Below are 144,179 nucleotides of genomic sequence, written 5' to 3' on the forward strand. Positions count from 1 at the left end.
TGGGCATGGCTGGGGATGATGATGGGCCGGATGATGTCGATGAAGTGGTAAGTGTCCTTGATGTAGCTGGGGTGTTTAGTAGAGATGGGACCGAGGAAGTGATCTATGTACTGGGAAATGTTGTATGTTGGGCTGCTGCAGTCTGATACGATGGGGCGGCCGGGAGGGACTTGGTGGGGGACTGTCCATGCTTGTGGGTTCTTGTGGATTTTGGGGAGAAGATAGAATAGATAGGTAGAGTGTATCCAGGATTTTATGGATTTCCAGTAGTGTGTTGTTTTGGATGCTGTGTTCCAGTTTCTTATAGTATTTGGTGTCGGAGAGTTGACAATTACCTTCCAATAAATATTGTTGTCTGTCCATGATGACGATTTTGGATCCTTTATCCGCTGGTTTGATTATGATATTGAGGCTGTTGGCTAGTTGTGTTAGTGCTTGGCGTTCAGAGGGTGAGAGGTTGTCCGTTGTGTCTGTCTGGGTTTTGTAGGTTTTGAGGGCGGTTTGGTCCAGTTTGATGAGGCGTGTAATATTGTTGTGGATTTGGGAGGTTTCTGGTTTCCAGGTCGATGTTCTGGTGAAGGGGGTATATTGAGAGTTTGGTTTGGAGTGGAAGTGGTCGAGGAGTTGAAGGCGTCTGGGGTAATTGTGGAGGTCCCTATGAAGTCCCTCCCGGTCCAGTTTGGAGGGGCATGGGATGAAGGAGAGGCCCCTCTCGAGAAGTGAAATTTGTGCCGAGGAGAGGGTGAGGAGTTTGGAGAGATTGAGGATGTTGGAAGTGGAGTTGGGGTGTGGTTGTAGAGCTGTAGGTGGTTGAGGAGTAGGTTGAGGGGTGTGGGATTCCTGGGGCGGTTTGGTAGTTATGGTAAATTTAGTTGCTTACACCAGTATTTAAAGATGGCTGTTGCGGTTGTGGGGGTCCAATGAATGTCCGATTCGGTATGGAAGGTATCGTGTGGGATTTCTGCGAGGAAGGAGAAGTTGGTGGCGATGGTATTATTGAGGAGTTTGAGATTGGCTTGTTGTTTGAGGGTGAGGTGGGGTGAATGATTAATGATTGGGTAATAGATGTCGGCATTTGGAAAGGTGGACCAGGCTTGTTTAGCTAGTGCTTTGAGTTGTTTGATTGAGGTGAGTTTGGCGTCCTGGTCCCGTTAAGTCCGATGTTGTTTAGGCCGATGGAGAAAACGATGATCTTGACTGTGGGGTTAGTGACGTTTTTTTCGCAGATCTTGAGAAAGTGGTAGAGATTGGCACCAGGGTAGCTGTCCAGTTGTATGTTTTAGTTGCTGTATGGTGGTATTCTGTTGATGTTGGCCCTAACCCTAACCCTAACCCTAAGCCCACTACCGTTTCAGTGGGAAGAGGCCCTTTTCATTTAAACAGGGCTTTTATTGGTGTGCTAAATGTCTCATGTCCATTCAGCCACCAATGTTAGATGTTTGTTGAAGCATGATCTGATATCACGTGACCACATAAGATGTAAAAGGTAGAAGAACAGAGACAGCAGAGAGAGGGGGAGGGGGGAAGGGAGGGGTTAGGGTTAGTCCTGGGCTGTTGATTACTTGGTGATATCAGATCGTGCCGTCGCCACATTCACGGCGTCCCTTGGCTGCACACACAGCCCTGCATGCCGTTCTCTCTCCTCATTGGATAAAAACTGTAGGATACGATAAATGTTTTCTCCTCGACTCAGAGCAGAGCAGAGTGACTGACAGACCCGTGTTTCAGACCAAACACTATAGAAGTGATTGCTGTCGGAAGATACAACTATTTAAGACTTAGATTAACACAAATATATCACTTACTTCTGCTTTAAGCAAGAGATTTGATGTTTGAAATTTAGATCCTTGTCTAGCCAGATGCCCAGGTATTTGTATGTGTGTCTATGACGGTGCTATCTAATGCCTTAAATGGAGGTAGGATGCAATTGGTTGATTACAGGTGTTTACAATAAATAGAGGAAGTGACATCATCACAACACTGGAAAGCAGAGAGAGGAACTAGATACTCAACATTTAAAATATTGGTCCAACAACAATATAATAAAGACCACGATAAAAAACTTGTGTCAAATAAAGATATTATCTCCACCAGCAACCCATCATCACTGAAAAATAAAGAAAAAAAGGATATACATGTCATGAATAAAGCCAATACATTACATTCGTTATAGGAAACACCTGTTCAAAGTTACAATATGAAACTAATGTTTAAGCAACTATTCAATAAGTTAAACCAGTTATAGGAACACTCTCTACAAACACACACACAAATCTAATTCATTATTAGACCAAAGTTGGTCCCAAAAGTTTGGAGTTCTGTAATCCAAAGGGCCTCGCGTCTAAGGCCCTGTTTACACGCTCGCGGATGAAAAACGGCAAAATATTTAATCGGATGTGCCTTTCGTTTAGACGGCGACGGCGTTTTGGGGGCTTGAAAACGCAAAAAAGTGAAACCACCCTCTAGAGTGTGTCCCCATGTAAAGGGTGAAAACGCAAAAGTCTGCTCTGATTTCTACGACCTGTGGAGGGCACGGACTGGAGGGCAGCATTACAATCGCCGGCGTACAGCCTGCCGGAAATCAAGAAGAAGAGGAAAACACACAGGCTTGGTGGTGTTGTGTGTTGCGTGGCACACCGCCACCTATGCGCCTGGCGTGCATGAATTCCACAGACTTTTGCATCACCATATGCACACAGATTTCCACCCTAAAAATGCTTGTCTAAACGCGAAATAAAAAGTGAGAACGCAACGCCACTTTTGCGTTTTCTGTTCAGATCGTTTCCATGTAAACATAGCCTAAGAAGTGTCTCCTTTATGAGGTGGGTTTTAACACTAGAACTGCCAACTGCTGTTCATTGGACGACTTTGATTTCAAGTGCATAACTTTATTTAGAAAAAACATTGCAGTCTGTGACTTTTCCTAAAATGATGTTGGGCAGCACACCGTTTTGTTAAAGGGATAGTTCACCCAAAATTCAAATTTCACTCATTTTCTACTCACCCTCATGTCGACTAAGGGTTGGGAGAAGTTTCAGAGTCCTCCGTGCCTTCTCTGAGTTACAGCGGGGATCCGTGCAGCAGTGCATGTCCATATGACGGTAGCGAACGGGGCTCACTTTTCTTCGTCCAAAAAGACACACCAAAAAACATCCAAATACCTCCATGCTGCTCGTATGTAATGTCCCTCTTGTATTGAAGCCCCACCATGAGAAATTGTTCCGAAAAAGATTCAATCAGTCTATATTTTAAGCCTGTTTGTAGCGGAAGCTCCCAGTGTCTCAGTTCACTGCTCTGCCTGTGTCAGTGTAAATCCCAGTTCACGGCTCCGCCGGTGTCAGTTCAGATCATTTTGATGTTTTTTGGTGTGTCTTTTTGGACGAAGAAATGTGAGGCCCGTTCGCTACCGTCATATGGACATGCAGTGCTGCGCGGAGCCCCCCTGTAACTCCGAGAAGGCACGGATGACTCTGAAACTTCTCCCAATCTTTAGTCGACATGAGGGTGAGTAGAAAATGAGTGAAATTTGAATTTTGGGTGAACTATCCCTTTAAATAGAATAAATATTATTCACAAAAAAATATCCTGTAACCGCCACGTTCGTTCATTGGACGACCAGAGAATTCACCGATTGTGTGTGTGTGTGTGTGTGTGTGTGTGTGTCTGTGTGTGTCTGTGTGTGTGTGTGTGCACGCTCACGTCCAGCCTGGCTACTTCACACACACGCACGGCACAGAAAATATTTTCCAGACTGGACAGACTGGTAATAGGCAATATCCTGCCTCAGGATATTGTATAAACTCCAATGCAAACAGTCGGGAATCTGTCTTTACTTCTGCACATCTTGACAATTATTTGTCTATATTATTTAATGTCAGAATCATTTGTGATGTGAAGTGTAGAAGTCATTCTGTCCAGTAAGTTGATGTCAGTGGACCATTTTTCTTTTGGCTGAAAGCCAATCTTGCAAGATCAGGATCGCTGTCCCGGTGTCCCAGCTCTCATCTCTGCAACACAAACGCGCCCCATAACCTGTAATCTCTTGTTTATGACAGATTAAACTACACAAATATACACGTTGTAACATCATATGCTATATAATGTTATGTACCTCTCTATTGATTGATTTCTCGCAGACTTGGCAAATGATTTGCATAGTTCCTCTTTAACACACATTTACCGGTAGGTGTGAGAGGCTTTTTTTCTGTAAAAAAAAAAATGATTTGAATATGAAAATGAGGAATTAGATAAAGTTCAAACATAGTAGTACGCATAGTTCATCTTGAATTTCAACAAACAATAGCTTTGTCCATGCTAGAGGTGTGGTGTTGGGTATCTATCTATCTATCTGACCAGCAGCGGGCTGTCATCCAGAGGAAAACAGGGTGGAGTTTCATTCCTCTTTATTTTTCTGTTTGTATATGTATATATATATATATATATATGTGAATACTTGCCGCTGTAGCACATTCACATTCATTTCCCAGTTAAGTATCATTTAATCTTGTCTTGCTTTGTCTTGACTGGCTCTACTTGATCTCCTTTATCCATTGTGGTCTTTCAATTAGATGCCTTGTTTAGAGTTCCTCTAGTTTAGTTGTGGTAAAATGACTGCATTATTTTTGATTAACTCAAAACTTCCTGCAATAATTTCATAAAAGCCCACTACCGTTTCAGTGGGAAGAGGACCTTTTCATTTAAACAGGGCTTTTATTGGTGTGCTAAATGTCTCATGTCCATTCAGCCACCAATGTTAGATGTTTGTTGAATGCTGTCCTAGCTTTTAAACAAAAATCTATTACAGTAATGGTCTGGTGCTTTCTCTCAATGCAGAGAAAGCATTTGACCGAATTGAATGGTCTGTCTTACTCAGGGCCGGCCCTGTACATCTGGGGGCCCTAAGCAGGATAAAATTGGGGGCCCTGCCTCACAGTGTATATAGCCTATGTACCATCAAATATTCATAAAACCAGCTACCGTATGCAACCCTTGCATATTTTATTGTACCTCTATCAACATGATGGCAAGCAGATAGTTCACATTACTAATTGGAGTGTAAACTCTTAAAGCTGTCTAATTGCACTTGTCATTTTTTCTTCTACTTTGTTTTTGTCTGAATGTTAATGTTAATATTGTGAATGGCAATAGGTGGCTCCAAACCGGCAGTATTAAATCACTACTTTTGATGTAGCAGAAAGATAAAGGATTCTACAAAAGATTACAGTTTGAACAGATTTATTTTCTTTAAATTATCTGTACAGCTAAATTCTAGAACCCTTAAAACAAAACTTCAGTTGAGAAGAAGATAGAGGATGTTGGTTGGTCAGCAGCATCATCAGCAGTAACCATTGGAGCTGTGGAGAAGATTAGTAGAATTTTTTTAGCCACTTGTGTACACACAATTTAATTTTCCAACAGAGATAAACATATTGTGGCAACAAACAAGAAACTTACCAACTGTATGACTGGAACCAGCCACAGGGGAATGAGGATGTGGCAACATGACATATCCAATCAGCCATTAATAAATGGGTGATTGATCCTTTATCCCCTCACAGGAAAACAGCTGTTATCTTTTCACTGTAAACAGACCTTAAAATCAGCCAGGACATGTGAACTGCAGCAGGCTGGTACATGTAGCAGCTAGCCAGCTAAGTGAGCTAACACAAGCACCGACATGTTTTTCGGCTAAACGTTCATCTGGTAAACATAACATTAATTAGCCTTACCTTGTCCTTGTTTTTTTTTCATCCTCGACCTTCTTCTTTTTCCTATTTTCTGCACCTGACGGATATATCCTTTTGGACATCGTCACTGTCCAAAAGCTAATCACCTCCTCGCAAATCGCGATCTCAGTGAGTGAGGGAGGGAGGGGGCCAGGGGGGAGAGAAGGGGGAGGGGTGGTGCGCGCTCGTTACCGGACAACGGCCACAGTCTGCGTTACGTTTACGTCAGAGCGATAGATATATCTGGTGTCACGGTCATTGTTGCCAGTTGGGTCAAGGGTTACACTCATAGACTGTAAAAAGGTTACACTTTGTCAGAGAGGGTTAGACAAATGATTGAGCAAAGTTTGGGGGCCCCCTAGTGGCTGCGGGGCCCTAAGCAGCTGCTTAGTTCGCTTATAGGGAGGGCCGGCTCTGGTCTTACTGTATACACTGGGTAAATTTGGTTTGGGGGAGAACTTTATGAAATGGGTCAAAATTATCTACACTAGACCACAGGCAGCAATCACAACTAAGCCAGATATCTCGAGTTGTCCTAAAGCCATATAGGCCTATAATAGGCCTATATGGCTTTAGGACAACTCGAGAAAATGTGTGGTGTTGAATTCAGTTTCAGTTTGCCTTAGGGCCCCTCTGATCTTATATTGGTCTCATCGCCTCGCATCTATGCCTTTTTTTTTTACTCGGATCCGTCTGCTGTGCTGTTAACATAACTATTAGTGCTTGAAATTATGGCATTTATTTGAGCCCCACCACCATATGGGTTAGCCCCACCGTAGTTAACCCAGAAAAAATACTCGTGCCGCCACTGTTAGCACACATTGCCCTGGTCAAAATGAATGTGTTGCCTATAGGCTATTGTAGCCTATCACATCCAAATGATTCCTGTTTTGTTTTCTAAAAGGTGTTGAAAGACATAAATGGTTGGCTCAGCTCTTTTATTTGGAACAAGCGTAGACCTAGGCTTAAGCCCATTTAAGATTTGTAAACAACTGGGTTAAGGGTAAAACTTCAATCTGGTTGGATATTGAGACAGCATTATCATAGTGCAGACTAAGTGACTTTTAAAGAAAGTAAAGCTTTTTGTACAAATCCTGTAACAATCAACACTTTAAAAGCATGGCGACTGCAATAAAACAATGAAGAAAAAACATGTCTCATGTCCCCTTGCTGGTGTAAATGTTCTGACATGCTGTTTATCTCTGCTAGTTTCTTTCATATTTTAGTAGTAGTACGGAGACAGCTAATACAATATTATGAAAATAAATTTCATGAAATAATACAGTCATATACATACTATATGCATACTGAGTTAAATATGATCACAGTTCTAGTTTGACTTAAACCAGTATTTGCATGTGTCATAAAGGTGGTGTATGAAGGAGCTTCTGGGTATTCTAATATTTGCAATAACAACAATGTTACATGTAATAAAAGTAGTTTTTATTTGCAGTAATTGAAGGTGGGCTCAGTGTTTCAGAAGTTCTGCTTAACTCCCCTATACAGCTCCAAAGCAGCTCAAAAGCAAGAGCAGCTGGATGCCTGTTTCACACAAATTCACTAATCTTGCAACAGTTTGCTAAACTGGCAACACTGCAGCCTTTGAATGCCCCTAATAGAACCATAGAGCTAGAAACTCCAACTCAGTGATCTCAGCTTCACAAAGTTTCACTTATATAAATTCAGACATTGTTATAGAACAAACGAGTACATAAGGGGGTTGCCATGCTTCTTGATATATTTCAAGCCAGGTTAAAAGGAAGTGTTTGTAGGCTATGCTGGCCAGATTTATAAAATCAAGACACTAAAAAAAGTAGTCGCAAGTGCTAAATGCAAGTGCCATGTGATGTTTGACAGACATGTTGTTATTGTGTCCCTTAATAATTCACAGCTTTTGGCTTTTTAATTGAATCTGAAAGCTTGAATGGAGTCAGAGTGGACCTAAACTCCAGTGTAACACAAGACGAGATCATTGGTGCACTGCACACTGACTTTATTGAGAAGACAATGACATGAAACCACAGGTTATAGAGTAGTTCATTTGATTATATTACTTGGAGTAATTTATCTGTGACTACCTGTCATACACAAATAACTTTTAACATTAATAACAAGCAGACAAAAAACTAAATTAAACAGTAACAACACATTAAATAACACAAAGAATAATCAATGATATAAAACACAAAGATCTCCTGAAGTTAACTTTCTTCTTTCATGTATGTTAGACCCCTTTGAGTTTTTCATTGAGCAGCTGATGCTATTATCACTCACATAAAATTAAAATAAAAAGAATCAGTGATTAAAATATCGATGTTTACACATAAAACACAGAATGAATGGATCATTAAAAACTAACACCAGATGTTGTCTTTGCTGAAAGTCCAGTGGTTTACCTTCTCACCTGCTGCAGTGACATACAAGTGTCTTCAAATACCCTGTGACATCATTGTTGGGTGGAGCTACAGGTGCAGCACAACATGTTTGTGGCCACACTCATCATGATGCTGACATGAAAGCTTCCACCAGAGAGGGCAGCAAAACACTGGTTTTCAGCCTGCTCTTAGTGACTGTCAACATGTATTAGTGCCTGTGATTCTTTACTAGAAGATAAAGGAAGATTACAACATGATTTGTTTCACACTGAGTCTAATGACAGAGTATTTGATCCAGTAGATTTGATTAACAAAGTCATCTAACTACATTCATTTTGGTTTCCTGCATTGTGTCTTTGTAGCTGGTTTAAAAACATTCAGTTACATGTTTCTTTGTCTTCATCATCGTCTTCCTCTTGTTTTGTGGGTTGAGTCACCCACCTCAGTTTAACGTCACCGTGTAAAGCCTTGAACCTTTCACTGAGCTGAGAGGGAATAAAGACAACGTCAGAAGAACAATGATACAAACATGTTTAGCTTCAGAAAATATTACTAGTATCATTATGATCCATGTATTAATGTAGTATTTGACATATTGCACATCATAAACATTATTATGGATTAACAGAAGTTGTGATGGCTGAGATTTAGTTGTGCAGGAACAGGAGGGAGTTTTACCTGCTGGAGAATCTGGGCATTAGTAGCTGGATCTGAAAGGTCAGCAAAGGTCTGAATCTTCATCCTCACCATGGTCATCTTCTTCACTTCTAGGTCTGGAGTGTTCAACAAACACATATCCACAAAAAGGAGGGAAATGTTATTGCTTTGTGAGGGGAAAAAAAGAAAAGCATTTGTGATATTGATATATTTTCACCTTTATAGCACCAAAAGAAAAGTTTCCTGTCACAGGGCATATCATGCCAAAAATGGGCTGAGTCTTCAGCCACACAGAGCTCGTCTATTCTGTTATCTGGCTGACCAGATGCCCAGTTTGTGAAGGAGCTGCTGCTGTTGTCAGACCACCTCCATGGTACTCTGTACAAGCCAATCCATGCATAAGATACTGAGTTTGTTAACATCAGTGATTTCACCTCTTCGTTTTCTTGAGCGTTCTCGATCATAGCCAGGTCTGTGTGGTGTGTTCTACAATAAGTCTGGGCCTCTGTCCATGTCAGTTCATTGGTAATCAAAGTATAGTTTCTCTGGTCTGGAGGATTTGATTCTGCAACAGAGGAAAAGTAAAGTCAGTGTGAGAAGTTTAGCAGCATTAGATCTGAAAAAATGGAAGTGCTTAAAAACATAGAACTGTGTTAATACTGTGTCAGAGGTCCCCAAAAAAAGAAAGAAAAAAAAGACAAGAGAAAAAACATTTGTAACACTGAGAAAACGTGTTACACTAATAAACTGCAGAAACAACTCACATCACCAATGGATGCAGTCAGATAAATTATGAAAATAGAATGCATGACATAATAAAAACGTAGTATATAACAATATAAACTGTTTGGTTTGTTATTTATTTGTGCTTAGGATTTATTTTGTTATAATACTTAATAATTCTTGTAGTAGGTGTTGGAAAGAAGCTTTGAATAAAAACAAACATGTAATTTGAATTATGTCAAGTCACTTAATACAGCGCTGTCAAATCATAACATAACATTTCAGAAAGTGAAGCGCTTTTGTCTGACCTATACAACTTGTTTAAATAATGCTGTATGAACCATTTAATAATTCCCAACCTGTGCATTTATACTGCACAGTGCTGATGACTAATATAATGCATCTGATTCTGTCATTGCAGAGAAACATCATGTAGGCTAGTCATCATCTTTATACAGCTAATTTTCCACTTAATATCCAAGGTTTGACAAGATAATTACAAATATTTACTCATTAGTGCAAGTTCCTGAACACGTTCTAAGTAATGTGGATTTGATACATGAATCAATAAAAGAATTTAGCTCCACATGGATAGAGGCTGCTATTTGGATGTTAAGACTTGGTTGTAGTGTTAGATTCTGGTTCTGGTTCTTGTCAGGGTTAGTTAAAGAGTAACTAAACCCTGTCTCCCAATCTGCTGAAAACAAATATATTTGGGTATGAAGTAGTGTTGTCGATTGATTCTGGTCCAACTCTTGACATTTTAGTCAAAATATTTCAATTTGGTGTATTTTGTAGTAAAAATGTCAGAGTGACAACGTTTGGAGGCAGCTTTCTTCACGAGCCACCAGCTCCCCGCCCAATCAGCACCGGCTGCTGCCTGCAGCTAACGGCTGCTAACAGCTGGTTACCTTTAATGTTACCTTTAAATGTCGGTGCAAGCTATTTTTAGAACGGCGGAGCAGAGCCACGAGCTGCTCAGAGCTACGCTACGGAGGCTAATGGGATTTCTTGGTTTCCCTCATCAAACTCATCAAATACACAATCCATCAACTCCAAAACGCTCTGGTGGACAAGTTGTGACCTGCACATTCACCACGCTATGAGATAATAACACAACATTACGAGACAGGAACGCGCATCAGCAGTTTTGCATGAATTTACCTGGAAAACAACTCTGTCTCGTAATGTTCCGTTATTATCTCATAGCGTGTGAGATACTGTAGCAACAGCTATATAGCATACTGCAGACCACACCCAAACAGACTTGCAACTCTCCATCACAGAGCACAGTTATACACTTCTTTTTCAGCCTGGTTTTCTTTAAACCAGTGAACACAACTTTTTTCTTACCGCAAATAAAAGGGTGTTTATGGGAACACGTGTGATCATACTGGTATCGACTGTTGTACATACACCCACATGTTCCAGAATTTCCTTCATACACAAAGTTGTGGTAACCAGTTTCTGCTTCTGCTCCTATCTTCCAGGATTTTTGGTCTTTACTCAGTCCAATCCATACGTATGACTTGCCCCCACTTGGTCTGTTTAACCTGCTGAAGTCCTCCACGCTCTCAAAAGTTGCCAGATCAGTGTATTTCTCTCTGCAGTATTTCTGAGCCTCGGTCCAGGTCAGTGACTGTGTGACATAGTGGTATTCTCGAACGTAGGTGTCAGAGCAGGTAGTGAGGCCAAATCCTAGGGTTTGATGATAGAGGACATATTTAGTTGTAAACTATAAGAGTCATGTTGGGGACAGTTGATCTGAATACTGTCTCAAGGTTTTTCATTTAGTTTTACAATAGAAAATGTCTCATCTTACTGTGTTACCAGAGGGAGGAAGAAAAGGCAATTTAGCCAAATCAAATACACACACACACACACCTGAGACCTCAGATTCTCAGCTGTGTGATAGAGCAAATGAACTGGAAACCAATAGCATCAACACTAAATTCAAGGAATCATAACTCTTACCAATGAAGATGAAAATCAAAAGCTTTGTAGAGTCCATCGCTGATTTCACTGAAAAGAAGTCACAGTAAAAAGAAGTATGAATGATGATGAGCTTTTAGCCTGGAAAGTTTGAACAAATATGACTAAATTATGTAAATATGTCTGTGATCATAATGCAATTTTTTTTAAAGTAATTTTATTGTGGCTTTTATTGCCTTTATTAGATAGTACAGTTCTGTTGTACTTTGTAGTTTGGCCTTGGTGTCTTGCACTCTCTCTGTGTTTCCGCAGATCCACCGGAGCTCCATCTCTCTGCACCAGCCGCCGCCTGCATCGCCCCCCCCCCCCCCTCCCACCCTTTCCCCTGCTGTTAGACCGGCCTCCCCTCCGTTCCCATGGACCAGTCTACCACCCAGTCCTCCCATCGAGCTGGCCAGCCCCCCCCCCCCCCCCCCCCCCCTCCCCTCACCAGAGGCTGCCTTCATCAACTCCTGCTAACATTTCCATATTTCGCACATTCTGTGACATAAACTGTAAACTGTTTTCTTGTCTGTAACAACATCTATTGCACGTCTGTCCGTCCTGGGTGAGGGATCCCTCCTCTGTTGCTCACCCTGAGGTTTCTCCGATTTTTCCCTGTTAAAAGGGTTTCCATGGAGTTTTTCCTCAGTCGATGTGAGGGTCTAAGGACAGAGGATGTTGTTACGATGCCATGTAAAGCCCTTTGAGACAAACTGTTTGTAAAAACGGGCTATACAAATAAAATTTGTTTCCTTGAAACAGGTCTAATTATGGTCCACTTTTTGTCAATTGTTTACTCCAATGTCTTTCTCTGAAGTCCGTCGGATTGTTATCAACATAATGTTGAAGTTATTACACTTTGTAGGATCTGATACACATGAACAATTGTTGTAGAGCCTTAAGCATAGATAATTTAGAGTTGTGAAAATTGCATTAAAAGTGAAATGCAATTCCACTGATATTGCCAAACCCATATGATACAGATCCTTTGTTCAAAAGTATAATATGTTGAGATGGGAAATGTTCTGCACTGTGACTAGCTGCTTATCAAGGTTTCCCACAGACCTACAATATATAACATGTATGGCCTCCTTGCTGCTTTTGTATCTAAAGGTTCCATAAATGGCTGCATGTGTGTTCAGAATTAAACACACATCTCATCGCATTCAGTCACATTTATACAGTAGAAGTAGATCCAGTCAACCAATGGGGAATAGTTCCCACAGTACCATAGTTTCCACTGGGATGAAGGAAAAAAAGGAAACTACATGTACACCAACTGTGAAGGTAAATATTGATCTTAAGTGTCGATCTGCACAGAACTGCATTAAAGGGACAACAAGGAGTTTTGGAAAGCGAAGTGTTTTCACACTACATTTCCCATGAGCCTCCACGCGCACAGTGAAATTCTTAGACCGGCGCAAGTGTGACGGAGCGCCTTTGAACGCCCCGTCATTCCCTGACCGGCGCGCTCTCTCTCCCAGAGCTGCGCCCTCATTGTTCCGGTGGAGCCAAGCTCCTTATAAATTGTTCCCCGCCGGCCGCATCTCGCGGTCCAGCGGTGGCATAAACTTTTCCCGTGCCCTGAACTCTGTTCTCCCCACCGTGGGTCGTCGAGGGTGCACACTCGGCGCCTACGTGACACACACCTACACACACGCTCACCTGCTGTTGCTGCGGAGGTCTGACTCGGGTTCACTGGCCGAACCGAGGCAGTTCCGGTCCACGTCATAAGTAGCGCACTGTGGCGCGCTACCTTGGGTCAGGTGACCACGGACTAAACCATATGTGGTTAATTGTTATAAAGTATTGTTAATTTATGTGTTCTGGGGGGAAAAGTGGCGTAGCCATATGAGGGGTTATCAGAGGTGGGTAGAGTAGCCAAAAATTGTACTCAAGTAAGAGTATAGTTACTTTAGAATAATGTTACTCAAGTAAAAGTAAAAAGTAGCCATTCAAACATTTACTTGAGTAAGAGTAGAAAGTACTTGGTGAAAAAGCTACTCAAGTACTGAGTAACTGCTGAGTAACCTCTGATTTGTTCGTTTAATGATCAGTGCGTAAATGTAGGCCTAATCAAATACACAAAAATATAATAGCAATGAAAAAATCCAGATATTGCCAAAGAACAACATTTAACAACTAAGACAAAAGCCTAAATGACATTTTTTACAAAGTAACATAAATGAAGACAAATTCAGCCACAATAACTTACATAGGTCTATCTATGAAAGATCTATGAACTGTCCATAAGCTCTTTGTGTGGGTATGGTGTCTGTGTGTCTATCTGTGACTGTGTGTGTGTGTGTGTGTGTGTGGGGGGGGGGTCACATGTCTCCAGGTGTGTATGGGGTTTAAACTTCCTAGGGAGGAAGAAGAATAAGATGACCTGGATGACTGAGAACCTTCACGGACATTATCCACTATTATCCACGACATACCGGGGCTGACGTCATCCTAATCATTTACTAGCAGCAGTTTCTCAAATTTGAGGCGGAGTGACCGTCCTGTTTACCGCGGAGATTTTGTGTGCGGTCATGTGACTGCCTGGCTCTGTCTGATTGGTTAAACGGAGGCAAACGTCGCGAGTGGCTACATCTGATTGGTGAAAGCAGTCATGTGACAGAGGCTCGGACGTATCTCCATTAAAACATAAACAAACAGATCGCACATTAGATCTATAAGAAAAAGTAGCGACCGGAATGAAGCCCAATGTAACGGAGTAAAAGTACCGCTTCTTCTGAAGAAATATACTCAAGTAAAAGTAACAAGTATGCTGCATTGAAACTACTCTTAGAAGTACAATTTTTCCAAAAAGTTACTCAAGTAAATGTAACGGAGTAAATGTAGCGCGTTACTACCCACCTCTGGGGGTTATTAGTGCCACAGTACTGGGGTTTGATTTAAAGGGGTTCTGTAAGTTTTGTGTATTTTTCCCAGTTTATGTTTCTTAACCCCTGTGCTTTGTTAATTGGTTTGCCCGGGGGAGGGGCCAAGGGGGTATTTAAAGAGAGCTCAGCTCACTTGAAGGGGTGTTCGGCTGAGGAGCATGTAGACTTGCTGCCTGATTCTTGTAAATATCTTTTGCCTCCATCCTGTTGTAAATATTCCTGCTGGTTATTTTTTGCTTTGCCACCTGTGAGTATTTTGGTCTTTGGGTTTTTGGTGTAATAAAAAGAAACTCACCCAACAAAAGTTTGCCGACTGGGCCATCATCTTTCCATCCATCGCTACAAAGTATCGAACCCCGACAATGGAAAAAAAGCATAAACTTTTGCCAAGAATTATTTCATTCATCAAGAATGAAAGTCAGAGGTTCAAAGACGATCAGATACCGTCGTAGTTTCGACCATAAACGGCGATTCTGAGGCGTTATTTCCATGACCCGCTGGGCAGCTTCCACGAAAACCGAAAGTAGGAAATGCTGGGCGAGCCGACCACTAAATAATAATATAAAAATAACTATAAAGACAAAACTATATATTTATCGAAAATGGACCCATTAACAAGTGTGGGTAACGTAATTTCATCCACATTAATGTGAGACTTTTTTATAATAAAAAAAAAAACTCCTCGTCCGTTTAAGAAGTGTGAGGATGATTTTCTGATGTGTTGCATCAAAGCTATTTAGAGAAACTGTAATATTCTCATTGAAAGAAAAAGTCAATGTGATGAATAGAAAACATACTCACATGTAACAACTTGAAATGAGCTGGAATCTTTGCAAGAAAATGTCTGCTCCTCTCTCTGAGCAATATCCAGTGTCCTGATTTTTATAGCCTACATATGAAAATTTCCAGATTTGAATATTCATATCACTAGTGCCTGACCCTCTGGGGCTGGTGGCGCCCTCAGGCAGATGGTGCTCTAGGCGACCGCCTATCGTATACCATTCATCTTCATAACCGGGAAGCATACGTCAGTCCGACTGCCCAAAAGTCTGACGGCTCATTTCTCCGACTACCCATTCTACAGTGTTAAGGTTAGGTTTAGGGTAAGGTTAAGGGTTAGGGCTACTTAAGTCGGAGAAGTGGGAGGTCGGACTAATGGCCGCAAAAATAAAGAAATGTATGGTCGGAGAAATGGGTAGTCGGACAGACGTCATGCGCCCTTCATAACCTTTGTTTAAAATGGGATCACAATTGATTCTTTTGTATCACAGATTTTGTTTATTCTATGGAAATGACTCACTGAGATAACATCTTTCATGTACTGTGGATGGTAGATAGAGAATCTCTGTGTAGGAGATTATTCCTGTCTGTTGGTTTTATAACCAGGCCAATTTTGACATGAACAGAACTACAGTGTGACTACCAGCAATTTTGCGTCTACGCTTCATGTGAGCAATATAAATTAATGATTTTGAGGTGAACAAAGACCAGGGGTGAAGGTAGTTTTAAATTCTTGCCGGTACTATTACCAAAAGTTATTTTTCTCTGCATATTATTACTGATTTTAATTGGGACATTTTACAACGAATGTTAAACGTGTGGTACACGTTTCGAAGGCTGGGTCAGGGGTAGACAATAAGGGGAATTTTGAAGATCACTGGCCCCACCATTCTAACCACTGGCCCAGGACAATGTCAGGTATCAATCCCCATAATAACCAAAATATCCCAGCCAATTCCTGCGGTCTCGCCATCCAGGCTGGAGCTTTCTTATATACTGATACCAATACCAATACATTTCCACGATTCTCGATAATTATTTGATACCACGATTTAAGAAGAGAAAAAAAACATGTGCTTCTAAATTCATTAGGCTACTTTATTTAATAAATAAATAAATAAATAACTGTTTCACATCAAACTTGTTGCCTATTTAAGCTCCACTGTGGTTTAACAATGAATTAAAACAGAGTTAAAATGGTAAATATGCCTCAACACAAAGGGAAAGTCATTCATTACTTTTATCTTCCAGTAGTTCAATGATCGAACTGTTGTTCTCATTCATTCACTTTAGGCTGTTTCCACAGACTGGTGCAAAACTGACTCATTGTTTCATTTTTCAGCTCTGTTTTGTGTTTACACGCGTTTGTTTTTCTCTGCTCCAAACCATGGATGTATTATGGTCTAAACGCCACCACCGCTGTGGCGCACCGAGCAGCTGGAGCCGCGTTCACATAAACGGACCGCACCGAGACCCAGCGCGTGCTCTGGCCCGCGTGTAACGTCTGTGTCGGTCCCAACAGGACTCGACACGACGCGCTGAGGGCAAAGTTTCACGGTACCGAAAAAAAGGTTCAGTCTTCAATCAGCAGCAGTGAACGAGCGGCGCGCGTTCCCCGGGAGCGAGCGAGCTGTGACGCTGCAGCTGCTTGCAGGTGTGTGCTGACCGCTCCAGGGTGAAACTGCCTTCAGCCGTCAACTTCCAGTCTGCGCAGCCTGGGAGGCTGCACTATGGGCTGCACAAGCGCCACCCTCAACCGCAAGCGGCAGAGCGGAGTGATTCAACCGAGCGGCAACGTAAACAAACTGCTAAGCAACACTGTAAACTGCTTTAGCTAGATATTTAAGCTGTTTGATCCGACAAATACAAGCAAGAGCTAGATTTTCACTACAAATTATTATAGCTAACCGAGCCTATACAGAGTATTTTTGTAAATACACTGGTTAGTTGAGCTTACGTGAGCTTAGCTAACTTTGTTTGTTTGTTGATACAAAAGGCATCAGCATGAAAGGCTGATAGCAGAGATTCCTTGCAGGCTGGCCATAATGCTATGATCATTATTCAGTCAGCTGCCTTCAAGGCTGATTGTAGAAGCTGCCTTGCAGGCTGATTATTAAGTTAATGCAGATTTCACATTGCATGTCATTATTGCCTTAGCTGCCTTCAAGGCTGATTGTAGAAGAGTGCCTTGTAGGCTGATTATTATGCTAATGCAGATTTCACATTGCATATATTTTCATTATTGCCTTTGCTGCCTTCAAGGCTGATTGTAGAAACTAGTGCCTTGCAGGCTGATTATTATACTAATGCAGATTTCACATTTCATTATTGCCATTGCTGCCTTCAAGGCTGATTGTAGAAACTAGTGCCTCGCAGGCTGATTATTTGGCTATATTGTATCCTTGAAGCCTTGAAGGCTGCTAACTGAATAATGACAATTATACAATATGAAATTATCCTTAGCCTAATAATCAGCCTGCAAGGCAATAATTTGTACAATCAGCCTTGAAGGCAGCTAAGGCAATGAAAATATATGCCATGTGAAATCTGCATTAACCTAATAATCAGCCTTCAAGGCACTATTTTCTACAATCAGCCTTGAAGGTAGCAAAGGCAATAATGGATTGTTAAATCTGCATTAGCCTAATAATCAGCCTGCAAGGCACTACATAGTTTCTACAATCAACCTTGAAGGCAGCTAATGCAATGAAAATATATGCAATGTGAAATCTGCATTAACCTAATAATCAGCCTGCAAGGCACTATTTTCTACAATCAGCCTTGAAGGCAGCAAAGGCAATAATGGATTGTGAAATCTGCATTAGCCTAATAATCAGCCTGCAAGGCACTACATAGTTTCTACAATCAGCCTTGAAGGCAGCTAATGCAATGAAAATATATGCAATGTGAAATCTGCATTAGCCTAATAATCAGCCTGCAAGGCACTACATAGTTTCTACAATCAGCCTTGAAGGCAGCTAATGCAATAATGAAAATATATGCAATGTGAAATCTGCATTAGCCTAATAATCAGCCTGCAAGGCACTACATAGTTTCTACAATCAGCCTTGAAGGCTGCTGACTGAATAATGAAAATATATGCAATATGGAAGCTTCATTAGCCTAATAATCAGCCTGCAAGGCACTGGTTTCTACAATCAGCCTTGAAGGCAGCAAAGTCAATAATGAAATGTGAAATCTGCAGCATAATAATCAGCCTGCAAGGCACTAGGTTTCTACAATCAGCCTTCAAGGCATGGCAATAATGAAAATATATGCAATGTGAAATCTGCATTAACCTAATAATCAGCCTGCAAGGCAGCTTCTACAATCAGCCTTGAAGGCAGATGACTGAATAATGATAAATTATCATAGCATTATGGCCAGCCTGCACGGAATCTCTGCTATCAGCCTTTCATGCTGATGCCTTTTGTATCAACAAATAAACAAAGTTAGCTAAGCTCACGTTAGCACTTGCAATTAAAAAATTCGAGCAGCACAACTAACCAGTTTATTTACAAAAATACTCTGAAAATCTAGCTCTTGTTTGTATTTGTCGAATCAAACAGCTTAAATATCTAGCTAAAGCAGTTTGCGGTGTTGCTAAGCAGTTTGTTTACGTTGCCGCTCGGTTGAATCACTCCGCTCTGCCGCTTGCGGTTGAGGGTGGCGCTTGTGCAGCCCATAGTGCAGCCTCCCAGGCTGCACAGCCTGGAAGTCGACGGCTGAAGGCAGTTTCACCCTGGAGCGTGCTGACCTGGTGCTGACGTGCTGCACACAGAAAGTAGTCTTTGATTGGGTCGGGATCTCGTAACACTATGTGTTAGCGGTAATTACCGAGACGATTTCACAGAAATCATTTCAAACCACAGGGAATTCATGTGAAATAAATTTTTTTTTACCTTTAATTTTTTTTTTTTTTTTTTATCTCTCTCATCTTCCTGGTACTGAGTACCGCCTCTGAATCTTTAAGTGGTACGCAGTACCGGACCGCACCAGCTTACTTTCACCCAAGACTGTCCTCTTCACTAGACCCTCGACTGGCTCCACGATTGTTTTCTCTTCCTTTTATTTTTCATGTCTGAGCAAAAGACCGCTATCACACACAGCGCTACAGTATCCATGATTGACAGTTTGTTGTGACGCCTCCCCGACGGCCTTGTGCAGAGTCAGACTGTCAGCCTGTCCAGGTGTGGGATTCAAGCAAAGACTTGACCAAGGTCATAGTTTCAGCTTTTTCCTTATTTACAGACCAATATGTATTTTGGGAGCTTTGTCATGGTGGGAAAATCCTCTCATGCTGAACCTGTTGAGACTGGGCTCATATTTTCATTCAATATTTGCGTACACAAATTGACATTCACAGTGCCATTTATAAAGATCAGTATCAGTGCTCCACATCAGCACATACACAACTAACATTCAGGATCTGATATAAACAAATTTATTTTGTTTTTGTCAGATCAAAAAATGAATAGACTTCTCTTCATGTTCTGTGACAGTGGACAGTTGTTTATTACATCCATGAAGACTCACCTCATGTATCACGGCATTGTGCGAAGACTTTGTCCTCTGTGTGGACCAGAACAGACCATTGGTAAATGAGACCATCTGAACTACAGATGTAGTGTTGATAAATCAGTTATAAATAGTCTTTTCTCGATGTATATCTGTTTTCAATACATATTGGGATTGCCTCCATCAGGATTTTGGCCCATAGACTATATTCTCTACCCCTCTAAACGCCCAGCGGATGTATTATTTTTGAATAAAAATATAGCCTTAATAAGCATTCTCCATATTCAACCTTTAATCATATTCATGTCAATATTAAAGCAGAAGTGAGTGATCCGGTCGTTTTCGCTAATGCTGCGTTCCAGGCCGGCTTTTGAAATCGGAAATTACAGCTTCAAGTCACAACTTACGACTTTGTAGCGTTCCAGGCAACCCACTCGTGTTTTTCCGACCTGTTTTACCGGTGAAAGTCACTATAACGGCCACTCGTAACTTCCGACCGGTGAACTCGTACCAGATCGAACTGGTACAACTTCACGGTCGGAAAAATACGAGTTTCCTTGAACGCACCATAACAGTCCTCGTCCCTATGTCACCACATTCACGGCGTCCCTTGGCTGCACACACAGCCCTGCATGCCGTTCTCTCTCCTCATTGGATAAAAACTGTAGGATACGATAAATGTTTTCTCCTCGGCTCAGAGCAGAGCAGAGGGACTGAGAGACCCGTGTTTCAGTCCAAACACTCTATGTAAGTGATTACTGTCGGAAGATATAACTATTTAAGACTTATATTAACACAAATATATCACTCACTTCTGCTTTAATATATATTTTTCCATACCTATCCTTTACTTATAGGATCTAAATACATGGTCCTGTCACATCTTTGTGTGTATCATAATTCCTCGATTCCGGTCCTTAGTGATGGACCAGCACTCTGCTTTTTCTTGTGTGACCTCAGCGATCGCATCAGCCGATGGAGTTGCTAAGCTGGTCACTGAATGCGATTGACAGAGTGTTCTCAACAAGGCGTGCGGGTTCTGGTGAACCTACATGCCCGGACGGGACCTTCCTGGCCGGCTACATCCTGGATGGATGGGAAAAGTGGAGAGTCGCGTGCCTTGCCGCACTGGATGTTGAGGATGTGTACATATTCACGGGCATGACAAATGGAATGCTCGCCTTGTGGGATGTGGAATCTTCATGCAATATCGGAAAATGATAAAGATCGCCACTGAGCAGACCAGTGCGAGGGCGGACAACGCCACTACTCGGAGTGCTGTGGTCGGGATGCGCTCTGACATCTCTGCAAATCCGCGAGTATGTGGCAAGGATGCGAGCAGATGTAGCCACAACTCGGGAGGATATGGGGAAGCTAAGCGCGGCAAAAGCTGCAGAAGAGATGGATGAATAAAATAAAAAATGGCAGAAATGGGCTCTCACACCATCCCAGCTAATAATCAAATCACTGAAACAGTGGCGTCATTTGGGTATGGCAGGGTATGGCACTCGCCATACCTTGACTTTGGTAGAAAATGTTCGGAGTACTGGCACTTATAGATTTTAACCCCTTGCGTACCGGGACTTTTTACAGCGTAACGGGACAGCGTACAGTGTCCTGTTGTAATTCTCTCTGACCGATTCGCGATAGTGATGCCTCTTTCTCACTGAACACCATGCTGTCGCTCCTGCTCCTCTCTCTCTCTGTCTCTCACTGAGGGGCGGGGCTGCCTCGCGCCGTGCACACGCCGCTGCATCATAGATGTATAACTAGACTGTATAACTCCATGTGCTGCAGACGTGAATGTGGAGCGAGCAAACCTTTGTGAGTTATAAAGCCTTCAACATGACTTCCCGGTGCCTGCTAACAACTTAGCCTACCACTTATTCCACATGCTTAAATATGAGTCATATTTCAGTGCTTGTTTGGCTAAAGGCGGGCTTACACTGTACGATTTTGCCATGATTTTGTCATCCCAGACGAGTCGCAGCCTAATTTGCATAATCGTAGAGGGATCGCGGGGTCGTGAGCATAATCGGGACGTATGCTTAGTGAGGCTCTGCGTCACGTCCCGACGTCCTAAAGACGAGTCGCCGACCTCCCGACAAATTTCTGACATGCCAGAAAATATATCGTCGTGACGGACAATGTATGGGGTCCTACGTCACGAAATTTCTGCACATACGACAAGTTTTTGCCATGACAGATTGTTTTAGCACAGAGCACAGAGCCTTTATGAACCTGAATGTGATGCTGAACTTCGTCAGATGGAGTTAAAACGGGCAGAGAGAGAGAAAGAGGAGGGACAGGGAAGCGACAAGCTGAAGTTAGACCACAGCTGTGACTTAACACTAGCTACTTAGATCACAGTAAAATGAAAGCTCTTATTTGAGAAACACTGTGAAGCTGCTGCAGTCATCTTGTTAAAGACCCCCTCCCATGAAAATCGTGTTTTTCGTGCTTTTCACATGTTCCTGTGGCATTTTTCTGATGTTAGAGGACATATCAGCAGAAAAGGAAGTGCAAAATTGCCTTTCTGAGTTTTTCTGCCTTCAAATTGCTGTGAACCAATGGCAGACGCAAACTGGCAGTTTCAGGGAGACTGGAGCGGACGTGTCACAACCCCAGGGGAGGGCACTAGTGCTACAAGCTCCCGCCCCGCTCTGCATCTGGCTCAGAGGTGAAAGGCTTGACAGCTCAGTGTAGCTGTCAAGGTATAACAGGTATAGCTCACCTGGTAGAGCAGCTTGCACCGTGAGCAAGGACTATATTCCAGTCTGGGATTGAATCCCAGTGTGCACTTTTACGCTAAACGCGCTGAATCGGTAAATGTACAATGTTCAGCTGTCAGCGAGCGGGGTGGCTGGGCGGGGCAGCGCAGTCTCCGCCCACCCTCCAGAGGTGCATTGCTAATGAGCTGCTGGTTTTAAAATAACCAAAAAGGGTCGTGGGAACAGGCTAATGACAGCTGTCTGTGGAGTGTGGAGGCTGTTTATCTTGTCACAAATCACAAAAACTTCTCTACTACAACTTATTTTATTAAATGTTAGAATCATCTGTGAAGTGAAGTGTAGAAGTCATTCTGTTCAGTGAGTTGATGTCAGTGGACCATTTTTCTTTTGGCTGAAAGCCAACCTTGCAAGATCAGCATCGCTGTCCCGGTGTCCCAGCTCTCGTCTCTTCAACACAAACGCGCCCCGTAACCTGTAATCTCTTGTTTATGACAGATTAAACTACACAAATATACACGTTGTAACATCATATAGCTATGATATATAATGTCATGTACCTCTCTATTGATTGATTTCTTGCTGAAATGATTTGCATAGTTCCTCTTTAACACACATTTACCGGTAGGTGTGAGAGGCTTTTCTTCTGTAAAAATTTGATTTGAATATGAAAATGCATTTTGAAATGGAAGGCTATGAATTCATACTGTATAACAACAGACAGAGCAAAGGTGGGGGTGGTGTTGCAATATGTTGATCTGAATTTGAATGGACGGAAAACATGGTAATAAAAATGAAACAAATAAATTAATAAAACAAAAATATCTTCATGTGCGGGGACTATAATATTGACATACTAAACCCCAACGGACAGAGAAGTATTGAAGATTTTTTAAATTGAAAGTATAGTTTGAGTCTCTTCCCTACAATCACTAGACCTAGCAGAATAACGTCTCATAGTGCCACTCTGATAGATAATATTTACCAATGTAATAGAAAACAAGACAATAAGTGGGTTATTAATTAGTGATATCATTTACCCCCTTCCAGTTTTCACAGTAGTAGTAAAAAAAAGTGTAAAAATAAAACATTTACAGACTACAATGACATTGATATGTCATTAGTTAAACAGGTCATCTGACCTGTCTCAATACTGCCACAACTCTCAAAAATACTGTAAAAGCTTTTCAACAATAGAATGGATGCATATTTTGAAAATCACAAACTATTTTCAGAGAGTCAGTATGGGTTTAGGGCTAACAGTTCAACATCATAGGCAATAATAGAATCAATTGAGGAAATCACAGATGCAAAAAAACATGCAATCGGAGTATTCATCGATCTCAAAAAAGCATATACAATCAGCCATAACATACTATTCAATAAACTGGAAAAATATCGAATAAGGGGACTGGTATTAAGAGTTAGCCTATAAAAATGGACGGCAACAGTTTGTAAAGTTGAGTAATCACTGCTCTGGATATTTGGATATTGCTTGTGGGGTCCCCCAGGGGTCAGTATTGGGCCCCAAGTTGTTTATCCTTTATATCCACGACATGTATAAAGTATCTAGGTGGTTAAAGTTGGTTAATTTCGCGGCTGACACAAATATTTTTGGCTCAGGTGAAATCATTAATCAAGTGGAAACAGTTATAAACAAGGAAATTAAATAACTAAAAATATGGTTTGACTGGAATAAATTATCATTAAATGTAAGTAGACTAAGTTTATGTTATTTGGCAGCACAATGAACACAAAGGTGCGAATAGAAATAGATGGGGTGGAAATTGAAAGGGTGCATGAACATACATTTTTTGGGGGGTTACAGTAGATAGGCAGGTAGAGTTGGAATCCGCACATCAAATATGTACAGTCCAAAGTTTCAAGAGGCATTGCAGTCATACACAAAGCAAACCAATTACTGGATAACAGTTCACTTAGCACACTTTACTGTTCACTGGTTTTGCCATATTTACATTACTATGCTGAGGTTTGGGTAAATATATACACAACTTCATTACAGTCACTTACCATCCTGCAGAAAAGAGCAATAAGGACTATTCACAAGGTCAGATACTTGGAACACACAGATCCTCTACTATCCTTTTCTACAGTCAAAGCTACTGAAACTCACTGACATTGTATCTTACCAGCAATAATCATGTATAAGGCAAAAAACAGACAATTACCAGAAAATATCCAAAATGTATTTAGGAATCGGGAGGGAGATTATCAATTAAGAGGGGAACATGAATTCAAAATCTTAAAAATACGAACAACTCCAAATATCAGATGGTTCAAGAAAATGTACAAAAATATGCTGCTTGGTGTGTATAATGGATAGTGATCATTAATGATTATTGGTGATTTTTGTTCATTACACTGTAATTGATATGGCATGGTGATATGAGGCAGATAAGCCGATGTGTATATGTGTGTATGTGCAAGCATATTATTTAGGAAAAGGGGTGAGAGCTAACAAGCTATGCTTCTTCTCACTCCTTTACGAATATGTCACTTATTTTCTTTTTTTGTGTGTGTTTTATTATTTTCGCTTCCTCACTGTTCATTTCTACATCATGTTGGGCAAGGATTTGCTCAGCAGCAATTGGGGAACCTTATATTATTTGCATATTTGAAATAAACAGTACAAACAAACAAGCAAAGTTTGACTTCAAGCAGTATTTGCAACGTGAAATAAATGTGGAGCTTCTTATTGCAAATGGTAAGGCATTCTAATATTTACAATAACAACAATGTTAAATGTAATAAAAGTAGTTTTTATTTGCAGTAATTGAGGCTGGGCTGAGGAAGTCCTGCTTAACTCCCCTATACAGCTCCAAAGCAGCTCAAAAACAAGAGCAGCTGGATGCCTGTTTCACACAAATTCACTAAATCTTGCAACAGTTTACTAAACTGGCAACACTGCAGCCTTTGAACGCCCCTAGTAGAACCATAGAGCTAGAAACTCCAACTCAGTGATCTCAGCTTCACAAAGTTTCACTTATATAAATTCAGACAGTCACAAGATTCATTATTGTTATAGGACAAAAGAGTACATAAGAGGGTTGCCATGATTCTTGATATATTTCAAACCAGGTTAAAAGGAAACGTTTGTATGCTGGCCATATTTATAAAACCCAGACACAAAAAAAAAAGTAGTAGCAAGTGCTAAGTGCAAGTGCTATGTGATGTTGGACAGACATGTTGTTATTGTGTCCCTTAATAATTCACAGCTTTTGGCTTTTTAATTGAGTCTAAAACACGAGAAGAGATCATTAGACACAAGAAGAGATCATTAGCAAACTGTGCACTGCACACTGACTTTATTGAGAAGACAATGGCAGGAAACCAGTTACAGAGTAGTTCATTTGGTTACATCACAGATTGGCATCTGTCATAGACAAACAACTTTTATCATTAGTAACAAGCAAGCAAAAATAAAAAATAAACAGTTTATAACACAAAGAATAATCAATGATATAAAACACAAAGATCTCCGAAGTTAACTTCCTTCTTTCATGTACAGTATGTTAGACCCCTTTGAGTTTTTCCTTGAGCCAATGCTATTATCATTCACGTTAAATAAAAGCAGAATCAGTGATTAAAACATCAATATTTACACATAAAACACAGAAGAAATGGATCATTAAAAACTAACACCAGATGTTGTCTTTGCTGAAAGTCCAGTGGTTTACCTTCTCACCTGCTGCAGTGACATACAAGTGTCTTCAAATACCCTGTGACATCATTGTTGGGTGGAGCTACAGGTGCAGCACAACCATAGACTGTAAAAAGAATGGACGTAGCACCCGTGACGTCACCCATTGGTTTGGGGGAGTCTGTTTTGTGCCGCTACTACGGGGGTTTGAGCTGCGCCATGTTGGATTCTACTTGCCATATTTGGAGCGGTGCGGCCGTTAGCCGGCCGAGAACCCGCCCACTGGCCTCGAAGTAGCGGTCTCCGGACCTGTCACTCAACGTTTCCGTGCCCTGATTGGCCAGAATTTTAAACCTAATAATAGTAAAACGGTAGAGTTTTTAAAAAATTCACCCCCCTCAGAGTGTGTGCGGAGGTAGAAACTATCAATTGAGACCAAAAAAATGAAATGTACCAGGCTGTAAATATGTTTTTTTAAGCTGTAAAATCGGCTATTTTAACATGGGGCTCAATTGGAGTTGCTCCCTTCTGGAGCCAGCCCCCAGAGGAAGCCGAGGGGATTGCAGTTTTTTGAACGCGGAAGTGAGCTTCACTTCTCAGACCGACAACTGCCCCCTTGAGCACAACTAGAGCACTGGAAAAGAGAGTAACGACACCACCATTGACTCCCGTGGTAAGGGTTTTGCGCCCCTAGTGGCAGGATATGGGTATTGCAAAAGCACCCAGAAAACTCATTCACTCCAATGTATGTGTGTTGCCCACTTGCTTGTAAATTGATGAAAACGGCCGTGTTTTTGTTTTTAGGTGTCTTGGTCATATGAAATTATATTTATAATTTGTTTATTACAAAATGTAGATTGAAACATTAACTCTTTCGCGACCATTGACGAGTTAACTCGTCACAGCCTGCCGAACGTTCACGACCATTGACGAGCAAACTCGTCAAAACCGTTTTTTTACAGATTACGATAATAGACACTCTGAGGTACCCTGTGTGTGAATATGGTAGTCCTCTGATATGTAAAACTGTTTTAAACTAAAATCAAAACATAATATTTTTTACTGTGTGATCTTGGTTTTGTTTGAGTAATCGTTCTCCTTGAATGCTGCTGTGGGGACAGCGTGCAGCGCTGTGCGGCTGTCAGCTACAGTGTTGCAACTTTCTCGCTGAATCTGGCGACTTTCCAAACCCTCTTTTGACAAAAGCGACCGACGACAAATGTGGCGACTTTTACCGGTGCTGTTACAAACGTTTATGGTTTGGAGACTCGGATCTGAAAGCCCGTTATCACGGCTGTTTTCACGGCGCTGTGCAGCAGAGCGGGCGCTCTGCAGCGGGGGCTGTGACCGGCCGCCCCCGCCACAGAGCACCCATCGCCGGCCAGTCACACAGCAGTGTCCCGGAGCTGCTGCGCTGCAGCCAGAGACCCACACCGCTGCACCGCTGCACTCCACGCTGCCACACCCCCCAGATATGCCTACAAATATATTTATTTAGCCGTAGAAATGATTTGGGAGACGCCACACTGCAGAGTACCGGTAAAATGAGCAGATTGCCACTTGACACAAAAGTGCGTTTTTCTCTGAAACTAGAGCGGGAGCTCCGTTTTTGGAGAAACCCAGCTCTCTTCTTCTACTTCGTCCTCACGAACGAAACGGCGGAAAAACTCGCCGTTTTTTTCGTGGAGCACGTTGTAAAGTCACTCTTCAATCACGTGAAGACCGTTTGTTTCTAGGTGACGTACAGAGTTCGGTTCGACGTGAGATAAAAGGTAAACAAATAGCCAAAAACATGTGGTCCTGAGCGGATGTGCTGAGGAATTAGTGTGGTCGCGAAAGAGTTAATGTAGACAACTGTTTTTTTTTTTACTCACCTATGTGTTAATGTTTATCTGTAAAGGGTCCTCAATAATGCTATTAACGTGGGTGATCTTTAATGTCCTTAAATTATTGAAAATACCACACTTGCTCATTCACCAACAATGCAGAGTTGTCAGTTCTTGGGCGCTTTTGCAATACCCATGTTCCGCCATCAGGAGGCGCTTCCATTGAACCAATGCGTGTCGTTACTCTCTTTTCCAGTGCTCTAAGCACAACATGTTTGTGGCCACACTCATCATGATGCTGACATGAAAGCTTCCACCAGAGAGGGCAGCAAAACACTGGTTTTCAGCCTGCTCTTAGTGACTGTAAACATGTGTTAGTGCCTGTGATTCTTTACTAGAAGATAAAGGAAGATTACAACATGATTTGTTTCACACTGGGTCTAATGACAGAGTATTTGATCCAGCTGATTTGATTAACAAAGTCATCTAACTACATTCATTTTGGTTTCCTGCATTGTGCCTTTGTAGGTGGTTTAAAAACATTCAGTTACATTTTCCATCGTCTTCATCATCGTCTTCCTCTTGTTTTGTGGGTTGAGTCACCCACCTCAGTTTAACGACACGATGTAAAGCCTTGAACCTTTCACTGAGCTGAGAGGGAATAAAGGCAAAGTCAGAAGAACAATGATACAAACATGTTTAGCTTCATCATGTATTAGTGTAGTATTTGACATATTGCATATAATCAACATTAATATGGATAAACAAAAGTTGTGATGGCTGAGATTTAGTTGTGCAGGAACAGGAGGGAGTTTTACCTGCTGGAGAATCTGGGCATTAGTAGCTGGATCTGAAAGGTCAGCAAAGGTCTGAATCTTCATCCTCACCTCGGTCTTCTTCACTCTCAGGTCTAGAGAGTTCAACAAACACATATCCACATAAAAGGAATGTTATTGCTTTGTGAGAAAACAAACAATAGCATTTATTGATATATTTTCACACATATATCCTCACCATTGACGGTCTGGGCACTACTCTGCCCTCCATCCGAAGTTGTACCTATCAATTGCAAGACAGAACAATGAAATTCATTATGCACATTTTTATGATCCCTCTCTGCCTGACAAATAACTTCTCATGTCTCTAACTATTCTTTGGTGTTGAGGAGGGGAAAAAAATTATGTAATGCCATTTCATGGAGCTTATTACAAAACTGATTGATGTTTGTATAATCATAATATATTTTCAATTGATCAATTATTGCATATTACTTTATTTACCTAATATATATAGAAATTAATAGGTAAACATGTGTTATTACCAAGGCCTGAAGTTAACTTTTTTGGCCACCTGCCACAGTGGCTTTTTACGAGCCAAATTTTTTTGTGCCTATAAAATAAAGGTGAACAACACAGAAAATGCATAAGCATAGTTCTTGAACTTGTTCATTTCATTTCATTTCATTTATTGTTTATTTGTGACGGGACTTTGCATATTAATGAACATTATAAAAAATGTAAATACACCAGATTTAGCTCTGGGCTAATTTCCATCTGTAGCAGATGAATACACAGAATAGAATATTGATGAATACACAGAATACACATTAAAGGAATAGTTCACCAAAAAATGTAATTCAATCATTATTGACTCACCCTCATGCTGATGAATACTCCAGAGTAGTTTTTTTATTCCTCAAAGTGCATCTGGAGATCCAGGAGGGAGGTTCGTAGTCCAACTAAATCCTTATATGAGAGTCAATGGCGCCCAACACAAAAAGGTCCATAAAACTACACAAAAACCTTGTAATATTCCTCCATACGTTCACGTTCACACAATTCAAGCGTGCATCGCGTGAAAGTGAGAGCGCGCCCCAGGCAAATTCTTCCAGGACTGTTTAGGCTGTAAAAATGTAAAAACTCAAGCAGTGTGGAGGAATATTACAAGGTTTTTGTGTAGTTTTATGGATCTTTTTGTGTCAGGAGCTATTGACTCATAAGGATTTCGTTGGACTACGAAGCCCCCTCCCAGGTCTCCAGATGCACCAGACACTCATATTTCATTTTTTTGGTGAACTGTTTCTTTAAAGTGCTGTCAAGTTATTAACCAACTTAATCTCATTAATGACTAGGCCTAATGACTTCACATTATCTTGGATTTTTAGACATTTGGACTTTGGTTAAATGATCGTGCTAAGAATGACTAGTCAGGTAACCCTCTATTATGAAATGAGGTAAATGAGTACAAATGAGTACAAATCACAGGACATGTCTGTTCTGTGCTAAAAAAGAAGTGTTTTTCTCTTCTATAATACACATTCTACATCTCATTTTTAGGGCTAACTGTCCACACTGTTTTTAGCAAGTGTCCAAATTCATTTGGCTCTGTTCAGACTGGGCCACATTATTGACCGATCTGACAGGTTGCTGTAGCAACGACGTCGGAGTGGAGGCTGGTCCATATGTGACAGGCGATGCCTCCCGGACGCGACGGCTACTCTCGCTGCAGCCGCACTGCCCCACTAATTTCAACCTCAGCCTGCCTGGTGTGTGTGTGTACATGTGTACGTGTACGTGTACCAGAAACTGTATATAGGTGTGTATGTGTGTGTAGCCACAGAGACGGGAAACTCCAGCACCCGAGAACTGGGAGCGCGCCGTCACTCCTGTTGCCAACAACATGGTAGTTTGCATAAAAGAAAAGTAACAAGAAGGAAATGGATATGTGGCAAGGTGAAGAGGGCCCGGGCAGGGATTGAACCCACACCTCCCAGGTAAGAGTAATGCGCGCTTGCCAGTTACCCAAAGGGACATCCCCTTGGCAAAGTAGCCAGGGCGCATGATCAATTGGAGACCTAGTGACAGGAACCTCAACTGTCACATCTCTCCCCCTCTTTTCACAAGCACGTCCCCGTGCTTCCGCGCAGGCTGCCACACATTAGGAATCCATGGACCCACCCCTAGTGCTACATGGATTCTGCCAACAACGGCATAATGTGGCAAGGTGAAGAGGGCCCGGGCGGGGATTGAACCCACACCTCCCGGGTAAGAGTCATGCGCGCTTGCCAGTCACCCAAAGGGACATCCCCTTGGCCAAGTAGCCAGGGCACATGATCAATTGGAGGCATAGTGACAGGAACCTCAACTGTCACAGATATTTAACTGGAGCTCACGGGACCTGTAACACAGTGACAGCGCTGCGTAGAGTGACATCACGGACAGTCAAAACCGATCTGAGTGTTTGGAGCTGTTCAGACTGAGATGCATCTGTCCAAATGCGATTTGAAACTACCTCCCGAAGGTGGATTTCATGTGATTTGGGACTGTTCACACTTCAAAAGAGTCATCCGGTTCCAATCTGGAGGGGCTAAAAATTGGACTTTGGCTGGCAGTCTGAACGCGGCCTGAGTAGTCTTCCACTATCGCTCTTCCTTCTCGGGACAGAACTCCATGGGAAACAGAAAGGAGAGACGCGAGCACCGGAGGGAGAAGAAGAGCACGAAAAAACAAGTGTGTCGCACCGAATGCGCACTGCTGGCGTCGCTTGGGTTGTCAGCGCGCATGGCGCACGTCTACATTAAAAGTAATGGGTTTGAGTGCGTGACCTGCAAAGTGGGTAGAATCTACAGTCTGCAGTCAGAGTCAGACAAGTCATATGGGCCCCCATTTGGAGGACCAGGAAGCCCCCCTCTGGACAGTCGGCGCCCCTAGCATTTGCCTATACTGCCTATGCAACGGGCCGGCCCTGCATTCGGGCGCATGACGTCTGTCCGACTACCCATTTCTCCGACCATACATTTCTTTATTTTTGCGTCCATTAGTCCGACCTCCCACTTCTCCGACTTAAAGGGATAGTTCGGGTCTTTTGATATGAATCTATATGGCATCCCCATCATCAGTTACGTGCTGTGACGGTGACTTTCCCCGGACTGTGTCCCGTGAGCGGAGTTCCGGCCTGGTTTCGGTGCTGACGAATGTAGTCCGGCTAGTTGGCTGGGGTCACGAAAATAAAGCGTTTTTCTTCTCAAAACAAAATGCATTCAAAAGAGTGATACATTTGCATCACAAAACCGTTGTCCACGAAAAAGTCTGACCTCGCAATCGCTTGGCGCTATTTTCTCTCCCTCCGTATCACTGCGCGCTGCCGCCTGTAGACGGCTGTGCGCGTTTCTATCAGCTGTTTCACGGAGTTTACTGCTCGGATAGTTCACATAAACATTTCTGATTATGACACAAGTGATGAAGTCATCCCTTGTTTTAGCACAGAGCTAAAGGGAGAGCTTTATGAACCTGATGTGATGCTGAACTTCGTCAGATGGAGTTAAAACGAGCAGACAGAGAGAGGAGGGACAGGGAAGTGACAAGCTGAAGTTAGACCACAGCTGTAGCTGTGACGGACAGGGTGATGATCAGTAATGCAGCGCAGTCCGTTATGGAAGATCTGAGGCTCCTCTGACAGCTGCAGGTGAGCCGCAGGTGAGCTGCACGTCAGCTGGCTGGAGAGTAGTGCCGTTCTTTTTTTTTCTTTCTTTTTTTTCCAGCAGCACCGTCCGGTGCAGGTGATGCACGCTGTCTGTCTGTGTATGTTTGTAGGTCTGATCTTCCACCATGAACTGCGCTGCAACGATCACCCACCTCTTTACCTAACTCCATCTGACGAAGTTCAGCATCACATCAGGTTCATAAAGCTCTCCCTTTAGCTCTGTGCTAAAACAAGGGATGGCTTCATCACTTGTGTCATAATCAGAAATGTTTATGTAACTATCCGAGCAGTAAACTCCGTGAAACAGCTGATAGAAACGCGCCCAGCCGTCTACAGGCGGCAGCGCGCAGTGATACGGAGGGAGAGAAAATAGCGCCAAGCGATTGCGAGGTCAGACTTTTTCGTGGACAACGGTTTTAACCTTACCCTAAACCTAACCTTAACACTGTAGAATGGGTAGTCGGAGAAATGAGCCGTCGGACTTTTGGGCAGTCGGACTGACGTATGCTCCCCCCTGCATTCACCATATACTGTAGATACTAGACTGACAAACGAAAGAAGATTGTATTGTGAGAAAAACAAAGAAAAGCACCAATTAGCATCAATGTTGTTTCTCACCTGTGTGACACCAGAAGTTGTGTTTAATGCTACAATTCAAATCATGCCAAAAATTATGTGAATCCACAGCCACACAGTAGTCACGGCCTCCATTTGGTTCATCAGATCTCCAGTTTGTGAAGGAGCTGCTGCTGTTGTCAGACCACCTCCATGGTATTCTGTACAAGCCAATCCATGCATAAGATGCTGCCATCACAGAGTGCACCTGTGTGTTTTCTTCAGTATTGTCGATTGTAGCCAGGTCTGTGTGGTGTGTTCTGCAATATGCCTGGGCTTCTGTCCAATTCATTGGATTTTCAACTGCAGTAAATGTTTTCTGTTCTGGAGGATTTGAATCTACAATAGAAGACAACGACAATGATAAACCATTGAATTAGAGTGCTTTTCCTAATATTTACCTACATGTTAAATTACAACACATGTCTTGTATGAAATAATTAATTAAAAATATATTCTAAGAAAAAAAAATCTAATAAAAGTCTGATTAAAACATACCGGTGAATACATTGTACACAGTTTCAGTGAACAAATGGATTCGTAACTCATCCTTCTTGGCATATTGCTCTATCTATCTAATCAACTTTGTGGAAACAAAAGTACAGCCCTTGTGTTTTATTGTGAATGTCTTTTCTTTGGTCTAAGCTCATGTACTTTCACAACCCTCAGTGAACAGATATAAATGTACTACTTGTACTGCAGACATGGTACATAAACAGTATTTTTGGTATTTTCACACCTTCACCTTTATAGTTCTCCTTCATATATCGTATCATTCATTTTCTTCATTAATCTGACAGCGACAGTCTCGTGGTTGTACCACCAGACAAGACTGTGTAGTTGAAATGTTGTTTTCTCCAGTGACATAAATGTGACGTTATGGTGCATCAGTGCACTGTGACATCACTGAGAGGTGTGACTGCAGGTGCAACATAGCATACTGCAGACCACACCCAAACAGACTTGAAACTCTCCATCACATAAAACACTTATACACTTCTTTTTCAGCCTGGTTTTATAAACACAACAATTTTCTTACCATTGAAGCAAACAAAAGTGTACTTATTGGAACAGCTCTCATCATACCAGTGTCCATTGGTCCATATGTACCCACATGTTCGATATCTGAGTTGTTCATAATTCACATAATCCCAGTTGTGGTAACCAGTTTCTGATGTTTTACCAGTCGCTGACCATCTCCAGGAGTTGGAATCATTGCTCCAAACTCCTTCTGCCTTCCAGGATTCTGGGTCATCACTCAGTCCAGTCCATGAGAATGAAGTGTCCTCACTTGATCTGTTTAACCTGCTCAAGTCCTCCACACTCTCAATGGTTGCCAGATCAGTGTATTTCTCTCTGCAGTAATTCTGAGCCTTGGTCCAGGTCAGTGACTGGTTGACATAGTGGTATTCTCTGGCAGAACAGGAAGTGAAGCCAAATCCTAGGGTTTGATGACAGAGGACATACAGTATTTAGTTGTAAACTACAAGAGTCATGTTGGGTGCAGTTGATCTTACTAGTGTCTCAAGGCTTTTCATTTAGTTTTATGTCTTGTCTTCAATTAATGTATCCCATCACAGGTAGATTTATTGAATAAGGAAAGGTCAACTAGTCACTGGTCCCTTTTTTGCATTTCTCTGGAAAACATGTATTTGTATACAAGGGAGACATGCTAAAGATGTTTAAATGAGAAAATTCAAATAAGAGCTGCTTGAGGGTTTCTGTATTTTACTATATAATCTGACACTAACTGGAAACCAAAAACTATTAAGACAGGAAGCATAACTCTTACCAATGAAGACAGAAATCAGAAGCCTTGTAGAGTCCATCTCTGATTTCACTGAAAAGTAATGATAAAAAAAGACAAATTAGCAAAGATTCACCTTCAACAATACATGTCGCCTTTTCAAAAAGCTTGGCTTTGTTTTTAGACTCCCTGAAATAAATGTTGAGTGGATAGAAGTTGAAAATGTGTGGGAGATATTTGAACTGATGAGAGAAAAGTAATGAAACAAAGTGTACTCACATCAGAAGTCCAGCGTTTCTCATCAACCAAACCTGGAACTTCTGCAAGAGAATGTCTGTCCTCTCTCTGGCAGGTATCCACAACTGTGCTGCATTTGGACATACTCATTGTTAAAATATGCAAATGAGAAAAGGTAACCTCTGCTCTGTCAGTTTGCTCTTCCCTGCTGCTGTGAAAATGCTTTTGTCACGAGATGAGGTAAGATTCAGATTCAGTTTATGTGTACTCTCCAGGAAAATTGCTTTCACCTTAAACAGAAATACATACCACAACACTGATTAAGCCAATCTGCTCCACAAAACAGTGTTGAATTATGTGTAAACTGCAGACTTTCCCATGCTGACGCACAGGAAATAACAGGTAAACAAGTGCCCAAGACAGGGGGAAATAATCAAAGAAAGAAGGTGACCAACGGAGAAGACATTTACATTGGTGTTGTTTTTCCTCGATGGAGAAATCAGACTGAGGGCGGACACGGATGTTGCTTTACTGCTCATATCAGTAGGATGTGTCACTCTTACTTGTGTGTAATGTAAGTAATTCAAAGTTCAATGTGGTGGCAAGACCAATGTTTGCGGCAGAGGCAGCACCAGGATTGAGATTGTGGGTGGGCCTTGTGATCAATGGCTGGGCAAAAACAAACAAAAGAAGAAAAAAAACGGGGATGAGGGTGCTCTGTTTCAGTGCTGTGCTGACAGAGATAACAACGCACCTGTGTTGCTGTCTTTGGTGCTGAAGTCAATAGAGACCTTGGCCTATATTCAAGCTATGGGAATCTTGGGCACCAGTTAGCCATCCAGTAAATTTCAAAAACACAATGGACAAACTCCTGATCATAAAAGCATGACTTTGTCAACATCGGCCACAGCTGCTGGCACAAACCAAGATTTCTCAGTCAGTCAGAGGGTCCTTAGACTAAAGTTTACAGGACCTCATGAGAAAAAAAAATTGTGGAGTGGCCTGCTCTGCGGCACTGTGACACAGTCGCATTCTGTAACCCGCAATCTCTTGTTTATGACACTTAAAGGAGAATTCCGGTCATTTTTGACCCCTAAATCGTTTCCTGATGGTCACCCAGTGTTGGGGGGAGCAAAAAGCGCGACTAAAATTGATGCAGGCAAACAAGAGTTACACCATGGCCAGATGGCGCTTGGGATAGCGACAACCGTAACCTATGGGGGCAATTCTTTCAATCACAACAAACACTCAAAAAACAATCAAATAGGTACATGACTCGAATCCATACGAGACACCACTGAACTCATATATTGCACAGTATAATAAACAGTCTAAACTTTGTGTTTTTGCATGTAGAGTCGCGTTTTTTTGCTCCCCCCAACACTGGGTGACCATCAGGAAAACGATGTAGGGCTCTCTTGAATCTTACATGTTTATTGAGTTAAAGGTTCCTTTTCTTGTTAACGAAATACACCATTTGTTTACATTCAATTTGACCAAAACCTTGGTACTGCCCAACTGTGAGACTACACACTGTACATTTGTCTGTTGCATCAGATAGTTTTCTTGGATCACTGAATACTGTCTACCCATCTTCAAATAATTTGCATTTGATGCTCCACAGATGAACCATTCAAATCTAAATGAACACAGTGTCAACATCCAGTGAAATCTGTGAGTGATCTGTGGATGTCATGAACAAAGAGAAAAGCACAAGTCAGTCTTATTGTTACAGTTTGACTGAACACTGATCAGGTCAGCTGTAGCTTTGTTATTAAACTTTAATTTATTGTGATCTCCCTCATGTTCTCATGGTAATTTGCCTTGCCCTGTCAAAAGTTCAGTAATCTGGCTACCAGCACTGTTAATGTTCACTAATAATCATCCTTTTCATAGCAAATGTGATATTTGAGGTGATATTTGCTGCATGAAAAACCAGACACCAAAACATCTGACAATGTCACATGTAATCACATTTAATCTCTGAGATCTGGTGTCTGGAGAATTGTTACTGTGAAATGGTGCTTTGAGACTGATGATAAGTTGAGACTGTCCTTATGTCTGTGGTCGATTTTGAAAATCATCTAGTGTACAGCCAGCTTTGCTGTATCATCTGTATTACTAGCCTGCAGTAGCCTACAGCTTGGGATATATGTTTGGCTGTTAAGGATCGACATTCATTGCCCAGGATTCAATGGGTTTTTGGGTCTTAAAAACACAAAAAAATGAAACCACCCTTCAGAGTGGAAATCTTAAAAACACAAAGTCTGCTCTGATCAGCTCCGATCTGCTCACATTGCTGACTTTGGGGTGTGTTTCACACTGCCACTTAGCCGCCTGGCATGCATATAACATCGGATTCCACAAATGTTTCTGTCACCGTATACACGCAAGTGAGAACGCAACACCACTTTTGCGTTTTCTGTTCAGAGAGTTTCCGTGTAAACATAGCCTAAGACAGATTTAGTCCAGCTTGGCCCTGTATGTTTTTTTTATCTGTGTCAACACTGACAAACACTGTCAATATATGTCAAACTGTCATAAGTCATCCACGCTTCAGCCACAAATGTGTTGTGTTGGCATTTGACACACAAACCTTTTTTTTTTTTTTTTCTTCCTGTATTTTGATTGGCTCATACACTGGATCTGGTACAAACTGCTTTATCTCTATCACTGAAATTGACCCAGCTCCAGGGCCTTGGCATCTCCTGCTCACCCGACCGGCTGCACTGCATGCTACACGTTTTACCAGACACATTTTTTAGAAGTGAGACCAGTGAGTCTGAGCCCACACCCTTAGAGTCAGACTAGTGTGAGCAGTTCTGATGAACACCTGTTTGTCTTATTTGATGACGTTAAACTTCATCATCGTAGAAAAACAGGATGCTCTTGCATTTGCAGCCAACAGGAAACCACACGTTTTCCTTTTGGCACAGTTTTAGTGGTGATCATGATCACGAGCACGATCTATGAATGAAGACAGCCAATCATTAATGTCGTTGTTTCCACCCGTATTTGAAATAGCTGTGTGACTGTGCAGGACATCAACAGCTCTGCTCCACATTAATGCTGATGATAGGCTACACTGTTGGTGTCACAGCGGACATTGTTACACCGCTCATTTTAATGTAATACAGGAAACAACTTGACAAACTGAACACGAGGAAGCCCTGAATGGGCTGGATGTATTTATCTTGTGGGGGGACGGAAAAAACTGAACTCCCAGGAGAGTGAGAGCTCATAAAGTGCGTGGTTACTGTTTTTAAAGCCTTGAAAATGTGTCAAAATAGCGGCAGTTCCTGTTACCAGTGCACCTATCCACTGATTTACCTTGAAAGTGAACAAAAACTTAAAAACCTGCAAAAACTCAGGGAAGTTCTGAAGCATAATAAATATAGAATTTGCAATGGACATCTGATCTTAAACTTGAACTTTATTTATGTAGCACTTTTCATGCAGAGTGTAACACAAAGTGTTTCACAGAGGTTAAAGGGATAGTTCACCCAAAATTCAAATTGCACTCATTATCTACTCACCCTCATGTCGACTAAGGGCTGGGAGAAGTTTCAGAGTTATCCGTGGCTTCTCTGAGTTACAGGGGGTCTCGGCGTAGCAGTGCATGTCCATATAACGGTTGCAAATGGATACCAACTGTCTTCATAACAAAAAGACACGCCAAAAAACATCCAAATACCTCCATGTATGTAATGTCCGTCTTGTATTGAAGCCCCGAAATGCGAAATTGTTCCAAAAAAAATTAAATAAGTCTATATTTCAAGCTTGTTTGTAGCGGAAGCTCCACTTCGTCCAAATTGGACGAACCAGGGTCCGTCCTCTTCCTAGTCCATCCAATTTGGACGAACCAGGAAGAGGAGCTTCCGCCTTAGTCAACATGAGGGTGAGTAGATAATGAGTGCAATTTGAATTTTGGGTGAACTATCCCTTTAAAAACATTACAAAAAACACAACCCCCACATTTATATACACACACGCATACATACCCACAGCACCCCCATCGGCAGACCAGCCACAGCTCCCAGTGTGTACCTTTTATCTCATAAAATTAAATTAATAAATGCTTCTTAAATAAATAACACTTGGATTAAAGTAACATTGCGTTTTTCGGCCTTAAAATAATGTTTCCAGACTCACTGCAATGGTAGAAAAATGGTTAATAGGATGAATGGTGCTGCCGCTGCAGCCTGAGCGGGGTCGCGTCGGCTGAAACTGCACTATGTAACTTCCCTGCACGGGTACGAATCACCGAATTCAACTCCCTTATGTCTTTCTCTTTTGCCTTTGTCCTCTTCATCCATGCCCTGTAATTACAGAGGAGCGCATTTACCTTCCCACCTTCCGCTGTAATAATAATCCCCACCGGAAGGGGGTGCTATTCTGCATTAGTTTTCAGGCAAAGTGAAAAATATGTGTGTGTACAGTAAGCCTTTTCATTAATCTATTACTCGGGTCCCAACATGTTAGCAGCTGAGGCAAAGTAGAAAATGTTTTTCATGTTAGAAATCAAATGCAAGTTGAACTTTTCTTTAGCTGAGTTTCCCTGTCATTTTATTTTTCTGTTGCTTAAATTTAGAGGAAAAACATGTACACGTTTACAATAATGAGAATTTTAAATGTGAACTATGAGTTTTTGGCCTGGATGTTGTTGGAACTGGAGTCGGATTTAAAATAAATTGCAGGTGAGTTACAGTAAACAAACTCATCGTACATCTGGCTGCTCATGGACCATTGAACAATTTGCATTTGTAGACTTTGGAATACAAAGTAACTCTCTTCATTAAAACAACAAACCTCTGTGGAAAGCAAATGCTGACCTGACAGTCAAGTCAAGATAAATAGCTGTATTTGGGTTTGGGTTAGGGTTTGTGTCAGCCTTCTTCTGTGTCTGCTTTAAAGACATCAAAGCACAAATTTGTGAAACAAAACCAAAAAAAAAAAGTGTGCAGCCACATTTGTAGCTGATTGATAAGTTTGACTATGTTAAAACACAATTAACCTGTTTTGATCAGCAGCCCTTTGCATAATAAAGAGATTTCATCTTAACCTAAGACGACCCAACCAGCCCTCACCAGTAGTGGGAGAATAATTATTTCAGTTCGTAGAGGATGTGGATGGAGCTCGGCCAATTTGAAAACATGTGAAAGTCACTCTGGATCTTTGGACTCTCAACTCTTCTCTATGGACCTTTGTGTCAAATATAATTTTCAATTCTCAATTAAGGATTACAATAAAATAATCAAAGCCATTCCGGTTCCTTTTAAAACAATGACTCAACAACTGCTGATACATTCTAATACTTTTGTAATGAGATCACCAAGTGTGTTAGTCTAGGTAGTAAAGTATTCTCTAATAAATTTATGAGAAATATTTTAACTGAACAGTATTACACTTGTCAACTAAAAAGAAAATATATTTTGAAAGATTACAATGTTGTGGAAGCAAGAACGATTAGAAAGCGATATTTGTCTTATCCTGTCCCTCAGAAAACAAAAGAGATCACATTTAAAATACTGAATGACATTTATCCATCAAACCACTTCCTACATATTAGATTGAATTTGGATAATAATATGTGTGGTTTTTGTGAGAATGATATCGAAACAGTAGAACATATTTTCTTTGAATGCGAGTATGTTGCACAATTTTGGACTTCATTTCAAAACTGGTTGTTATCTAAACACATTCTTTTTGTACTTGATTGATCAAGATAGCTGATTCAGCACTGTGAATTTATCCATTACCAATGTGCCTTTAATGTTTGTATTTTGAAGTTACTTCAATAAAAAAAATAAAATAAAATAAAAACTCTTCTCTATGGTGGCGCAGCCAGGCAAACAGCTCCACCATGTGGACAACCACACTTACTGCAACTCTGATGATTCAACTGTGCTTATCTTATTCATTCAGTCAAACAAGTCGGACATCAATAAAAAACACAAACTACGGAGTACTCTTCATTCGTATTTATTCATACTATATCATATTTATATTCTATGTTCATCAGATATTTATATATATATATATATTTATATAGATATTTACATTTGGCAGTGTTGCCAGTAGAAGAAACAGATATCTCAACAAACTGGATGACAAAAACAAGTTCAATTCAGTGCTATGCTGAAAGCAAATAGTTTGATAATAAAAAAGAAAGAAAGAAGGGAAAAGAAGTCTCGTGAACTGGGGGGAAAAAAACAGCGAAAAACACTTGAGTGTGATTCAATTTACACATAGCTTTACATGATGCTGTGTCACACTTTTTATGGATTTTGTGTCACTTGGTTTTTCTGCTCCAGAACTTGTGCAAATGTAGTGTCACTGAAAGTGTTGTCAGACTCCCCCCAGAAATCACCAGGCAGTGTATACAGGCAGTTGACATGGACTTCAACATGTTTAAAAAAAAAAATTAAATAAAAAGAATAAGGAAAACACTATATACACACACTGAAACGATGAACTGATGCTTTCTGAGATCCAAGTAATAATTGTTCGCATTAAGTACAGCCATGCAGTAGCAGCGACCATCACACATTCTTCGATACATTTTCTGATAGCTTGCCTTTCTTTGCCGACATGTATCAGTCAAAAAATAATTGGACCATACAAACATGCGGTATATATTATCTCTCACATTCACCCGCTCCACAGAGAATACACTTTGGAATTAAATGGCTTTTGGAGGAAACATAAATGCTCAGAATAAAAAAAAAATGATACCGACTAATTGGTTTCTACTCATTTCATAAAGCCAATTACGTACTTTTCTTTCTCTTGAAAATACAAAAGTGCCTCCAGCTTTGCAAAACTAGGACCCTCTGACACACATGCACTTGCGTGTGTTTGTGTGCAACAAGCTTAAGCTATCTCTTCTATAAATACAGTACATCTTACACTCTTCTCTCTTCAGACCCCACATGGTCTACTTAACAAAAATAGAATAAAAAATAACTTTCAATACATTCTAGAAACAAACACGCAACTGGGTTGGTCGAATACAGAGGGTGCGGGGGCACTAAGAGGCAGGTCGGTCCTGGTGGAGGTGGAGGTGTGTAGAGGAGGTGCCCCCCCCCCCGTCCCCTCCCCGCTCAGGAAGCTTTTCAAGGGTGCACTTTGAAAGAGAGCAGTTCCTCTGAGTGCATGTTGTTGAGTGAGCGCAGCTCGGGAAGCTTGAGCAGCAGTTTGGTGAAAGTGGTGGCCGACTCCTCGCCGTGGTTCTGCATGACCTGGTTCCGCAGAGCCCGGATCAGTTTGTCCTGCAGGGCCTCCACCGAGTTCAGGTCCTGGATCCCTGAACGATCTGAGAGAGAGAAAGGGAGAAACAGCGACGTTAATACCGGATCGAATGAGGGGGTGGGACCCGTTAAGACAGTGTTTTTCAACCTTGGGCTCGGGACCCCATGTGGGGTCGCCTGAAATTCAAATGGGGTCGCCTGAAATGTCTAGTAATTGATCTTTTTTTTTTTTTTTTTAAACTAATAATTATTCTTTTTAAAATCATGATTAAAAAGACCACACATAACCTTAAACAACTGTATTCTATACTTGCACTTTCTCGAATATGAATCGTGTTCAAATAAAATGCAGCATATAAAAATATCTGAGCTGGCGCATCTTGATTGAGGGGGTCGCCAGAAATTTGTGATGTCAAAATGGGGGTCACGAGCCAAAAAAGGTTGGGAAACCACTGCGTTAAGGTGTGTGTGTGTGTGTGTTCTTACCAGCAGAGACGAGCACCACGGCGGTGAAAAGGCTCATCTCGTCGGCGTCGAGCCGCAGCGCCGCCAGCTTCTCGCTGAACTCGCACATGGAGTTGAGCAGCTCGCCGGCGCCCAGCGAGCGTAGCGTGTCCAGGCTGTAGCGCTTGCCGCTCAGGAAGGTCACCGTCCGCTCCACCACGTTGAACAGAGAGGCGAAACGGACCATCAGCACCTGAGAGACAGAGGGAGGGAGGGAGGGGTTTAACTTTCTGGTGGCTTAAACACATTTAACAATGTCTTTTATAGCGTCTTTCCTTTTATCCATCTGCTTTATATTTAAATAATCTCTGATATTTTAGATCCAACTTTCTAAATGTTTGGTAATGTACTCTCTGTGGCTTCATCCTACAACCTTGACTTGATTAAAAAACAAGGTTCTCCTGTAGTAATTCTGCGAAATCTCTTTGATTTCTGTTCCAGCTGTTATCAGAGTAAACATCAGCCAGCACACACAGCTGGACAAGACCGCTCTGTTTTGGAAAACCACAGTGGATCCTGTATTCTGGGTCTTTCAGGAGCCACAACCCCACCCCCCCCTCCCAGTGATCCGCTTCAAAGAAAGTTGAGAAAATAACACGAGATGTTAACACTGACCTCAAAAGTTCCAGCTTTTAGGAGGCCGACTTGGTCGTGCTCGGGGAGGTCGCGGAATCCCGGGATCCTCTTGGCGAACTCGACCACCTCGCGCACGGCGGGGGTGAAGCTCATGGAGAACTCCTCCCAGATCTCCTGGCTGGGCTTGCGGGGGTCCACGTAGGGCGAGGTGTTCATCGGACACACCTGGGAAAAACAGGAGGACACAAGAGGGTCGGTGAGGACGGGGGGCGGTCCAATCCAGAGCTTTTTCACATAACAACACCACGGTATCAAAGATGGAAAAGTTAAAAGAAAAAAGACTCACCAAGTGTGCTCTGTTATTCACACAGCTGGTTGGTCCGTTGTAACCACTTGAGGCAGTGTGTGTGTTAAATTCATGTTGTCTTTGGCTGTCTTCTGATGCTTCACAGCTGGGGGCGCTGTTGAGCTGCTGCTGAGGCTGCTGCTGCTGCTGGTAAACCCCCCTCTCCTCTCTGTAAGCGACATTGGTGACGTGTTGGCTGTTGCTGCTGCTGTACGAGCTGCGCTGGTAACCGCCCATAACCGCGTTGTTGTTCCAGCAGTTCCAGCTCTCCTGCTGCTGCTCCTCCATGCGGCTATCGCACCCCGTCTCCGGGGCGACCGCGACCGACGAGGACGAGGACGAGGGCGAGGCCTGGCCCTGTCTCGGCGACCTCTGCTGGCCGAACGCTAAGGCATCCTGGCGCTGCTGCCGGCTCGACGTAACCACGGCCTCGTCCTCGCCGCTGTCCGACGAGCAGGAGGAGGCGGAGCTGGAGTTGGTGTCCATGGAGACCACCGACTCCGAGTCCTGGGGGCACTGCGGCGAGGAGGGGTTGGAGCACGACGGGGAATCGGAAGCGGAGGAGGAGGAGGAGGAGGAGGAGGACGAGGAGGAGGAGGAGGAGGAGGAGGGCGAGGAGTTGGAATCGCTGCTCATGGCATCCATGGGCAGCGGGGGGCTCTGGTGGCCGTGCAGCATGCTGTGCAGCTGGCTGTTGTTGCTCATCATGTTGTTCATGGCGTTCTGCATCTCCAGCAGCATCCTCTGCTTTTCCCTCTTCGGGATGCGGCCGAATCTGACGGCTAAGAGCGAAAGAGACAGCGGTTAGGTCGGATTCAAATTAACAATACTTGGACAGATGCACCATGCTTCAGAGGATAAGTCTCCTGTCAGTGGGTGCCAATCAGTTCCTTTGCTTTCTGTGTTAAAGGGAAAGTTCAACATGTTGGCAAACTGGCTCATTGCCATAATCCCTATAGTCTTAGAAGTAGGTTCATTACCTTTAATTGTCGGTGCAAGTTGTTTTTAGAACGGTGGATCAGAGCCGTGAGCTGCTCAGAGCTACGCTACGGAGGCTAATGGGATTTCTTGGTTTCCCTCATCAAACTCATCAAATACACAATCCAACAACTCCAAAACGAGAAATTCCTCTGAGCAGCTCACAGCTCTGATCCACCTAAAAATAGCTTGTACCTACAAATAAAGGTAATGAACCTACTGCTAAAACTATAGGGATTATGGCAATGGGCCAATTTGCCAACATGTTGACCCTTTAATGTTGACCATCCCTTTAACTGGATGTTAATTAACTCATCACACCACTAGGGGGAACTATTCTTGAACACTCACCATCTCTGGACATGCCGACAGCCAGACACTTCTTGAACCGACACTGCTGGCAGCGGTTCCTGTTGATCCTCATGATGGTGCAGTTTTCCATCTTAAGACACTTCTTGTACTGGATGTTTTGCTGGATGCTTCTCCTGAAGAAGCCCTGAGGGACCACAAGAGGAACCATAAAGTGTGAGCCTTTCGGCGGAAACGCGTGAATCACATTTCATCACTGAGAAGAAATATTGAAATTTTCAGGGAACTTGTCTCACCTTGCAGCCCTCGCAAGCGTGCACGCCGTAGTGGAAGCCCGAGGCCACGTCGCCGCACACCTTGCACAACAGCACCATTCCATTGATTTCTGCGGAAACAAAAAGACGAGCATTGATTGATTGATGTGCAAAGTGAAAAGTTGCTGCAGTTACGGCAAGACCGTGATGTGGTGCTTACTGGTGATGCTGCTCTTGGCGGATGTGGAGGAGCGGCCGGCCTTCTCCATGCCACTGCGCGGGTGCCCGTTCTTGGCGGGCGGAGCGATGTCCACCACCATGCCCACAGCCCTGCTGGGCAGAGAGGGCCGGGACAGAGTCGGCGATGTGGACAGGTAGCCGCTGCCGGGGCTGCTGCTCATCATGCAGGACTCCGGGCTGGAGGCGGAGCCGGAGGAGATGTAGGCGATCACGCCTCCTGCAGAGAGGGGAGAGACAGTGACGTGTTACAACAGGTAGATTACATCCTTTTCTCCTTGTGTTCGATGGGTCTTTTAATTCAAATACATAGGCCTGCCTGGTATCTGCAACATCTAACAACACTGCACTTTGACTTTGCTTTTCACTGCAAATCAGACTCACCCTGCTCACTGCGTTAAGCAAACACACAATGTAAAATCTGATACCATGCCATATCTGCTGTTTCTTTCATGCACTGTACACCAGTTTCCAAGAAATGAAATGCACACAAGAGCAACAACCACATCAAGATATCAAATGTTTTTTTTTTTTTACTCTACTATAATGTGAAGCTTGCCAACTGTAATGTGAGCCAGAGACAATAACAGGAATTGAGTTGTAAACCGCAGCAATTTGAAGAAAAAAAAAAAACCGTGTGTGCCAAACAAACAGCCTTTGGCAGGACAGTGAGTACAGGTAGCTTGGACACACCCAGGCTGCAAAGGAGCCATGTGTGTGTGTGTGTTTCCTGGTTGGTGTATTCACTGCTGTGATTGACCTGCTTTATCACCTCCAGTGCTTACTGGTTGGATAACAACTGTTACATAATAAGCCTGGGTCTCAATGCTATGGGAGTGTGCTGGGCTGACTTGACGACCAGACAGGGTCACTGAAGCACTGGAGTAACATAACAAGTTGTAGAAACAAAAGGAGAGAGAAAAAAAAGGGGGAGACATCCACTGTTCGGGTTACATAATAACACGTTGAGCCAGAAAACTTTATTTTTGACCTTTCCCATCAGAAGAACTGTGAATTGAGAGCACATCCTCAGACAGAGCTTTGCAGCTACGTTATCAAACTGAGGAAGTGTAAAAGGTTCTTTTTTAAAAAACTTTTTGTGTTAGTTCAGCTTCTGAGGTGAATAGCGAGCCCTGTGAGTCTCTGTTCATTGAACCTCCAATGGAAAGAGACGACAGAATAAACTCATCAGCTGAACAGAAGATAAATAATGTGAAATTACTGTGACAGTCGATTCCTTTTAAGTGTTCTTTTTTTTTTTTTTTAATCGCCACAGATGCTGTCTGACTGCTGCATCTCCAACTTCTGTCACAATAAAGTGTTTTTAGCTTTGGGACTGAGGGTCGGTCACATCAAGATATCACCTCAATGTGTCACCTTGGGTCTAGGAGAAGCATTTGTCACTATTAAGCGTCATTTTCTAGACCAAATTATTAATAGATTTATCATCATTATCATTCATAAGTTAATAATAAGAAGAATCAATTTCACAGCCTCAATAATAACTTTCCTTATGTGGCCTTGAGAAAAACATTAACATTTACCAGACTGCTCCAAGGGACTAAGCACTTAAGTTGGGCAGCTGCATGTGTAGTCGATTTCCAGGAAGGGAAAAAACAACAACAAAGAAAAAAAAAAAAAAAAAAAACCAAAAGTGTGTATATTTTTTAAATTTGTGTAAAAGTTAAAGTGAGTTTTCCTTCATTAACTCTTTTTAAATAACTCTATATTTAGAGAGCAGAGCAGATGATTACCTAACCCCAACCATGACTGTTCTCTTTCACGGCCCACCCACACGTGGACCTGTCATGTATTTCTGTGAAAGCGAAGCGCGAGGAGGAGGAGAAAAAAAACTAGGTCAGCCGTGGCTGTGTGTCTGTCTCACGTGTACCCTGCAGTGCAGCCGCGCGTCGTGGAGCTCCGTGTACACACCGCATTGTGCAATGTGCCGCGTCACGGGCCGCGCTGCGACCAATCAGGGCGCAGCTTCGCCGAAGCGTGCGCTCTGAGCGGAACGCCCCCTCGACCAATCAGAGGAGTGTTCTCAGTAAGCGTGTACACAGTGGCACATGGCTAGGCTACGCTGTCCATGTGAGAGGGGACCGGGGAAGTGGAACACTGTTGTTGTGTCAAATGTAAATGTAGCTATGGACGTAGAGCCGCACTGGCACTCCTAACCTCCTTTTAAAAAAAACACGGTAACACAACCACATTCCCCACTTTTATCACACTATATCCATGCAGGAATTAAACCAAATAATACAAAAAAAACAAAAACATTATAACATCCTAACAACTCATTCAGTCTTGTGATGCTGCAGTACAGGAAGAAAAAATCAAGTTCTGCCTCCTGAGCCCTCAACACTTGACTTGGTTCATTCAACAATGTAGCCTATAAAGGTCTGGATTCAACTAATAACACACATTATGACACTATCAGTGTATTCAAGCTACAAATTATACATTTTATAGCATTTTCATAAGTCTGTGCCATTTAACTTCAATGGGCTTCCTCACCACCAATGTCATTAAAAGGAAGAGCAGGCACAGAAAAAAAAACTTGATGTATATACATGAGACACCACATTCTTCATTTTCTAATTCTTGCAAACACAGTCTCTCTGCACGATGCATGCACTGGACACACTGACAACACTGCATTATTATGTGTTTTGATGCATAGATGATTTCTAACAGGTATTATTGTATTCTTACCAGGCTTGGCTGTCCCAAAGTCCTCAGGCATCTCCGAAACCAAAAGGGATTTTCGGTCGGAACTCAGGCGTCTGTTGTCACGACTTCTGTTAGGGAAAAACGATCGGAGACTAAACTTGGCGACCGTGTGCAAGTACGACGAGTTGAAAAACGTCGCTGAAGCTCATATCAAGAATCTATTTCTAGAGAATTAAAGCCTCGCGTCCAAGTGGGGTAAAAAAAAACTCACGAGAGGTGGATTCATGCGGTGTTCGCTGTCTGAGAGAGAAGAAGATCTGAGTAGGAACGTACTCTGACCGAGTCGTAGGAACTCCCCCCTTGTTGTGTGTGACTGCGGGTTAGTCAAGAGAACTGAATGTTCTCAATAGTGGGCTCGCCCATGTGACCTCGCCACATGGCCACGCCCCCCGCCCGGCCGCTCGAGCCACTTTAACCCAGTGACACACTTTTCAGGAGCCCGGGGGGCGGAGCCAAGCGTTCCGTCGACGTAACAGAGGGACGGTAACACGACGGTCACGTTGCACAGCACAACGTGAAGCGGGTGAGGAGAGAGCGAACAAGCACAACAACAGCAGTCGGTGCTGCGTGCAGAGTAGACAAACCCTGCTGCTGCTGCCGGGGCCGGGCTGGTGGACGGTCGAGTCATTCAAGTTCCAGGCAGATGAGATGGGCCGTTTCTCCTCTGCTAGTCACATACAAGCTGCAGCAGGCCTGACCTTTCCACAGGGAGCTGTTACAGCTGCTGTAGGTACACAAACTGCAGTAGCCTACCTGTAAAGTGAAAGTAGTTCAAACTAGCCAGTCCAGTCTACACACACAGACTGATGAAGCCACTTGGATAAGGGGTGAAACGTCTTCAAAGACAAAAACTAAGTTGAGTTGACTTTTTTTTTTTTTTTAATATAGGCCTATACACTGACAATACACTAACCAAAACAAACAGAAAACAAAGGACAACAAACCTCACGAGATAATAAAACAGGACCAAAACAGGACAGAAAAGTAAAATACTTAAAAAAAAATACTACTACAATTAAATTAACAGTAACTACCTACATGTAGCTACTCATGTGTAAGTTTTTCCCATTTTTTGTTATGCATTTCCACTTTATCTTGATTTGTTGCGATCATTTTTTCCAAAAGAAATTGGCGACGCACTGTAGCCTACATGTATTCCTAAAATAAACCATGTTCAAAATGAATGATCGTGTTAACAATCTGCAGGCATTTTGTATCCAGTACTCCCAACAAAATATTTAGTGGTGTAAATTCAAAATTAATCTTTTTGGGTCTTAGCCAATTTTGAATCACAATCTGACTACATGTGTACAATAAAAAAATAAATGTAGTTGGTCCTCCACTTCTTCATTGCAAAATGTATATAATAGAGAGTGGTTAGTGTTAAAAATGTTAAGTTGTTTATTTGTAGCGGTAATTAAAAAAAAAAAAGTTGAGTTGACTTGATTCAATTGCCTAGAGATAGCTTGGTTTAGTTTTCACTGCAAAAAATAATGATTATTTTCATTTCATGACAACTTGTCCACCCTGAAACAAATTCCACACGAATATCCTGTTGTAATTTTGGATGAGTAATACCTAGTGTTGTAGTCAAGACCACCTAACCCGAGACCGAGTCAAGACCAAGACCAGAGCATAGAGACCAAGAGCTGTGTCTCAGTTTGAATACTTCCTAACAGTTTTGATATAAGTAGGCTACATTCGCACTGACAAGTATGGCAAAATGCAGTGTAGCCTACTGTAAGTACCTGGATGGTGCACTTAACGGTCAAAAAGTTGAGTGATGGACACTTCCAATCCTCAATGTTTGCCGTCTTGGCTACATAGCGGAATATCATTAACATACTGGTAAATAGGTACTGATATAGGGTGAGCAAGCGTATAGTAACTATACCATGTCTTTTAAACATGAACTTCAGATAGGCCGCTTTGACAGCAGCCATCCAGTTTAGTGAGTCGATTGTAATAGTATTCCAAACATCAGTCACCATATTCAGATGAATAATTACAATATTATGCACTGTGAGTGGACACTTCATGAGAAACACCTGCATGGTCCAACTCAATCCAATCCAATCTATGTGATACCTGTTATATTCCCTTTCCTAATTTGAAAAAAGCTCCAAATACAAAGTACCAGTTAATTATTTAAATGTGTTAGGAAATAAGATCTTCTTTTATTCACACTGGGGTATATTCAAATATACCTTCAAAATTACATAATAGTCAAATATGGAAAAACAATTTGATATCCCAGCGGAGGAAGATCATGATGATGATGAACCTGATATCCCTTCGCACTTTGTTTATTCTGTAATTATAGATACAACAAAGGGTCATGTCTGTATGTGCATTCTGTGTATTTGAATACACTATGTGTACATGTGTACTTAGTTTCAGTTTTTATTTATTCTAACCTAAAGAATAAAAGATTAACTAATTAGGCTAATAAATGAAATAAAACTTGTCTAGGTTGGTATTACTGAGAGCAATGTCTTTCTCCACTGACAGCAAGCAATAACACAATAAGGTGAAATGCAGTCCAGTGCAGATAACCTGAAATTGAACAACTTTCTTTTTCCTGATAAACTGAACACAGGGAGTATTCAGTAATAACCAGTGTTGTGCCTCTTCTGCATTCAACCCGCAGGCAATCCCCCAGCTCTGTGTTCCTGGGATTGCTCACTGACAATAGGAGGACATATACACAGAATCACAGACCTTCAACTGATGCTGCTGACGATGATTTGCGCACACACACTAACCTAACCTCCAAGGAGTGAAGTGAAAGTTCACAGTCATTTCCTCGACTCTAATGGAAGTCCCCAAAAGTCCCCTGATCAAATATTTCACCATTTGCAGATGAAAAGATGCATAGAGCAGATGTTGCAGTGAAAAACTGGGTTAAACTGCACGATTAAAATCATCGAGTTGACATGTAACCAGTTTAAACTATGCTCAAAAGCCAGACTCTGATCAATATCTCAGATATGATCAAATGGCCCAATTATGAGTGCAGACTTGCAAACACAGCTGCAGATAGATATGTGTGAGCTGTGGACGACCATACTCCATCAGTGAATTTGAAAAACTTTGTTGATTCTCATGTACTGTATTGTCATCATCAGGTCACAAGTTTAAATTGTCCAGTACTTTGGTTTAAAGGGACAATTCAACATTTTGACAAATTGGCCCATTTCCATAATCCCTTTAGTTTTAGGAGTAAGGCCCCATTGGCACCGACATCACACAGTCACAGTCATTTACATTACACACTGGAAATGAAAAAAAGTAATTAATCATGAACTTCATATCAATGTGTTATAGATCGACTACTGAGGTACTTGAAAATCCATGTTTGGTTAAGTTAACAGCCCCTTAGAGAATATAGATACAACTGCTTAACCAATCCACTTCCAGATCAAACACCAGACCTGGGATCAATTGGTTCACCACTCACCAGTAATAATAATAATAATAATAATAATAATAATCATTTTATTTATAAAGCGCTTTACATCAAAGTGCTGTACAACACATCAAAACTGCTAGCAGTTTACAAGCAGAGACATTCCAAAACAACAAAATACAGAACATACTTAAAACAGGGCAGGATTTTAATAATGAAAACCTAAGACCCATATGCAACGGTAAATAAGTGGGTCTTAAGCTTTGTTTTAAAAACCCCAATTGAACAGGCCTGCCTGATGTCCAAAGGGAGATTGTTCCACAGTGTTGGAGCACGATAGGAAAAGGCACGCTCACCAACCGTCTTTTTCCTAATCTTTGGAACACAAAGAGACACACTCCCCTGGGAGCGTAAAGACCGTGTGGGCACATACACATTAATTAAATAACTCAAGTACAAAGGTGCCAAGCCGTTTAAGATTTTAAATGTTAGTAAAAGCACCTTAAAATCTGCTCTAAACTGAATAGGGCGCCAATGAAGAGAAGCCAGCGCTGGCGTAATGTGCTCATACCTAGATGAGCCAGACAAAATACGGGCTGCAGTATTCTGAACCATTTGTAATCCATGAAGGCTCTTCTTGGATAGTCCAGATAAGAGGACATTACAGTAATCAATCCTAGATGTAACAAAGGCGTGAATAAGGACCTCGGCATCTTTCATTGACAGAATTTGTCTGATCTTGGCTATATTTCGTATAGGTGAAGAAATGCAACACGTGCCACCTCTTTTATATGTAAATCAAATGAAAGGGCCTGATCCAGGACAACACCGAGATTCTTTACTCTATCTGTAGAATGTATGATATCGTTGTCGAAGGATAGATAGAAATGATCAAACTGTTGTCTGTAAGTCGGGGGTCCAATAGCTATCATCTCAGTACTGCATAGTGCTACAATGGTTGGCAAAGTGCTTTCAAAGGACCTCTGGGATGAAGTTGTAGAAAGGCACAAGCCAAGGTAGGAGAAGGTTATACATAGTTATCCCCCGGAGAACTACTCAGAGCATCATTATGGCACCACCAACACCCTGCTTAGACCAGACTGGCTGTTCAAACTGGATGCCAGCAATAGGAGGATATTGATCAGAGAAGCTTGTAAGAGGCCAACGATAACTTTGATGGAATTGTCTGTTTTCCTGGGACTGTTTGGTTTATGTGACTGTCATAACATGGTGTTTTGAACCAGCCTTAGTGTGTTTTTTTCCAAGAGGTGGATGTCTTTTTTCTTTCTTACAGTGGCAGTGTACCTGAATGCACCGTGAGGAGTGTGAGGTGACAGCAGAATTCAATGAATTAATCAGTGTGGAGTGGAGTGGTATGAAGCCTGGGTTTTTCAGAGATTCAGTGTGAAGACTGGCTGTGAAGAGGAGGCTGCTGTGCTGTGCTGGGCAAAAGAGGACTCCCCACTTACCAATCCAGGTACGTGGTTGGTGCAGACGGACAGAGCTCCGAAGTCTGAGAAATCTGTGGAGGAGAGGCGAGGGGGGCGGACCTTTGACCTTTAACTTATCCTTTAATGGCCAAAAATATCACTTACAAAAATTAACATGCATAGAAACCACCCAACATGCACAGCAAAGACAACAACAGGAGCAGACATTCTGTGTTTCAGAAATTGAAAGAATTCTACGCTTATGGCAGCATAGCACAGTATATGGATCAGGGCTACCTGAACCAGCCCTAACTAAAAGCTCTGTCATAGAGGAAGGCTTTAAGCCCGGACTTAAAGGGAAATTGCTGTTTTTTTTACCATCTGGACCTTATTTCTAGCATAAAATGCGATAATTTACTCACCCAGATAACTTTGGTGTCATTACAAGTCGTTCCGACGAAATTAGATCCAGCCGAGAGCCGCGTATATCCATATAATGCAAGTCTACAGGGCAGCGGAATGCAACCTCTAAATAACACATTATGTGCCGTGAAATTCGTTCATCTCACCAATATTTTGTTATGATACGCTAGTGCTATTCCCCTCCGAGTCCAGGGTTACCACCCGGGGTCTGTACGTTGACCTACTAACCTCTGACCTGGATAATATCATTTGCTGCACGGCTCATTCTGATAATAAATTCCACTTCCAGGTATAGATCAACCTACAGACCCCGGATGTTGATAACAGGTCACCCCGGACTCAGAGGGGAATAGCACTAGTGTATCATAACAAAATATTGGTGAGATGAACGAGTTTCGCAGCAGATAATGTGTTATTTAGAGGCTGCATTCTGCTGCCCTGTAGACTCACATTATATGGATATACGCGGCTCTCGGCTGGATCTAATTCCGTCGGAACGACTTGTAATGACACCAAAGTTATCTGGGTGAGTAAATGATCGGATTTTATGTTAGAAATAAGGTCCAGATTGTAAAAAAAAAAAAGGGCAATTACCCTTTAAAGGTGGAGAAAGTGTCTGCCTCTTTGACCCATGGAGAGAGCTGCTGGTTAGTCTGTTTTTAGAGACAGTAGAAAGTGTCACACAGTTTTTGTGTAGCATGATGGCTGCAAGATAATAGCATGATGGTTGCAAGATAATGCACAGATGCAAAGTACACATGTAATTCATGAGAACACACCTCTGCCACAGAGCTGACAATGGGAAGATCGCTCATCTTCCAACCTGCAAAACGATCTTAATCACACTGCAAGAAGATGAAGGTCTCAGAGAGGCCAACCCAGAGCCCAGGCTTACAGCTGAAAACAAGAAAACATTTTTTTTTTTTTTTTTTTTTTTTTTACAGGTGTCTATATCAGCCTCTGTGACAAATAAAACTATATCAAAAGGGTGTGATGATTTTCTTGAGTGCAGCCTCATTTTTATTACACGCAATAAAGTGATTCATTGTGTTTATTGAATCGTAAGTCAATTCAGTCTCCTGACTGTTGTACTACTTCCTGTACCTAAAATGTGAATGAGCGACTTTGATATAAATGATTAACATTTATACCTGCTGATCCGAGGAATTTGCTTCATCAGGTTTAGGATGTTATTACATGTGTCCCATTTTGATAAACTGTTTATCCATTAACATTGGCTGCTTTCTGTTTTGGCCAAAGAATGTACTGAGTTCTTTTTTTCTTTTTTTAAAAGATAGAGAATAGAGATACAGATTCCTTTTTGCAGTTCAAAAAAACAAAAACAAACATGTCCTCCTACCACTTGTGTAGATTGAGAGTGTATTTATTTTCCAGTTTCTGCTGCGTGGCCTGAGTTCAAGCCACAGTGGAACGTTTCGCTCTTGGCAGGACGTTAAGATCAACAAGACCACGTCAGCCATCACAACTATTTTAAGAGCTGGATGCTGAAACAGAGAGTTAACACTTCCAGTCAGTGCATGACAACAACCTAAATGTGCCAGCTGCTAAACATTACAGGCATTCTCCTTTGTCCCGGTGAATGTTTAACAGATGTTACCTGATTTAAATGAACTCCCTGCGCAGAGGTAAACATGCGTATTATTTCACGAGTGCAGCCGCCTGCTGTGCACAGGCAGAGACTGGCTCACAAAACACTGTATTTTGGAATGTGTGCAAAATGTTTTTTGCTTTTTCTTTTAATATTATTATTATTATGATGATCCCTTGGCCAGGTCTCTCGTGTAAATCAAAATTTTACATGGTTAGGTGCAAAAAAAAAAATGAAATGAAAAATACACAGATCCCACAATCCCTTGAAAGACAGGCTGGTAATATTCTGTCTGGCCATCTGCAGCCCCCTGTCCACAGCCAGTTCATCCCTACTGAAGATTTAAATCTTTAAAATCAGGTCACAAATGTGTCAATGTGTCCCCCCCCCCCCCCAAACAACTGGGCACTGCAGTCTCTGGCAATCGTTACTCAAACAGCAGTGAACTGTGTATTTGTTGGGGACTATTTTCGGCCACAGATCTGGTGCACCAGTGGGTATTTAAAGCAGCAGAACTCTCTCGCACTCACTCTGTGTATGTGTATGTGTATGTGTATGTGTATGTGTGTGGGCCCTCCAAAATAAACTACACGCATCATAAAGTGTAACAGTGTGACTCATTGATGTGCTGGTAGCTTTTGGGTAACAATGAAGCTCTATGGAGCAGGAGAATAAGCTGTATCATGCTTTGGACACACTGACAACAAGGCCCCACCCTATTATTATTACTATTATTATTCATACCCCTGCCCCATGCATCTTGCAACAAAGTGGTAGAAGGTTGGGGTAGAAATATTCCCCTACAAAACGAAACAGATTAAGATTGCCTTTTCCCTCTGAATGTTTTAATTGCACTGTTTAATTTTACCCAGTTTTTAAACTTGCGTACACCTAATTCTTGTTTATTTTGCACTTCTTTTATTCGTTGTAAGGTGTCCTTTAGTGACAGAAAGGCACCTATGAAAATGTATTATAATTATCATTATCTGCATCGAAATGCATTGATATCAGTGGGAGGTTAATAAAAAATCGGGTGATTCTCTGCTGCTGGACTTCAGTCAGATTTTGGATCAGATGTGGAAAACCTTTGCGCACCGGTTTTCAGGAAGGAATGTTTTGGAGTTGTTGGATTGTGTATTTGATGAGTTTGATGAGGGAAACGCCCATGAGCCTCCGTAGCGTAGCTGTGAGCAGCTCACGGCTCTGCTCTGCTGTTCTAAAAATAGCTTGCACCGACAATTAAGGTAACAAACCTACTCCTATGACTATAGGGATTATGGCAATGGGCCAATTTGCCAAAATGTTGAACTATCACTTAAAAAACCTTTCTATGAAAAACAGTGTTGTAATATGAACAAAACACACACTCGCAATTTTAAAATACATTTGTGTGTCTCTTTGGGTGCGTGTGCAGCCACCCTGAAGAGTTCATCTGTTGTATTGTAGGAAATTAATCATACTCTGTGTTTGCAGTGTGGTCTTGAAAAGTCTTTGTTTAAAGGGCTGTTACCCTCCAATTAAGCCTTGACCCTTCATCCAAAAAGAGAGTCAGGATACCCCCCCCCCCCCCAAGTGGGCAAAACAGAGGGGCAGGGCAGGAGAACTGGGATTGGGCCTAAACGTTTGTTTAGATTTGTCGATGATATCAGCGGATCAGGGCTAAACTGTAGAAGCAGAGACTCCATTGACATAAATGCTGCTCATTTAGTGGAGACTGAGTAACATTTGGCGTTCCACATGGTTTTCACACCACAGAGCCTCCTATAGAGCGGAGCGCCTTCCCACACTCTCCATCCCCAGCTGCTCCGACACTTCGGCTGCATCTCAGTTCCTACTTGGTTTCTCTCACACAGTATACTGTATATGCAAGTTACATTTTTTTCTTTGAAAACACAAAAAAACAGGTTTGACCCTGTGGTATCTGCTCAGTGAGAGTTGTGTATGTTGCTGCTTTCTCTGGGTACAGTAGCTGTATTAATTAAGAGTAGATATCTATTGGCGTTGACACTCTGAAAACTGTCCCGACAGTTCAGCTCCTGAACCGAGTGCATCCAGTCGCCAGTAAGAGATACACACACTGTTAAGCCACCCATTACCATTATCTTACACACTAACACGTAGCTAGTGGGACGTCAGGCGTTATATTTCTGTAGCTGCGTGAAGGGGGTCACAAAGAAGGATTATGATGTTATGTGGCTTGTGGGTTGAAACTGGAACATAAGGGTTGTTGTTGGTTGTTACCTGGTTACCAGTTATTCAGCTTAATTGGTAATCCTGCTCCCTCAGACAACCACCTCACACACACAGGGTGATGGCTTATGGCAACGGAAGACTGATGTAGAAAGTGGAGTAATGCACGGGCCTTTTGACAAAATGTTGTCATTTCAGCTGCACTGTGACAATTATTTAGTGTTTAGAAAGCTTTGGTCATTTTACCACAGTGTCATATTAGTTTAAACTAGATCTTCCAGAAGGTGTTGGAAGATTTGTGATGTTCTGTCACTGCAATAAGGAAACTGGTACAAATCTGTTGGAATAAACTTAAAAAACATTTAATAAATAGTTCACAACGGGATGTATCTCTAACCAGATATGAGGATTTAAACATGCACAAAGAGTTTCATACTTGCTATTAAGATGTTTTATTTCAACTGTGTTTTTCCATTATGTTTGAGAGGAGTAATAGTTGTGCTAAGAGCTACATTACTGAGTTGTAAATCATTTATAAAGTTTTAATAAACTCTAAAATGATAATGATGATGATAATGATAGGTGGGTTCAAGTGGGACTCCAAATCTACTCAATATTATCTATGAATTCCCAATGAACAATGAACAAAAGAAATAATGAAAGAAAGGAGGCAGACAAGACTTCCGTTCCATTGTGTTCCTTTATTACCATATTTGCGGAGATAACTTAATCAGGAAGCAAAAAATATACCAGACAATAAAGTACTAAAAATCTGAGATAGAAATAACCCCCCTCCCCCCAACACAAACCGCCCCCCTCCTCCCTCTGCCGTCCTCTGTGGGTTTATGTGGCGTATCTCTTTGTCCACTGTTTGGCTGTCCGGTCATGTTCCGCTCTGTTAGTCGTGTACTGGGTGGCGATGCTTCCCACCAGGGGATCGGCTGGACAGGGGAGAAAAAAAAAAGAAAATGGTTTCAAGTTCAGTTTTCTGCATGTGGGAAAATTAAACAGAGGTAAAAAGGGAGAACAAAGACCCTTAGAGAGTTCTTTATGTGTTTTTTCTTTAATTATTATTTTGGAAAGAAGGGGATTTAAATATCCTCCAGAAACATAGCACAACTTCCACAATTAACCTACTTCAAGCTCAGTGTTTTTTTAAGAATGCCTTTACGGATCGTTGTTCACATATTTGCACATAGGCAAACTCAGATTCTCAGGTTATGACACATCTTTTAATTAAAGCAAAGCTCAGATGTCAAAACAATTGAAGCGTGTCATGTGCGCGACTAATTTTGGCTGATGCAAAATCTTCCTGGCAGCTTTCACTCTTAAGAGCCGAGTAAAGATAACTTTCCGTAGAATGTAGGCGGCATCCAGTTTTACATTTCCTTTTCTGTGGTAATACGCTGGAAATGCTGCCCAGGTGCCACTTAAAACAAGTGTCATTCAAATCACATCTCTCCACAAAGTGACTTGCATATTAGTTTACAAGTCCACTGTACTTGACCAACAGGCCAGTGAGTGTGTTGTTGTCTCACCTGGGTTACAGTCTGTGAGCAGGGAGCAGATGGACAGCAGCACCTTGGAGATGGTGAGGGCGGGGCTCCAGTTGTCCTTCAGGATGTCCAGGCAGATCACCCCCTGGCTGTTGATGTTGCAGTGATAGATCCTCGTACGAAATGTTACCTGCAGACATGAAAGCAGATTGTCCCTTAGTTGCTGTCAGATTGAACACGGACAAATACACAGGACGTGGGACTGCAACTAATCAGGATTTACACCTGTTAATCTGATGGTTGTTTTCATGGTTGGGCAATACTGGAAAATACCAGTCACAATATCTTAGAGCACAAGGCGGCAGGCATCCTTACAGGTCCTGATTTGCCTGATTTACTACAATGTAAAGCCAAGAAGAGCAGCAAAGTCAGGAGAGGATGACATCTCTCATATAAACCATGCATAATAGTAGGTTAAAATTACGTTTATATACAGCAAATATGCAACACATTTATACTAATGAAAAAGACGATTAAGTTATAAAGAATTTGTGTTATATTCATACTCAGAGCAGTAGTTGAGTGAGGCAGTGACAGTGAGCTTAGAGCTGCTGATCGGTTCAGTGCAGTGTGTTTGCTCTGCAGGACACTGCTGCCTTCTGGTGGCAGAACAGGAGAACTACAACACACCAGGAAACCCCATCTTGAAATCTCAAGGTGTTGTGATTGTTGCTTTTTATATCAGTGATATTAGACACACAAACCAGCAGCTTCTCACCAACACTGACCTGTAGTGAAGCATGTGATGTGTTTACAGTGAACACTCTGATTCAACACTGAAATAACATTATTAGGGATGTAGTGATGATGAAATCCTCAACCAATTATTTTTTTTTTTTTTAATTTATAGATCTGTATTCTGTCAAAAAATATAAATTTAATTAAAAATAGAAAAAGGGTTGAATGAAAATTGAATAGAACTGAATGCAAGCACTGATTGTTTTCAGGCTCAAAACTCCATCTGATATTTGATGGTGTATCATGGTGTTTGTGTTGCACACGTCACTTTGTCATATTTTTTCTCATTCTGTTGTACCTTTATGCATTATACACTTTTCAGAACTACCTATGGCTGTACCTTGGGGGGTTTGAAGGGGTAGTCAGGCGTGAAGGCGATGTCCAGGAAGAAGACGCCTCCCTCGTACACGGAGCCCGGTGGTCCCAGGATGGTCGACCTCCACTCATAGATGTTGTCTCCTTTTGGGCCAGCACTGCAGACACAAACGTGGCCTTCTGTTAGAGCTACGTTCAAAATCACACTGAAGCACTGAGCAATGCAGCGACATGTGTGTGTGTGTAGCCAGAGATGTGTTCTCTGGTGCTCAACCCACAACCTGTGCATCACACTTCCCACATCATTTCTATTAAAAAATACTACAGATTCATCCACTAACTGTGTACCACCGTATTTCAAAGACTGTGTTTGCTGTTGTTACTGTACACTGGATCACAACATCTCATCAATAACACAGAAGAGGAAAGGAAAACATCATGGGAAAACTAAAACAAAGAAAATCTCGTCTACAAAAACAGAATAAAAGATGCATAAAAGAAAAAACAGCATAATTAATCAAGTCATGGGGACAGGCAGAGGAAAGACGACACCCACACACCAAGGAAGTGTGACAATACATGAGTGTAGATTATGCGCTGCTGCTGCGGCTTCAAATACACACAACTCAAGTACGTGGGTGTCGTGCTTGCTTTTTTTCTTCTTTCTAAATGAAATCCGATTGTAAACACAACTTCCATTCAAAATGTGCTCCGTGTGTCATTTAAGGGAATTTCCAACCAAATCAACACTTCATTCATTCAAGCAGGAGCAGATACTGTATGAAATGTCTCCACGCAAACCACGGACAGAAAAGGATCCAACGGTCACATGCCATGTGCTTTTAATTAATAACTCACAATGTATCAACAGAGTGACTGCCAGTCACAACAATGTCAGTGTTATTTCCTCTTTAAATGTGGTGCGGTGACAGTTGCTTTTCCCTTGTGCATCGTTCACAAGATGCTTCGCTTCAAAGCAAATCCCTGGTGATGTGTCTGTGTGTCATGATCTGTAATCTGCATTGATTTTTTTCCCCCACCCTCAAAGCAGCCCGGCCTTTATCCCCCCCTCACATGCAGAATGTGGCGTTTGAAACCCCCTGGGTGTCCATGAGTACAAGACATAATGGTATTGATCCAAAACGAGGGGGGCGGGGCATTTTGTGCGAATGTTGTGCATATCTGTGCTTTTTTTAGTCTCATCACCCACTACGACATAGACAACTGAACTAAAGAGAGGGGGGGGGGGGGGGGGGGGATTTGGGCTCATTAACCCCCCACTCTACCAGAGTGGAAATGTGACGGATGAAAACTGTCACTTCATCTGCATTTATGATCATGCAAGGTCAAAAGACTGATACAGGATCAGCTCGTTTCGATATCAAGTGGGATGAATGTTGTTTGCTGCACCTCAGTGTAGCTGTGAAACAAGTCGTGTCCATAAATTAAAGCAACACTGTGTCGTTTTTCAACCTTGAAATAATGTTTCTAAACTCATTTAAAGGGATACTTCACCCAAAATCGATAATTCACCAAGTTTCTACTCACCGTCATGCCAAGGAAGGGTTTGGAGAACTTTCTGAGTTATCAAAATGCTTTTGGAGTTTCAGGGGGGGTCCGGCTGGCAACGGACTTCCATATAATGGCGGCAGATAGAGTTCATTTTTGAATCGTCCAAAACACACACTATGAAACATCCAGATACCTCCAGTCCATACTGATGAAAAAGTTGTTTGGAAAAAATTAATTTGATCTCTGTTTTTAGTCTTGTTGTAGTAGTGTTGCCAGCTGGACCGCCCCTGGAACTCAAAAAGTGTTTTGATAACTCAGAAAGTCCTCCAAACCCTTTCTTGGCCTGATGGTGAGTAGAAAATTGGTGAATTATCGATTTTGGGTGAAGTATCCCTTTAAGTGGTAGAAAAACAGTTAATAGGATGAATTTTGCCGCCGCTGCAGGGTCGCTCCTCTGGAGACGACACAGGTAGCAGACAGTTGCCCTTCTCAACCAGAATAAAGTACCAGTACCAGTTGCCTGAGTGCAGTGGTGACTTCACTACTGAATGTATTCTAGGATGGAGACTTTCAGTTCAAACATCAGTGTCAGCTTTTAAAAAGTTTAAGAGTTGTCGGCAAGTTAAAGAGTTGTCGGGAGTGGAGTAATTATGACAATGCACTATGGTACGATCAATGAGCTTTCAGAGGGGGAAGGTCTTTACCTAATGAGATGGATTTATTTCATATAGAGCTGAGAGGATTCATTATTTAGTTGATCAACAGAAAATTTACTGCCAGGTTTTACATCACTGTGAAATGAATGTTTGGGTTTTGGACTGTTGGAATGTCATCAGGGGATTTATCAATTGAGAAAATCATCTGCAGATTGATTTAAAAAGAACATAATTATCAGCTACAGTTCTAGTTTCCACCAATAAATTAACTGTAGCAGAGTCTATACCAACGGTCCTGCCTAATATTCTCTGATCCCCTGCACTACACTCAAACATAGAAATCATGACCACTTCCATTAATACTATTAAGACAAATTAAGACATTTGAATCCCTCTTTATGAATAAAGTTTGGCTGTATCATGTTTTGAAATTTTAAGTGATTACATTAGATGCATTACAATATAATATTAGGTACTGAGTGAAACGCCGCTTTTAATCCATTATGTGCTGAGGCAGGTGGTATTTTAAGCCGTCACGCTTCAGCGTTGTAATTAGGTGGTCCATTATGACTTTGCCTAAATGGCAGAAGGCTGTTGCGAAAACTTTCAGTCACAGTAACTTCCAGCTGCACTCATCCATCTTTAATCCACCATTTAAGCCATTAATTTAACCAGGAACATAATGTTAAGAAGGAAATTTACTAAGACTTAAAAGGCTCTTACTATGCACCATGATACACTTCACTGCTTTGCTGTTTGTTTCCTCACTTGTCCAATAATCACTTTTATAAGATTAGTAATAAATTTCAGTGTCATTTTAAAGATACCCCGAGACGTTTGCTTTTGGTTATAAAAAGAGTCTCATATTAATGTGGATGAATCTACATTACCCGCACTTGTTAATGGCTCCATTTTCGAACTCCGTCTGGTAACGTTGTGTTATTATCTCATAGCGTGGTGAATGTGCAGGTCACAACTGGTCCACCAGAGTGTTTTGGAGAAATCCCACGAACCTCCGTAGCGTAGCTCTGAGCAGCTCGCAGCTCTGCTCCGTCGTTCTAAAAATAGCTTGCACCGACAATCAAAGGTAACGAACTACTCCTAAAACTATAGGGATTATAGCAATGAGCCAATTTGCTAAAATGTTGAGTTATCCCTTTAACTACGGTACATTTTCACCTTAATTAAACAGCTTTGGTGTAATTGTGATGGTTAAATAAATGACTTGTAACTTGTTCCAGGGAGAATGGAGGCTCTCTGCCTTCCAGCTAACGTCTCTTGGCTGAAAAACAACTTTGCAAGATCAGAGCAGCCGACCCGGTGTCCCAGCTCTCGTCTCTGCGGCACCGCGACACAAACGCACCCCGTAACCAGTAATCTCTAGTTTATGACGGATAAGACTACACAAATATACACGTTGTAACATCCTATATGTTATATAACGTTATCCACCGCTCCATTGATTGATTTCTCGCCGGCTTTGTTGTAAACAAATGCACATGGAAAGGAGGAGGGTTAGCAAAACAGAGGAAAAGCAACCAGATTTACACAGTTCCCCTTTAAGTAACCTCTGCCTTTTTTTAAATCACTGAGTGGATCATTATAATACAACAATTTTCAGTTACTGAAATGATGCACAGAAACATGCATTTGTGCCACATGGTAAACTAAAACCATGTTGATGAAGTGTTTTCCCCACAGTAAACCAACGAGAATCCTCATTCCATGAAGTCTGGCTGCTTGTTGGCCAGCAGGTACAGAACAAATTGAAATGTAACAGTTTTTGTCTGGTGCTATTTTTCCCACCCAGAAATCAGCCCGAGAAGCTGTTGTTTTCAAACGTGTGAAAAACAACAGAAACAGTAACAACAGTGAAACGGTAAAAATGTGGTTTCAAGGCTGCGACTGTGAATAAACATCGACTTTACTTTCATTAAACAACAAATATCCAGACAGTGTTCCTTTCTGTAGACGGCCTGTGGCCTGAGGTTTCTTGTTTGATCTACTGAGTCGTGATGGGAGAGACTCCTCTTTTTTCTCTCCTCCTCGCTCTGGGAGGTCAGAGGTCACGCTCAGCTGCAGAACAGCAGCCTGGAGCTGCGAGGGCTTCGCTGATTCGCCTGAGGCTCCCACTGCAGGAGGGAGGAGGCCTGCTGCAGTGGGAGTCTGAGCCCAGACCATCCAGTTTTAAGGATAGCATTTCTAATCAAAACATTATAGTGCAGCTGCAGAAGAGACAGAAGTATTGTATCAAATTCTCATGCAAAATACTCTATGACAAATCTGCAGAACAAAAATGTAAAAGACAGGTTTAAAGGGGAAATGTGGAAGAATTGTCCAATTCATAGTCTAAATAATCCAGGTAGTAAGTACGTTACCAGACAGTTGGGGTGTCGATTATTACTCTAAATATCTACCAGATTTTAAACTAATATTGATGACGGCAAACAACCTGTAGCCTATGTGTTGTCCATGTGTGATGGTTTTCCAATTCTTAATAGATTAAAAAGGAAATACTGCAGTCTGTGAGCACATGTGATAAACAGTCTGATATTTTGGATAGTTAAATAAATCTATCTTGATTCTGTACCAAAGTGTCTCCATGCAACTGACAAATCATGTTACTGTGCACACTGCAGAATGACCCTTATCAGTGAGAAGGGCATCAATCATATAAGTGCTTAGTATCTGAGTTTTAGTGTGTTCAGTGTGTCCCTCCTGAGTGCACCACAACTGAGTGGAGCAAAGTGCGTAACGTACCTGCAGTTTGGCGGAGGGTCCAGTGTGATGTCAGCCAGCTCTTTCTGAATCCTGCAAAACACAGAACGGGACCTGAAGTCAGTCTATGAAACACTCACTCAACACGCTAAGTCGTACGTACACGCGAGTTGGGCGTCCAGCCGGATTTCGGTTCGTGTCACAGTTTGGGGGAAACCAAATAATCGCCGGTGCCCACCTCCTCAACATGTGTCACTTCAGTGGGTTAATACGGACTCCTTTCCAGTCTACTTTTTTGTCACCTAGTAAATAACTGGATAAACACTTTGTGCCGCCTCTATTGTTGTGAAGCATGCACACCTGCATTGTCCAGTTTCAGTCAGATTAAAGGGATAGTTGAACATTTGGGCAAATGGGCCCATTGCCATAATCTCTATAGTTTTAGGAGTAGGTTCAACCTTTAATTGTTATTTTTAGAATGGCGGAGCAGAGCCGCGAGCTGCTCAGAGCTATGCTACGGAAGCTAATGGGATTTCTTGGTTTCCCTCATCAAACTCTTCAAATACACAATCCAACAACTCCAAAACGCTCTGGTGGACAAGTTGTGACCTGCACATTCAACAGAACGTTATGAAACAGAGTTGTTTTCGAGGTAAATTCATGCAAAACTGCTAATGCACGTTCCCGTAGGAGGCAGTTTTTCGGCAAGCAGTCTCTGCATTTGCCTGTATGTGCAGAAGAAAATCTGTTTCTAATCACATTATCTGGGTGTTTTAGTTGGATCTGGAGAAGTCCAGTCTTAGTTGGACTAATGCGTTTACATGCACTTTAGTTGTTCAATTATAGATGGATTAAGGCCATAATTCGTTTTTTTCAACTGTCATATAAACATACTGAGAGTGACCCCTGACTATCATGATGATCAGAATTCAGAGGCTGCCGTTTAATCGTGAGAAAAAGAAAGACATCAATTCTGTGTGTGTCACATTTACTTTGAAATGTTATTTACAGTGTGGATCACTTAGTCAATCAGCGATTTCCTGTAACTTATGCTATTTGTGTAAATAGCAAACTGCGACTGTGAAAGTAGGTTATAATAAGACTGAGTGAAAAATGCTGTTATTATTTCCAGTAGTGAAAAGGGGAAGCTTTGTGTCACTTACTATGAACACAGCATATCTTGTGACTGTGTAGATCAAGGTCTACTACTTGAATAAAAAAATCATCATGTGTTTCTCATCTGTACTCAGATTTTTTCCTATATGACTGTTCATCGATGATGCAAGGAGGAAGCTCTGGAAACCGCTGCTGCTTCTTCTTCTGAAATTTACACTTGAATGATCAAACATGTGAGCTGCGATGGAAAAATCTAACTGTGGCATCACATTTGCCTGCTTTTGACTATTGATGCAAGAAATCAACACCACGCAACCACAGTTGTTGTTTTTTTTATTATTCATACAAGTAGTCTTTTGATGTATTGCTGGCTTTCGCAGAGAGAAGTGAGATTAAAGAAAAACATATCTCTAATACTTCTGCTACGTCAGAATCTAAAAATGCATTCATCACTATACAGTTTTAGATTTTTTTTACCTTTTGGCGCTGGTGGAAAGCAGCTTGGAGGTCTTGCTCATGCTGGCTTTGCTCTCCCGTTTCTTCTTGCAAGGCGTGTCCCTCTGTCTGGTTTGGCTGGAGGAAGGTGGCGACGAGGAAGAGCTGGTGCTGGCACGGGAATCCTCATCCGACATACCGCTTTAGATTGAAGGAGAGCCGGGATCCTGAGGCAAAATAAGTCATCCACGTAACCACACGGGTACAAGAGGTGCAGCAGCTTCATTATGATTTAATGATTTAGAACTAAAGCAGGAGCTGGCAGGCACTGTTTCGGAACCGGCAAGCAACTTTAACTATTTAGAGACGCTCTTTTTCATATTTTCATAACCAAGGCTGAAACACTTTAAGGTAAAAGTAGCGAACAAATGTTAACACACAGCAGCATTCTGTTTGTTCAACTTACAAAAATGAAAACTAACTAATTGTGGCACCTTACTAAATCATATACACAGTATGTCTCTCTTTGTAGCAGCTAATGTCTTTCAATTCTCAATGAAGGAGTTTTCACCCACTCTTCCTGCAGATCACTTTAAGTACTGAGATTTTTTTTTTTTTTGGGGGGGGGGGGGGGGGCTGCCTCGCTGCACATCAGGGTTAGGTAATCGTCTGTGTCTTCATACTGTCATTACCGGCGACCGCCAGCGGACCATCCAATCTCCTCTGGTGGCAGAATGTGGGTGGGGGTGGGGTAACGTTCTCTGTCATCACATTTTAAAATGTCAATACGGGCGATCTCCCAGCTGCCGGCCCCGGCTGCCGTCATTACCGCACGTTTTTGGTTGTTTTTTAAAAAGACAGTAGAGTGCTCATTAAAAAAAATATACAGTTTATGTGCAGCAACAGCTCTCTGGCTCATGTGTGTTTGTCCCAGTTATTACAGAAAAAATCCAGCACTGCAGTGCAAATAATCACATACCAACTGTAGAAGAACAACAATCTTCTCCTGTATAGCATCAGACCCGGTGTGATCGCTCACCAGAATATTGCAGAACACTTTTGTTGGGATCAAACCATCATTAAGTCACTCTGGAGCTCAGACTTAACGAAGCAGAAGTGCATTTGCAAAAGGAAGCACAAAGAGCCCATTTTAAATTAAGAGCCACTTGTGCTGATCGATAACTAAAAGCCCCAGCTCAAAATTTTTAGGTGCTTGCTTTGGATCCTCTTTCTGATTAATTGAATAGTTACTTGACAGAAATTGTTTGAAATCAAGCGACCGATTGGAATAATCGCCAGTAGTATTGATAACGAGAATAATCATTAGTCATACATAGTCCTAATTCACAACAAGTTTAAATACGGTTTATTTTTTTCTGCTTGCCCAGGCCAGGTGGTGTTTAATGATTAATTAATGACATTATGGGGGGTTATTACAATATACAACAGGGGAAGAGAGCTATAAATGTCAAATCAATAAATGTATGCACAGCCAATTGTAACTTATCATCCAGGTGAACAGGAATCACACTGCACAGTGTTGCGCTGAAGTTAACCAGGTATTTAAAGTCTGCTGGTGGTCATGGATTCCTGTTTACCTGCTGCTGCTGCTGCTGTTGTGGTGGTGGTGATCGTGTCAATATCAGATGTATAAATCGGGTCACCGTTGATATATTTCACCCACAGTCCTCTGCTCAGCTGTGTGTGCGTGTGTGGGAGGGGGCGCTAACAAAGCTGCTTTAACGTTCGCCTGCGTTTCCGTGACGGTGAACGAACGAAGCGTCGTTAGCCGACGAGCTAGCTAGGTGCACGGTGGTTAACCATTTCACAACTACGTCTGTCATTAAATGATAACAAATTACACATAATGACTCAATTCACTGCGGTGACGAGCCTCAAATACACAAACTTGTATAGTGCGACCTGCCAACCACTGCCCCTCCTCCCCCCCTAACCCTCCTCAACTGTAACACTCGGGGCCCAACGACTTCACGGCTGCGGCTACTTCTTGGAGCAGTGCGGGGGGGAAACCTGCTTGCTAAGCATCCTTTTCAAGTGAGCCGACAGCCCCCGGGGGGTAAACCGTGACACTAATTCAGACACGGGTTGTATCGGTGATTACATGCAATATTGCACCCGTGTGTATTAACACCAAGCGAACCGCGACGTATTTCGAGGCCAATTGCGACAACGAAACATTTAACGCGTCAGACAGTAGCCAGCGACGTCTCCGTTCCATCACATAGCCGGAGCCCGTTTTCCGTGCGACCGACTAACCACCGTCGTCTTGTTTGTTTTCTCGTCTTTTTCAGCGCGTGTGTACCGACGGACCGACCGTCGACCATACCTGAAAACACACCCGGGCAGCGCACCGACCCGTCCGCTGTGTCGACACGGCGAAACGTTGGCTTGAAATCGCGTATTTTGCTCGCTGATAAAACTTACCCAGTCTATTGTGTCTGGACCTCCGCCACAGTCTCGGCTGGCTGGTGCCTGTCGCCCTCTGCGGAACGGAAGTAGCCTACCGCGGCTGCAGTGGGCTGAACGGCACCGGCCCTACTCTGGAAAGAGCAGCACAGCCCTACAACATGTGCGTTTAATACACTTTAAATAAGCTCAACACCTTTCCTTTCATCTGATCGACATAACAGGACATTAGGGTTTATACATCTTTCTCCAATTCTACAGTTTGACAGCACAGTGGTTGCAACAGGAGGTCGCACTGATGAACTCTTGAGTTATGGGATATTGATGATATTAAATCCAAGCACAATAAAACTATTAATAAAAACAACTATGAAAAATATTAATATTAATTTACTTATTTTTTTAAAAAGTTGATTTGTAAAGCAGCGATAGAAAGTAGGCTACAGAAGAAATCTAGGGTAGTTGTACAAGATTTCTATTTTCCCCATTTCCATGCATCATGCCACAAATTCAGCACTTTACCCCACTATATTTAACATTGATTCAAATGTTTGTATATAAAATGAATGAGAGGGTTACAAAATCTGAAGTTCTGTTACACATGTAGAGCTGAATCCACTGTGTCTAATCAAGAAAATCATTTGGCATCTAAATAAACAACTGTTCTTTTTCTTTTAATCACTTTATTCTTAACAATGATGTTGATGTGTGGATTAGAGATGACGTTTCTGCCCGTTTCTTTTTTTCCTTTCTTTTTTATAGAAACCAAACAAATAAAGAGCAGATTTATACAAATGAAAACAGTCATTAGGCTGCAGTCCCTATAAAGCAGATGAAACTAGCTCAACTGTAACGAGTTACAGCAATGCAATGCAGATAAAATGCACAAGTAATCATATGTAACAGTGTCATAATCACAGATTGCATTCAATGCTGTTATTTTAAAAACTTTTTGTACATTTTCTGTACATCTGCTGCATCCAATGTAATGTTGTAAATGTATATTACAGTCCACTATCAAAACTTTAACTTCAGTATTGGTGTGAAAACATCTTACTCCCCTGAAGACTGTCTGTGATGTGTTGTTTACTATTTCCAAGAGGGTTTATTTGCTATAGCTTCAGCTATGACTAAGTTGCTTGTCTTCGTGGCCGTAGAAACTGAAAAACCACTTGAACTGACCACAAGTCTGTGGATACATCTAAGAATTACTCATCACTAATAACATGTTATTTCAACACCAGGGAGCTGAAAATATTTACTGTGCACAGCGGCGTAAGAGCATGTTTTCACACATTCAGGAGGTCATTTAATTGTGGGAAGTTCAATTCTCTGCACTCTCTGATCCCCTCATGTGCATCCAACATTTCAAAAGCTGCATTTTTTTTTGCATCTGCTGAAATGACATATGCAGAAATGTAAGATAAGGTGGGAGCCGTCCTTGGCCCAGTGGAAACATGTTGAAAAATGTAATAGGGTGATCATATAAGACTGAACTCTGTGTTACATTTACTCACTTGCCAGAAGCTTTTACTCAAAAGAACTTACAGGTTACAAGATAATATCATTTCATTAACAGTGTGGCTGGTTCAGTATGTGCTCATGCTAAAACCCATTGTGAAGCCTTGATTTATTCATCTAAATTGAAAGAAAAGAAGAAACCACAATCGGTTCACCTTTCAACGCCTCGCTGAGGCTGTGTAATGCTTACACCGAGAGAAACATTCAAAGCCACAATGATGTCGTGATTCACAATGGCATCACATCGCTACATCTATATTCTAGTATTGTCTTACACAAAGGCCACATACAGAGTCATAACAGAACAGCTTGATATAGTTTTAAGATCTGAGGCTAATTCCTTTAGACAAACTGTATTACTGCAACACATCAACCTAATCCTCCCATCTAATCTTTGCCAAGTATCTATCCACCGTTGTAATCTCAGCACCCATCATATTTATGCATAACCCCGGCCTATCGGAGCATTCATTAAATTCAAGAGCAGTCGGTTTTTTTTTTTTCTTTTTAATGCTGCAGAATCTGCAGCAGAAACTGGAAACCTTAAAAAAGAAAGGAGCAGTGGAACAAGTCAGCTGTCGTTCACTTGAAAAGGCTTAAAAGCTTTTGTTGAATGACTGATTTACAGTATAATGCCAAGATGGCATCCAGCCAAAAACATGTTGCTTTCAATGAAATTGGTAGAAATAGGTTCTGCTACAAGTCTTTTGTTTGTTTTACACTTTTTTCTGCTCCCTCTGTTTTGAATACCTTTCAAATTATCTTCCCCCAAAAAATCATCTACCACTTTCATTCTCATTTATTCAACAAGAATAGAAAGAAAAAGAGAAAGAAAACTACATTTCCTCAGATGATTTTGACTAAATCTACCTGAAACGCTTTGAGAAAAAAAACTTAAACTGTTGCATTATTCTGGGTTACAAATTCATTTAGGTGTTTTTTTTTTTTTAAATGTCTTTACAGATTTTCACTCCATTTTTCCTTAAAAGATGAGCCACTTTGTACATATTATCACAGATTGAGAATGTCAAGAAGTGCCTGTAGCAGTAAATACAGTTACATCTAATATTATAGGTAAGAATATACCACCTATACTTCCATGTGTCATATCATATTTCTTAATGTTGAAAAGAAAAAATATATTTTATGTCATTTATCACAGCAACAAAACAATAACTGCTGTGTTTTCTGAAGGAACCCTCATGCTCTGTGTTTTGTCAAATACTTGTTACACTTTCTTTGGTTGGATGTTGTTTAGGAGAGGCAGCGCATGTTTTGTATCAAGTGTCAAAAGTTAGAAATGCAGCATCCAGTTGGTGCTGAGCGTGATCCAAGTCGAATCATGACAATGTTTATTGATGTTAGTTGAGATATTGATGCCTGGACCAAAGTTGTTGCCGACGTGTCAGCGCTGTCATCCCAACAGCAATCAAAGAGCTATTTAATTACAGTTATGAGTACATGTCTTCGCAATTGTAGGACACCTCAGATCTGGATCAGTGCCAAAATACAATCACCTCTTCCTTGGCCCAAAGGTCTGTCTATCCATTAAATTTTATGGAGATCCATTCATGAGATTCTAAGATGTCATGTTGACCAACAGATGAAGACATCACACCTCCTGCAGTAAAGCTACAAGCTAATGTAGGGCGGGAGCCGTAAAGTTGTCAAACCCAAGTGAGGCAGGTACAGTTTTTGATAAGGAGTGGATGTGAGCTGATGTTACCGACTGTAAAGTTTTATAACTATGTGTGTGTGTGTGTGTGTGTGTGTGAGACATAAAAGCAAGTCTTGCGGTGAGACTTGGACTGAGAGAATGGGAGATCACTGGAAAAAAAGGTGTAAATATTTGAGGATGCAGCCAAACACAAACCCCAGACAGAGCCCAGCTTTTTCTCACAAGCCAACCACAGTGTGTTTTATTGGGTGCTTCAGTAATACAAGTGCACAACAAACCACTCTGCAATTGCAGAGGTGGCGGGTAGCCAGTAAATATACAAGTCCTGCCTCTGTCACGGGCAGACCTATACTTTTGTGGTCTGCCTCAAAAGCCTTAGAAAAAATACATACAGTACAAACAGAATCAGAGGAAGTTAAAAAGCATGAAGGATCCATTGATGCAAACCTTCCTGTTCCATGCAGATAACATATTGATGACAAATACAAAAACGACAAAAAAAAGAAATTAAAAACAAAAAAAACAAACAAGGTAAAAGCATATATTCTGCATGTTTGTTCCAGGTGCCACTAAGAAAATGAGGATACATACTGTATAGCTGGAGGACAATGCGCATGATAATTATAATATTCTGTTTTTTTTCTCCAATACAATACTTCCAACATTCAGATATTGGAAAATAAAAATCCCAATCTACTCTTTGTATAAAAAAGAAGCTTTCAAGTCAACAAGGAACAGAGGACTTTTTTTTTTTTTGTCGTCGTTTGATTTTTTTTTTCTCTTTCTTTTTTTTGTTTGTTTTTTTATACACAGAAAAGGTTGATAAAATGTTGGAGGGAAGGGGGGAGCGAGGAGGAGAAGGGTGATAGGAGGGCAGGTATAACCGTTGCACTTAGTGAGTGTGCTTTGACAGACTAAGGGTGAGAGAGAGGTAGAGAGAGGTACAGTGAAGGAGGGGGGGAAGAGGAGAGGGGGGCGGGGGCGGCCCGCGGCGGGGAGTCTATGTGGCGTATCTCTTCGTCCATTGTTTGGCTATTCTGTCATGCTCTGTTCTGTTGGTCAGGTACTGTGTGGCGATGCTTCCCACCAGAGGGTCGGCTGAAAAGGCACAGAGAAAGAGAGAGAAAAGAGTGAGTGTGTGAGTGAGCTACTGTTGAGTTTTGTTCACAGACCTCAGATCAGCACCGTCACACATGGGTGAGGCGGTCTGCAAGCGACGCAGTCCTCAACGGACGGCTGTGTGGGATCACAAAAAAAACAAAAAACAATCACGTTCCGAGCCGTTTGTCGTCTCGTTGGCAAGATTAGCAGATTTGTGTACACAACAAAACACTCAGTGATTGTGGTGCACTCTCTTTTTGTTTTCTCCCTTTTTTTCTTTTCTTTTTTCTTTTTTTTTTGGCAGATATCAATGGTGCGAACAAACAATAACAAATCTGGTTTTGGTTTTAGAAACAGCAGATTTCTGTTTTCCATTTCAACCAGTTTTCCAGTTCATTTCGTCTCTGTTGATTTACACTTATTACTCGAGATGTTAAAGTCACACGCAGATTGAAATAAAAATGAAAGAAATAGTAAATCTACATGTTTTCGCAGAGTTCCATACCGCTGAATACAGAACGGTGACAGATGTGCAATATGGCAGATTTCTCTTTAAGTTCCTGCAATTAAAAGTTGATTGAAATATGTTGCTTTTTAAACCTGAAATTGTTTTGTAGGGTCACTCTCAGACGTCTGATGAATACAGACCCTGACAGGGTTCCCACTTTTTTCTTGAAATCATCTTCCAGGACATTTTCAGCTGCTACATGTTATGACACCATACGCTAATACATCCCCCGTCCCATTCAGGCTTTGGAGAAGTCTTCTGTTTGACAGTTGTACCTTATGTTGTCATTTAACCAGTTTGTTTCTGTGTTTATTCCTCCTCACTTATCTCTTTTTTTTTCTTTATTTCTTTTTAATTCTACCTCTTATTCCTCTGTCTGTTTGTCTATTACCTGCCAAGGGACTGCGGATATAAATTAGCAGGCTTGCTAACTCCCGACACATTTACATTTGTATTCACATACTGATGTTCATCTATGTGTATTGTCCCTTTCAAAAAATAAAATAAATAAATTACAGGCTTAGAAATGATGACAAATTTACACAAACATGTTTTTGTTTTTAAACCACACTCTCTGTGCGGCTCCTCTGTCTGTCACTCAGCAGAGCAGCCTGTGGCTGCGGCAGAGAAAACCCTCATGCCGACGCTCCAATACTAGAAACACTCATCAACTCAAGGCCGGTAGTTTTTTCTCACTCGGCATATCTTTGGAATAGAAATCCTTAGCGGGGTCTGAAAAGGTCAAATCAAGCTCTGGTAGCAGATATAATAATTTTCCAGGACATTTTACTTCTTTTTCTCATTTTCCATGTGTTTTCCGTGACTGGATAATTAGTCAGCCGTTTTCCAGGTTTTCCAGGATGCATGGGAACCCTGCCTGAGATACTGATATGCTGCAGCGATCAGTCTGTGTACGAGCGTGACTCAAACAGAAGGTGGGTTTGTTGGTGTTAATGTGAGGAGCTGGTCGGCTGCATTCAGAGTAGCTGTTAACATTACATTAAGACTCCATTTACACCGCTCATTAACATGCGACCTGTGCTTGGATACTGGAGCCGTGTGGGGAAAACACATGTCAATACAGGTGCAAGTGAACGCACCGTGGGCATAGCGCATACAGATGAGCCCCTCTACATTACAGAGGTGGTCTGATGTGATCTGGTCCAAACAGCCTGGACACCTAGTCCAGGCTTTTCAACAGGTGCTCTCTCTCTCTCTCTCTGGCTCTGCAGCCGACGAGGATCTGACGTCCTCAGATGGACGTTTTTGATCAGATCGTAAACTTCTCCACTTCCAAACACAGTACAGCGAGTTTCTATTGACCAAACATGCCAAGTTAAACAAAGACGACCTCTGACCTGTGAATCTGACCGAGCGAGTTTGACACGGCAGGAGGAAGAGAAAATATTTATATACTGAAAATGTGATGTGACCAAGACTTTCAAAACAAAGATCTATACAGTAGGTAATTAATTTCTATAAAGATCAGCATTGGGGATGTGACGATTATGGATTTTCTTGGTACTATTATTGTCAGAGAAATGATCACAGTATTATGATATTAACACTATGAATGCATAAAAACAAACATAGTCAAACTATAATCACATTACTAATTATATACACAAAGAATCAATCAATATTGTTAATCCCCAGGGGAAATGTTTAAAATATTTAGGTCATTAATTGTCATCTAGACCAAATGACAAAAGAAGTTTTTGACTGTAAAGTTTATCATCTTCATCATCGACTTAAAACGTTTGTTTGGAGAGATTAAATAACCAAACTCTACCGCTCAGGCACGTCTCTGTTCTGCAACTCCCACGGAACGGAAACAAAGTTACACAGGCGGTTGTTGTGTAACTTTATTTTCACCTGTATGGTTCCAGCATAACGTTTTTTTGAGGAATCTTTACGATTAATTAACCGTGGCGTTAAATACCACTGTTACTGTACAAGTAATTGAGCACAATCAGGATTTAGTGAATCTTACAGAATCTCCAGTTCAGTAATCAGACAAATGTTAGTCACTGTTCAACCACCCACAGAATTATCATTTGCAAAACCTGGCATTTTATAATAGCATTTATTTATATTGTGACATGTAAGAACATTACTAATTACTTCTACTCACTTGAAAAGAGTTTGGCCTGGGGAACATTTTATTACACTGACCCTGGACTTGAGTACATGGTCTCAGACTCAGCTGTGTCAGTGAGCGGTTTATCATATTAGAGAGCAGGAACCCCCCTGAGGGAGAGGTGTTGAATAAACCTGGGAAGTGGCCGTAACACCCACGTGGCGACAGGTTCATTCTCTGCACTTGGCCGACTTCCATCATGCTCCAATTTCATATGGTATTTGTAACGTGCTACGAGCCAGACAGCACATAACGGTCATTTTACATCCCCACAGACGGACCACTGACCCGGCCGCTCACCTGCCAGAGCTTTAGTTTTTTTTTGGGGGGGGGGGGGTTTGCAGCGCTGCACTCACTCCCCCTCCACTCCACTATTCATTAAAGCCAACAGAGTGAGTGACACGCTGGTCATCGCACATGTGTTTTCATTCAACACTCATTGTGGGTCACTTGCTCTTTTTTCCCCCCTCTGTGAAATTATGGGTTTATTATTTATAACTTCGGGCCGCCGACTGTGCCAATGACCCGTCAGAGTGAGGCGGCCTTGGCAGCCAATGAGAGTTGGAATTGGCCGTGGTTTACTTAATACGTTGGCCTTGAGCGAAGATTACATACAAGCAAAAGGGGGAGGAAGGAGAAGAAGCAGTTTGATGCGTGTCATTTGGAGGTCGATCTCACCTGGGTTACAGTCTGTGAGCAGGGAGCAGATGGACAGCAGCACCTTGGAGATGGTGAGGGCGGGGCTCCAGTTGTCCTTCAGGATGTCCAGGCAGATCACCCCCTGGCTGTTGATGTTGCAGTGATAGATCCTCGTACGAAATGTTACCTGCAGACATGAGAGAATGGGAAAAAAAAGCACAATGAAGCTCAGGAACACAGAGACGAAATGTTCTTGCTGCGCGGAATGCAAGGAAACAGGAGTTTATTTCTGTGACGGCGGTTGAGGATAAAGCTCGGCAGCACACAGGAAGTCAGTAAACAGAAAATCCTTCCATCAGTCACTCGTTTGTTTTACGAAATGTCATACTCGCACCTCAAATTTGTTGGACAAACAGATATTTAGTATATCATCAAAGACAGAAAACAACTTTTTATTGGTATTCAGAATAGTTGCAGATTGATTTCTGCCACTGGGCCTGTTGCTACAGCTCTATGGATTAGCACTGTTATGTATTTATTTATGCAGCAGTGGAGCTGTTCTCCAATAGAAACCTAGTGTAGTGTATAAATGATGAACAAATATTTGCAGAGGTTTTAAAATGTAGAAAAGAAAAGCATGCAATTTACAGAGTTTGTCAATTTTGTCTGTCAGATTTAAGGAATAGATGATGATTAATATAGCTTTGCGTTAAGAGAGGAACTAATTAAGGCATCCAGTTAATTCAGCTTGACCTCCTTTTATACGCTTTGATTATCACACAGATGACAAATGAGACATAATATGGAAATGAGGGAGCTACAGATACAATAGGTCAGATGTTTCTCTTCCAACTGTTTACTCTAACTGCCTTCTGGCCGCGGCTTGATGCTCAAAAGACCAATAAGAGAGAAGTACTCATCTTCTCATCCAACATTCAGCAATTTAAGAGTGACACAAATAACACTGTGCAGACCAAACCCTCCATAATCACCTTGGATTTGTCACAGTTACTCAAAACCACCAGGAAATTGTTGCCGTCAAAAGTTCAAACCTTTTAATCTCTGGCCCGTTTGACCCTGGAGCTGAGTCCAGAATGATGCCGTCAAGCCGCCGTTAAACTGATCATATTTGCTTGATTGACCTTCAATAGGTGACGGGGCTTTACAGATAATGTGATTGTGCCGCTAGCGAACTTTGAGGAAGTGAAATCATTGTTGTTTCACTCTGCTGCTGTGAAACGCTGCATTTGAGGGAATGACACTGCGCTGGGCGTGGGCCGTTGCTTCATCGCACAGTACGCTTCACACACGGGTACAATCACTACGGTTTGTACAGCTGTCGGCTTCTCGTTTTATAACACAAGTCCTCTAGTGGATGAACAGACAGAGAGACACAGACAGACAGAGCAATAGAGACAGACGGAGCTCCTGCCAACGCAAAAATGTCAAATCTCTGAATCAGAAGCAGAAGACTTTATGGATCTCCAGGGGGAAATTAGGTGTCGACATCTGCTTAATCCAGCCTCTCTAATGAGGATCAGATGCTTTTCTTCACTGATGGTCAACTGAATAACTTTAAATATAAAAATACAAGGCGTAAGAAGATGTTATTGTCTGTGGGAAAAGCGTAATTTACATTTTTTCTACAATTTATTACTATTTTTCTAGACAAAAGTTAAATTACTAGCAAATTCCTTCATGATTTACAGTAGTATCGATCTATCCAAAAATCATCTGTTGGAGATTCTGAAATGTAAATAGTTGGAGCTTTCCTTTTTTTTTTTCTACCAACTTTTAAAGTGAGTATCTCTGGATTTTGGACAGTTGGTCCACAATCAACATAACATGACCTTTGACCTTGTATATGGAAAAATATAATAAAATATCACTTCATCATTTAATCCCATTAGACATTTGTGTGAAATCTGATCATAATTAAATGTATGAACGACTGAGTTATGGCCAAATGTGTGTTATGTAAGGCCACAGTGACCTTGACCTTTGACCTTGGACCACTAAATTGTAATCATTGTCTTTGTGTCCAACTGAACATTTTAAATCTGATGAGAGATGTTATATTATGGTCATAAGAATGCTACAGATGTATGAGAAACCTGAGAAAGAAAAACTTTTTTGTGTTGGAGCTGAATAAATCCTGACCAGACAGCGAAGGCCCAGCAGGGAATCTTTGTTTACCCCTCTGCTGTTTACACCAGGGCTGTAAACTCATCTTTATTGATTAGAAAAATTGTTTCTATTTCCTGAATTGATTGGCAAATAAAAAGACTTCAAACATTTAACTGATAGTCAGAATGATTGCTGATTAATTTCAGTGGTTTGACTCATTGTTTCTATAATGACTACAGTGACAGTTCCCAAAGAGGAAGGTGTATTTTTAGGTATTTTTTAAAGAGGAAACAGAGTTTAGGCTTCAGCTCGTACGTCAACCAAACATCTCTTCCACTTCTCCGGTAAACTGCCTCTATTTTAATGCTAATGACCACTCATATGATTCCAGAAAGGGAAACTAACTATCCAACAGAAAAGGATGTAGCCTAATTGATTCAGCCAACAGCGAGTTCATCGGTCAGAGCCGCTGCTTTACAGATTAAATACAGTGTTCCTGTCACAGCTTTATGAGCACGGAGAAAGAGTTAAGAGGGCGATCTGTTAAAACCTCTGATAAGAGCATGTTGGCAGTAGATGAGATGAGAAATATGAAGAGGATGAATTGTGATGACTCTGGGAGATGAGCGTTAGGTCTTTAAAAGAAAGACACTAGCGCTGTGCCGGGTCTGCCAGCAGCTTGTTAGAAGTGCTGAGACGTGGACCGCTGTGGGTCTTTCACCTCCCGTTTCTCCCTCGTCCACATTAACACTGAGGCATCACCAGCATCAGAGCCGGCTTCACCGCTCCACTGAGTGACATTTAACACCATTTGTCGCTATAGAAGCTAAAAAAAATACCTCTTAAAGGGTCGGTATAATGCAGCCGGTGTATTATATCATTTAGGTTTTATTTCCTGGTGTTCTGGTGGCTTTCACACGGCCTCAGAGAGAAACTCCTCCTGCAGCCAACAGAGGGCGGCACGGCGCGAACCACAATAACAGTTTTGTTGTCACTTTGAATATTGGACTCGAGCACCCGAGTGTAAATTAATTCCCCCCGCCTGTCGCAGTAAACAGCCTCTTCTAACCGCTCGGTCTCAGAAGGCGGCGACGCCTACGCTCTGATGTTACCTGGATTCATACGCTCGCCCTAAAACACTCTCAACAGGGCAATCAGCGCGCGACCTCTGCTGCTGATTATATAGTCCGTCTCAGCTAGGATTGCTGCTTGATGTCCTGACACTTGACACTTCTCCCCCCCCCCCCCCCCTTTGCTGCTCCAATCACCAACATCTGGCCCCTCCTGACCCTGACCCTCCAGAGGAAACCTCTAATGAGCCTTGGCATTCCCAACAAAAAAAAAGAAATCACACAGGGCAGGATGTTATAAATAACCAGCCCCCTCGCCCCCCACCGGCCTCTTGAGACACGGAGCTCCTCTCCTGGCCCCGGTTCAGAAACAGAACACATCCACCTGGCGAACTTGTCAGACCGAGTGAGAGGGCTTTTGTTTTCTCTCTCTCTCTTTTTTTTTCTTTTTTTTAGGGATTTTAAAAGTGAGTCGGGTTTGGGATCCAAAATTCCCAAGCCTGAGGTCTGAGTGCATTCAGCAACTGAGCTCCACTGGAGCGTTTCTATAGTGAGGGAGTGTATGGCAGCTACAGGCCCAAGCGATGCGGTGTGTGTGTGTGTGTGTGTTTGGCTGCAGATCACAGTGTGTCGGAGGGGTAGGAGGTATTGAAGGGGGCGGAAACACTCGAGCCCCCTCTGGCTACAGAAAGCCGGGCCGGGGCCTGTGGATTTGTTTGAGTCTGCTGTCAAACACAGAGCTGGTGGTTCTACAGCACAAAGAGCGAGAAAGAGGGAGAGAAGAGACGGAGAGCGAGCATTGGGAGGGGGGTGTGCATAACAGAGTGAGAGAGAGAGAGAGAGAGAGGGGGGGGGAGGAGAGAAAAAAATGAAGGCCAAGTGAAAGGGTAATCGGGTGCGCTGCAAACTAAAGGGAGATTGGCCCTGACGGTCTCTGTGTTCAATAATGACATCCACTCAACATCTCTAAAGTACGCCGCGGACAACACGCCGCAGAAAACAAGAAAGGGGGCTCCTTCACACGCTGAGCATTAAACAGGTCAGCGTTCGGCGCGACCCAGATTTCAAGCTGAAATCACAACACTTCTTCATGGAACAAAAAGTGTAAAACAAGCTGTGAGGCAGCTGGATCGCAACGCTGCAGCGCTGTGATGGTCCGCTGCCGCACCGCAGCAGCTGATTCCTCACTTTCCCCACGTTACACATCAAGAAGATACATCAAAGTCAGACTGCATCTGTCCATCCACTCGTTCTGCTGTTAGTTGCCCTGATGAGGATTTCTAACCTCTGGGCCGCTGCGACCAGGCCAGTAGGCCACAACAAAACCGTACGATTTAGTAAGAAAAAGTTTAAAGGAGACATATTCTGCCCCTTTTTCCACAAATTCAAATAGCTCCCAGGTGTCTTAAAGACGTGTCTGTGACATGCTGTGGTCAAAATACTCCAAGGATCAAACATCACAGCTCTTTTCATCCTCTCAAAACAGCCCTGTTCAGAACGGCTGGTTTCAGTGCCTGTCCCTTTAAATGCAAATGAACCACTGCTTGCCCCGCCCCTGCTACTGGTCCCAGGTAGGGGTGGTATTGTGCAAATTCAAGTCCTAGTTACATCACTGGAAAACAACTGAGGGAACAGCTCGTAAAACCACATGGATTTTGGGGTCCGGAAGGCAAGACAAACATGTTAAAGAGCTTTCAAAAAGTGATATTTCCGTCATATGTCCCCTTTAAAGGTAGAGTCTGTAGGTTTGTTTGTTGCAGTTTGTAAACACTACATTCAATTTGGGCCCCTCCTTCCCCCATGTTTAACTGCTGTTCACGTTGAGCCCTTCTCCACCTCGGCCTCCAAAGTTCTCTTTTGAATATTTGTTACTACCACCAAGATAGAGACTGGACGCCTTCAAGACTGAAGAAACGGCAGATACACAGATACAGTCGGACCCATCCCGCTGGCAACGGGAACGGGATCCTCGAGGGCTATGGTGCATCGAGTAGGAGGGCCGTGCCCTAGGCAGGGTGAGGCTCCAGCCAGCTCCTCACTCAGACTGTATTTAATTTTCTTTTCTGGTAAGTGTGTGTCCACCATTACTACCCAGCTTAACAGGGTCCAGTCGCTGTCTTGGTGGTAGTTTTTATACAAGCCCACAGCACCACACGTCCAACTTCAGCTGCGCTCTGTCACTGGCTGAGGAAAACACACTTTCAAGCCCAGAAACATCCCGACTAAACCAAAAATAAAATACAGGCAGAGAGGGGTGGGGACTCTGCAGGCACAGTCACTACCACACATAAGTAAAAGCTCATAGACGAAATAAATCCTGTTTAATTATCACCTAAGTGTATATTTAGTTTTTTGGGAAAATCCTACAGACTCTACCTTTACTATTATTGACATCATGGTAATAACCTTGAACTTAGCGCTACCCCGTCACCCCTCCAATAACAATATTGACTTTAAACTACAGTCTGTGTGAGGACGCTGGCTAAACCACAAACCAACATGAAACATGGAATAAATGTTTGTTTTTTTCCAGTTATGTTTTGTTGCATGTGAGCATAAATAGAGTGAGACACCTGGGCCAGATCCTCCAACATGAATACACTGTCTCCAGCTGCTTGATCACTCATGGTTGCTACAGTAGCTGACATTGTAAGAAATCGAGACAAAACTGCTCACAGACGAACAGAAATGTCTGAATCCGGCTCACAGGAGCTTTAATATCAGGGTTTCTCGTTTTCTAGAAGATACCGCATCCTGAGTATGATTTAACGCCACCGTGAGTCTCTAAACCAGGATACTAAACGCTGTCATTGTCAGCCCTGGGCAGGTTGGCAGTTTATCACAGGTCAACTAGAAAAATCATGGCCCACATAATGGAAGATAAAGACACAGTCTGATCTGACATGCTGATATTCTGCTGGGAGAGCAGATTGATGCGAGTGTTTTTGTCGTTTGGGCCAGCGCCCGCCAAAACAACTGGTGATACGTTTCTACAACATCAAACCCTGAGACAGCAGCTCATCAGTTAGATGGCTACTTGGATGTTAAAGGAGTCACTTTAAGTAACAAATGCACAAACGACCTGCCAACTTCACCTCGCTGCATTTCAGCCTCTCATTGGTTTCCTCGCCTGCTTTGATTTACATCAGGGATGAGAGTCAGTAAGATTTTAATGGTACAACTACTTTTATCAGTACTGCTCTTAAATACAGTGCTTTTATCCAAATATATTGTTATTTTGAGAGGATAAGAAAAACATATATACACTAAATACACAACAACTGTACATTCTGACAGCAGTGTGAGCAACAGTAGCTGGTCTGTTGGATGACAGCACAACTCTGCTTGCCAAAAAACTGCCCCTGATGGGAACGCGCATCAGCGGTTTTGCATGAATTTACCTCAAAAACAACTCTGTCTCGTAACGCCCCGTTATTATCTCATAGTGTGGTGAATGTGCAGGTCACAACTTGTCCACCAGAGCGTTTTGGAGTTGTTGGATTGTGTATTTGATGAGTTTGATGAGGGAAACCAAGAAATCCCATTAGCCTCTGTAGTGTAGCTCTGAGCAGCTCACAGCTCTGCTCCGCCGTTCTAAAAACAGCTTGCACCGACAATTAAAGGTAACAAACCTACTCCTAAAAATATAGGGATTATGGCAATGGGACAATTTGCCAAAATGAACTTTCCCTTTAAACAACAAGCTACTGTGAACTTTTATGCAGCAGTGGCAAACAGAAAATCTATCTCCAGTACCAAGACCACATCAGAGACTAGCAACACTACAGTCTCCAAAAATGTAGCTCCCGACAGGACCCGTTTAATTCTGGGCTTTGGTACCAATCCCTCCATCTCAATCTCGATCTCAGCAGCTCCATTATGGCTCCAGCTATTTTTAGTGATATAGCTCTGAAAACTTGCTGTGCACGGCCACGGCCACAACACCAGACAGACACACTGATAAATACAGTGCAGCATTTAGCAGCTCCAGATCCAGATCTAACTCAAAGAAAGAAAACTGGACTAAAATTCACTAGGTGACCAAAAAATGCATGAATGCTTATGTCATCTCCTGGCACCGACACACATACAGTCACATCCACAACAGTGTTCGTCCGTGTTTGTGTGTGTGTGACTACAGGTCAATCTGAGTTTTAGACTTTTCCAGATGACCCACATGTATTTTCCAGGCTTGCCACACCGAGTCAATACCCGGTCGGCTGAACGAGCAAACACATATTTCAACGCCCGTGTCTCCCGGCTGCCTGACCTTGGGGGGTTTGAAGGGGTAGTCTGGCGTGAAGGCGATGTCCAGGAAGAAGACGCCTCCCTCGTACACGGAGCCCGGGGGTCCCAGGATGGTCGACCTCCACTCGTAGATGTTGTCTCCTTTGGGGCCGGCGCTGCAAAAAATTGAAACAAACACACAAAAAGAAAAGATGTGTTAATATGTTAATCAGCACGGCGCGCTGGAACAGACAGCCTGCCGTTCAAACCGCTAGTGGGCTGACAGAGCTTTGGGGGGTGGTGGTGGGGGTGGTGGGGGGGGCTGAGGCTGTAAACGCTGCCTTCTGACAAGTTAATGACGGAGATTTGGAAAAATGCTGTAGCTGTTGCAAGTTTGAGGTTTTTTTTTTTTTTTTTAGTCTGAGGCTATTTTCGAAGGATTTAGATTATCTTTCACATTTTTGATGAGAAGATTAGATTACCTGCTGGTGGGAGTTGAGTTGCTGAAGCATTTCTGACACACTGACAAAACGGCAGTAAACCAGTGCTAACACGTAACTGTAAAACCCAAAAATAGTATGAAAAGGCTTTACATAACAAAGAGGGAGCCTCTGTAAAAGACGGAGAAAATGATTTTGCGTCGGAGCCGGCTGTTTTTCATGAGATGGGTATTTACGCCGAGTGGAGACTGAAGGTCACATCTGTTGTATAGGCCCGGTAATTAATGCCATTTCCATATTAAGGGCTCCCACCCCCCTCTCCCCCTCCCCCCGCTGTTGTTTGTGGTAAGACCCTGAGTTGGCGCCGAGCCAGGAAGAGACCGGGACAATGTCCAGATCACAAAGCTCGGGACAATGAACAATCCCTCCGATTTCGTGTAATTACCAGGGATTGTGTTCCGACGCCGACCCTGAGCTGCTGGCACATGCGCCTTTACAAGTGTGTGTGTGTGTGTGTGCGTGTGTGTGTGGGGAGTGCAGTCACACAGCGTTGGCTTTCACTCAGGGCTGTGATATCTCTGGTCACTTTAACTTAAGAGATAGAGCAGGAGTGTGAGACGTACGGTTCCTTAAAGCAGCTCCACTGTTCAAACGCAGCATCTGGTTCCAGGCATGCCCTTCACAATAGATCACCCTCCATAAATAGAATTTCAGACATTAGATATTTCCTCCCTTCGTCGGCGTCAACACATGCAAATTTCCACTAATCTACTTTGCCACTCTTTGGTACTGTCCTTCCTCTTAAGCCTTCTCTAATGAGCCAATTATGATGACTTCTCTGGGGAATCACGTCAGAATACGTGTCAATCTGAGCTTCTGTGATTTCAGGCACAAAGGAAATAATCTAGGATATAGGAGTGAAAATGAAATAAAAGCACACACAGTGACAAATGTTGGACAGTACCTCTATAAAGCTAATGCTTATAGTGCAGTAACAACTTCCCACAGACACAGAGTGGTTGTTACACACAGATGCCAAACAAGGTGTTAAAGAGCGTGTTCACTATCAACATATTATTAAGTTTTATTTGTATCACCGAGCATTAACGACATCGGCTTTGTTTGTTTTGGCGTACGCGGATTTGTGAGTGCACATGCACACACACACACACACACACACACAGATGTTGACATCTGATAGCCGGCAGCTTGTGCTTGGAAAGCCTGTCATAACAATATAAAGTGAGCTCAAACCACATTACCAAGTGCTGCTCATATTCAGCTGTTCCCACAGTCGTCTGCCGCGCCGTTTAACAGGAGCTAAATTAGAGGAGAAGATTTCAATATGTCGTTCCTCGCTTTACTGAAGGTGGAGGGTCTGGATGCAACACCTCAGGCTGCTCCAACAGAGGCCTGTCCCCGACTAAACCCGAGTCCCAGCTGACCAGCGGTGGGCAGGGATCCTGCCATTGTCTCTCTGCTGATGCAGGGTGACCACAGGGATGAACAAGTTCAATTTAAGGCTTTTTAATACCACTTTAAACCAAACCTGCGATGGAAATACAGACCAAAAGTCTAAATATACTCTAATTAAAGAAAGTGATGTCAGTAGAAGATCTCCCAAGTTTAAAATGCCTTATAATGCAGTCTGCTTCATAAGCATTTCCAGGAAAACCTTAACCACCATGGATACTCACTATTTTCAAGCCACTTATCTCTGAACCTCCATTAACCCGTTTGACTAAACTAAGAAGGCGAGCTAGCAGCGGATACCAGAGATTCTCACAGTGACGTGAATATTTTAAATAGAAGTTCACTATGCCGATTTGAAAGCAATACTTTAAAAGGGATAGTTCAACATTTTGGCAAATTGGCCCATTGCCATAATCCCTATAGTTTTAGGAGGACTCCAAAACGCTCTGGTGGACAAGTTGTGACCTGCACATTCACCACGCTATGAGATAATAACACAACGTTACGAGACAAAGTTGTTTTTGAGGCAAATGCAGAGACTGCTTTCCGGAAAACTGCCCCCAACAGCTCACAACTTGTCCACCAGAGCGTTGTGGAGTTGTTGGATTGTGTATTTGATGAGTTTGATGAGGGAAACCAAGAAATTCCATTAGCCTCCGTAGCGTAGCTCTGAGCAGCTCACGGTTCTGCTCTGCCATTCTAAAAATAGCTTGCACCAACAATTAAAGGTAACAAACCAAGGGATCATGGCAATGGGCCAATTTGCCAAAATGTTGAACTATCCCTTTAAAAAGCCTTTTATCAGTACATTTGTATTAAAGACTTTTTAAGGTCCCCCAGTCACCCTGTGGTGACTGCAGCCAGTCACACACCGTAGCACAGATGCTGCTATGCAACTGCTCTTAATGTGGTGTAATGTAAACAAACTAATGGGAAAGATTTCAACTGTGCAAGAGAAAACACAGCGGTGGTGTGAATTAAGACCAGAGTTAAGTTCCCACTGCAGAGGCAAAGACACTACAGGGTTTTCCAACAAAAAAAAAAAGGTAGACTATGGTTCAAGTTTCACCACAATGGAACAGAACGTCATCCAGCACGACGCCTCAGTGGCCAATCACATGCTCACAAACGCCCGTTTTTCCTCCTGTCCTCCTCACGACAGTTGTGGCAAAGAGATAAAATAAAGGAGTTGCTACTGTGGCAGCTTTCCAGAGTTATAAACATCCTGTTGCTCAGCATAGTAAACTGCTGGGCAGCGTTTTTTAATGTCTAATAAACCTTCAAATTCACAGATTGTATTTCATGTCTGATCTGAGTCTGAGGCAACCGGGCCCCTCTGAACCCCCACCCCACCCCCCACGTGGCGTTGTTTGAATGCATGGCTGTTCCTGGACTGAATGCCTGCCTTAAGGCGTCAGCGTGCTCCAATCTGATGAGCAGCTGGATAGGAATGTGTGCAGATGAGAAAAATAGATACAGTGGGTTCAAAACTCTCTTTCTTTAGTTAATTCTTTTCCATCCTTGTCTGTTTACAAAATCACTTGTGTGGCTCTTCACACCTAAAACCTAGCAGGAGTGTGCGCACCGTTGTTTATAATAATCCCTCTCTTTGACAGACTTTTCGCTTCATCTTTGAATGAGGCCGCTCAGAAGAGTCATCAACGTGTTTGCCTTCAGATGTGGTCAGATGACACATCACATCACACAACTCATTCATTTTGAGCACAACCCCCCTTTACCCGGCGAGTCTATGTGGCTTTTGATTACGAGTCTTCCTTCGGCTTGTAATTAGGCCTGACTGATTGATTGATAGTGTAAATCTTTTCAACTGTGGCTGTACCTAACCGCTCTACAACTCTCTATACAGCTCTGTCAACAGGAAATAATAATAGACGGCTTATTTTCCCTCTTCGAGGCAATCTTCCGTCTGTGCAAACCCAGCGCTTAACGTTCCGTTGCGTTTTATGCAGCGCTCGCACCTCAAGGTAACGCTTCCATTATTGCCGCGCTATTCAAAGAAAGGCTTCCCTGACACCGCGGTGAAAAGAGAGCCGGCTATTCCGTTTCCAAACGTCTCCAGCAGAAGCAGATGCTCTCCTCCTTTGACGCTGATGAGTTTGTAGCAGCGATAATAACTTAGGCATGGAGGGGGAGGGGGAGGGGGTGGGGGGGGGGGGGGTGTAAGAGATGAGCAGGCATGGCAGAGGTCCTCGCTCGGCCGAGAGATTGCTGTAGGGGATCTGACAAGCGCACAAGGGCTGCAGATAAAGGCTAAGTCAATAGCTTGAATGTGCATGCCACCACTGGCTGTTGCTTGGAGACCCTAGTCCCCGTCCCCCCCTCCACCCCTCCTTCCTCCACTCCTCCTCCACCGGCTTGGGCGTTCCTGTGGTGCTTTGTTGCAGCTGGTCGAGGGCCAGCTCATTCAGGTCCTGACGGCGTCGCGCTCGGCCGTTGATGGCGGAGGTGAGAGGAGGCGCGGCCCCCCGGTCGCGCCGTCAGCAGATCTGTAGCAGCGGCGTCGGCCCACGTTTTGCATGAGATTCCGTTAATTAACGCGCCGTTAATGTCATCATTTCATGGCTCACGATTGCTCTGCCCTGGTTAATAGCTTTGCAGAATATCATGCTCCGTAGCTGACATGTGCAATTTATTAATTGCCGGTATTGGGTTATAATACATGTACAGCATTGCAAACACAACTTTGAACCAACAAGCTGGTTTCTGCACATGCCAGGGATGTCACGTCGTGCACGGCTGCAGACTAATTCTCAAAAAAAAAACATTGAATTGATGGGAAGTCAATGAAGGCGTTAAGAAGAACAAACCTACAATAATCTTGGGCCCAGCCCTAAGACTGGAGCTGACAGTTAGATAAATATTACATGTCACTCCTGTCTCTTCCTATCTCCTCTCAGACAGATCCTCCCTGCACACAAACACATGACGCTATAGCTGGTGGAACAGTGCTGCTTATGGGCTTTGTTGGAGGCCGCAATAATAATAACCTCTGTGTAAGTAACACTACATCTGCAGTGCACCGTCAGCCAAAAGCCTGGATTCACTGAGTATTTGGGTCATTTGTTTTCAGGGGTCTGGGATACATTAGAGCGCGGGTGTCCGTGAGAATCTTGCCACTGCCCTGTCCTCCGACATTACGCTCACACAGGAACCCGCTCTGACAGCTGGGCTGCTGCCTCCGCAACACAGCACCAAAATAGTGCATGGCAACATTCACAGTGCTGGGGGTTTGTTTCCAGCTTCTGCAGTTTTAATAGAAATAAGACTTTTCTTTAATATTGTATTATCAGCAGCACGGTTCGGTCACATTCGGTTGAACCCGTGAGGCGGACGATGATCCCGTCTCGCGCCGACCTTGATCAGCGTTTCGCCTCGACAAAAAAAAAGCCTCCTCGCAGCACAGCCAGGGCTGAGAAAGACTGAACTCTCTGAGAGCCAGAGACTCCACTGAGACACGTTTCAGAGGAGGAGGACTAAGAAAGCAGTTTTTTTTTTCATGGAATATAAAGAGGACACTGTGCCGCAGACTTACGTCGTCATTTGTACCTTTCGTTCTCAGTTCCTGAAAACTATCCAAGCTGTGCCTCATAATCACAGACAGCAGTAATCATTTCCATATATATTGAATGACCTTTTACTTCCCATGATACAGTGCAGCGTGTGAGAAAGCCGGGCTGTCCTTTTGCCCGTTTAAAAAAAATGGTCCACATCGCCTTATTTCATAGACGGGACGAGCAGCAGATTGGTGCCAATGCTGAAAGATAACCTTTATCTTGTGGTGTGACAGCTGGACTCATCTGCACAAAATCACTAACCTATCTCATGGTTGTCGTCACCTTGAGACGTTTCCCACAGACGTCAGGGCTCAGGTTGAGTTGATGAAGGAGATGTGAGACAGGCCTGGTGAATTCATGAGGTACGATGCAATGCAATGCGACGCAATGCAATGCGGTACGATACGATACATTTTATTGTCCCCATGGGGGAAATTTGTCTTGGACTCACAGTGCTGCATACATTTCCAGTGTTTCCCATTAAAGGAGAATTCCGGTCATTTTCTATGCATCACGCATCAATATGAATATGACTGCTTTTTTTCCCCATCCACAATCATTTTTTTCCTCCTAAATCCATGTTTTCGTTGCGTTTTTGTCTTTGTTGATATGGAAACAGTCCCGAGCTCGACAGTCGACTAGTAAGGTCTACCCAGGAAGCTAGAGTAAACAAAGGTGTGTGATAAAAACACATGTTAACACTGCTCTCTCATATTAACGGAGTTATGCACACTCTGTGTTGTGTGGTAAGGAACTGGTGGATGTTGCAAAGCATTTGTTGTGATATGTTGAGCATTATATAGAGGCCAAAGTTCATATGATATTGCTTCCACCGCACACAGAGAGAATCGACATAAAAACAAAGTGCCATCGAGAACATATTTAAGAACGGAAAGTGCCAATAACACTAATTGCACATAGGACCAATAATGACAGAAAAGAAAGCACTGCACAACCCTGCAGCCTTCAGAAAAAAGATAAAAGGTAGAATTTATCAAATCTAATTATAGTCATAAATGCTTTTAAAAAAGAGTTTGTAAGATATCCATTCATTTTTAGGGCATTTGAGAATAAATTAAAATGACAGACCAGAATAAACTAAATTCCTACATCAAAGAAAACATTGTTGGCGACCACTATTAAAGGATACGAGAGAGTCAGAAAAACCACAGTTGCAGGGGAACCGGCAGGAACAAACAGGCTTGTGTGTCCTTAAACTGACTGTGTGGGGTAGCATGGCGCTCTCCAAAGAACCGGCTCCAGAGAGTGCACCGCCGAGGCTTCAAAGACCAGTTGTGCCTCCCTTTAAACTTGCCACGTCCGTGCCAGCCTGTCCTAAGCACTAAAAACAGACTGGCAACAGCCAAGTCCGAGTGGGTTTCATCGTCAGCCATTAAAAGGATGTGTGGGGGGATGGGGTTTTTTTTAGATCGTCATTTGTAGTTGGGTTATGTAAAACTAATCACGCAACTCGCAGCCATGTGAGAGGATCTCCTACTGTTGAGAAATATGTGAATTTTCAAGGGAACTATGGAGTTGAATAAAAATGATGTAAAATGCTGTTCTTCAACCTCGCTTCTCAGAAAAACTGTCAGGAAATATTTACTCCCTTCCAAAGAAAGCCTTTATTCACCTATTGCAGCTGCTTCTGATATTGATTTCACAAATAGGGTGAATTTAGTGCCACTGAAAAACATCTTCAAAGACTGCTGTTACTAGTTGAGAACAGCGTGTCTTGTTATTTCTGGATAAAATATGACATGGTATAATCCGCCGGCTGCAGCAGCGGTATGAAAGGTTTCTATAGATTTTTTATTTTACCGGCATAAAAAAAAAAGCAGGTCAGGAATCCATTGCAACCAGCATGAATCCAAGCTGACCCCGGCTGTGAGCTCCGTGAAAGGAGAGACGGCACTTTCTTTTCCATTTTACAGCCTCCTTTCAAGTCTTTAATAACTCACAAGATTAGGTTACACTTTAAATATCAAGTAAGTAGAATGAGCCTTTGATATAACAGCGCACACAAAAAAAAACACCAAACATAAAACCGGTGTGATCCTCGCGCAGGCCGTCACACAGACGGCTGTTTACAGAAGCAGGTAAACAGCTGTCTGAGGAATAAAACAGGGAAGTGGAACTAATAACTAATGTGGATCAGTATGTTTTGGAGCTGGTGAAGACCGCAGAGCACGAATAAAGCCATTATGTGTCATATACGTTTTTTTTTTCCAGTTCATTCCCCACAGGTGCTTTTTATTTAAAAAACTACCGTCATTCAGTTTTAGATCTTCTTTTCCATCAGTGTGGCTGCTGCGGTTATCAGAAGAGGAACTTTAATGAAGCAATCCCCCCCCGCCTCCCACCCCTCCCCCTCCCTCCTCCACCGTGAAAGAGCTCCAAGACCAATTACTGTGCAGCTCAACAGGCGAGGTGACACCTCCTTCCTCTGTTCTCTTGTCTTTATTGTCTCAAATGACATGGTTTGTTTTTTAATCAAGCCTTTTATTGTTCATCTGTACAATGAATACTGCAATTACTGGCCGGACGGTTTATCCACCAACAAGGGGAAGGTGGTGTGAGGGGGGGGGTTGGTTTGAGTAGGTGGCTGCGAAGCTTTCCAAGTGGAAAGGGAATAACACAATTTTATTCTCGCAGGAAAAAAAGCGGCCGCGCACGCTGGGCTCAATCAATCCGAACAGCGGTCAGTATTGAGCTGAGGAAGTGCACTCGGAACGGGAGCTTCGAGGACCGCGGCCTTTCACTCGGGGGAAGTTTGTCCCCACCACGGTTTAAAGTCCTGTTAACAAAGCTGTAAATAAAGCAGGGGGTCTGTTTATTATCCTCAGCCTTCTTTTCTAATTGAGCATGATTCTTCTTGAGCTACAATGCAGATCTTGGTGCAGTAAGCAAAGCTTCCCCCCCCCTCCGTCTTTCTCCTCTGCATCTGAGCTGCTGCATGCAGCCCGAGTGTGATGCAGTGCAAACGTTTGCCTCTGGCTAGGAATGAATAATGCAGAGCATATATCATTACCATAATACACAGGCACTGCATAGAGGAAACAGCACAACATCATGAGTCATAAAAATATCACTTAGCCCAACAAAGCATCGCTGTGCATCCAGGGTGAAGGATGACACAACAACTAATAGTGGAGGGGGGAGAAAAAAAAAGCTGTAGTCTCATAAACAGAGACCTCATGACCCACAAAGCAAAGTTGCACAAAATAAAAGCATTTGAAGAACACATTGTCCTACATATTAATCACAGTTGATGTGGTAGCGTGCAGAAAGCTTTTGAAAAACATTTTCTGCAATATGATGTTGAAAAAAAAAAGTGTGTGTGTGTGTGTGGACGGGTAATTATAAACATTTGCTTTGCTTGAATAAAACAAGTTAGAATTTGTGCTGACATGTAAATCGGTTTTGCGGGCCAGCAGGGACTCACAGGAACAACGCTTCAGGAGAGGAAACTGCCTAAAAAACAGATTTGCCCTCGGGACAAAACTGCAGCCTTGTGCAATTTATGAACTAAATTAGTCAAGAGTAGGATGTTAATATTGTTTAATCTCGCAGCCCTGCACCCAAAGTGTATTCGGCCATAATTAGAGACGGCGTCTTAGGCCTTCCCCCCGCTCTCCGCACGCACAAAGGCACCATGGGCAGCCGTTTGGCCCCCATGGCCGAGGGATTGGACTTATTACCAAAAAGGTCAGCGATGGGAGCGAGCCGAGCTGCCGCGTCTGATACTCTTGGTGGTCTATTCCCATGACGCCGTATTAGTCCTGAGGTTCTTTTTGCAGGTAGAGAAATGGAAGAGATGTGTTGAACAAATCAGCACAGAGACAGAAAGCTTTTCCATTCAAGATGTTATTTGCCGGTTATTATTCATTTCACCACTTAACAGGATGTTGAAGAGTGTTAAACATTTTATCCCACCCCCCCCACCCAGACCGCAAATATGTCATTAAGACACTAAATGTTCTTGGCAGGAACAACAGCATGATTTGTAACTTCACAGGGAAATCCATTAGGTTTAGGAGATCCCAGTCACGAGGGGTAATGGGATCTCAGGCCAATTGTTTACTTGTGAGTTACTGTATTCATTCGCTTGCCAAAAGATTCTTCTGTTTGCGCTGCTGTCAGCCTCACATTATCATTCAGTCATTCTCAATGACCTGCACTGCTTCTGTTGGGGGGGAAAAAAAAAAACAGGCAACACTCCACCACAAAATGTCCACACGCTGTGCTTCACGCTCGGCTTCCCCCACAAACCCATTAATAACACTGCGGACAAATGTTTGCCAGAAAACTACCTCACAAATGAGGACATTGAGAGAATTCAATGACACACATGAATCACGGCAGGCCGCGCTCGCTGTCAAACAAGTGCCGCGGTGGAAAACATTAAGGATAAATTAAACTCCGTGGGCCGGTGTCGGAAAGGGAGAGCATATGTTTGCGTCGTTTCTATAGGGGACAGAAATTTATTTCTTTTCCCCCCCGCTCAAAACTTTTTTTTTTTTTGCGGAGGAGAGCGATGATGAGGGCGGATTGGTTCGCTCAGGAGGAAAATTATTTTCAGCGCGTGTTTCATGGGTGCGCTTCCCGAGAGCGGCGGCCGCAACAAATCAGCACAATCCGGTCTGGCATCGCCCATCTGTACGGCGTGACATCCTTCTGCTCTACTACCTGGCTTCACATATCTATCTGTGGATCAGACTGTTTCTCCAGGTGCAGCATTCCTCCCTGTCTCTTGTTTGATCTGTATAGATAGATATACACACATTTTCACCAAGTGTTGGTAAATTAGAGGTGTAAGAAAATATCTTTACACTGAAATAGAGCTATATTACATTTTGCAATACTGTATCGATATTATTTATTAATAATTTACATGCAGACATTCACGGCGATGGATCATTTTTGGTTTGCATTTACACTCTGACTGATGGTTGGCAGCAGTCATTCAGCCATTAACTCCGCTCCAACGGAACAATGAGATCTCGCGAGACTACAGGTCTGTGGCTCATCGCATGCTCAAGTGTTAGCTTAGTTACCACAAGCAAAAAAGGAAAAAAAATGGCCATATATTGTATTGTTGCCCCTGTATTATTTATTACCTCTTATTATCACTCCTACAATCAAATCACAAAATAGAGATTCAAACCTCAACATTTGAAATACCACATAATTGTCAATTTGGTGTAATAGCCTACAGCCCTAATAAAAGAGGAATGACATTGGCTGAAACTATTATCAGCATCGACTCTTTTATCTATTATTAATCAGTTTAATATACCAGGCGACTGTGTTTTCTATCACCGAAGAAAAAGAGAAGCATCAAATATACATTCGAGATACCAGGAATGATGAATTTAGAGCTGCAATATTAAGCCAAATGATCAATGAAAGGCAAAATTAAATCATAACAATTTTTAATCCAACTAATTATTTCTGTAATTTCAGTTGACATTTTAAAGTTAAAATGTCAGCCATTCTTTGATATCAGCTTCTCCACTGTGAGAATTTTCTGCTTTTCTTTGTTTGGTATTATTGTTAAATTAATCATCTTTTGGTTTTGATCACACAAAGACCGACATTTCAATTAATCTTAAGCATCCACAGTGGTTCATTGTTGGCAACTTTGCTATTCATTTGCTTTTGATTCCTCAATTAATTAAGCCTTAAAGGGTCTGTATATACTGTATATCACCTCACAATAGAAAATATATGACTTATATATGACGTATACTTATATAAAAACCTTGTTTACAGTCAGTAGTTGCTCCTTTGTTCTTCATTTCAGAAGCATTTCATTACCTTTTAAAAAGGTCAATTTTGCAGATGCCCCCTCATTAGTCACTGACCCTGCCTTTATGTAAATATGCTTTACAGCCAAGCTCCCCAAGAAGACCCCTTTCCCTTTTTATTTATTCTGCTTGGTGAACAAAGCCATTCTGATTCGGAGGTGGTGGCCATGAAGGCTCTCAGGCTGCTCCGTCGATGGACAGGACCTTCTCTAAAAAGGTCAGGGTCCTGCCAGCATCAGACCTATAGTTCATCAATATTTATAAAGGCGGCGATTATGGAACAAGAAATCGATTAGGGCGGGCGATTCATCCCGGGTCAAAAAATGTGGCCGTCATTCTTTCACATGCTTCAAACTGACACGACGTCCAAAGGGATCCGGATACAGTGATCAATTAAAAAACACCCGACAGGCGCTCGTGGAGCTCATACCTCCTCTTCCTCCAGCCCTGTCCCCACGCCCCCTCATGAATATTGATCACCTCCACCACCCCCCCCACACACACACACACACACACACACACACACACTCTCCTGCTGTGCTTAATGGCAACACTGTGAAAAATGATGCTGGGTGTGTCACTTGTGCATAATCCCCCCGGGGCATGGCACAAAACTAATACGCAGCCAATCGCAGACGTGAAGATGATCCCATCAGCGAGAAGAGAATTAGAGGTCGAAGCTCCGATGATGAGACTGTCTGATGATGATGATGATGATGATGACGATGGAGATACATTCATGCCAAAGCTTGAAGCCAGAGAGCATGTGATGGAGTGGCCAGCTGCGAGCGACCTTTTCCCCCCCGCAGCCTGAATGATGTCATCGGGGAGTGACAGCTCTGTTTTGGGCATCGTGGGGGCATTACATCACACTGGGGGGAAATTCATGGACCCAAAGAAGGCCATTTGTTCCAAGTAATACAGCTCAGCTGAAAGAGGATTGACATTTGACACCGACTCCAACTGAAGACTATTTTCACCATTGATTAATCCATCAACTATTAACCCTCTTGTCTATAATATGTCAAACAATAGTGAAAATGTCTGCTTTAAATGTCCTCCAGCTGACTCGCTCATCTTTTTTAACGCTGCATCACACGCGCGGCCGTCAGTCCTCAATCGAGTGCACGTTTCAGACACTTTTACGGGGGTCTTGTTCTAAACGGAGTCAGCTGGGAGCGTTAAAAAGTCAGCTGGAGGCGGCGAGATGAAAAGCTGCGAGCGACAGCTGTCATTCCCGCCAGGAAATATTGGTGGCTGCTGCTTTTATTATTATTTTTTTTTTCTTCTTCTTTTTTTATTTACTCCTGCCTCAAATCAAGGCGCAATTACTTCAAAACTCGCCATCACTTGTGGGGAAATCTGCCAGGGATACGTAAAAGCGCTCGGCGGAAAAGGCTTCAGTTTCGCAGCAGGAACAGCTCGCCGTGCGTAGATGTGTATTTATACTGCTCAAGTGCTTTCAGTCGGTACTTCATGAGCTGTTCTGTGATTTAGTTTTTTTTGCAAATGACTCTTTCGCTGTATCAAGTCTCCCTCCGCCTTATCTGCTTCCACTGCAGTTAGTGGTTTCTTCCATTTCCTAGAATGACTTGTGACAACCTGACAAGAGGAAGGGGGTGAACTTGTTACTCAAAATGCACCATGGGTTCGCGGCTGCATTGCATTTAATCTATTTGAGCTGCCTTGGGAGGACAAATTGGTATCTCTGCCTCTTCTTTTGCAACAGATAATTCTGCTGTGACTGCTGAACATCAGTGAACAATGGCTGCTTCTCTTTAAATTCAGATGGGCTGACACCAAAACCTGACATTTCCTATTATGTTTCAGGCAGCTGAACATTGTTTTGCTCGCGCTCCATTGTCGACGTGGTGTTTTTGTTTGTCCATCTGCGAGAGAGGGGAGGCAGAGGCAGAGCTGTTATTTTAACGACGTCAAGGTGTCTCTGTTTGGATTCCTGCTTGATGTATTGGCGCTGGTGGATCGGCATCACAAGGAAGGAATAGTAACAGCTCATAACAGTGGCAGCCGGAGCAGCGCAGCAATAACAAACACGGCTGAAACAATCGCTGTAACTCAGTGGCCAGGAAGTATATTGATGGTAGGGAATATGAGAGTGAGAAGCAGAAAGGAGCATTATGTGTCAGAGGAGAAAAGATACTGGAAAGATGGGACATTATCATTATTTCAGTTAACAAATGAACCAATCTCTTTCTATGGTTGCGAACAGACAAACTTGTAGTAATGTCAGGTAGAGCAGAAAAAATTAATCATAAGCTATTTTCATAGTCACTTAAATCTGAATTAATGAGTTCCATCGCCTCAGATTGTGTCGATTCTCAGCTTTTACATCATTGTTAATTGAATATCTTCTGGTTTTTGGACTGATCAGACAAAAAGCAGCAATATGAAGTCATCGTCTCTCTCTTTTTTACCATTTTCATGACAAAACATTTTGATGTGATCATTTTGATACTCAAATCACTTTCTAGGCAAAACATTTTCCAGCTCCAGCTTCTGTCTATTCCAGACTGAAAATGAGCACGATGAAGACGGATTTACACACTTATTTATTCATGGATTCATTAGCAAAATGATCAATAATGAAAATAAGTGGAAGAATGTAATCAAAAGCCATGTGAGCAAAACCAGGTGACCGTCTTAGGTACTTGACCACAGTTTTCCTTCACAGCTCCAAATAAAGACACTCTTATCAAAAAGTGAAACACCCTCTGTGTGTGACTGTGGAGCAACACTACACTTATAGATGATTGCAACACCAAGTGGAATCTATGAATGTTGTAATTTGGGAATAGTCATAAGCCTGACATCTTCCCCTTATTAGTTTATCTAAGAATTGTTTTTATTCCCACTAAAAAGAATCACAGCAATGTGTGATGCAAGGGGGGAAAACGCCTTCAAAAAGCTGCTTCATTTGCATCAATAGGTGTAAAAGCACAGGCTGCCTGACTGTACAATACACCTGGAGTGTATGACAGTGAGAATAATTGCCATGTCAAATCCTCTTGGGCTTCAACATGCTTCCTGTTGGTTTAATGTATGACAACTGCCAGAGCGACAAGCGAGCTGTCATAAAGCTCAGAGTGAGATAAAGCTCGGAGACAAATTTAAATACTAGCTTGTGTTTTTCCCCCCCCCAAGTAGTGACATGGCACTAAAAGTATGTCTGTTCACACACTGTATGGAAAATTGATTCTCTTTTTTAAACAAAAAAAAACTGCTTAGGCTTTGATATTTCTGATTCCTCAGAGTCACAGAAAACACAAGTGAGTGAGTGGTTTATCTGAACAGATGGGTTATTCTAACAACACTTGGTGCTTTTAACAGCGACTGAGGGTTAACACAGTAACCTCAGATGGATGCTGCGAGTAAGAGTGTGGGCGTTTTATTAGAGACTTATCAAGTGGGCATCTCCTGCCACAGATGTTTCACTAAATTAGATCCTCAACACTTTGAGGCGTTCAATGTAAATTCTGGCTCTCTACGCTGAAAGACACAGAGCTGTGTGTGCGTGTGTGGGGGGGGGGGGGCTCTCCATCTTACAGAGGGGAGACGCAGCCATGGCGGCTATATTCGCCAAGAGAGGCTGTAGGTGATACGAAGGAGACTGCAGGTTTTAACTACATCACGAGGGTGGGCAAACCGTCTCTGGCCGGAGTGGCGAGGCGACGGAGTGTGAGGAGGGAGGGGGGAGGGGGAGGTGGGGGTCTGCTCAGCCAAGAGACGGATGAGATGACATCCATCAAGCGGCCTCCCGGCGCTGCGTCTGTTGAATGTGCCGAAGTGAATCTCTTTAACACAACTCTCTCTGTCTGCCTTCTGTAGGGGAGGGAGGGGGGAGAGAGGGGAGGTGGAGTGGAGTGGGGGGGAGGGGGGGGGGCAATAGTCTGTGACTCCATTTGTAGCCGGGAATGAAATGAATAACCTTTCGGGGCTAACCTGGCCGGAAGCGAGGAGCGCGCCGCATACAAATGACAACACCGGCTCTCTCTCCGCGGTGTGCGCCCGTTCATGCGAGAATGTAAATGGCGCTGTGATTTTTTTTTTTTTGCATGGGAAATTTTCAATATTTGATGCATCTGAACCCCCCACCCTCCTCCCTCCACACCCCACCCCATCATTGTGAGCCAGACGGCTAATCTGTTGGGGTGCTATCACAGAAAAATACACACATTATTAGATCCTGATATCATTTTTAGAGTATAAAAAGGGAACACACACACACACACAGAAAAAGGATTATCTTGAAGAAGCTTAATTGTTTCCCAGGCAACTAGTTCCCCACTAAGACGATGACTGTGAAATTTCCGCTAGCGATTATTTTACTTTCAAATGACTTACTCGTGTCCTCCAGCTAAATCCTTCATGTGAGCCAACCTAGTTTTTTTGGGAGGGAGGGGGAGGTGGTGGGTGGTGGTGGTGGTGGTGGAGAGGGGGGGGGGGTTGAAATAGATTAGAGTCCTCGAGGAAAAACAACATCTCTTTTAGCCCCCGGTACAATAACAAAACTGGGCTGTGAGCTGAATGAAAAGGTTAGCTCAATGTTTATGGTTAATGATGGTGGGGCTTCTGATGAGACCCAGCAGGGGTGATTAATTCATGCAATAAACAAGCCTGTCTGGGGTGCAGTAATTCCAAATGGCCAGATGAGTCATACAAATCTGTTTTCCTTAATCATTTTAAGCAGGTGCCTATGAACGACTACGGCCCGATCCGAAACGGTCAGAAAAGCGCCGGCGTCTCCCACAGGTGTCCTCACCTCAGTCTTCCAATTTCTTTCTTCATTTTGCGCCAGAGTGCTGATTCAGAGAGTAAATAATTACTGCGCCGTAATCAAAACAAGAGCCATAATCCACAACAGTGTCACTTTGTGTTGTTTTAAGTTAATAATAAAAGCAGGGCTGGCTCTTGCGCCACATCCCCAAAAAAAGGCACGCCTTTTTTTTTTCTCTTTTTTTTTTGCGTCACGTCAAGAGAAGACTGATGCACATGTGGTCTGCCACTCGCCTCGCAACCGTATCTCTTCCTCAAAGGGCTGTAAGCCACGGCAGTAGCACACAATAACCATTGTCTGTGGTAAATCCCCCAGCAGAGCGAGAGGAGTGAAGGGGATGGCGGGGAGGGGAGGGGAAGGAGGAGGAGGAGGGGGGGGGGGGGGACACCACACGAGAATCGAAACAGGTTTTAAAGTCACACTAGCGCTCGTTTTCCACCATTTCAGCGCAATCTTAAAAAGCCCTGCGTTGTAGGGCGCGCATCGTGCAGCCGCAGCCACGCCAGAGCAGGGGGGGGCGGGGGGGGTTTACATTCGCTCTAATTCACCTGAGATTAACATCTCATCAAACAAAACCCCCCCAAAAAAAGCCAAACAGCATCATTACAGGAGCCAGAGACAAAAGCGAGTGTATTACAGAGCGGCCTTCCTTTTTTTCCCCCTCTTTTTTTTTTTTTTTTTTTAAAGAGACAAGAAACCTTGAGAAGGAGCACATTTCTTCTGTCTGCATCCATTACAGCCCGAGCGCCTGTACTGTACATGGACGCTTCTGAGTTATTAGAGAAATGCTTTTGAAAGGGAGACATCTCCTTACCTGCAGTTTGGAGGTGGGTCTAGTGTTATTTCTGCGAGCTCTTTCTGAATCCTGGAAGAGAGAGATCACACGGTTAAAAATCCATCTTTGGAAGGGGGGGGAAACACTTCCAGATGACAAAAGCTCAAAGAACAGGCAACACTGTGGCACATGCAGCCTGCGTAAGGAGGTTCATTTTTCCTTTTAATCCATCTTGAACCCTTTAAAACTTTCAGTACATGTGCAACACAGCGCCGATTACTAATGGATGTCAGGGCTGGGAGTTTGTCGTGCGCGAGTTTAGCCCGGAATATAACGCAGGCGACGCACAGGAAGTTCTCATATTGTTGTTTTTGTTGTCATTCGTCTTGTGTTGGCTGAAACAAAATGAAGAGCAACACCAATAAATACGACAGCTTTGATAATCTGCAGCAGATAACCGTGCAGAACGATGACTCAGATGGTGAAGGGCATCCGAGTGCAAACGCTGCTGCTAAACTCACTTTCACATAAACACAGCACTTCAGACAACAAGAGAAGGCCTCTCCACGTTACAGTCGCTGTGCTGAAGGGACTCTCAGAGACCCCCGCTTTCAAGTCGAGCACAGACACACAAAAAAGAGGAGATGCTGGTAGCATCAGTCAGTCGCCGTTAAAAAAAGAACTCGGCGGCCTCGGCCAACCCCCCTTTTGCTCAACCGGTTGCATAAGTCTGTCATCGCCTGTCTTTTTTTGGGAGTAAGTGCTGAGACTGGTGGAGGTAAGTGTTGTGGTGGTGATGGCGGTGTGGGAGGAGAGGAGAGCAGAGCGCCGCAGAGCACCAGGGCAAATCCATTCAAACAAACAGGGCTGGGATGGGATGGGAATATCTCTTTCGGATGACAGCGGTGACACTCCGGTGCCGGGGCCGCGCGCGAGTTACCACCTATCCTGTAGGTTTAGTGTCGTGTTGAATTGTGTGGATGTTTGAAATGACAACGCGTGTGGGACTCTAGTCTTTTTATATAACTTCACACCTCCGGGGCACAAGGAGAGAGGCCTTTTAGTTTAACAAACAAGCCCTCTGCAAATGCTGCGCTCCAGAGCCAGATTCAGGATTCTTTCTTTCAGGTTTGTGTTTGTTTTTTTTTGTCTGTTTGTTGTTGTTTTTTTCTTTTACCTCTTGGCACTAGTTGAAAGTTTAGCAGCAGTTTTACTCGAAATCTTGGTCTCTTTCTTTTTGGGCTGTGCTTGCTCTCGCTCCTGCTCAGGTGGTACCGATTCCCTTTGTTCAATGTCTGAGCTTCCCCCGCTGGTGCTGGGGCTGTCGTCCGGTCTCTGTACTTCGCTGGACATCGTGGGCCCTGCCAGGGGGGAGAAGAAAAAAAAAAGAGAAAAAAAGTGAACGTCAAAGTAATGTCATACCATGACGTGCAAGCACACCAAAGAACGGTTTCCACACCAGAGGGCAATAACAGAGGGTATAATAAGATCACACTGCTTGTCTCTAGAAGATTTGAAGGGTGAGACGGGTTTAGTTTGATAAATCTAAACCTGGATGTGGATGATAATTATGATGATGATGATGGTGATGGTTATAACTGGAAGGGATGTGCTGATGAAAAGACATTTGTCAAAGCCTGTGAATTACACATGTATAGGTCCCCTGTTTAATAGGTTTTAATAATCCCTTCACCTAATGAGCTACTAAGGACTGTACAATCCAGGCTAATTGTTTGGAGGACTTGAAATGAGTGGCTTTGGCCTTCATCTGGAAACCTCATGTTTGACCTGTACCATACCCCCCACCCCCCCACATTTATGTGGAAAGAAAGGGGATAATAGGGTTATGGGTCAATGTTGTGACCCAACAGATAGATGGAGCGCGTTAACAGCCCGTACGTGCACATTTAATCCACGACAGATCAAAAGAGATACTTGAAAAACGAGGAGCACATCCGTGAAGACGAGCACTGCCCCGGTTGTTTTTTCCTTCTTTTTTTGTTAAACATTAATTCCATTAAAACCTTCGACAAAGACTGAACGGCTACAGAAATAAAGATGTTTCACTTGCAACAGAGAAACAGAGAGGAGACGAGCCGTGTGCTCGGTAAGAAGTTAATGAAAACGATGAAGTGGAGCGAGCGGCGGACAGCTCGCCTTTCCCGTGGGGGTGGGGAGGGGAGAGGGGGGGCGTTTCACGGTGATGATAGGGACATCACCGGCCGACATGTACCCGGTTCAATAGCCGTTAGAGATGCCGGGGTCGACGAGGAGACGTTATAGTCCTCCCCCCGAAACAACAACGGGGACAAGTTGAGACGTCGGCGTGCAGCCGGACAGAGCAGCCCCGGTGGGTCCACGTTAGTGGGCAACGAAAAACACACAATAGGGGGGCGACCGGGAAAACCGGAGCGGAGCCATCCTACAAAAGAGACCGTAAACATTACTGGAAGCTAGCTAACGTTGCGAGGCCGGGAGGAGGGGAGGGGGTGAGGAGGAGGAGGAGGGGGAGGCGGGAAGTAGGGTACGTTGCATTAGCGCTGTGGGGTATTTAAAAAAAAAAAAGAAAGAAAAGAAACAAGGGGAGAGCAGCTACAGGCCTCTGTGTTTTAAACTCAGTGGAAATACGCAGAGGAGAAGGCGTTTCTGCCGACGGCGGCGGGGCTGATGGAGGACGGTCAGCCGAGCAGGGCCGGCGGAGCGGCGGGGGGGAAACGTGCGGGTCCTCGGCGGTTGTGGAGTGGTCCACATTGTCCGTTGAAGAGCAGTGACCCTGGCTCGGCACAAAGGGAGGCTCGTCCCACACGTCCACCACCTCCCCCCCTTCTCTCTCTCTCTCTCTCTCTCTTTTCCTCCTCCTCCTCCTTCTTCTTCTTAGCTGGAAAACGACACTTTTCACGGGACATTTACCTACTTTTCGCGTATGTACGAGGGGCGGCTGAACGCGCGGGTCGACATTACCTGGCGGCTGGCCGTCGATGCTGCAGATTCCGCGTCGTAATCCCAAGGTACCGAGAAAAGTATATCCTCACACACGGCCGTCTGCTCGCTCCCGTGTCCTTGCTATTTAACTGGAAGGTAGCAGCAGAAAAGCGATTACAGAAAAACCGAGGCAGCCCCGGACCGCCTCCATGCGCGCTCCCGACATGCGCGCGTTTGCTCGTGCACGTGGTGGAGCTGCAATGGAGAAGAAGAAGCCTGCGCGAGGCCAGGGCAATCATGGCTCAATGAGTTAATTAAAATACTAAAAATAAAGATGGCAACAAAGGCTGCTTCTGTTACCGATCAAACTGACATCGTGTAAAGAAAAACGCACGCGGGAGGGGGCGTTACCAGAAATTATGGGGTCCATGTGTGCAGGAAATGTTGGCCCCCCTGCATTTTTGCTCTCCTCCCTTGTTTCAGTGCACAGGAGTATTGAGTGGCACCATGGGCTCAGTGTTAATATTTATCATTTAAAAAAAGTGCACTCTCCATTCTCAATTGCACATTAATCATGATGTGAAATGGGTGTGGATGTCTGACAAACGCATAGGGGTGCACCATATGCAAAAAAACATATTATATGGTAATATATTGCAATTGTGATATGAGAGTGAATTGTGTTTTTCATTTTCATTTTAAAATATAAAACTGTGGGTGTGATTGTTGGTGAGCATTGTACCAAAGCATCTCTGCAGCAACACAACACTTCTGGCACTATCAATGCACAACAATGTTATGACATTGCAGCTCCAGCAGCCTGGATGTTGTAACTTTGATAACATTGCGATTAATTGTGTAGCCATAATGGAGCATAAGGAGAGAAAAAAAAAAGCAGTGGCAGAAGAAAAGTGACTTTATTGTGCTGAAGGAAACATTTCTTAGGCACAAACAGTCCCTGCTATATAAAAAAAGAATAAAATAACATTATATGTGCACAGACTACCATGAACAAATTGCAATCTGACCTTGTACAAATCACATACATTTCATGTTAGGATGAAAAAAAAGATCAGTATAAAAAATAACAAGCAATTACAGAGGGGACCATCTTAGGTTAACTTATTTTTCAGTGCTTTGATGGACGGTTAAACCTTTGGTCCCACTCCTTTCTGACAGTGGAATTCACAAGGTTGCCTGCACTTGTTATTTACTACTATTAATAATAGGCTAATGCTGCTCTGTGCAGCACCTGTTGCTCTTTAAGTTCTCCAGAACAGACAAAATAAGTAATTTATCTCCATATTTAAACAGTATAGTGTCCCCTCTCTTCTTTATGACATCCATCTTTTCACCTCACCTTTCAGTGTCACAGTTTTTACATTTTTTTAAACAGGAACTAGTTCTCCTCTAGCATAACCTGGCCCCTTTACGTGCTCACAGGATTTAATGCATGGTCTCCCTAACACTCGGCTTGCCACGCTATTGTGGCAGAACCCTTTTCTGTTAATCCATTCCCAAACCCTGGAAGAGCGCAGCGGAGCTCTTTGCTTGACAGAATTGGATGGAACCGTCAAAGCACAATGGAGGAAATGTGAACTTCACTGCTCTAATGAGCGAACGGCAGGCAGTTATCTGAACCGAAATACAAAGTTTAGGTGTCTCCTTCTTCGAATTTAGAAAAGAATTGCTCCAACAGTAAATATGATTCAAGGATGTGTGTGAGAGCTGCGTAAATGCAAGTCTACAGGGCAGCGGAATGCAGCCTATAACACCGTGTCCTAACACATTATCTGCCGCGAAACTCATTCATTTCACCAATATTTTGTTATCTATATCTATCTATATCTAGTGCTATTCCCCTCTGAGGCCGGGGTTAGCTGTTATCAACATCCGGGGTCTGTAGGTTGACCTACTGACCTCTGACCTGGATGATGTCATCTCCGACCGCAGTACGGCGCGGCTTGTTGCTACCGCTAATGCTACGGTTCTTTTCTGCGTGTTTCCGACTTGTCAGAACAAAATGAGCAGCTGGATGAAGTTCAGCTTCCACAGGCTTCCTCTCTGCAACCTGGACTCACTAAAGCTCTGGCTAGTTGTGCTAAAAATGGACCCGAATGCCAAAGCGGAATCATTATTATCAGAATGAGCCGCGCGGCGCTCAGAGATGACATCATCCAGGTCAGAGGTCAGTAGGTCAACCTACAGACCCCGGATGTTGATAACAGCTAACCCCGGACTCAGAGGGAATCAATAGCACTGGCGTATCATGACAAAATGTTGGTGAAAGGAACGAGTTTCGCGGCGGATAATGTGTTATTTAGAGGCTGCATTCCACTGCCCTGTAGACTCACATTATATGGATATACGCGGCTCTCGGCTGGATCTAAATTCATCAGAACGACTTGTAATGACACCAAAATTATCTGGGTGAGTAAATGATCGGATTTTATGCTAGAAATAAGGTCCAGATTGTGAAAAACGGCAATTCCCCTTTAAAGGATTTTGGAGGTTAAGAGTTTAAAAAAGTGGCATGTGACAATCATCACTCTTGTAACCTTTCACATCTTAACATCACATCTTTCACATTTGAATTCTCACTGCAAACCGGGGCCTAAAATGTAATAGTCAATCAGAATGAGGATCATGGTTCCCCTGGTCTCTTGCTTACGCACTCCCCCTCTGTCCGTGAGGGCATGGAGCTGTCCCACTGTAAAATCATTAAAGCGTTTTAATGCTCCCTGCTTAACTTTCGGAGCCCTTTATGCACACTTTCCATTAGGTCCACACTGCTACGGGGAATAACCCACAATTCACATCAGCGCGACGCTTAAAGCGGCGATGACAGTGAAATTCTGTGCCGTAAAAACTTGGCAACAAGCAAATTTTCCTATTAAGTATAAACACATGTTACTAACTTTGTGATGGCTATTTGCTGCAATGGTTCAGCTGAGCCATATAAACAATAAAGACTCCTCAGTTCACCGACAGCCTCCACAGAAAGTCCTTTTTTCTCAGGAGGTGTGACTTCACAGTGTTTTCCCTGCACTGCTGCCATGCCCGTGCCTTCTGGGTTGGGTGGCCGGAGATGGGAAAGATTCCCACGTTTATGAGTTGCGAGTGTTCACGTCATCTGACAACACAAGGGTCGTAAAATTGCAAATTTGGGCGTGTGAGGGGTTGGAAATGCTGCTCACTGACCATGCAACACTGACGTCAATAACTTGATTTGATGCATCTAAATTTTCTTGTTTTGGAAAGATTTTTTTTAGGACTTTTGTTTGTCTTTATATATAAATAGCACAGTCAGTGAGAGGTAGACAAGAAAGGCAGAGAGAGAGGGGATGGTATGCAGCAAAGGGCCATGAATCGGACCAAATGCATTGCTGCTGTGGGGCAGTGTTCTGGACACACTCACACTCAGCCACTCTGAGGAGCCCCATATTTGTTGTCTTTATTAAATGCAAGTCAACTTTTGGTGCCTTTATTAACGGTAGCAGTGAAGATAGACTGGAAATGGGCAGAGAGAGTGGGGGATTGCCATGCATTTAAAGGGATAGTTCAACATTTTGGCAAATTGGTCTACCTATTGCCATAATCCCAATAGTCATAGCAGTTTGTTCCACGAGAGCGTTTTGGAGTTGTTGGATTGTGTATTTGATGAGTTTGATGAGGGAAACCAAGAAATTCCATTAGCCTCCGTAGCGTAGCTCTGAGCAGCTCGCGGCTCTGCTCCGCCGTTCTAAAAATAGCTTGCACCGACACCAACAAATAAAGGTAACGAACCTACAGCTATGACTATAGGGATTATGGCAATTGGCCAATTTGCCAAAATGTTAAACTATCCCTTTAAATGAGTCGAACCTGCAGTCTCCTGTTTACCCATTGTTTTTTATTCTACATTTTATATTATTTTTTAACATTTAAATTTCAGACTCAAGAAAGGGGATAGGGAGGGAGAGGAGGGGATGCAGTACCATACTGTGTGTGTACAATATGTGCTATAGTATGTTTTCTTGAATGGTAATCAGTGCTTTGGACTTAGGGGTGAGTAACCGCACAGTGAAAACCATTAGCTTTGAGGATGTGTTCAAACAAACAGCAACAGTTTCATTCAACGTGAAGACGTGTCTTGGAGCTTTATTCTAAGCAGTTTAGCTCCACTTCACTTTTTGTGCTGAAGTAACAGAAGCAAAAGCACAAGTTTGAGTCTTAAAATAAACAATGATCCTAACTCAAAGGTCCTCTTACCGGCTGTGAGTCGTATGATTCACTGAAGGAGACCGTGCTTCTAAAAGCTAAAAGAAAGTGGAGGATTATTCTGTTACATATGACTGCTCTGTGATAACGGCTGCACAAAACTCAAATACTGTGCAAAATATTAGTCACATTCAAGACTTCACACCTCCTCAGACTTGTAAATAACAGTGCCATTGTTGACTCAGAGGGAGGAAGTGAAACTCTTGCTTTACCAAGGTGAATTCTGATTCTTTTTGAGGGGGTGAAGAGGCGTCACCTGAAGGCCCAACGTCAGCTTTAAAAGGCCAACACTTCACCTCACCCACTGATGAGGGATAGATGCTGTTTATCGAGTGAGTTGTGATATTCTCACTGTAACTCAATCACACAAACACCATCCACCAACACCTGCAGCACTGGGACACAATAGAAGCGTCTGTTTTGCTGTAACAGACGTGAACGGGACCTGTGGACGCCAACAATGCCGTATTATCGACCGAGCGGAGGCTGAGCACCGCAAACCAAGAAAACAGCTCTGTGAATTTCTAACTGCAGCGGAAAAAGTCAATGCATGAATTAAACACTTTGTTCAACGACTTGGGTGTTTGAATAACACTGTGCCACCGCAGCACTTTCATGGAATATTTAAAGTGAGCGTAATCTCGCTTGCTCGCTCTGAAACTGTACACTCTCTCATCCCACAAAGCACTACAGCACTTCTACTGTATCTCCAACACCAACTCCAAATCCACGGTTTGCTTCAGGTTAAACGGTCTGCCAAATGATTGCAAAAAAAAGAAACACATTGGAGGTATTATTCTTTTAGTCTTTCACTGACTTTTTAAAAGCTTTAAACCTACTGTATCCTAATATGTGTATAATTACACTCCTCAGAAAATCTGCGTCTGTCTTCTAATCTCAGTTCAAACGCCCCTCCATGCTTCAATTTACTGGTGAATTACCAGACGCATCCCTTATTATTAAATTAAATTACAGCTTTGAGGTGTTACCACCTTTATAGTGTTAACTGGCTGTTAAAGCCACTGGTGGCCTAATAGTCTCCTGTTTCAAATCTGTGTAGGAGAAGACAAGCTTGTTCTGCCCGAAACAGGCAAAATAAATAAGTAAATAAAAACCTCAGCCGGGGTTTTATTCATTTTGAATAATAAATGATGTATTAAACTTGCTATTTCCAGTTCTCCACATGCAGAAGTTGATGTATTTTTGATAAAGTCTGTTTGCACTTTTGTAGGTTTCTAGAAATCTCATGTCTTAACACGAGTCATTTGAAATGAAGCTGATAAATATTTAAGAATATGGACTTTGCTTTGGGCAACAGGGTCCTGGGTGGTAAAAATACAAAATATACAGCGAGTGTTTCAGCTAGTTTGAACCAGATGATTGTGACAAGATAATAGTAAATACATACATCTCCAGCTGCTTCACATCTGCGTATCGTTTATTTATCTGATCTAATACCCTGAACATGTACTTTATGGGGTTAACTCGCTGCCTTGTATTTATCTTTGATGCTCCCTCTAGCAGCTGTAATGGCCACGGCTTCCCCACACGGATGGTTAAAGTGCCATATGATCCGAGCCACAACATTTGTTTCGACTTTTACATTCCTCACTGCTCTGATTTACATGTAATTGTTATCCCGTCGCATGTGAGAAGTCCTCAGCGGAGGGTCCACAAGTGGTATCTCGCATTTACCGGCATTTGATGGCCCTTATTATGCTTAATACAAAACAGCTAAAACAAGGTAAGTGCAACCATATGACTGCCAATTCACATTAAGTCCTCTATACATGGGGCCGGCCCTGTGCTGAGGCAGGAGAGGGGAGCGGGTGGGGGGTTGTAAAGGCATTTTAAATGCTCAGAGTCAGATGATGTAGTTTAGGTTACAAGACAGATGAAATAAAGCAGGGGAATGTACCACCATGTATGACAAGTGATCGCTGGAGATCAGAGCAAAAAATGAGAAGTAATAAGAGTGGTAATGGGAATACAGTGATGTTGTAATATGACCAACTATTTACTCATACTGAGCTTTAAGTGACTGTTTCAATCTTATAAAGACATCAAATATATTCTACTTTTTACATTTATTTTACATTCTGGTGACTTTGCAGTTTAAAATTAGACAAACAAATACTGTATATGATGAGCTACTATAGTAGTCAAAGCACTCCTGGTAACAGGAGTATGATCATTAACACTTACATGAATCATTTTTTCCATTAACACCCTAATTCAAGTGATTAAGAATTTCTACTTTCACTAATGTGAAAGAATGTGATAACTGCTCATCTTAAAAGAGGAAATAGCCTACTACTGTGAGGAAATATCCTGTTACAAGTAAAGACCAGCTTTCAAAATTTGATTTATTGATCAATTCTGTATAAACACAGCAGCATCATAATACATTTAAAGTGCCAATAGTAACATAATACAGATGAGCCCATTTAAGAATGATTTGCATTATTGGATTATAATGTGCAAGCATCATTTAAACATTATCTTATCTTAAAGTATTATTTCATAATTCATTTGCTTTTGTGAATCTAGAATCTAGTAAATGAGTTTGTCAAATAAAAGTAGTGGGAAAAGAGTGATGTTTCCCTCTGGAATGTGATGGGTTACATAAAGCAGCAGAAAATGGGAATGTAACTACACTTACAAAAGTAATTGTATCTGGTTCATTTGCCCTGGTGCAGGATGTGATAACCTGCTGCACCGCTGGTTTATAAGATATATAGTTATCACCATTGTTACACAAATTGTTGCTGAGTAAAACACTGAACCATTTTCCTGCTTAATGGTTGTAGCTCTCGCGCTCTGGAGCTAAAAGGCTGCATTGTAAATGTAAAACACGGGTTCCTGAGAGCTAAAGCCTTTATTGTCTGAATTAATAACCCCATATTCAGAGGTAATGGCTCACAGGAAGCTCTGTTCTTTTCTTCTGCCTTCTCTAGAGTCAATCCACCAGGATCTGAAGGAATGCCTGAGGGGGGAAGCTCAGTCGTAAACTATGTGGAATAAATTGTTCAATAACTGGCTCCAAACCAGCAGCTGATACGAAACTAACTCCGCCTGAGTGAAATGTCGGTTGAATATTATTTATTCTAATGAAAATAAATAAATAAAGATAATAAATCACAATCGCCCAACATGCTTTGTGGCCTCGAGTCCCTGCGGAATGATTGTGCGGGGATCAATAAAACACACACACACAAAGGCTGTGTCTGCGACTGCAGCGTGCTATTCTTGTTTTGTTTGCATAAAGATTTATCGGGACCGGGGATGTTTACTTTCACTGTGAAATTTATAGCCTGAGAATTTGCCACCAGCTCTGACGGCGTGCTGCAACAACAGGTTGGAGGCTGTTTGAAGGGCGTGTTTGTATTTGCGATGCCTGCACAAAGGTGTCAGTTATATAAAGCTCTGATCTCAATGTTAAGTCAGACTCAGTGCTTTAATTCTAATTTTGATGCAGGTTCAGACACTTCACGGCAAATTACACTGTTAAAATCAGATTATTAATTCTAATTTTGACATAGTTCAATCTGTCTCAAACCAATAGCACATATCGGCACAACAGTTGGTGCTAGATTGTGGTTAAAGAAACAAAAGCCTTGCAGGTTTGGAGATCTGCTGTCAGCAGAGACAGCGGTCATGTGAGGGTGAAGAGAAGTGAAAGGCAAAGAGAGAGAGTAACATGAGTGAGTGATTTCTTGAAGAGATAACCTCCTTTACAGAAGTGAAAGTTTGAAGTTAAAGTTCCGACAAGAAATTCACGTTTTCACACAAGAGCTGTCTGTGAGGTGGAGATTTTTCTCTCTCTTCTCCTCTTCCTTCCCCATCAAATTATTTTTTTTCCTTTGTATGTGTTTGTTTTTTGTTTGCTTATGTGTGTGTGTTCTTTTCTTTATTTATTTTTTTACTCTATAAGAATCAAAAATTCTATTGGTATCTATGATTAACTTGATCTTGTCTTATCAGGCCTATCATCTGCCAATAAAAGTTTAAATGACAAAATGTTCTTACACAAGAGCTGACTGAGTGAGGTGGAAGATAATCATGAAACCATGTGGACAGATGGTAAAATGTTGCAGATCATGTACAAAGTCTTATATTGATAACTTGGAATTGAAAATACAGCATAGGCTGCTGGAAATGTTGCTGGTGTTGTATCTATAAAGAGCGATTGAAAGCATTGTAGGGGATAAACATGCAACTGGAAATTAAATATCTGCAAAAAAATATCACAATTCCACCTGTAGTTGTTAAAATATTTTAAGTACAACATAAGTCAGGATTTATCCTCTGGGAATCATGAATCTGTACATGATTTAATGTCAGTTTGTTTAATGATTGTCATGTTTTTCAATCTCTAACTATAAATGTCAAAATGAAACTCATTTCATCCAGATGTGTTTAGGGGAAAAATGTGCATGTCATACTTTCAGATGGTATGGTGGTATTGAGTGTACACATAGAAACTCACACTTACACACACCTGGTCAGTTGCTGTGTAAATGCGCCTTAACGTCTGAAACCACCTCCTCCCACACCTCTCAGGGCATTTTGGCAACTTTCCGAAAATGACGACCGCGCCCGCTTCACGTAGCAACCGGCCAGCTGTGTGGAGGTGAGACACTGAGGAGTTCAGCCTGTCTCCCCCTCACACATGAGTGAAACTCAATGAATGTTGTTTTTACTATATTAATACTTTGACCTTTACCCAGTTGCATTACACATCATTTGATTTTGTTTTATCTATAGAAGTAGGCTCTTTTTATTCATTACACCCATTGTTTTACCCATGAAAAGGATATCTGAGTGCCATTCAATTCAGCATTATCACTTGTTTCCGCTAAAAACATGAGGCAATGGACATGGATATCATGGATATAGATTGCTTAGTATGAAATACCATTGAATGTATTTCAAATACCGAGACTAGAGCTTGAGCAAGCACATGGGGGAGATACACAGACTCATTCATGTAATAGAAAATCAGCGAAATTATAGACACAATTGGCTGTGTGGAGGTTAGAACAGAGACTATATACCAGGGGTGTCAAACTCATTTTAGTTCAGGGGCCACAAACAGCACAATTGGATCTCAATTGGGCCAGACTCAGTAAAATAATAGCATGATAAAAAGAAGAAATTTTCCCTCCTTTTACTAAACATATTATGAACAATCTGAAATTTCTTGTGTAATTTAAACAATAGAATGCCTCTTCTGCCTATATGTAATTTTCACACTTGGCAAATTTATTCTGAGGGCCAGATTGGCCTCCCCTGCCGGGCCAGTTTTAGCCCACGGGCCGCACGTTTGACACCCCTGCTATATACTATATACTTTATAGACTTATAGTTTGGAGGAATGTAAGAATTTGTGTTACAATCAAATCAATTTGGATGCAAAATTGGGAAACGCCCTTTCCTATGTAGAATGAGTCATCAAATGTTTGAAATTGTTGCACAGGAAGAGAAAATACATTGTTTTTGATGTTGTCAGTTGAGCATCAAACTTCTTTGCTTTACTCATCGGAGGTGGAGAGTAACAGCAGTGTTAACTCCTATAAATTGTCTTCTACGCCAACCAGCCAGCCCTGAGCTGACGGCGACTCACCGTATCCTCCAATCTGCCCTGAAGCCACGGCTCTTCAACTGTGTTTTCCAGTATAACCTGTTGTAAAGCAACAATCACCACTTACCTGCTCCTGACAAGAAACCACATTGAGCAGAAGAGAAAAACAACCTCTTTCCAAAAGAATCACATCTCGCCTCTTGAGCCCTTCAGCCGGTGAGCAGGACGTAAATACACTGTTAAGAAATGCAATCCTAAGAATGACTGAAATCTGTTTTTTATTCCTGTATTGTAAAACACCTTTTATTTAATCTATTACCATATTCTTGTACAACCACAACACGGTTTATCTTCCGCAGCATCTACCTCTACTTATCAGACAAGGCGCCTTGTGTAAAGTGTCCTTCCAGCAGCTCGTTATCTCTCTGGTGCATGTTTCCTTTGTGCTGCTTCTTCTCTTTGTGTGTGGGCGGTGTATTGATTACTGTTTGTATCTCTGGGGATCATAAAGAAATTTCCTGCCGTGAGATCAAGATAAATCAATGTATGAATTATTAAAAGCAGAGTGTGTTGCCCCCTCCCCTCGTTCCTGTGTGTCAAACTCACCCATGTTGGCAGGTATGGCACCCCCGTGTCAGCCCAGATCTGGCTCGAGTGTTTAACACGCCACCCTCATTCTAATGAAGGTCTTTTGGATTACCCTCCACAGTCATTAGATCAGCATAATAAAGGGACTCTGGCCAGTGTGAGAGCAGGGGGAGGTGGGCCGAGGGTCGGGGTACTTGGTGTGATAGACAGCGACCTATTAGGCCTACACGTGAATGGGGGGGGGGGACGCTTCAGTGATTTCACTTCCTCAGTTTGTCTCTGGCAGGCCCCAAGGTCACGTCTGCTCACTGCTGAGGAGGCTTTTGTGATGGAAATCCCGTGGATAAAGTTTAACCCCCGGAACAATCCAAAACCTGGTCCTCCATGTTCACCAGCATCCCCCTGCCCCCCTTCCTCTTCCTCCCTTCTCCCAGTCACTCCCCTCGCTACCCAATCCAAAAGCAACGGGCTTCAGGTCCCCGTCGTGGCCGATCCCCCCCGTTATTGGACCTGCCCGCAGATTGGACGGATAAGTGTTAAGTGTGTGTGAGTGGGGCCACATTGTGTTCTTTAGATTTGACACAGATGTTGCAGCGGTGAGAGAGAGAAATTGGGTGGAAGGAGGGAACAAAGAGAGTGAGAGAGAGAATGAAATCCATCTGTAATAATGTGCATGAATGATCGGTTCATGTGCAATTGACTTAAGTGCTGAAATTAAGCCAACACTAACAATAACTTCCAAAAAGAAAACTACATTTTAGTAAAAGCTCTAATCTTCTCTATGCCAAGATGTCGTACTCGAGTTCAACTTGGAAACAGGATAAAGTAAAAAAAAAAAAAAAAAAAAAAAAAAAAAATGGGGGATCAACCAGCTCTGAGTTCCCCTGAGGAGGATGTGGTGTTTATTATTGTCACTGCCTGATCTCCTCTGAGCTTTATGCTTCAGAGAGTGAAAAATCATGCATGGCAAATGCACACACTGCACACACTCTCTATACTATGTGCTCACTAATCATACATCCGTAAATCTGTTTCCACGTCACTGGGATGTTTTTTGTTTTTTTCATACCCGGCACACAATTCATCAGTTGTGCTGATTCACCATGGCCTCGTCCTCTGTTCTGCACAGGGGCGCGCAATCTGATTTCCAGGCTATACAATCTGTAAAAAACAGTTTACTGTTTTATGGTACAATTAAAATACTGAGGACATGATCTGCTATGGAAGGAGGCGTGGGGCGCACAAGCATGTTAGCAGCTCAGTGAGGCACAGTGGTGCTTAAATGCCACCATGCTCACATTGATAATGTCAAAAGGAACTTCGACTTTGACTGTGGAGGGAAAAAAAGCATTGTAAAGGCTTTTGTGGCTCCAGAGGGAGCTGGTGGTCTGGTATAAACTGCCTGAAGTGGCACAATGTGAGTCAGGGTGAGTTTCAGCTTCTCCATCCTGGACATCTGCGCCGCGATAGGTCCTTCTCAGGGTTGCTCATTTATATGAGGAGGGTAGCTTTCCTCCAGTGGGCCATGCATGCACTCAGCCTGCCTGCCAGTCGACTTACTGCCCCTTGTGTGGGAACTTTGAGCACTTCTTTCACAGTGTCTTTGTGTAGACTTGCTACTGAAAAGTTTTTTATTACGATTCTCGCATGCACAAACCTGAATTTCTCATGCAGATTTATTTTTTACTGTTTTAGAGGCGTGGAGTGTAACGACTGCCAGTGACTTAACCATTCTTGCTTGGTGGGGTAAGGTGTGCTACCAGTCTGAGGTGCGTTCAGGACCTGAACTTCAGGTGTTCTTATGAAAACATGGAATTCTATGAAATAACAAAAGCTTTCAATTGCAATGCAAACCAAGTCATTTCAGGACTGAGGAGGACTTTGAAATCATTTATCTTTATTAAAGGAGACATATGATGCCCCTTTTCCACAAGTTAAAATAGTTCCCAGGTGTCTTAAAGACATATCTGTGACATGCTTTGGTCAAAATACCCCAAGGATCAAACATCACGGCTCTCTTTTCATTTGCTCAAAACAGCCCTGTTCAGAACGGCTGGTTTCAGTGCCTGTCCCTTTAAATGCAAATCAGTCACTGCTCGCCCCGCAAATTCGAACCTAAGGAGCCTGCACATTACAGTTTTTTTTGTCAATTCTCGCATTTTGGGGTCCGGAAGGCAAGACAAACACCCAAATATATGTTAAAGAGCCGTTAAAAAGTGATATTTCTATAATATGTCCCCTTGAGTCAGATTTCAACTCCCATTAGTTTCAAAGGAGGAGGTCCAAGCAGATACTGTTAACAGGAATCCTGGTAGGAGTTTAATTAGTTAAATTCTACTTTGTGATTGGTCTGTCAATGAGAATGAGTGGGGATTTTCACTAATGACTGTTACATTCAGTTGATTGATTAAAAAAAAAACACTTGTATGTAACTTCACTACTCTTGATCATTTATTCATATTCTCACTGAAATTTCACAGGCAGTGTTATTTAACAGGTTTACAGGTGAGGGGTGGAGCTACTCATGCAAATGATTTGCCAGTTCTTGCTAGCTGTGGGCTCCTGGCCTGAGGTCTGCTCGCATCACATCCCTATGAAAACATGGAGTTATCATAAATTAATGAAGTGAAGTGACTTTACATTGCACAGCACATCATTGTAAGCTCTTCCCAGTATTGAAAAAACATTTATTCTGTCTTAAATTTGTTCAAGCACAAGCACCAAAGGAGACATTTAAGAGCTTAGGTTCTTTTTTTTTTGGGACATCTGCTGCAAACCACATTTCTTTTTTTTTTTTTTTTTTTTATAACTTTTATTTATCAATTGGCAGGCATGAAATACATAGGTACATACAAATAGTATTATTTCTTTTTCTTTTTTTACATTCAAGAACATAAATGAACATAAATGAACAATCCCACCACCCACCCACCCACCCCACCCCGTCCACCCCGGTAATTTTGAAGATAAGTACGTCATATTTAGGTAGGGTGACCCACACACTCTCTCAAAAATAAAATATTAATTGATAAATTAATTCAAGGAGAAGGAAAAATAAATAAATAAATTAATAATAAAAAAAATAAATAAAAAAATAAAAGAAATGTTGTCTAAATAAATAAAAGAATAAATAATAAACAAGAGTATTTAATTGAAAAGAAATACCGACACAATAAAAATATATAGGAAACAACAAAGAAAGAAAGAAGGTATGATCACATATAAAGAGAAAAACCACAAATAACAACACAAAAAATATTAAATTAAAAGTACAAAAATAAAGTGCTAGTGCTCGTCATTATGAGGTAGTATCAATGATTGCTTGCTCCTTAAACCTCAAAGTAGATTTGTCATGCTGGGATGTTTTAGAGAAAAGCTTTTTTAGGGGGGGGCAGCCGCCGCTGGCGCTAATGTATAAGTTTGTAAATGGTCGCAAATAGGCTTCTACAAAGAAACTTCCCGAGCTGGTAATTTGTCTAGATATTTAAGTAACGGTCTCCAATGAGTAAAGAACCTATCGGAAGAGCCTCGGAGGGAGAATTTAATCTTCTCCAACTTCAGGAGACCTAAAATGTCATGTAACCAGACTTTGATTGATGGTGGCTGAGGTGATTTCCATAGCAACAGAATTCTTTTGCGGGCGATAAGAGAGGCGAAAGCAATAACGTTGTTTTGGATACCTGTGGTACGAAGGTTGTCTGGAGGTTTGCCAAATATAGCAATATGTGGAGTCGGAGTTAGATTTATGTCTAGTATATCTGAAATTGTTTTGAAAAATCGTAGCCAAAATTCAGACAACCTGGGGCATGCCCAGAACATATGGGTAAGGTTGCATGGAGTCTGAGAGCATCTGTTACATTTGTCATCAAATTTGTCCGGGTAAATTTTTGACAATTTTTCTTTACTGTAGTGTAGTCTGTGGAATACTTTAAATTGTATTAATGAAAGTCTGGCACAGCTGGATGACGAATTAACGGCCCCTATAGCTCCATCCCAGAAAGTCTCAGAGAAGCACAGCTGGAGTTCTGACTCCCAGCTCATCTTAGTCTTATGTAAAAGGGATTCGCTGGATGGAGATAGTAAGTTATAAAAGTAGGAGATGTGGCCCTTTAGCAGGGCCTTGGCTTTAAGAGCCAAGTCCATTCCGTTGGGAGTCGGTATCTGTGGAAATGAAGTCGTGTGCGTCTTCGCAAAGTGACGCAATTGAAAGTACCGGAAAAAATCTGATTTATTAAGATTAAAGCTAGAAATTAATTGATTAAAACTTGCAAAAATACCATTGATGTATAAGTCGCCCAGACTACGAAGTCCCTTGTTTTCTAAGACAGAGAATCTTGGATCAGTCTTTGCTGGGATAAACAAATGATTGTTGCAAATCGGGGATGCCAAAGGGAGGGTGAGCCATCCAAAGTGGCGTCTTATTTGCGACCAAATTTTTAATGTTCCAATAACAACTGGGTTAGAAGAAAGACTAGACGGGGAGGACTGCAATGTACTACATGCTACGGCGCGTAACGACGAGGAGCAAGAGGCCGCTTCACTCTGGCACCAACTAGTTTGGGGGGACGTGTACCAAGATAGTATTTTATGCATGTTGGATGCCCAGTAATAACCAATTAGATTAGGTAGACCCAGTCCCCCAGCTGATCTATCTCTATAGAGAAGTGAGCGACTAGCTCTTGGTCGTTTGCCAGCCCAAATGAAAGATGAAATAATGTCGTTTATAACTGTAAAAAATGATTTGGGAAGAAAAATGGGCAAACATTGGAAAACATAAAGATATCTTGGTAATACATTCATTTTTATAATTTGGATCCTACCGGCTAGGGACAACGGTAAGTAGTTCCATCTTTGTAGATCAGACTTGACTTTCGTTGTTAATAGAGTAAGATTTTGCTCTCGTATTGTTCGTAAGGAACGTGTAATTGCAATGCCAAGATATTTAAATCCTGTGCTGGCTTTTTTAAAAGGTATAGTCAATGGGGGTATGTCGGCGGCCAATTGGTTGATTGGGAAGTATTCGCTTTTGGAAATGTTAAGTTTATATCCAGATAAACGACCGAAGGAGTTTAATATTGTCAGAATGCGTGGAATATTTGATAAGGGATCACTAACATAGAGAAGCAGATCGTCTGCGTATAACGACACTTGATGTTTTATGCCCCATCTATTAATCCCTCCGAACCCCTCCACCAATTTTAAAGCTACTGAAAGTGGTTCAATCGCGAGCGCAAATAATAGTGGGGATAGCGGGCACCCCTGTCTTGTTCCCCGAAAAAGTGGGAACGGAGCGGAGCGTTGGTTGTTTGTGCAGACCGAGGCACAGGGAGAGGAATAGAGTAATTTGACCCATGAAATGAAATTGTTATCAAAACCAAACTGTCTCAGGGAAAAGAGAAGATAGGCCCACTCTACCCTGTCGAAGGCTTTCTCGGCGTCGAGGGATATTATGGCCTCTGGGACGTTAGAGGGAGATGTAGAGAGGATGACGCCGAGAAGCCTTCTTATGTTAGAATATGAGTGTCTTCCCCTTATAAATCCCGTCTGGTCTTCTGAAATAATCAGGGGCATAACAGATTCCAATCGCCGAGCTAGGATTTTTGCGAGTATTTTAACATCTACCGGGAGGAGCGATATTGGTCGATAGGATGCGCAGCTAAGTGGGTCTTTATCCTTTTTAAAAATTAGGGAGATGGAAGCTTGCATGAGTGTGGGTGGTAAGGTACCTTGTTCGAATGAGTGGTTAAACATTTCAAGCAGTAGTGGAGCTAGTTGATCTGAGAATTTTTTATAAAAATCGACTGGGTATCCGTCTGGACCTGGTGATTTACCACTGTTCATTGACTGTATTGCTTCTTTAATTTCTGAAAGTGTAAGGGTGGCGTCTAATTTCAAGTTATTTTCGGGTGAAACTTTAGGTAAATCCAATTTTTCAAAAAAGTTGATTAGTTGGCTTTCGTCTGTGAGGGATTCTGAGGTATAAAGATGGGAAAAAAAAGATCTAAAGGTGTCGTTTATTTTGTCTGGGTCCGAAGTTACTGAACCTGAATCATCAGTAATCTGAGTAATTTGGTTTGATGCTGTTTTTGCCTTCAATTGCTGTGCAAGGAGACGACCAGCTTTGTCCCCATGCTCGTATACTAACCCCCGGGAGCGAAGGAGAAGTTGTTCAGCCTCGGAAGTAAGAAGGAGATCAAGCTCTGTTTGGAGTCTTATTCTCTCTTTATATAGATCAGGTGTATTTGTGGATGAGAGGGAATTATCCACATCCGTGATAGCTTCTTCCAACTCTTTTTGCCGGGATCTGCGTATTTTATTAGCATGAGACGTGAAAGAAATAATTTTGCCCCTTATGTAGGCTTTTAGGGTGTCCCATAAAATGGACGGGGAGGTTTCATTATTTTTATTAGTTTCGCAGAAAAAGGTAATTGATTCAGAAATATGCTTACAAAAATTAGCCTCCGCCAACAAGAGAGGATTTAGCCTCCAATGTCTGAATCCCTTTGGCTTCATGTTAAAGTGAAGATCTAAAATTACTGTGGCGTGGTCTGATACTGTTATAGGTAAATACTGGGTGAAGACAATCTCTGGGATGAGCTTTTTATCTACCAGAAAGTAGTCTATACGCGAGAACGAGCGATGTGCATGAGAGAAAAAAGAGTATTGTTTCACGGAGGGATGTGAAAATCGCCAAGGGTCGACCAGTCCATACTGATTCATAAATGTGGAAAAAGCCTGAGACATTTTCATAGGCGTGGATGATCGCGAGCTAGACTTATCCAATGTTGGATCAATCACACAGTTCATGTCTCCTCCCATAATTAAAAGGTGGGAATCTAAATTTGGAATGGTAGTAAACAGTGAACTCACAAATTTATGGTCATCCCAATTGGGAGCATAGACTGATACCAGAATTACCTGTTTTTCGTATAGTGTACCTGTGGCAATAACGTATCGACCGTTTGGATCTGTAATTACTTTATCTGAGGTGAAGTGAACGTTTTTCCGAATTAGTATAGCTGTGCCCCTTGTTTTTACATTGAACTTAGAATGAAAAGTTTGGTCAATCCAAGGCCTATTTAATTTCCTCTGGTCAGAGTTGCATAAATGTGTTTCCTGAAGAAACATTATGTCGGCATTCAAGTTTTTAATGTGTGTCATAACTTTTGTACGTTTGATTGCAGCGTTGAGCCCCCCAGTGTTTAGTGAAATTATCCTCACAGCCTGTCCGCCAGCGGCGCCCCCCTTGGTTACACTAGCCATGGTTCGGTGTCCAGCAGTAAAATTGTCAGGTCAGTCTCGAGGAGCAAGCAGCAACAAGTGAGTGGAATCCTCTGTACAGAGATAGCACAATGGAAAATGAATGCACACATAGCACAGAATGCAAACCACATTTCTCAGCATAAAAAAGCACCTTAGTCCAAACACAAGAGAGATGGTTTTTATTTCTTCATGAGAATGAATACAGTGTTTCTTCAAACACATTTTTTTTAACCTCCTTTTGCATTTAATCAGCTTTCAGACTCAAGCCTATTGTGAATTGATACTGAGCCTTATATCATTAGGTTTAATGCACATAAAACATGTTCTGATTGCTTTTACACTAATTACTATAAAATGTGGATGCTTACGAACTAAAATGCAGCCGTAATTTAACGACTGATATTTAATTTGTGATCTTATGTCACACAAACCACTTATCACTGAGTAGGAACCTTAAAGAGATAGTTCAACATTTTGGCAAATTGGCCCATTGCCATAATAAATAATACAATTCCATTAGCCTCTGTAGCGTAGCTCTGAGCAGCTCGCGGCTCGGCTCCACCGTTCTAATAATAGCTTGCACCAACAACTAAAGGTAACAAACCTACTCCTAAGACTATAGGGATTTTGTCAATGGACCAATTTGCCAAAAATGTTGAACTATCCCTTTAAAACCTCCCAAAGTTGACTTCTCTAATGAAGAGGGATGGGGACAGCCTGGGTACACACACTGTACACAGAGCTTAGGATGGTTACCTGCGGCCTTCAAGCAGTTCGTCCTTTGTATTCAAGGGAGCGATGGTGTGCTTTTGGACCAGCTCCCGTGTGTGAGGGACTGTCTATAAACAGAGGTCATTGTACACATGTGTGATTTCTCTCTGCAAGCCCCGTTTCCTGTTCAGCAGACCTCCGACCTGCGTTTGTTCGCTGGTTTACTTCTCTCGTGCTGTTATCACTCTGTTTGATATTCCGCCAGGTTTGGACAAAGAGGAGAGGTCCGGATGAACCACCTCTTAACCAGGCATGAAGGTAAGCCCACAGCCTGCAGCGCACGTGCCAGACGCGGCCCATTACCAGCTCTGCCATCCAGAATGGCTTTTATTAATTTCCCCTCTATTTCCTGCTTATTAAACTCCCCCTTGATGCCGACCCTCCCCTTAGATGCATGAGGGAACTGCATTACACCAGTGCTCTTTTATTAAATGACACATTTCCACAACATGAAGCAGCAGCCCAGAAAAACATCAGCTACTAGTGCAGGGATGTTAAAAGTTAATAAACTGCAGCAGTGAGTGAAGGTAGAGGGCCAGCGGCAGCTGTGCATGCAGTGAAGTTATTAATAATAATCACACAGCATTCATAAACACACAGTTTTATTCATTCAAGAGAAAGAGAGAACATCCTCAAACACATGGGGCACTGACTCTGGTTTAATACCAGTGGTGGTATATTCCATTAAAATATCCATTCATATCACGAGAGATTAATAAAAATGTGCATCACATTTTACTCCATTGTGAGTGAGGTGTGTGGTAAATGTCGACCTGATGATGGCATTAGATGAAAAGTTCAGGGCTCAACAAAGCGCTTACATAACGTATGAAGCTGTGGGTTAGAAACCTGAGCCTCATTCCACGGCAGGAACATCCAACAACAGCCGTCGAGGTGTTTGACTGAAAAAACATATATGTTATCTTAACTTAATGTTGATTTTAATCTATTTTTATGTCCGTGTAAAGCACTTTGGTCACCTTGGTTGTTTTTAAATGTGCTCTATAAATAAAATGGATGGGAGTGGAGGTGAAGTCAGAGGATCAGCTGAGGAAGCGTCATCTTAGGCCTGTTCGATTAATTGTTTTACAGTAAAATCGTAATCACGATTATTTACTTAGGACGATGTTAAAAAATTGAATCGTAAAATAGATTTTTTTACTCTAAGGGTAATTACGGTACAGCCCCTGCATGTATCTGGGCTATGCTTGGTTACCGTAGTGACTTCCGCCTCCTTCCTCCCATCACGCTCTCCTTACACACTGTAAACAAACATGTCGGCGTTAAGGCCAGCGAGGATTTCGTTGCCAAAGATACCAATGGCCCTTTTTCCACTACACAGTTACAGCTCTGCTCGGCTCGACTCAACTCGGTTTAGATCTTTTTCCATGACAGCTGAGTTCTTCAGCGGGGGCGGGGTCATATCATGGAAGGCTACGGCCGCGTCCACTTGCTCTCTTTTTTCGATCCTCACTCATCTGTACCTTGATTACGGACCACAGCGTGTGGTTCTCTTTCCGTTTAACTCAGGTAACGGAATAACAACAGTCTTGGAACAGATCAGTGATCGCTGCTGTCGGTGTGTTTGTAAAATTATTTGATTCTCGATAGATAGATAGATAGATAGATAGATAGATAGATAGATAGATAGATAGATAGATAGATAGATAGATAGATAGATAGATAGATAGATAGATAGATAGATAGATAGATAGATAGATAGATAGATAGATAGATAGATAGATAGATAGATAGATAGATAGATTAAAAATGGGAAATCGTAATGGGAAATCGTTTTTTTGAGAGAAGAAAATCGGGATTTTATTATTTTGGGGCAAAATCCAACAGCCCTACTTCATCTCTTCTCTCTTCTCAATAACTGATGACATTTTCCAGTCTGGGACAAAGTAGTGGATGGACTGACTGACTGAGTGTGGAGCCTCTCAGTATCAGTTACAGAACAGGTGCAGTTTATTTCACTGCCTTAGATTAGGTTAGATTAAAGTCAGGGATAAAAACTCCATATAAATAAATCCCATGGACATAACAATAAGCATCTGTTTTATGTGTGTGTGTGTTATTTACTTGCTTGTAAAACAGGAATCTTGATTGTGGTCAAGTCATTAACCACTAAACAATTGGTGTTTCTGGGTCTATGAGGGATTGTCACACTCTCTTTCTTTCACAATGACCTCACTTTTGTGTGCGTGTGTGTGTGTGTGTGTGTGTGTGTGTGTGTGTGTGTGTGTGTGTGTGTGTGTGTGTGTGTGTGTGTGTGTGTGTGTTTGTAGCACACTTCCTGCCTTTGAACACAAGGTGGGGCTGTGAGACCTCTGCTAATCACCACCAGACCTCACTTCCTCATGTTTCCTCCTCTCTTGTACGTTTTCGCTGCTGTGGTGGCGATGCTGTCATCTCAATGTTTTGGCGGTGGGGTGAAGAAGGCGAGACCAGACCAGTGTGTGTGTGTGTGTGTGTGTGTGTGCATATGTGTGGATTCTTGAGGAGGGGGTCTTGTTCTCCCACTGGAAGATATTGATTTGCACAGGACTGAGCTCTGTGACCAAAACCTCAGCATGCCAAGGTCACTCAGAGCCATCATGTCTCTATTTAAAGTGAGAGCAGCTCTGCAGCGAGGCATTAGAAGGGCTGGCTGTTTAAAAGCTTCTCTTACACTCCCCTCTGCATGGAAAAATGAACTCCCGGCCCAGAATCGTTTGATGCTCAATGATCCTTCAAGGCTTTAAATTGTTTTACCAGGTGTAATCTCCCTCCTGAAATGTCACAGAGAGGCACTGGCTCTTGAGGGACTTTTTATAGCTTTTCTTCAATAGTATCGAGTCCTTAAAATCACCTATAAATTGGTATGAAAGTGGATTTTAGCCAAGGAGAGAAGGGATGTTACACTTCTCAGGTAATGGACAGGGCGAGGGGCATGTCCGAGGAAGACAGTGAAATCGGCGAAATAAGAAAAAAATGAGATTAGCTTTGCTGAGGTCTAGTCTGAGTTTTATCCCGACAAGTCCACCTGGTTAAATTTTTATTCCTCAATCTGACGTTGCCAGACTCAAACTGCAGATTAATGTTGAGTCATTCCTTTACAGTTCCTTTGATGAATCTCTATCTTGGAAAAAGTGAATGAGCTCAGTCACGACTAAAATTGCAATAAGTATTGGGATCCAAGGTAAACCCATTGTAATATCAATGGTATTTATTTCATTATTTTCATGGGAATAGGTTAAGGAAATTGCAATAAGTATGGGATCCAAGGTAAAGGTTTTACCCATGATAAAAACACAGATATCCAGGCTTTTATATTGGATTACTAAAGACTCATACAGCCAAACTTGTTCCTACACACCTACCTTTGTTTGTTTTTATAGCACTCTCCCCTCTCAGCAGGAGGGTTCTGGGTCTGATTCCTAGGCCTGGAGACTTTCTGGGTGGAGTTTGCATGTTCTCACTGTGCCTGGTGGGTTCTCTATTGGTTCAAGCCTGGTTCTCTCCCACAGTCCAACGACATATACAGTGAGATGATTGACAACTCTAAATTGCCAATGTGTTCGTCCCTGCATGGATGGATGGATGGATGGATGGATGGATGGATGGATGGATGGATGGATGAACATCCTTGAATCAACCAGTCAGTGATACTTAAATGTTTTGCCATCTGCTTTTTAAAATGTGGAAGCTTCACCCACCTCTACTATATAGAATATGTTTTATAAACAACTAACTTATCCTAATTATTATTTACTCTAAAAGTTGATAGATTCTGATTTTTGTCTTTTTTCATTCTTTGTTTTCCTTTTTTTTCTCCCCCTCCCCTGTCCCTTAGGAGGTTTTGCCTCCTACCAGGCTGTTGCCTCTGATAAGAATGTCTTCTTAGCAATTTTGCTCGGTTAAATAAAGGTTGATGATGATGACCTCTCTTTTCAGGTTTAATAATTTTAGTTTTGCCTTTTCAGCTTTTTGCCTCTGTCTTTTTGCAACTCTCCATCACATCCCTTTCTGTCTGTATGTTAATCTGTATCATTTGTATTTGTGTAAACCAACAAAGATAAAATAAATATGGAAAAAAAGAGAGAATGCAAATAATGTAGAAATTATCAGAATTCAAAGCTTTCCACCACGGCAGGGAGACGGGCCTGGTCCCAGGCTGCAGCAGAGCTCTTTATGGCTGTCTTGTTCTATTTGAGGGTAAATCATGTGAAACTCACTTTTCAAGAGGAGCTGGACACGTTCCAATTTGTTCTGAGTCAGAGCCGAGCTGCAAAAATGACTAAATACTTGCTTCATTGGAATTAAGGAGTTTGTGTTGCCGTTACTGCAACTGAGACATATGGTTTGTGACTTTCCCTCTTTTTCCCCGCAGCTCTGTTAGTAAAATAAATGATTCCTTTTCTGGGTTTCTTCACCTTTATGCATCCAGGAAGCAGGTTTATGGGGCCTGCATGCTGTTTTTTCATCAGCAAACCAATTTTTATTTGCACACTTCACACCAGCAACAACTGGGAGTTCCCCTTCAGCACTTTTGGCCCAGTCACTGTCTCCACTGGAGCAGCTGGGCGCTGGACTCAGACCAGTGACCCCATCCCTCCATGTCCCAGTCCAGCAAAAACATCTGCCGTGTCACGTCACAGCGATTTAGTCTCATATTCAGCTTTCAAAGTGGGCTTTTCTTGATTCAAGTAGAAGTTTAAAAGCTCAGTTAAAGTTCATCCAGAGAGATTACTTTTCATATGCGTGCTCTTAACATATTTATGCGAATTTCCTGCCCTGTCAGCTCTGTCAATCGAGGATCGGTTTCTAGTCTTCTCACCACTCTAGACCCATCTGATTTAGTCATCACACTCTTACTATCGCACTTTAAAACCGCTCTTTACTGCTTTCAGCTGTTATTTCACTGCTTCCCTGACACACTCCCTCTCTCTGCCGCTTGTTTCCTTCAGAAACCGTCCCAAACTGTGACTCAGCTCCACGTCCCGTCCAGTCAGCTCCTCAGGAATCTCTGTTTGGGTCCAGAGGGAGGTCGCTGCCGTCTCCACGGAAACACATATCTAAACCTTCACCCCCAACAGCTCCCCCCTAGCTCGACTGGTGGGTAAACTATCCACTGACTTCATGTGAGTCTTTTTTTTATCATTGGTTTACTGAATTAAATGGGACATACTATGGAAATATTACTTTTTTGAAGGCTCTTTTTGGGTGTTTGCCTTGCCTTCCAGCCCACAAAATGTGAGAACTGACAAAGAAATCTCAGTTTTGCACAAATTTACCTCGAAAACATCTCGTAATGTTCTATGTTATTATCTCATAGCGTGGTGAATGTGCAGGTCACAACTTGTCCACCAGAGCGTTTTGGAGTTGTTGGATTGTATATTTGATGAGTTTGATGAGGGAAACCAAGAAATCCCATTAGCCTCCATAGCGTAGCTCTGAGCAGTTTGCAGCTCTGCCCCGCCGTTCTAAAAATAGCTTGCACCGACAATTAAAGGAAGCAAACCTACTACAAATTATAGGGATTATGGCAATGGGCCAATTTGCCAAAATGTTGAACTATCCCTTTAAGACAACTGGTAACTATTTTAATTTGTGGAAAAATGAGCATAATATGTGGCCTTTAAAGGTGGATCCAGCTCCAGGTGCAGCAGCACCAAAGGACAAGGAGCAGCTCTCAGCACATTGAAATTGACAAGCTCCCAGGTTTTTATTAAACGTCTCTACACAGTCAAAACATGACACCACCTAGAATCAATGAAAATAACACGCCAATCAAACAAAAAAATATTCTATGCAGCAGACAGCCTCTCTTTTTCCTACATTAATGTCATGTCACACATTGTCAGCGTCCTTGAAGCCCAACAATGATGATTTTCAACGTTTCTGTTCAATTTCCTCCCACATTTGTTTTGTGCGCTGTCGATTGCTGAGCTCCTCTGTGCATCGCTGCCACGGTTGGTCAGACTGGTGGGCAGTGTGGATGTGGAAGTGCAAACTTAAATCAGAACGAGGAAATAATTCTAATGTCATGGCCCTGAACCTGCTGCCATTTAGTGGCTCGGTTTTCTGTTGTTTTGGACTCTTGTTTTCTTCAGTTCCTGTTTTATTTTGTAGTTCAGGTTTCTCTGCCCTCCTGTCTCCTCACCTGTTGCTTGTTGCTTTGATTCTGTTGTATTTAGTCTTGTGTGTCTTTCCGATTATTGTGTTTGTCATGGTGTTTCATTCTCCTGCTTGTCGTGAGCAATTAAAGACTTAAAGCAGAAGTAATCATTTTGGCTAACTAACCGCAGTTAGCAGTCAGCGCCCTCGTCCCTACGTCACCACATTCACGCGCATCCCTTGGCTGCACACACAGAGAGGACCGCCCCTTTATGCCGTTCTCTCTCCTCATTGGATAAAGGTTGTAGGATACAAGGAAAGTTTTCTCCTCGGCTTACAGCAGAGCAGAGTGACTGACAGACCCGTGTTTCAGACCAAACACTCTATATAAGTGATTGCTGTCGGAAGATATAACTATTTAAGACTTATTAACACAAACATTCCGCTTACTTCTGCTTTAAGTTTGCAAGTATCTGCCTGTGTAGCTCCTGCATTTGGGTCCTTCCTCCTGCAACTCTGGCATCTAAGGAGAAATAAGGTACCAAATGGTGAGGACATATATTGCATTCAGCTAAAAAAAAATGATGATGATGATCCATGTAACTGCACTGTTTAGTATTATAGTGTAGAGCTTGTTCATGCAGTGTGATGTTGCAGATCAGACTACCACACTAAAGGGACCCTGGTTGGCTGCTGGGCTTATACACTTGTTCGTGTTATCATCCAGTATTTTTTTTTGCTTTTATCATTTCAAAAGAAAGGATTTTGATGACCTCATGTGTCTGCTGTGACAAATGTTACTCCATCGGGTTACATGGTCTCTGGCTGCTGGTGTGGAAACTTCATTAAACCCACTGAAGAGCAGCTTAGAGCTCCCAACATCAACCTGAACTGTGACCAGCTCTAAACTCATCTCCTTTGTTGTTATGTTTCCACCTGCTGTGCAGACAACTCTGGCACAGAGACTTTTTTTGGGGGGGGGAAAAACTGCTAGTGACCCCGTTGTCGTCTTTGGGGCCGTCCTGTGGTTTGGACAGGTGGAAGCAGAGACCTTAAGAAATGATGTCGACACCCGAAGTCGCTCTTATCAGCTTTAACTCCAAGTGGTAAAAGCAACGTGGACAATGAAGTGTCACTGACCTTGTTGTCTTTGTGAGCAGCTTTTCAGGAGATAAACTCTGCATTTTAACTCCAGAGCCGTCTTCTCTGTTCACGCTGAAGCATTTTATGGAACTAATCGGCTGCAGAGGAAACGATCTGCTTCCTGTTTACTGGCTTGTGCATGCTCAGTGTGGGTGATGGTTCAGGTATGTGTGTGTGTGTGTTTTTTCAGGTGTGATGGTCTGGAACCTGTTTCTGTTAAAGAGGTGAAACAGCTGTGTGAATGAGGATGGTTTTTGTTTTAAAATGAAAATGTAGCCTAAGACACCTGGCTCTGTCTGTTTTATATTCCTCCTTTTTTTTCTTTTTTTTTTAAAGAAAAAGACCAACCAAAGAAAAACTACACTTCCACCAAGTTTGTGCTTCTGTTACTCTGCTTGTCTTATACTCATTCATCTTCTGGGCTTTTTTACTTTGGACAGTGAAGCGGTTTGGCAGCTGGATAATTAGTTTCTAAGCCTGAGCTGCAGTTGTGGTCGGATCACTGCTCCTAATGTTACAGGGTGTTTGTAGAAATCAGTGTCTATTTATTGAATACAGACACATTCCTTGAGACAAGTAGATTTCTATCTGATATAAATGGAGTGAAAGTCTGAAGTTAAAGTCGTCTTTAACAAAAACAGATTGAGTCGAGCGGCTGGAGAAAGTGGAGAGTGGAGAGTGTTGTTCCTGATTCAGGCGCTGCGCCTCATCTTTCATTCTAATATCTGCCCTTGAAATGTGTTTCCACCAGTGACTCTTCAGCGGAGCACTTCAGTGCTGAGCCCGCGCTAAATTTACGGCCTAAAGAGCGCCACGAGCGCACCGAGACTGAAAGTGCATAACTCAATATTTCTTGGGATCAATTTTAAGGACGTTTTGTGTGCGTGTGTGTTTTTTTTTTGTTTTTTTTTTCTCCCTCTTGTGGGACACGGCGAGCACGCCTTGGCTGCAGCAGGCCCCGCCGATCAATCAGCGGCTATTCAAACACAATCAGCCATGTTGTGCCACGGAGCCACACAAAAACTCCTCTCCAATTACCGACACAATCACATCTGATTGCTCATCATGTGTGTGTTGGTCACTCTCCAGAAGTTTGCTGTGCTAACTGGCTGCATGTGTGTGTGAGCGCCGTTCCTTCTCCACCAGAGATCTGGTATATTTAGACAGAGAAGGACACATATACACGCTGCCATATCGTACGGTGTTTTGCGTATTTTTTCACGGCTTATTTCTATACTGTTACCACCAGATGTTTCTCTTTTCCCCTCACTTATTTGGCAGCTCAGGTGCTTTTACAGGCCGGTAATAAAAGCTGCAACTGTGACTGTAATAGAGCATGAGAGAGACAGAGCGCTGCTGCTATTCCTAGTTATTTATTCATACTCACAGGGCTGTTTTAAACCAGTTAACATCCAGACTCCAGACGCCCTCTCTGTCTCTGTCTGCTCCCCACAGTAAAATATTAATAAACTGTTTTGTTTGCGGTGCTTCTTTAAAGCAAATACACTGTTGGCCTTATCATTTGCATCGTCCTCGCAGTCTAAATAAGCCCGGGGAAAGTATTTAGGAAATGCTTGCAGCGTGGGTTGTTTTTTCTGTTCGGCAGGAGGAGATTAATAGTTTGTTTGCATTCCCCATGCGCTGTTCATCGTCGTGTTGTCCCAAGCAACACGCTGGCTGTATACAGTACATACAGGACGTATAATGGGAGATAAATGTGACAGGAAGAGGAAGAGCAGCGTAAGAGGAAGATGTCGGGCCACGAGGATGTCATTTATGTTGGCGTTACAGTTTGTGTGTTTAGCGTCTGACCCCCGGACAGCAGTGGAGACTTATCATCCCTGTGATGTTGTAATGTGGAGGGGTGGGGGGAGTTAAGTGGCTGCTTTAGGCCCCTCAGCCACCAGGGGGTGGAGGGAGGAAGTGGAGGAGGAGGGAGGGTCACTAACGAACTGAAGATTTGAGAGAGGGGTTAATAGCAATGAACCCAAACTCCCCAAATGTCAGGAGATGGGGAGATAAATGGAGCGAGCGATAAGAATTTGGTGGAAACTGTGGCCCATTTTAGGATTTAAAAAAGAAACTTTGTGGATTTGGAGCTTTGTGTAAAAAAAAAAAAAAAAAAAGTGCTGCGAATTATAACAAGCTCCTGAGGAACTATTAGAGATGATGAGATGCCATAAAACATTTTTGTTTATACCAAACCTTCAGGGTTTAGTGGAGCTGTAAGCAAATTTTGCTAATTGTATATTTTGGAGACGTTTTCAGGGAAGACCTGGGAAACCATAACACAACTTTGGATTATAACAAACACATCTAGAGGACATTACATCTTAACAAGCTTTGGGTTTTAGTGGTGGTAAACAAATTAGCATGCTGACATTTGGGGCTGGATCTTCTGTGATATTCACCTTTTGGCTATTGTAGAATGTAATCACATTTGGGATCCCTTAACATATTTTTAGTTTATAAGAAATGCATCCCTCCGCCTCCCCATTTCCTGTCTCTCTCTCGACTGGGCTTTCCATTAAAGGCGAAAAAGCCCAAAAAATAGACTTTAAAAAAATCATTATATTACCAACTACTGAGACTTAGTGGTGCTGTAACAATTTTCTAAAGGTTATACTGTAGCAAAATGTGGAGACTTGGGACCTATACCTTATTGATCTTTAGAGATCTATTATATTATAATAGCAATATAAGTCAGTTTTTAAGGGGTTTGTGATGCCAGAGTAAAAACTTACATCAAACCTAATAAAGTTAGGGATTTGTGGATTACAAAATACACTTAATAGACACTGTACTACTTTTTTATTGATGAAATGTGAGTGGGACTTTAACATGTAATGTGGATTTTATATATTCTTATATAATGAATATATCTTTTATTATATTCCAATACTGCATTATGCAGCATGGACAGAGAACCAAGTGGCCCACAGTTGTTTTGAATCAGGACAAATGATTTATTTTGGTGGACAGCACGCGGTGCAGCACGGTCAGCCTCGCAGCTAGGAGGTTCTGGGTTCGATACCCTCTTTCTGGGTGGAGTCTGCATGTTTTCTCTCTGCCAGCTTCCTCCCACAGAGTAAGACCGGAGACAATCTTGTTTGGTTGATTGAGGAGTGTGTGAGTATGTGAGGTTGTTTGTTTCTCAATATATGTCAGCCCAGATAGACTGAAATTTACATCTTTTACACTGTGGAAAAAGCTGTGCATTGGATTTGCTCTGCAGTGCCACACTTTGCCGTTTGACCGCGCTCATTTCCGTGGTGAGCAGAAGCCATTTCAGCATTTTTGAAAACGGTGTTGTTGTTTTTTACGAGCAAGCAAGATGTTTGGCTGGGGAAAACGTGGAAAATGTTTGTTTATTCATTGCAGAAAGCTGGTGGGTTTTTGCACATTAATCCTCCGAGGCCGGACTGACGTCAGCCCTTTGAAGTCCAACAACATGATCATAATCCCCTTTTGAACTCCCAACATAATTGGTATCAGTTGTTGAAAGGAGGCAATGAATGAGAACTGACTGTGGAAAGAGAAAAAGAGAAAAGAAAAAAACAGAAACTAGTCCCGGTGTAGCTTTGCGCGCTAATGATTTGGCTTATCTGCCTAATGAAACAGCAGATCACTGAATAAATGTGTTTGAAATAAAGTGAAAGGTTCCATTCCTGAAATCTAAAATCCATCAGTCAACATTTCAAAAGGAAATAATCATTTCATCATCAAAGCGTCATTTAATTGGGAGGCAAAAGGTCTGAGGATGATAAGTTGTAATTCATAATCTGCTTTATAGTCGAGCAAAAGAAGTCACCGCTTGTTTTTGAGTCGTTGGAATAAAAGTTTGGAGTAAAACTTGATTAAAAAAAACATAATATGATACAATCAGGTGCAATCAGAGTTTCTCCCTCCTGAGTTTTCCTCTCATCGACTCGTTGAGGTGTTATCACCTTACGAAACAATGTGTGGAGACTCAGATCCGTTTCATCATCATCATCATCAGTATCATAGCATTTGTCTGTTTATACTGTTACAGATACTTAACTGTCGGAGCTCTTCACTAAAACAAACTCCATCTGAATACTTCCTAATAATAATTCCTGCGTATTGACTGAAAACTTTTTGGTGTTTCATTGTGCCTGAAGCGTTCTGCGTGGAGGCCTGTTTCCTGCTTGGGACTGTCATTAACAACCCATCATTATTACGTTGTTTATTCGGAAGAAATTCATGCAAACATAAATTCACGACAGAGGAGAAGCTGTTTGCTCTATTTCGACCGTATCTAATGATGTTGACTGTTCCTTGGCGAGAAAGAGGGGGGGGAAAAGAAACCACAACCCAAATAAACCAGTGAGAACAGCTGCACTGCTGTGTCTGACCTGCAGGTGACAGCAGTGGCATGTTGAAAATGCAAACATGATGCACACACACACATATATAGCATGGACACACAGATAGTCAGATGTGAAGTGAAGTTCATATTTGCAGAAAAAGCCACTGGTTTATATGATGAATTATTTCAGAAACAAACCCTCTCTGTCTGTCAGCTCTCTCCCTCTCTGCCCTTTTGTTCCAACCTGTGACTTGAAATGTTCTGTCAAATGAGCTCCATTACAAGAAAACAAACCATCAGCAGATCCGTCCGTGCCTGTTTGGAAATAATACAGCACAGGGGAGAAAGAAAAAAGAAATCTTTTCACAGTTGTGCACAATTCCAATAATGTCTTTGGAGATGTGAAGTGCTGAGGGGAGGAAATCAATCCCTGACTTGCTGCTGTTCTCACCAGACTCCAGCTGTGCTTTTTCCCACTTTACCCACTAAAGGAAAGCTGCGGAATCACGACTTCCTCCGAAGGTTTAAAAAAAAAAAAAAAAACTGTGGTAAGTAAAATGAGGTTTTCTATGTGCTCTTGTTTTTTTTATGACAGGTCCATTGGCTGGAAAAAGAAAAACAGGAAACAAAGAAAGAAAGAAAAAAATCACATCACAAGGTTTGCATTGAGTTAACAAGGATGCCATGGTAACTGCTTCAAGGCAGTTTCGCCGACATTTGGGACGGTAGTTTTTTTTCAGCGAGAGAGCAGCAGCAGCAATCCAAGGGCAGATAATCTGATATAATTGGAAGAGTCCTTCAGCGGAGAACAAGGTCTCCTTCATGAGTTTTGCCCAGGGATGCTGTGAGGTTTTATTAACCTTACTTCACCCAGATGAGGCTTTCGCTGAGCGTGCGCGGCCTGTTTTCTGCAGACGGCCTGCTTCACATTGAGCCGGGCTGGGCAGACCTCTCAGCTGGAAGCTGCACAGCTCCAGCTCCAGCTCCAGCTCCGGAGCAGCTGGCTGTTATTTGCCTCTGTGCTCGGCAACAGCAGCGGCGGCATAAGGTAACTCAGCAGACAAAAGGATTACTTACAGCAGTTCAGGTTTCAGCAAAGAGCTCTTGAAGATCCTTTTGAAAAAAAAGCCAAAGGCCACATACATCACCTGTTTTAGCCCCCCCCCATACCTTTTTTTTTACTGGGCTGTCCTGGAAGTAGAAAGCTTCTCATAAAGACAATTTATATGACATGAAAGTGCTCGGGATGAAGGAGAGGAGGGATAACGTTTGACAAAAACCAGAGCTTGTCTAAAAAAGAAAGCCTCCCACCGAGAGAGTAAAGTGCCCTCGGCTGTGCAAAAAAAAAATGCTAATCACCACCAGGGCACACGTCTGTGTATTAGATTTAACCTCATGTAAAATCCTCTGTGGAAACACTCCCCGCTGCTGAGGATCAGAGAGGAGGTTTGTCTCCTACTGGATGACACACAGAATGTGGTGTAATAACCTTTAGTAAGGACATCCTCTGTCCTCCTGGTGGGAGACACAGAGGGGCAGAAGGAGGGGGTGAGATGGGGGAGCTGCTGTGTGTTTTTTGGGGGGGAAAAAGTGATGAGGTGGTGGTGAAATTAAGAGGAAGAGACGTGAGTGAATTTTATTATGCGAGGAGAGGAGAAGGTTTGTTTTGATTCTCAGGCAGAGGAGGAGAGGGGATCATCTCTATGTTCCCCGGGTCCTATGTTCCCCATTTTGTATGGGATCGGGGAACATAGACCCCTTTTTCTAAAAAAGGCTCCTATGTTCCCCACTTTTCCCCAAAAGCTGGGGAACATGCAATTTTTGTACCTATAAGTGGAGTTGTAACTTGGCCTATTTTTTCCTATTTTTGAGTGAGAAGTTGTGACTTTGAGTGAGAAGTGGAATTGTCCCATTGGTTGGGTTTAGGCAATGAAGAAAGGAGTTGGTTAAGTTTAGTAAAAAGACCAGGTAGAGGCTAGACAGGCCACATAGATAGAGAGAGTCCATTAACCGGCAACAGTGGGGGAACATAGGACCCTGTCAGGGACCAAACAGCAAAGACCAGAGAACTCAAGGTGTAAATGTCCAAAAAGATGTTAATTTATTAACAAACTCAATACAAAAGAACAACATCAAAAGTATACTAATGAAAATACAAAAATGAGGAAAATAATCACTCTAAATGAGGGCCCTAATAACTTAAACTGAGGTCAACTTAAACAAACAGCAACTTAACTCAACATAACTGACCTGACAAATGACACACTAGGTAGGGCTTATATAGAGAACGGCTAGCCGACAGACAATAGGTGGGGGAAGACAAACAACCTATCACACTCATAATACCATCAAAACATAATGTAAACAAAGACTACAAACAGTAACCTAAACATACTAAATATAAACACTCAAATTGAGAAGATTTAGAGTTTTTAAGTTTATGTCATAATTTAACTAAATCTCAAAGAAAAGGCAGCCTCCCCGCTGGCACCTCCAAGTTGGCCTCTTCCAATCACTGCCCCCGCTTCCATGAGAGGCCACCTTGGACGGCGCCGCCTCCTTTCAGGTCTGGGGAGCTGCAACAAGACACACACATGGTGAGGTGAGCGAACTCAGACAAAGAGAATGTAAATCAACAGAATGTCAATCAAAATGCGTGCACTCAAATTAATCAACACCTGCCAATAAACGTGATTTTGAAAAGAAATAACTAAATGTGTCATTATTGGAAAAACAAACTCAACTTAAAGGTGGTCACCATGTGTGGCCACCACAGACCCTTTTTCAGAAAAAGGGTCCTATGTTCCCCAGTATGTATTGCCATCGGTGAACATAGGACCCTTTTTGGGAAAAACGGGGAACATAGGACCCTTTTTGGGGTCCTAAATTCCAGGGAACGTAGAACCCGGGGAACATAGGTACGCTCCCGGAGGAGAGCAGGCCCGGTGATACTCCAGCTCTCCATCTCTTGGCTCAGAGGCTCAAGGTGAGTTTGTTCTGAGAGCAGCCGTAATAGTCCGATCACAGAGATTTCATAACGCCGGCTATTCTACTACAAAAACTCTCATTTCTCTGTGTGTGTTCCACTTTCAGATAGCTGCAGAAAGGCCGCACAGAGTTACCCCCCACCGGTGCACACACACACACACACTGACACCGCCTTATCGCTCGGTCGTGCTACAATAATGTGACTGTTGTCAGTTACGCCGCTTGGCATTTATTTGCAATGCTTTGTAATCCCCGGAGGAAGATAAGTGGGAGAGGCGTTCAGGTGGAGCGTTTTGTGACAGAGTGTGCAGCGATGCCGAGATCTTCCTGCCCACGCAAGGAGCAATGGCAGCTCGCAGATGCAGCACTGATGGCGAGCACACACACACACAACACACAATCATTTAGACACTCAGGGGCATACACATGCTGGCATACATATTCAGACGCACACTTGCATAATTCACACATCACTGCTGTCAGAGGGAAACGTTGCGTCTCCAAAATGTTTTAAGGAGCTAAGAAAAAAAAAACACTTGTTTCAGGGTCAGTGCGTGAACCTAGCTCTAGGGCCAGAGCAGGACTTCCTCTGTGGAGAGATTAGAAGGAGCTTTAAGTGATATAGTAGTTGTTCAAAGGGGACGTCACGGTGGGTTTACTCAAGGTGAGGGGGGGCAGTGCTACGCCTTCTGCGGTTTGAGTCTAAGAAAATAAACCTGATGAAGTCATCAGCGTCGTCTGGGCTCGTGTGTGTGAGTATGAATCTTTTACACGAAGCATGGATTACAAACTACGAGTATGCATTCTGAAAGACGTGTGTGTTTACAAAGCAGAGAAGATGTTAGTGAGTTGCATCAGTCAGATTCACTCTTTTTCCATGATGTCCTAAAACCTTATGGAAGTACAAAATAAAGTATTTGGAGGAGCCCTTTTAATTTGCATACAAGTTGCATACAGTTGAGGATTGTTGAAATTAATAGCCCCCCTATGAAGATTTCATTTTCATGAAAGAAAACCTCAAGCAGTCAGCAGCACAGTTGGGTCTTTGCTTTGTCTTCTAACATGGCAACAACACAACTGCTGGAGAACTACTTCCAGGAGACCGAAGTGAACGTTAAAGAGGATCTATGCAAGATTTTTACCTTCACTATGCTACATTTTTTTTACCTTAATTAAACAGTTTTAAATTACTTGTAACTTGTTACAGGGAGAATGGAGGCTCTCTGCCTTCCACCTAGCGTCTCTTGGCTGAAAACCAACCTTGTAAGATCATGAGCCTCCGTCCCGGTGTCCCAGCTCTCGTCTCTGCGCAAATGACAAAAACGCGCCTCATAAGCTGTAATCTAATGTACATGTGGTAACATCGTATATGATATATAACATTATCCACTGTTCAATGGATTGCTTTCTTGCCGGCTTCGCTAAAAACAAATGCACATGGTTGGGAGGAGGGTTAGCAAAACAGCGGAAAACCAACTGTGAACTTGAATAGTTCCCCTTTAATGACCGACCTTCACGAAGCCCTGACTTGAATCCCATTAAAAATCTGTGTGGTGGACTGAAGACCAAGGTCCATGCCAGAAGGCCATCAAATCTGGAGGAGCCTTGTTTAAAACTACAAATGACTGCATGCTGTTATCCAGCAAAAAATGATGCACAACTGACTATTAGCATCAGGGGGGTAATAATTTTGACCCTGGTAGGTTTTGGTTATCGTGAAATAATTCAGTTTCTGTGTGCAAAGTAAATTATTGTAAGTATCTAAACAAAACCATGATGTTTGCAAACACTGTTATAAAAAAACACGCTCTCTTCTAGCAGCAACAGCTCACTAACCTCCTAACAGCTGGTTTTGCGTCTGACCCACAGCCTTATGGGTAGTGGAGTCTATTTAAACTCTCTAATTATTACCTGTACATGACAACATAATATCTCGTAACTGTAGAACCTAATTTTCATTCAGTATTTCACATTAATTTTTATTATTCTCAACAAACATTAATTCAGATCAAGGATCAGTGCTGCTGAGTTTATCCCCTCAAAGTACTTTACATGTTGTGCCTGAGTGGATAAATTACAAATGGTGAGTCCTCAGTGATAGTTATCTTACAATGTTTTGTTTTGTACACACAACATTTTCTTTTTGCTCAGTGTTGGATTAGTCACCAAAAGATTTGATGCTACTCGTGAAACCAATAAAATTATATGTGACTTTTTTCAGGGCTTTCATGCCATTTTTACTGTTGTGATTTTAAATATACTTACTTTTGTTAAATACTATCTTTATTTGCCGTTTTATGACTCTCAAGACATTTTCATAACTTGGAGATTTCTCCAGTCTGACCTAAAGGGTTCAGTGGAGATATCCATGTTCACCAGAGGATGAAAATGTTTTCTTCATTTTCAGATAGTCATTGTCTAGGACGTCTTCATGCCTCAGGAGAGAACCAGAGATGTTCTATATTGTAGAGACAGACCACTCAGATCATTTTAAATGGGGAAATCTGTAACAGCAAAGATGGCGCATATATCCCGCCCCCTTTTACGAACAGCCAATTACCTGTGTTGTCACAGCAACCAGGAAAATTATAGCCCAATCATATTGTTTCACCAGCATATGTGCATAGGTAGTGTTTTATGACAGACCAACCTACCTGGTGGCAGCAATAAAACGGCTGGATTCGAAACCCTATGCAGTTATTTTATCCAAATAACGCCTGTTTGGAAATGTGTGATTTTCCACGCATAGGAAGTAGGATTTCCTCAGGAGAAGAAGAAGAAGTAGAGGAAGAGTAAACTAAGCTGCCAATTTAGGTTGTTAAATTGTGAATTCAAAGTTGATAAAGAAATAGAAATTCAGTCATAGCTTAACTATTTCAGTTTTGTGAGAGAGAGTGACATTTATTTTCGTATAGTCATTGTTAAGATCATCAGCATTTTTCTCGTTGTGGACGTCCAGACATCCGTGCGTGTCCTCCCCAGAAGAACTGTTTTGGTTTGTTTGATTTTTGTGTAGTCATTAGGGCTGCCAAAAACGACTATTTTGATGGGGGCTTGGAAGAGGTTCATAGACGGACCTGACGGTGTATCATCTTGAAATTTCCGACCAAATAGCGGACTTTGCTTTCACTTTTGTCAACTTACCAACGGTAGCTTTAATGTTAGCAGCTAACTAGCCAATTAGCTTACCAAGACGACTGTCCCTTTTCGGCAGAAATTGAGCCACAGTGTGCTTTTTCAGATGCTTGTGCATCGCCGTCGTACTGCCATAGAAGGAAAGTTCTACCTTGCCGATTTTGCATCGCACATACTTCTGTTTCATTTTGGTAAAATGCTCCCAAACCTTCGAGCTCCGTTGCCGGCTACTGTTTAGGCATAACTTCTCCGGTATGGCTGATGCCTATTACCACTACTGCGCATGTGCGTCAAGGACAGAAAGGAAGACAAGGCAGTGGAAGGTACAGTGGCAGTTTTGAGAGAAAAACAAAGCTTAGAAAAATAAATGATGACATTGATTATTAAATTAGTCGTCGACGATTTTGATAGTCGACGTAATCATCAATCAATCAAATTTTATTTATATAGCATCTTTCAAAGCAAATAGATGCCGTTCAAAATGACTAGTCAAATAATCTTGGCAGCCCTAGTAGTCATTAAGATCATCATTTTTCTTCAGTCTGACCTGGAAGCTTTTTGTGGCAATAACTGTGTTCACCATAGGTAGATATCTATCTTGTTTTTTTTCTATTTTAAATTTTGTGGCCTATACGGCCTCCCACTGAGCCTGGTTCTGCCTGAGGTTTCTTCATGTTCAAGGAAAGTTTTTCCTCTCCCCTGTCGCCAAGTGCTTGCTTTTTGTTGAAATTGTTGGTTTTCTCTTTATAATAAAGAAGAGTCTTTACTCTGTAAAGTGTCTTGGAATAAATGTCGATTAATCAGCAGCCTAAATCTGTCGATGGTAGACATCCGAGGTCAAATAGTGTTGAGATCAGATCAACAATGGCTCCTCAGTGATGTGAATCATCTACTGAAGTCCAACCAATTTCATGCTTTATCTAATAACTTTTTAATATTTGTTTGCTTTTAAATCTTTTTCATATTACATCAAGTTCATTTTAGAGTATGTATTTTCATGCTAAACACTTGTTGTTGTCATGTATTTTCATGCTAAAAACTTGTTGTCATGTCTTGGTCTACATGTCATGTCTACACTTCTTGTATGAAAGGTGCTATGCAAATAAAATCCATTATTACTCTGTTGTAATTCATACAGTTTGCACTATATTTTCTTTTTCCTCAGTGTTGGATCCATAGTCAACAAACTGTTATCATTATAAACAGCTTAGGTTTATGTACACATGAGGAATACTGATCGATTAATTAGTTATCAGAATTTATTACTCCTTCATGTTGGTTCCAGCCCCAAGAACTCATTGTTTTACTCAGCATGCTGGGTAGCCACATGTGGTGTAAAGACGTCTGCAGGTGGTTAATGAGGCTGATAGAACTTTACAGCATTAATTATCAATGTCTCACAACGTGCTGGAAATTATATTATTCTATTATTTCCTCAACAGCAAAGGTAGTTACATTAGTTTTGGTGCTTTTAAACAAGAAAAGCAAAACTTCTTCTTAACTTACCCATCACATATTCTGGCTGTAACTTGTATCCATGGTGACTTCCCTGCGCTGGTGCATCAGTAGGGAGCTGGAGGCGTTTTGTGTTGACCAGCGATGACTGGTCTGCCAGAGCTGAAAATGCAGTTACAAGACCGTGGTAGAAAAACTGAGGAAAAGCATCTCAGAAAAGTTTCTGATGGTTCCGATAAATAAAAAAAAGAAGAGAGAAACTCATAGAAAGGATTTAAGTTTGGAAAGGAAAGCAATCAGTGCTTCCCTGTTGGGGGGAAAAGAGGAGGGACTGAGGGCAGACATGAACATGGACAGCATTCTAACAGTAGTTCACGTGTAACCTCCTGAGACTCAGCAAATAATGGATTATACTGTCTGGAATATGGAAAATCCCAGGCATGTGTTGACCGTGAATATGTGACGATTCTCCCAGCCAGAGGGGGGAGACATAACCTCCACACTGCACGTTTAACATACTTGTGTAATTTAACTTAAGTAAATCAAAATGTACAGATACTATGCTGTACTTAGATAAAAATGAGCGTGTCATAATCCTGGTACACTGAAGTGTGTATTATATTAATTTGAAATGGGCTGTCCTGTAGTAGTTCCACTGGTAAAGAGCTATTTGATACATCTAAGTCAGATTTTGAATGCATGACAGCAGAGCATTTCAACACAGAGCAACTGGTGCTTTTACTGAAGTATTTCTTTCTTCCGCTGCCTCACATTTTAAATTCAACAGTTGAAACAGAGCATGAGACATAGTTTAACAAGCTGCCAGCCAAAGGTTTGGAGAGAATAGATTTACTGACCAGCAACAGGAGGCGACCTATGTGTCTGTACTTCTGATAACTTACACAAGTTTTCACTCTGTCCTCATATCACATGAGCAGTTATTTCATTAAACTCACAGACGGTGTTAAGTTAATTCTGCAAAAATAAAACATAACACAACATAATTTTACGTAAAATTGAAATTTAATTTAAGGATGTCGGGTGACTTTATCTCTGAAGCTGCAAATGAAAAACATAAAACTAAATCATAATGAAAAGACATTTAATTCCAACTAGACTTTTTTTTTTTTTTTTTTTAAACCCTGTAGCATAAACTTGATTTATTTAGTAATTCCTTCAATTTCAGTGTGAATGAGTGCAAATTTCAAGGTTTGACTATGTAATGTTTACACATGCATATAAACAAAGCCTTCACGGCCCCCCTCCCCACACACGCTGCCGTTCCATTTACTGAATTGCATTTGTTCTGGAGGATGTGTGTGTGTGTGTTCACTTGACGAGATAAAGTCTATGATAACTGCACTCTTCCTTTTTCCCTCCCTCCAGCTTAAATTGCAGGGAAAAAACAAGAGTGGAATTGTAAAACACATTTATCTGCCTCCGACAACCGTCTCCCCTCTGAATAATTAATGCTCCGGGGCTTCATGTCTTGCTGGGTTCGTCCTTGGGGCCTGTTGACTCAGGGCAGAGGGAGTCCGGGCTGCCGGCGTGCCGTGCGGCCGTACATCAGACCTCCGCAGCGACTTTACATTCAGGGGCTGTCGACCAAACATTTCCTCAGCAACAGAAATAATAAATAATCGCATTAAAAGCAGTCGCGCTGACCATGAGCACAGAGTTAATGGAGGTGAAGTGATGCAGAACGGAAAGTAATGCCAGTGTGAATGTGATGGTAAATAAGTTATTATAGCACCGCGATGATAACATACAGTACCTGTGCGTATTATGGTTAGGGGGGTAATGTGAAACATATTTAAAGTTTGACAGGAAATAATGTTGAGTAAAATGAAATCGATACCAAAATAGCAAATGGTATTGATACTGTGGAGGAAAAATGTTCAGCAGAAGAAGTTTGTCCTCTCAGGTTAATGGCAGAACAGCATCAGACCAATAAAAGGCCTAATCTGACAGACATGCAGTGTCTGTGAGAACATGACAGTTTGTCACTTTATCCTGTGTTGTGCGTCACCGTGGAAGACGACTGATTGTGTATCTAGGACGCCTCCTGAGGAGCGAGAATGTTGTTGCCAGACTCTGGCCTAGTTTGACGATGACGTCCCCAACGCCATCACTGTTGTCAGCGTGGAGAAGGAGACGGCGAGTCGATGTCGGCTGCAGCATGTGCTCATCTAATTCTCTGATGTTATCGCAACCTGAAAAAGACAGAGATGTTAATCTTGGCATGGAAAAATATTGAATTCTTTACATTTTTGGCTCTTTCTTTTTTTTGTGGATGAGTTGCAGAGATCGTGACCTGTGGCTGCTGCAGAGATTGACACAGGAAATGGAAACAATCAGACATTCAGCCATATTATCTGAAGAAGTGGGTTGGGATCATGATGGGCCCCCTACAGGGCAGCTGTAGAGAGGTAGAGGAGCAGATTGTCCACTAATCACTCATAAAACGCCCGTGGTTCAACCCCTGGCTCCTCTAGTCCAGATGCTGAAGTGCCCTTGGGTAAAATACTGAACTCCAAATATCACGTATCATCATCAGTGTGTGTATTAAAAAAAAAAGTGCAATATGTGTAGGTGTGTGGATACCTAGGTAAAAGCACCGTATGGATCTGTAAATGTGACTAGTAGTGCTTTTATAATGATCACCAGTGACTTTGACTTTACGGCAGTATTTTTCAACCTTGGGGTCGGGACCCCATGAGGGGTCGCCTGGAATTCAAATGGGGTCTTCTGAAATGTCTAGTAGGCTAATTGATAAAAAAAGACTGCTGAAAATATATTTTTTAAACTAATTATTATTCTTTTGAAAATGTGATTAAAAACACCACACACAATCTTAAACAGCTGTATTCTATACTTTGACTTTCTCAAATATAAATCGAGTTAAAATAAAATGATTGATTGCGGGGTTGCCAGAAATTTGTAATGTCAAAACCGGGTCACGAGCCAAGTTTCTTATCACATAAAAAAAAAAAAATCTCCTTCTTCTCCTAAGAATAGTATAGTATATATAGTGGCTGTGTCTGAAATCACTCACTCCTCAATATATAGTGGACCTATTAGTGAATATGCCATTTTG

At 42.3% G+C, this 144,179-nt stretch overlaps 3 protein-coding genes and 1 long non-coding RNA gene across 4 annotated transcripts; all 4 read right to left on the reverse strand.

Annotated features, from left to right (window-relative positions):
- Positions 1–4,963: 4,963 nt before the first annotated feature.
- LOC310998796 lies at positions 4,964–5,864 on the reverse strand. Its single transcript, XR_014596016.1, has 3 exons — positions 5,730–5,864; positions 5,455–5,580; positions 4,964–5,354 (listed from the first exon to the last, which is right to left on the reverse strand). It is a non-coding gene; the product is annotated as an uncharacterized lncRNA (long non-coding RNA).
- A 35,043-nt stretch (positions 5,865–40,907) lies between these two features.
- nr1d2a (nuclear receptor subfamily 1, group D, member 2a) lies at positions 40,908–48,446 on the reverse strand. Its single transcript, XM_083990429.1, has 8 exons — positions 48,111–48,446; positions 45,379–45,615; positions 45,201–45,289; positions 44,947–45,091; positions 43,618–44,399; positions 43,311–43,496; positions 42,678–42,888; positions 40,908–42,256 (listed from the first exon to the last, which is right to left on the reverse strand). Exons 1-8 carry the CDS (start codon positions 48,139–48,141, stop codon positions 42,057–42,059), a joined length of 1,881 nt encoding a protein of 626 aa, XP_083846555.1. The 5' UTR covers positions 48,142–48,446; the 3' UTR covers positions 40,908–42,056.
- A 9,443-nt stretch (positions 48,447–57,889) lies between these two features.
- On the reverse strand, positions 57,890–68,840 carry LOC310999356 (ubiquitin-conjugating enzyme E2 E1). The gene is made up of 6 exons (XM_083989733.1): positions 68,681–68,840; positions 66,278–66,462; positions 64,727–64,777; positions 59,824–59,956; positions 58,728–58,875; positions 57,890–58,130 (listed from the first exon to the last, which is right to left on the reverse strand). The coding sequence occupies exons 2-6, from the start codon at positions 66,430–66,432 to the stop codon at positions 58,033–58,035; spliced, it is 585 nt and encodes a 194-aa protein (XP_083845859.1). The 5' UTR covers positions 66,433–66,462; positions 68,681–68,840; the 3' UTR covers positions 57,890–58,032.
- A 3,245-nt stretch (positions 68,841–72,085) lies between these two features.
- On the reverse strand, positions 72,086–103,656 carry ube2e2 (ubiquitin-conjugating enzyme E2E 2). Its single transcript, XM_083989732.1, has 6 exons — positions 103,503–103,656; positions 101,719–101,902; positions 100,581–100,631; positions 83,717–83,849; positions 76,289–76,436; positions 72,086–72,959 (listed from the first exon to the last, which is right to left on the reverse strand). The coding sequence occupies exons 2-6, from the start codon at positions 101,892–101,894 to the stop codon at positions 72,862–72,864; spliced, it is 606 nt and encodes a 201-aa protein (XP_083845858.1). The 5' UTR covers positions 101,895–101,902; positions 103,503–103,656; the 3' UTR covers positions 72,086–72,861.
- Positions 103,657–144,179: the final 40,523 nt, after the last annotated feature.

Source organism: Trachurus trachurus (assembly GCF_905171665.1).
Source record: "Trachurus trachurus genome assembly, chromosome: 16".
NCBI lineage: Eukaryota > Metazoa > Chordata > Actinopteri > Carangiformes > Carangidae > Trachurus > Trachurus trachurus.

Coding starts and splice junctions, on each gene's coding strand:
- nr1d2a (XM_083990429.1), bottom strand. CDS start 48,141: ATGCCTGAGGACTTTGGGACAGCCAAGCCTG. Junction 45,616..48,110: donor CTTTGGGACAGCCAAGCCTG/GTAAGAATACAA, acceptor CCCTCTCTGCAG/GAGGCGTGATCGCCTACATC. Junction 43,497..43,617: donor TGAATAACAGAGCACACTTG/GTGAGTCTTTTT, acceptor TGTTTTTCCCAG/GTGTGTCCGATGAACACCTC.
- ube2e2 (XM_083989732.1), bottom strand. CDS start 101,894: ATGTCCAGCGAAGTACAGAGACCGGACGACAGCCCCAGCACCAGCGGG. Junction 76,437..83,716: donor ACCCCTTCAAACCCCCCAAG/GTCAGGCAGCCG, acceptor TCATGTCTGCAG/GTAACATTTCGTACGAGGAT. Junction 72,960..76,288: donor GCTCACAGACTGTAACCCAG/GTGAGATCGACC, acceptor GTGCCTTTTCAG/CCGACCCTCTGGTGGGAAGC.
- LOC310999356 (XM_083989733.1), bottom strand. CDS start 66,432: ATGTCGGATGAGGATTCCCGTGCCAGCACCAGCTCTTCCTCGTCGCCA. Junction 59,957..64,726: donor GACCCTCCGCCAAACTGCAG/GTACGTTACGCA, acceptor TTGTGTCTGCAG/TGCTGGCCCAAAAGGAGACA. Junction 58,876..59,823: donor ACCCCTTCAAACCCCCCAAG/GTACAGCCATAG, acceptor TCATGTCTGCAG/GTAACATTTCGTACGAGGAT.